At 40.2% G+C, this 106,968-nt stretch overlaps 2 protein-coding genes across 3 annotated transcripts; one reads left to right on the top strand and one right to left on the bottom strand.

Annotated features, from left to right (window-relative positions):
* Positions 1-16,645: 16,645 nt before the first annotated feature.
* APLF (aprataxin and PNKP like factor) lies at positions 16,646-86,240 on the bottom strand. Of its 2 annotated transcripts, XM_055329203.1 has the most exons (11): positions 86,001-86,240; positions 70,369-70,440; positions 61,843-62,015; positions 54,945-55,092; positions 54,499-54,631; positions 48,152-48,330; positions 42,609-42,961; positions 42,080-42,205; positions 32,258-32,309; positions 27,127-27,173; positions 17,880-18,015 (listed from the first exon to the last, which is right to left on the bottom strand). In XM_055329203.1, exons 1-10 carry the CDS (start codon positions 86,094-86,096, stop codon positions 27,138-27,140), a joined length of 1,368 nt encoding a protein of 455 aa, XP_055185178.1. In that variant the 5' UTR covers positions 86,097-86,240; the 3' UTR covers positions 17,880-18,015; positions 27,127-27,137. The 2 variants fall into 2 exon arrangements, with proteins under 2 accessions (XP_055185177.1, XP_055185178.1); XM_055329202.1 differs by lacking the exon at positions 32,258-32,309 and having other exon boundaries at positions 16,646-18,015.
* Positions 86,241-86,404: 164 nt separating this feature from the next.
* On the top strand, positions 86,405-91,394 carry FBXO48 (F-box protein 48). The gene is made up of 4 exons (XM_055327768.1): positions 86,405-86,567; positions 87,358-87,471; positions 88,695-89,113; positions 89,482-91,394. The coding sequence occupies exons 3-4, from the start codon at positions 88,726-88,728 to the stop codon at positions 89,640-89,642; spliced, it is 549 nt and encodes a 182-aa protein (XP_055183743.1). The 5' UTR covers positions 86,405-86,567; positions 87,358-87,471; positions 88,695-88,725; the 3' UTR covers positions 89,643-91,394.
* The last annotated feature ends 15,574 nt before the right edge of the window (positions 91,395-106,968 follow it).

Raw genomic sequence — 106,968 nt, 5'->3', positions numbered from 1 at the left:
GACAAAAAATCTGACAAAAAATCTCTCTGATTTCAGAGTAGCGAAGGTTTTACAAAGAAAAAAAAAGGCAATCGACAATATCCCAAAGGAAAAAACCTTTATTTATTTATTTCTACCTTGAAACTCAAAACATTTCAAAGACAGAAAAACCATAAACAGAACTAAAAGATAAATGTCAAACCAGAGGAAAATATTTATGACAGATGTTGCAAAGAAAAGGTCACAAGTCTGAATATATGAAGTACTATTACATTGTAATAGGAAAGAAACCAGGACTTCGGAGGAATAATGAGCAGAACACACAAATAGGCAATTCACAAAACAAATAACTAGAAACAATGAGACACCATTTTGCCTATTAACTAAGCCAATGTCACAAACCAAAAGTTAAAATTAGATCAGGAGCTTACTTTAAGAATTCAAGTCCGTTGTCTAACTTCGGAAGAATCTTGAGCTTTCCGTGTTGTGTCTAGAGTCGCTTTGTAGTAAATACGGTTGATTCCGTTGATGACACGCGACCATTTTCTCCCCTTCCGTTGTTCATTCCGCCTGGCATTGACTTGAGCTGCGGCCAGGAGAACAGACCTGGGCACGGCGCCAAGAGGATGACGTCATTGCAAGTCAAGTCAAGTGTCACAGGACTCCGGTCCCTGTACTTACAGAGAAACCCGCCGGAGAAGATCGAACTCGAATTACACCTTAAAATGTGTGCTGCATCTTTTGCATGGTTTATTGACTAAGTTTACAATATTGTTTTATATTCAGACCATTTTCAAGAGGGGTGTGTGTGGGGGTGGGGGTGAGGGTGGGGAGTGGGAGCCAAGGGCTATCCATGGCAAAGCCCCAGAAGCACATTCTCACCAGCCAAGAGCCAGAAGGTGGTGACACAGCCTACCCACTGAACACGTGTCCAGTGCTGACTAACCTAAAGGGCATGTGGGGAGGGGACAATGACAGGAGGGCAAGCACTAGGGGACCAGGACTTTCTGGAGAGTCAGTGAAAAAAAATGGAAGCCACTGCTCAGTAAGCAGGGTCTGCGAAGAGTTGAAGGTGCTCAGACACAATGGCGGATGGGGTCACGCCACCTTGGATGGCAGCAACTCCTCTTGGACGCCCCGGCCTCCCCCTCAGCCCTGCCCCAGTGACGACACCGCCTCACCCTTGCTCCGGCCTGTGTCTAGACCTGGGGCTCCCCTGCACCTGCTGTCTGCTTCGATCCCTCCCCGCTCCCCCACCAAATCAAACACTATTCTCAAGAACAAGGGGATGCACATACATACGGGTACACTCTCTCTGAATATAACATATGTCATGTCTAATGAGGGACAGGACGTGAAGTGTGTATGTTCAGTGTCTTTAAGTTTTGTCTCATCACAAAAGTAACGTGTGTTGTCATTTAAAAAATTCTCAAGCACACCGAATACAGAAAGCCAAACTTGTCACATTTACCTGTATCCCTGATCCCATTATTAGTGGTTGACATTTTCCGAAATAGAGAGTATTTCAAAATAACCTTACACAGAATTCGTCCACGAGGTAGCAGCATATGTTAACGGGGATTTTAACAAGTGGGATGGACTACGAAGACACAAGTCTTTCCAAATACCCACTTCCATGCCAGAGCATTAGACCTTCCAAGGTGCCCATGGTCTGGTAGCATGCTCTCTGCGGACACGTACTGAAGAGACCAGGTGGGAGGCTGAACAATCTGTGCTTCCATAGAATTCCAAGCTCAGCTTCTTTTCCCCTGGGCAGTTTGTCTCTTGGAACCCAAGAGGACAGGACAATAATTAGCGTGCATCTCGGTCATACCCAGGCAGGAAATGGTTGGGCCTTAGGGTCAGGGGCAGGGAGGCACAGAGGCCCAACCGGAAGATCCAGTAGTGGAGTGAACGGCCCTCAGGGAGGCAGATGGTTGTGTGGCCACATGCACAACCATGACAAAAGCCTCGGCAGTGCATTGGAGCCCCCTTCAGTCTTGGTCCCAAAATGAGATGAGAGAGCCCACCTGGACCTTCCTCAACGTGCTGGAGCCAAGTCCGACAGAGCCCAGCAGCATTCGCAGAGCCACAGCCACAGCTCCCGCGAGGGAAACGTAAATGTGTGTGGTTTAAGCTGCTGCCTTTCAGAGCTATGGCTCCATTATTTCAGCAAAGGCTGGTTCTTAGGCCTGTAGTAATTTCCAAAGACGGGAATCACGGAGTGCTGGGGGTAACCAGAGATAATCCTAGGGACACCGTCTAGCTCGGTGCCTGTCCCAGTTTGCTAGGGCTTCCACAGCAAAGTAACACAAACTGAGGACTTAAAAAAAACCCAGAAAGTTATTGTCCTGCAGTCTTGGAGTCTAGACATCCAAGATCGAGGTGGAGTTAGAGTCGGTTCCTGCTGAGAGCCACGAGGGAGCCCCGGTTCCATGTATCTCCCCACTTGTGGTGGTTTGCTGGAGGTCCTTGACATTCTTTGGCTTGTAGAAGCATCACCCCAAACTCTGCCTTCATCTTCAGCTGGTGGTCGCCTTGTACGCATGTCTGTGCTCAAATGTTTTAATAAGCATGACATCTTTTAATAAGGATCCCAGTCTTGGGCTGGGGATAGGGACCCACTGTACTCCAGCATGATGTCCTTAACTAATGATATTTGCAGTGGCCCTATATCCAAACAAAGGCACATTCTGAGGGACTAGGATTTGGGCTTCCAACATATGAATCTGGGGGGACACAGCTCAATCCTTGACAGTGTCTTTTATACTTGTGTTTCTTGAATCAGGGAAAGAAAAGAGCCTGAGCGTCAGGATGGCTTACCTTCCCCACCGTGTGCCACTGGCCCCTATCGTAACGATTCTCATTTTGAGAGGAATTGAGGTATTGAGGTGTCCGCGGCACGGTATGTGTTGGAGGCTTCTAAGTTCTGGAACCAGGATGAGAATCTTGGTATCTTGATATTAGACCATCCCCCCCCCCCATCCCATTCTGCCATTTTAGTGGTCGGTGATTCAGGGAGGTAACCAAAAGCAAACAGAATAAAGTAAGTAGTGGTAGGGAAACAGAAGAACAATCATAGCATTCAAATCATCATCAACCTCATCCACTGTTACTAAGGCAAAGTTCCTTCCTCCTCTGAAGGAAGTCAACAGGTCGGCGGTAGAGGTTAGTGGTAGCAACCGAGAAAGGGATGTCAGTATGGTTGGATAGCAGAGTTTTATAATGTCAAAGTAAAATCTTATAAATTGGAAATGTCTCATTTTACAGGAATTACAAAAACTGACCCAAGAAGAAGTATGAATCACAGTAATTACAGATAGACGAGAAAGTAGTTAAAGGTCTCTTTCTTTTTTTTTTAATTTTTTTTTATTTATTTATGATAGTCACAGAGAGAGAGAGAGAGAGGCAGAGACACAGGCAGAGGGAGAAGCAGGCTCCATGCACCGGGAGCCCGACGTGGGATTCGATCCCGGGTCTCCAGGATCGCGCCCTGGGCCAAAGGCAGGCGCCAAACAGCTGCGCCACCCAGGGATCCCTAAAGGTCTCTTTCTTTAAAGGTACCAAACCCAGATTTATGCAAAAAGTCTACTGAATTGTTGAGGAACAGATGATGGACAGCCATCTCCCCAGATATTTGCCCATCACCCTTATGAACGAAGATAAAAAACATATAATAAATATTAGCAAGACTGGATACAGCAGGAGAATCACGAGCAGGATGTGCTCCAGGAATACAAGCGTAGTCCAATATTAGAACTATATTATGTAGTTCATCACATTCTTAGGTGAATGGCAAAGAAATAAACTCAGTAGCTAAAAATCACGATAAACTCAAAACCATTCTTTTTACAATTCTTTATAAGCTATGAATAAGAGCAAACATATTTAACCAGGAACCTATTCACAAAGAAAACAGACCCAGTGATCTATAAAATACCATGTCTCGTATACTAAATGTTAACATCGCAAAGAGTTACTTAATATTTCACTCCTCTGGACCAACTCTGGGGTCTCTTTATAGGCTCTCGGTGTTTGACCCCCTCGGAAAAGATGCCGTGTTGCCTTCGCAACTACTTTCCTGGGTAACTATCATGTGTGTTATCAATGACCTTTCTAAATTAGGACCCAAGTGCCACTCTCATCTTCCTTTGTGAGCGTCATGGATCTTACTCTTCCTACTTTATGTCATGAGACCTTTCTCCTCCTTGCTTACTCTAAGGCAATTCTTGAATAGTTCTTAGATTATGCTTACATTATATATATATATAAAAAAAAGACTCCGTGATTTTAATGCATAAAGGACCAGGCTGTTTTTGTTTCCTTCATTTCTTCCTCTATACGATTCTTCAGCTAAGAGACAAAAGTTTCATTTCTAAAACGAGTGAGGGAGAGAGAGCCCGAGTGTGCATGTGCAAGCCTTGGGGGGGGGGGGTGTTAGAAAGAAAGAGAGAGAGGAAGAAAGAGAGAGAGAATCTCACGCAGGCTCCAGGCTCAGAGCAGACCCAATACGGGGCTCCATCTCACGACCGTGCAATCAGGACCTGAGCTGAAACCAAGAGTCGGATGCTTAACTGACTGAGCCCCCCAGGTGCCCCTCGTGTATTAATTCTGATGCTGTGATTTTTATTTTTCTATAATGGCAGCAGGTCCCACCCCTCATGGTGAGACATTAGCAGCACTCCCATTAAAATCAGGAACAAGGTAAGCTTTCTGGCTGTCACTCCACTACCAACACTGTCCTGGAAGTTCCAGCTAATTTAATGGAATAAGAAAAACTAATGAAGTACAAATACTGGAAAAGAATAGAGGTGCCCGGGTGGCTCGGTTGGTTAAGTGTCTGTGCTTGGCTCAGGTCGTGATCCTGGGGTCTTGGGATTGAGCCCCACATTAGGCCCCCAGCTCAGCGGGGAGTCCACTTCTCCCTCTGCCCCTCCCCTCACTCGTTCTCTCTCTGTCTTTCTCTCTCTCTCTGTGTCAAATAAATAATAAAATAAGAGCTTAAAAATTTTTTTTACAGAATAAACAAAGCTACCATTGTTTGTAGATGATGACATCATTGTTTGACTAGGACATCTCTAGAAAATATGAAAGAAATGTTAAAACTAATAAGACGGTCCATTAAATTGGGCTGATAAAAGGTCAGCATAGGAAACTGTGCAATAGCAATAACCAATTAGAAAAAGCAAAAAAGGGAAGCCCGGGTGGCTCAGAGGTTTAGCACCTGCCTTCGACCCTGGCCTGATCCTGGAGACCCTGGATCGAGTCCCACGTTGGGCTCCCTGCATGGAGCCTGCTTCTCCCTCTGCCTGTGTCTCTGCCTCTCTCTCTCCCTCTGTATCTCTCATGAATAAATAATAAAATCTTAAAAAAAAGAAACATTTTATACGAACATTTTATATTGGTGTCTTCAAATGATGCTAACTGAAAGTCAGTTGAGCGGATTCCAGTAACGGTTTGATCAGGTTTTTTGCATTCTTACTCAGAGCAAAACTTTAGGAAGTTCATTCTGGCAAAGGCAGACATTTGATATTAAAAGTCAATGTTATTATAAATTCAAGTAATAAGTTCGACACTGATGACAAAATTATATGGTGCGTGTGTGTGTATTTGTGTGTATACTTAGGATTTCAATGCAGCATAGTATTGTGGTAAAAACTATGTTCTTACTGAATAAAGAAACTTATGGAGCGGAATTCTACCGCCAGGATTGGTTTTGTTGCATGTGTGATTGATTCATAATGACACTCAACCTTCAATATTTCACAAAACCACATAGAAGCTACAGTTGTTGACATTCACAAATATCATAAATATACATAGAATGACAAAATTTTTAAAATTAAGTTACTGCTAAATTAAGAAAAATGCCTCTAGTTTGGCAGACTGTTCGCGCTTTACTTTCGGTTATCAATCAGATTTTAGAAATGTCCGTGCCTTCGAAGAACAACTTGCATGCCAACATAGAGCAATAAAAAAATATATACAAAAATAAATAATAAAGTTGCATGCCATTGTATGAAACCTTTTTAATAGGCCCTCTAACCTTTGGCTGCCTTTGAGCAGAAACTATTTCAGATCTCCAGCTAAAGTATTCTGTGACTGTAACACCAAACAGCTTAAATTTTAAAGCTTTTAGAAAATCACGATTACTGAAAACAAAGCTTGTAAGTAGAAATGTGGACATGTATCCCTATAAAAGCAAGAGGACCTAAAAAGTTTAAATAAGAGTTTTAACTGATATTCTCCAACTGTGTTCTGGAATGTCTCTACCCGTAAGAAGAATCTCTCTCTTTTTTTTTCATGGTGATAAAATACATGTAATATTTACCACCTTAACCAGTTTTAAGTGTACATTTCAGTAACATCAGGTACCTTCACTCTGCTTTACAATCTTCAGAAATTTTTCATCTTGCACGACTGCGACTCTGTATGTGTAAAACAGCAGTTGCTCACTTTCCGCCTCTTCTCAGCTCCTGGCAGCCGCCGTTCTGCTTCCCATCCCTCTGATTTGACTGCTCTGCTACCTCATCGAAGTGGGGTCAGAGCGGTTGTCTTTCTGCGTCTGGCTTATTTCACTCAGGGTAACGTCTTCAAGGTTCATCCGCGCTGTTGCAGAGGCCAGAATTTCCTACTGCTTTATTTTTATTATTATTTTTTTAAGATTTTATTTATTTATTCATGAAAGACACACACACAGAGAGGCAGAGACACAGGCAGAGGGAGAAGCAGGCTCCATGCAGGAAGCCCGACGTGGGACTCGACCCCGGGACTCCGGGATCACGCTCTGGGCTGAAGGCAGATGCTCAACCACTGAGCCACCCAGGCGTCCCTCCTACTGCTTTAAAGTTGAATAATAGTCCATTAAAAGTATATACAAGGTTTGTGGATCCATCTACCTGTCAGCGGCCCTTCGGGTTGCCCCCACCACGTGGCCCTGGTGCAGGATGCCGGCCTGCAAAGGTCTCGGAGACCCTGCTTTCAACCCTTCGGGTGAATCCCCAGAAGTGAGATTGCTGGTTCATCTGGCAATCCTATTTTTAATTGTTTGAGAAACTTCCCTAGTGTTTTCAACGGCAGCCGAGATGTTTTATATCCGTACCCAAGACTGCACAAGAGGTGATGTTTTTCTGTGGTTTTGATCTGCATTTAGCTAATGGCCACTGACGTGGAGCATCTTGTCCTGTGCTTGCGGGCCACCTGTGAATCTTCTTTGGGGAAATGTCTATTCAAGTCCTTTGCACGTGCTTTAATCATGTTATTTGTTTTTTGTTTTGTTGTAAGAGCATAGAGGTTCTTGGTATATCCTGGGTATTCACTCCTTATTCGGTACATGATTAACAGATATTTTCTTCCATCTTATAGGATGCCTTTTCACTCCTTTGGTTATGCTCTTTGAGGCACAGAAACTTTATAAACATCACCTCTCACCCATTAGAACGGCTACTTTCAAAAGACAAACAACAACAAAACCCAGAAAATAAGTGCCGGTGAGGACGTGGAGAATTTGGAACCCTTGTGCGGTCTTGGGTGGGGATATAAAACAGTACGGCTGCCGTTGAAAACATTATGGAAGTTTCTCCAACAATTAAAAATAGGATTGCCAGATGAATCAGCAATTTATATATAAACTTTGTATATATATATATTTTTTTTTCTTTACATTTTCACACAGGCCAGTTCATCCACTCGTAAAGTTTTGTTTCCTGGGCAGCTCCCCAGCTGCTTGCTTGGGCCCCCTCCCCGGTTTCTCCAGCAGCCCCTGCAGGGGACCAGGCTGCTGCACCCCCCGATGGAGAGCAGTGAAGAAACAAAGAAGAAACAGCAGGTGGAGAAAGACAAGAATCAAGGCTACGACCTGTCCGATGAGCCAGTGTAAACAAACACTTTGGGCGAAGATGAAAAATCTAAGGGGCTCAACAGAAATCGGTTCTGGAGGAATCCTGCCCTGGAGAGCGGGGCCAGCTAGGGCCTCAGCATCTCAGCAGAAGCAACCCCGCCCTCCCCGGGGCGACTACCAGCCTCCCCGGGTCCAGCGTGAAGCGGGATGTAGAGATCTCACGGGTAACCAGGTCCGCAGAGGGCGGGGATGATGCAAACGCATTATTCTCTACAAATTAAAGCACTTTATTCGCGTCCAGAGCTTGAGAACGCGTTTCTCGGTAAAGGTCAAGGAGAAGCACACACTGCTTGATTTAATTAGTAAGCCAGCTGCCAGTCCCTGGCAGTGACAGAGGCACCAGGACCTGGTGGGGCAGGAAATGAGCGGACACCAGCACGACGCGGTCCTTGCGTCTGTAATCTTGAACTCCTGTTTCAGAAACACTTGATTTATCAGTGAAAGAACGACACCAAGCTGGCCTAAATTTTGTTTCCCGATGTATTTCCTGAATTCTCCCTCTTTATTTATTTATTTATTTATTTTTAATTCTCTCTCTTTAAATAGGAAATCTAGCAAACAAGGATTTAGTTTACGGAAAGGAGGGTTGATCGTCCCTTCTCAAGCAGTGCCTGAAGCCAAGATTGAAGAGCGAGATAAAAATCAGACCTATGGGCATTTTGTTTCCCTTACAAGTTAGGTATGAGAGTCAGGTGAGCCTGTTCTATCTTGGACCCCACGGCGACTAACTGGGGGACTCAGTGGGTTGCAGGGACTTCTTGAACGACTGACCTAGAATGAATGAGGAGAAGGCCTCGGTCACCTGCCATCCCACTTAGGACCACCTGCTCCTACTACTGTTTACTCTCTAACTTCTCTAGAACTCACTTAGACTCTCTAATCTTTATCACTTGCAAAACAGGAGTAGGAAGCTCCAAAAGGGAATTACTAATGATGGTCTGAAGGTGGAAGCGGCCATGGCTCACTTTTATGTTGTCTTTCCGCTTGTCTGTTTTCTCTGATTTTTTTTTAAAGATTTTATTTATTCATAAGAGACAGAGACAGAGACAGAGAGAGGCAGAAGCAGGTTCCTCACAGAGGAGGGAGCCTGGCCCAGAACTCAGCCCCAGGACCCTGGGAATCACAACCTGAGCCAAAGGCAGATGCTCAACCACTCAGGCGCCTTCTCTGATTTTTTTAAAGAAAAAAAAAAAGGACTTTAATTCATCATAAAACATTGAATAAATACAAATCTCTGAGTACCTATAGATACCACTGCTGCTACTACTAAATAAATATGTTTTAAAAATCAAAGGAAAGAAATAAAAAGCTCATGTTCACTAACTTTGTCTTCTGGAAATTTATTTATTTATTTATTTATTTACTTATTTATTTATTTATTTTATTCATGCGAGACACACAGAGAGAAGCAGGCTCCCTGCAGGGAGCCCCATGTGGGACTCATCCCAGGACCCCAGGATCACAGCCTGAGCCAAAGGCTCCACCGCTGAGCCCCCCAGGCATCCCTCTTCCTCTGGAAATTTAAAGAAACATTTACTCTACCTTTGAAGACGAACTATATTTCATTTCCATTAGATGTGAAACATCTCTTCTCTATAGTAGTATACCAGCTAATAAATGGGAAAGGAATGAGAGAATGAGGAAATCACTATTTTCTAATCCCCCAGTATAAAAATTGACTCAGGTAAGGATCATCAACAGGTCCCGAAAAGCATCATCCCACAGATAGCTTGCAGGCGAGAAAACACTGCTTTACAAGGGAGAGGTTAGGAGGCACCCACCAGCAGAGGGATGACCTAACGTGCCTCCTGAAGCAATGTTCTTGCCAAAAATGTTTTACTGAATCTAATCAAGCTTTTGAATCTAATTCCCAGGGCACAATACAGTAGATAGAGGAAATCTAATTCCCAGGGAAATACAGTGGATAGAGGAACACGGTGAGTGACACCATAGTAATCAGGCAAATGCAAAATGTGGGATAATTCTATCTTGTCTCTTCAAAAAAGACTGTTCTAAAAAGCTAGGAGGGGACTGCTCTTAACTACCACATGCAATGCATGAATCTTGATTTGATCTTGTTTTTATGTATTTAAGACTACTGGAGAAATTTGGATATGAACTAAACTTGAGTATTAGATGATATTAGGAAACTTGTTAATTTCTTCAGCTGTGATAACAGTATTTTGATTCTGAGTCAGAACAATGTTTTGATTCAATTCTCAATTGTAGAAGATGCACAGCGAAGTATTTATAGCGGAAGTGGCAAAATAAGGTTAGCTTATTTTCTAATGGTTTTGTTCATACACGCATACACCTACAGGTAATGCGTAGACGGTAAATTAATTCACGTTTAATATACACGGTGAGTATCCGAATAGTCATTGTACTTGATTTCAACTTTCCTGCATGTTTGAGGTTTCTCTTTAAAAATCTTAGGCCAATTTAAAGGAAAGAAAACATAGGGATGATTTCTTAAATGACAAAACAAAGTGATGAATAGCTCTATCTAGTTAATCTGAAAACAAAAGTATGCTATGTTAGAAAATATTGATTATTTCAAGTTGACCTCATCCTTTTAAATTTTTAATTTTGTTTGTGTTTTATAGTGCATATATTAATACAGTGATGCACATAAATACTTTATATCAAGAATTTACATAAATACTTGATATGAAGAAGTATGCATACTCAAAAGTTCCTGCCATGCCCTGTGTGCATCACTAATATTTGGAGACTATGCCCAGGACTACAGTTTCTCATGTTTCTAGGTCAACTTTTAAATTGCTACCGGGGAGGGGCACCGGGGGGGGGGGGCTCAGCAGTTGAGTGTCTGCCTTGGGCTCAGGGCGTGACCCTGGGGTCCCGGGATGGAGTCCTGCATCGGGCTCCCTGCATGGAGCCTGCTTCTCCCTCTGCCTGGGTCTCACCTCTCTCTCTCTGAGTCTCTCATGAATAAATAAATAATCTTTTAAAAAACCCTGCTATCAAGGCAGGTAAAACAATCCAGCTGTAGGTTTACAGAGTGGGGAGGATGTAAGCAGGGTGAGCCATTAGGATTTGTTAGGGATCGAGTGGTTCTTGGGGGTTCCCACGTAAGCTTCAGAAGTTGGAACTGTAGCTGCGCCAAGATTAAGTAACGTGGGAGAGAGCCCTGCAGCCTGCATTTTTCTGTCTTCAAAGACTTTCATGTAGTCTAGGGGAACTTTAGAGTCTGTGAAATGTAGTTGAGGTATCTGCCCCAGCAGGGCCGCCCCGGGCTCTGACTCCGGCTGCAGTGCTCCCTGGAGCCGCGACAGCACAAGGATCTGCTGGGGGGAGAGTAACAGATCGCAGAGTCCAGGCAGGGACGTTCTCACTCCCGACGGTGTCCTCCAGCCCACACATCCTACAACGAGGAGGACAGTTTGGTGCTGGGAGGAGCCTGGAGCTGGGGCAAGATTGGATAGTGCTCTGCTAGAGCTTTCTGGGATCTACGTGAGACAGGTTTGGGTATCACACTGCTGGTTACCATGTGGCTCTTTGGGTAAAAAATAAAGTCTCCCGAGGGGCCACCAGCACACAGCCTTCTTTTCTTTCATGTGAGTCCCAGATCGCAGGTGCTCAGGCTGCCGAGGGTGGGGCTCTGTTCCTGGCCTAGGAAAGAAAATAGGAAACTGGAGGTGGAGGAGGAAGAAAGGGAGCGGGGGACTGGCTAGAGGTCGGAAGATGTCATTCCCCCCAAAAAAAAATCCTCAACAGATTTCCCTAGCCAACAGCAGCCTTTCCCAAAGGGCGTTCTGATTTTATCAGCTGTTTGTTAGGTGAGGCTCAAAAATGGTGCATAGCGGTGATACAAGTTTGCAAAATGCTGGATTAAGTGGGCTTCTCACTCGGGGACACAGCACAGCCTTGCATAAGGAAATCTATACGGTGAATATTCAAAATTGGGGTTTTTTTTTTTTTCTTGGAGCATTCCAGAAATTCTAGAATATTCATTCACTCTTTCACTCCACAAATCCGTGTCGAGTAGCCATAAGAAAGGAAGACATCGCTCTGGGCACTGAAGATGCAGAGGTAAACAAGACAATGTTCTTTCCCGAACGGAGTTGATATCCAAGTGGGATGACAGCAAGGAAACGAGGCCGGGACTATGAAGCAGTATGATAACTGCTCTGAACATAAAGTAGGGAAAAGAGGCCGAGGCCGGTGGGGTGAGGGCTCGAGGTGGTGGCTCGAGGTGATGGTGGGGTGAGTGCTCGAGGTGGTGGCTCGAGGTGGACGGTGGGGCGAGGGCTCGAGGTGGTGGCTGTTTCAGGCCAGTAGTCAGAGTGAGATTTGAGTAGATACCAGGAGTCAATGGCAGGGCCCATGTGCAGACCAAGGGGAAGGGCATTCTCAACACAGGAAACAAGTACAAAGGTCACAGGGCAGGAGGGAGCTTGGGGAGTTCCAGAAACATCAAGAAAACCAGAGCATTTAAGGAAGAATAAGCAAGATGAGGAGGAAGGGCTGAAGGCCAGGAGGGGTAAGAGACCCCTTTCCCTCGAGTAGAGGCAGGCGGGAGCCCATCGTGAAGGGCCAGGTCATGGGAACGCTCAGGGAAGAGGGGAGCAGATGACCGACTGTGAGTCAGAGGGCAAGTTCCTGACATGCCTCTTCTCCAACTCCTTCAATGAGTCTTCTCTTTCCACCCCTTAGATTCTTGTCCCCAGCTCTTTTCCCTAACATCACTCACTCCTTTAGTGATGGTGGTGACATGACTGGTGTTCACTCCAGCAGGTTCTCATCTTCTCTGGCCTCCCCTTCCAGTGTGGCTTCTAGCCAACACCAGTGGGGAGTCCACCTGCAGCCTGCAGCTCTGGATCTGCAGGGCCTCTGTCGCCCCCCAACCTCCTCCTGGTTAAGAAGGTCCCAGGTTCCAGATGGTGCAACCGTGAGACCACGGAGCCTCTGAAAGCCTGGGATGCCGTTACATGGAAGACAGTGCCCCGAGAGTCACCCAACACAGGAAATCTCGTCATAAGGCAACTTCCCTCTTATCAAATCACAGATTTTAGGGTTGTGCTACCACAGCTGACCTAACTGAATGTACACCGATAGAACTGAGGGTTCTCAAAATTCTGAGCCTTAGGACTCCTTTTACTCATAAGGATCACTAAAGATCCCAAAGAGCTTCTGTTTATGAAGGTCATGGCTATAGTTACACGCCATTTTGGAAATTGTAGTTGAGAAATGCAAAATATTTGTTTACTAATTCATTGAAAAATAATAAATGGGGGCGTTGGGGAGGCACAGCTGGTTTAGCGTCCAACTCTCAGTTTCGGATCAGGTCATGATCTCTGGGTGGGGAGACTGAGCCCCGTGTCGGGCTCCCAGCTAAACGGGGAGTCTGCTTGAGATTCTCTGTCCCGCTCCCTTTGTTCTCTCTCTTTCAAATAAATTACACATATTTTAAAAAGATGAATAAAATAAAAGTAACAAGCCGGTTACACATTAACACAAGAGTATTTTATGAAAGACAATTTTTTTTTTTTTTAATGTAGTGAGACGAGCGGCCTTGGGTCACATTTTGGTAAATCTCTCTAACGCCCACATAATAGCAGGTCGCCGGATTCACAGGTCTACTCTCACATGCTGTTTTGCTTAAAGCATATGGGGTTACGCACTCGGGAAAGGAATGAGTATTTTAACGAGCTTTTCAGATAATTATGGGTATTATTTTTGACATGGCACCAGAAGTAGAAAAATGTAAGTAGCTTCTGAAAGGCTGGTCGCGATCCGTAGTCTGCACCTAAATTAACGAACTGCGCCGACAGACTCTGGTACGTTAAACTCCACTGGTCTATCTCGTGCTTTGAGTGGCTTCTACCCACCCTGATTTTGTAACATGCGCTAGTCATTTGGAAACCATTGGCTCGTTCACTTCTGCAGCTCTTCCAAACGGCGACACACTTCATTATATTTTATTACCCTGGTGACGGTTTGTAAAGCTTTCGGAAGCAATCAGGCTCACAGTGACACACGCAGGCTTTCCAGAATCCTAATTTTTGCTGGCGAGCTCAAGTTTTACAATGACAACGAATAGTGCCGGTTGTTTTCCTTGAAAAATGGGCTCACTTAGTACATTTTGGAGGAAATGTCTGCCAAATACTCAACTTTGAATAACCATAAGCTTATCTGCTATGCTAACCGTCAAGTAAAAATTGCGTCCTGTGGAAAAAAAATCTCCTTCGGCTTCCAACTGCATCATACAAAGGCGTTTCCTCAAGATCAAGGCTGTATTTCAATCTAGCAAGACGGGATGTTTGGATTATAACCCAGCACTCCCTTCTCTGACGAGTGTCGCTCCACCCATTGCTCTTGGGCCAACAGCCTCATTGCCTTCGCAGCCCCTGTGACTGCAGACAACCGTGTCCTCTCTCCCTGGCCACCCCCATGGGATCCACTAGTCATGAATAAATATCCAACTTCCCAAATACTTTGTAAGCACAGTGAGACGGACTCTGTGCTCTTCTATGCTAGGCAGGGTCTCGGGCAGAACAGAGCACAACCGTGGTGGCTTAGGGCGACCATAAGATTTATTATGTGCATTGTACTAGGACAGCCCGTCATAACGTCAGCAGTCACTTGTCTTCACCCCTTTTCTTCAATATTTATTGTAGAGGAGCTCTGTAAGTCTGGTTTGCCAATGGGCGGGAGGAAAATATGTGCATGGGCACGGACACACAGCCCTGATCACCGATTCCTGCTCAAGAACGGGAACAAGGAAGCGGGTGGTGTCACAGAGCAGGGCTGGATGCAGCACGTGCGTGCGGTGGTGACACCGAACTCTGCACACGTGAACTGGAAGAAAGTCACTGTCCATTTATTCTCAGCTTCACGTCACCATCCTGGAAAATTATGATCACAATCTCTCTGCTTTCATTACATGAATGTTTACGTCCACTAGGATCTTCCAGTTCTAGAAACCAAGAGCGCCCGGGTGGCTCAGTTGGTTGAGTGTCAGCCTTCAGCTCAGCCCATGATCTTGGGGTCCTGGGATTGAGACCCGCATCGGGGTTCCTGCTCGGTGGGGAGTCTGCTTCTCCCTCTACCCCTCCCTACTGCTCATGCTATGCTCTCTCTCTGAAATAAACAAAATCTTAAAAAGAAAGAAAGAGAAACAAAGAAAGAAACCGACCAAGAGTACTGACAAGGCCATCCTCAACCTGGGGCAAAAACAGAATTCAGTGTCTGGGCGTCACTGAAAGATCTTCCTGTCTCGACTTCCCAAGGTCCCAGAAACCACCCCTGCTACCTGCAAGAAGTCAGAAAAAAAAAAAAATTTCTTTCAGAATGAAGCACATTGGTGAGAAATGTACATGTGATAAAACGTGGCACGATGGAGAAAGCTGAGATAGAGATTCAGTGAGCCCCACGGGAGCGAGCGTTGGCTCCTACACACTGCCCAGGACAGCAAGGACTTAATCAAGTTTCTGTTAACATTGCTCTTGCACCCATTGACGGCCTGATATTGTCAGTTTTCCCTCCACTTTGTAAGTCACAGATTTGAATACAGTCCACTTACGAGGGGCAAAGTCTGGCCAATTTCGCTACCCGGTCACGCATCGTACTCAGGTGTCTGGGATGATCATCCACATCAAGTCCTCCTTGAAACGCAGCTACCACGAGGGCTGCTGGGTCAGTTGAGCATCCGGCTCTTGATTTCTGCTCAGGTCATGATGTCAGGGTTGTGACCCTGGGCCCCGCGCTGGCTGTGGAGCCTGCTTCGGATTCTTCCTCTCCCTCCGCCCCTAGCCACGCACCCCCCGCCCCACCAAAAGCTATCACATTACGCCAAGAAGAACGTACTCTGATTAAATGCTTTTTTCTTTCTGAAAGCCCAGGGTCCGCTTTTGCATTCTCTCTTTATAGCAGCCTACCCCGGATCATAGAACCCGTCCTTTGACAGTGTACAGTCCAGTGGGTTTCCGTTTACAGAGCCGTACAAGCATCACCACTAACTCCAGATCACAGAGACACCCTACACCGATTAGCAGTCACCCCCTGTGCCCACCTCCTCCAGGCACTCCCCTGCACCCGGCACTGGGAACCACTAATCTACTCTCTATGGGATTTGCCTATTTTGGATATTTCATACAAATTAATTCATATAATACGTGGCCTTTTGTGGCTGGCTCCTCTCATGTAGCACAGTCCTTTCAGGGTTTATCCGTGTTACAGCATGTATCAATCCTTCAGCTCTTTCTCTCAGCCAAAAATTTTTCCATTGTAGAGACACGATGTGTAGAGCCACATTTTGTTTATCTGTTCATCAACTGATGGGCATTTAGGTGTTTCCACTTTTTGACTATTATACCAATTTTATTTATATTTATTTTTTTCAGTAGTCTCCGTGCCCAGCGTGGAACCCAACACAGAGCTCGAACTCACCACCCTGAGACCAAGGCCTGAGCCGGGATTAAGAGTCAGACGCTTAACCGACTGGGCCACCCTGGCGCCCCCACTTTTTGACTATCATAAATAATGCCTCTGTGGACATTGTAAACATGTTTTTGTGTGGACATGTTTTCAATTCTTTCAGGATATATCTATGAGCAGATTAAAAAACACTCGAAGGATTAAGTCGGTGCAGGGATGAAAATAAGTTCAGAGGTCTGTCGAGCCCCCAAGACTAAAGGGACATTGGAAGGGACACGAGTTCCCAAATAACAGAGGTAAAGTCAGAATAATAGGTCTAAAGAAATATTTATCTTGTCTTGGGCAGCTTAAGCTAATTTTAATATTACACAACTAACTTTGAAAGACATTCAGAAACACTGAGAAAACCATTATAAATCTGTCTTGCCCTTTTAAGATATAAATTTCTAGATTGTCTTAGAAAATATTAGTGTTTAGCAAGGACACTTAGCATAGCAATTTATGACGTCAATACTATGCCTACCGCGGCGCTCACATACCCAACTACTATGAAAGATTCTAAACTGGATTTCAAAGATTCTAAGTCACCTAAAATGAAGAGTATTACGGGGCCTAAAGTAGTTTGAGAACAGAGATATATACTTCATAAAATTGGAGAATAAGGGGTTTCTTCTTGAAATAAAAGCCCAGAATCTTGAACACTAGCAGACAGCTTGCTGCCTTTATCTGAGGACAAAAGAACCAACGTCATCTGAGAATTATGGTTAAAAATAATTTTTGTATCTTTTAATGTAGAGACAGAACACAGGGAGTTAAAATAACCACGCAGGACTTTAGTTTTGAAAAAATAAAGTGTCAAATCCTTTGGACTTTCCTACTTTTAAATTCAGACACAGAGTAAATTACCGACGTGAGGCACAAGGCAACATTCCCGGCATATGGTGACAGTTCCACGGTCCAGGTGAATACATTCTCAGCAGCCATTTGATAATGATTTCCCCAAGTTTCAAAGAACAAAAGTAGTGAATGAGGTCATAAAGCTCATATCCAGGGCACTAGAAAAATAACAGGCTGTCATTTTCCAAAGCCTGGTTCTGCCTGAAGAATTGCTTCGATAGCAAGGAAGGAGGCAAGTTCCGCTGCCCGCGCCGTGGTTGGCCGGCTTCCGCTTGCCTCGCGGTACTCAAACTGAGGGTCTTTGGAAAAAAGGAACAGGGCCAAAGCTTTGTGCGACTTATGGCTTTCTGTTTATTCCCAACACAAAAATATATGAAAAATATCACTTATTTCTCTTTAACTCTCTGCCTCCTCTTTCCAGATGCTTTAAACAGGACAGAAAAAGCAAGGCAACAAAAACAAACTCCATCCGCTACACTGAGGGCCGACGTATCAGCGTTTCCTTCACGAAGAGTCCATAGCAAAGTCACGACCATAAAAAGAAGGAAAACAATGGTCACTTAAGTGCTTCCTTAGTTCCTGAATTTTTTCCGTAAAGACTAAATGTGAGCCATATATCATCGCTGAAAAAAGTTACTTTTTCCTTTTCATGAACTTTTTTGCTTCCTTTAAAAGCTCCTCTACATCTTCCTGCTCCTGGTCTTCTTGTTCTGGTTCCCAGTCAGAATCTTCATCTGTGGGTTCATAGTCCTCTTCCTCATCACCAACAAAGCTGTCGTTGAGGCCGCACTCACTGGGCTGCCCACCGTTATCTCCGTCTTCATCTGACATGCTTCTCACTGGGAGAAAAAAAAGAAACAAACCCATTCGGTACACAACGTATCAATCGCCACTCAAACCCGGGCGTAGGGACATGGAATTGCACGATGTCTTTCTCTGACAAGGACTGATTTTACTTAAGACAACACTAAGCACCACAAATTTCTAGAAAGGCAGATAAAAGTACTCTGTTAGAATTCTGTTTTTTTTTTTTTAACATTTATTTGATTCTAACTTTTCCTACCATGAGACTCCTAAAATTAAAATGTCCTGTAAGTAAAATAAATAAATAAATAAATAAATAAATAAATAAATAAATAAAATGTCCTGTGAGATTCCTAATAACAGTTCCTTAACAACATCACAATCAAGGGTCACCTGGGGCCTCAACGGTTGAGCCTCTGCCTTCGGCTCAGGGCGTGACCCCGGGGTCGGTTCAGGACCGAGTCCAGCATCGGGCTCCCCACAGGGAGCCTGCTTCTCCCTCTGCCTGTGTCTCCGCCCCTCTCTCTGGGTCTCTCATGAATAAATAAGTAAAATCATAAAAAAGAAAGAAAAGAAAAAGAAAGAAAGAAATAAAGAAAGAAAGAAAGAAAAGAAAGAAAGAAAGAAAAAAAAGAAAGAAAAGAAAGAAAGAAAGAAGAAAAGAAAGAAAGAAAGAAAGAAAGAAAGAAAGAAAGAAAGAAAAACAGGAAGATTCTGCCTGTGTCTCCGCCCCTCTCTCTGGGTCTCTCATGAATAAATAAGTAAAATCATAAAAAAGAAAGAAAAGAAAAAGAAAGAAAGAAATAAAGAAAGAAAGAAAGAAAAGAAAGAAAGAAAGAAAGAAAAGAAAGAAAAGAAAGAAAGAAAGAAGAAAAGAAAGAAAGAAAGAAAGAAAGAAAGAAAGAAAGAAAGAAAGAAAGAAAAACAGGAAGACCCTCTCTCTGGGTCTCTCATGAATAAATAAGTAAAATCATAAAAAAGAAAGAAAAGAAAAAGAAAGAAAGAAATAAAGAAAGAAAGAAAGAAAAGAAAGAAAGAAAGAAAGAAAAAAAAGAAAGAAAAGAAAGAAAGAAAGAAGAAAAGAAAGAAAGAAAGAAAGAAAGAAAGAAAGAAAGAAAGAAAGAAAGAAAGAAAGAAAGAAAGAAAGAAAGAAAGAAAGAAAGAAAAACAGGAAGATTCTATCTGGAAATCTCTGAATAGCAGGAGACAATTCCTATGATCAACATATGGGTCTAAAAATCACCACTTGTACTTCTGTGTATGCTTTACTTGACTTCCTCCTAAAATGTTCACAATAGATAGATGTGACTTAAATGAAATTCAAGAAATTTGAGAAGGAAAAAACGTCGGATGACAAAAAAATAATTTATCTGTCCTCTTAACTCCCACAGGCCAGACATTTACATCTTTCTTAGTATCGCCATTCATTTGCAGAGAGGACTTGAGACAGCTTATAATAATGTGGTCATAAAAAACAAAACAAAACAAAACAAACAAATAAAAGTAGGAACTAAGATAACATAAAAACCAGAACGTAAACATGTCAGCCTTCGGTTTTACCATGATTATTAGAAACGGAGCCTCAGGTTTCCCCCTGGGTTCCTCGGTGGCCCAGGCCAGGAAGGCTACATAAGGATGTGCACGGTTCTCATTGGCGTGAGCAGCACGTCAGTGCCTCGGGGGAAATTAGCATTGTATTTACTTGTAGACATTTCTCATCTCCTGTAAGCATCCTAAGGGCATGTGTTATGTCTAGCTAATCTCAATTTCCCATAAAACTTTCAGGATGGGGAACATTTAAAAGAACATTTCGAGGGTAGTTTGCAGATGGCAAAGGAGGGAGGAGGAAAGCCCATCACCATCTCTGCTCCTGGGCATTCTGCTCTGGACGGACCTCCTATACGTACCTAGTGATGTCACAGTGAAGTGTGTCCTTTCAGATTCAGAAATTACTCTAGCAGATTTATAAGAGCAACATCCATAAAGCTGAATGAAGAAACTTCAGGTTCTCCTCCTGCTTTATCTGGCTCTTCCTTCTCAGGGTCCTTTGCTGGCTCCTCCTCATCTGCCCAACCTCTAGGTTCTGGAGTGTTCAAGTTTCTGGCTGGGACCTCTTCTCTAACACAGTCCAGTCTTATATCCTGAATTCCCAAACGTATAACCTCGGCCCTGACCACCACCCGAATTCCAGACTCCTCTATCTCACGGCCTACTCAGTGCACGATGCACAGGCATCTGAAACGTAATATTTCCAGAACACAATTCTTGAGGTGCTTCACCAAATCTGGTCATTCTCTTATCACTCTTGAGCATATGATTTCTCCAACCTTCCAAGAATCTTGGAGCCGTCCTTGAATAGCCTCCCCCTGAACACTCCATATCCAGTATGTCCAGAGATCCTATTGGCTCTGCCATCAAAATCTATCTGCCACTTCTCACTAGATCTACTCCATTCTCTGGTCCCCATGCCATCATCTTCTTTCTTCAGTCAATTCCAATGTTTACTAACTAGTTTCTGGCTTCCACTCTTGTCTGCTCTCCACAGAGAAGCCGAACCTTCCAATAGCTTTCTACCTCAGTCTGAATTAAATCTCAAGGTCTTACTTGTAGGTCGTGGCCTCTTAGACCCTATACCACTGGCCCACCACCAGCTTTTCTGATCTCATCTGCTACTCCTTGCTTATTCTCTTGTAATTCTACTCTTTTTCTACTGCTCCTTGAATAGTATAAGCAGCCTTGGATCATCTCGAGGGCTTCTGGAGTCACCGTTCCCCCTGCCTGGCACAGTCGTCCCTCAGATAATCACCTGTCTTGCTGTCCCCTTCAAGCCTCAGCCCTTGTGTCAAATTATCGAGTCCTTTCACGATCCTATCTGAAATGGCACCTGTCCCTCACCACACACACCCCTGCCATCTGTCCTCTTACACAACTTTTTCTTCTTAGCAGTTATCAAACACGACATCACACAGCTGTTTACATGCGCCCTGCCCACCTTTGTGAAATTCTACAAGAGTGAGGTGTTGCCTCTATTGTCTCCTCAGCTCCTACAATGCCTAACACATAGAAGACACTTAAGATATATATTTGTTAGGGATCCCTGGGTGGCGCAGCGGTTTGGCGCCTGCCTTTGACCCAGGGCGCGATCCTGGAGACCCGGGATCGAATCCCACATCGGGCTCCCGGGGCATGGAGCCTGCTTCTCCCTCTGCCTGTGTCTCTGCCTCTCTCTCTCTCTGTGACTATCATAAATAAATAAAAATTTAAAAAAAAGATATATATTTGTTAAATATATGAACAGTTGAACAAATCAACAAATTGCAAATCAACTGAATACCTTTAGTTTTACAGAAACCCTTATTCTAACCTACATTTTAAAAAGACTTTTCATGTATTCATTAGAGAGAGAGCACGCGAGCGTGCACAGGCAAGGGGAGTGGGAGAGGAAGAACCAGGCTCCCCCTTCAGCAGGGAGTGTGACATGGGGCTCCACCCCAGGACCCTGGGATAATGACCTGAGCTGAAGGCAGATGCTTAACCACACCCCGGCTTTTAATCACTTAGCTTGACTGTCAATATAATGAATTATATTAAAGACATTTATCTAAAACCTAACTGAAGGGGCTAAGCCTCAATGAACCCTGGAAGTCTTTAGCAACTTACTGGGCAGGCTCATTTCTTTTCTTTTAAGATTTTATTTATTTATTCATTAGAGATGCAGAGAGAGAGAGAGAGAGAGAGAGAGAGAGGCAGAGACACAGGCAGAGGGAGAAGCAGGCTCCATGCGGGGAGCCCGACGTGGGACTCCATCCCGGGTCTCCAGGATCACGCCCTGGGCTGAAGGCAGCGCTAAACTGTTGAGCCACCCCGGCCGCCCCAGGCTCATTTCTTGAGCAATAAGGTCATGTTATTTGTTCCCTCAAAAAATCATTTATATCTATCAAATCCCCATTTATATAAACATCACATTCATATTCCTTTTTTTTTCTTTTTTTCTTTTATTTAAAATTTTTTATGATAGGCACACAGTGAGAGAGAGAGGCAGAGACACAGGCAGAGGGGGAAGCAGGCTCCATGCACCGGGAGCCCGACGTGGGATTCAATCCCAGGTCTCCAGGATCGCGCCCTGGGCCAAAGGCAGGCGCTAAACCGCTGCGCCACCCAGGGCTCCCTCATATTCCTTTAAATAGGAGGTTCGGAATCTACAAAAAGCGGAATCCATAACAGAACTCCATGTAGCTGGTGGCCAAATTTCATCCATCTCACTTCACATGAACAGGTATTTTGTGCTTTAAGTAGAAGCACCCGAAGAGCCAACCCATGACAAAGGCAAAGTCAGCCCTTTGTCCTTTGTTAGCAGCATTGCTCCCACACTTAACAGGGTATTAGATATGGACCTGTGACCATCCCTCTGGAATCCATTACAATGGATCCTGTTTAGCAAATTCAATTAGTAACTTCAAATATTCCACAATGTAAATGCCAGGGAGAAGGAAGTTTAGGCTTATGTTTTGTTTTGTTTTTTAATTGCTGAAGGTGCTTTTAGCAAAATAATAGTTTCTGCCTTTCAGTGTAATCCGGGCATGCAGTTAGTGAAACTTTACTTATTTGGAAAGTGCTTTGAATGAGTACACTTGTCGATCTGAATTATTACATGATTTCCTGAATCATGGGAATAAACTCAGGAAGTAAGGTTCTGAACTAAATATGACTAGCACTTAACTTAGGAATAAAATGCCTGTCTTTGCCACAAAATAAGTTTTTATGCAAAAGGGAACTAAAGAACACTGAAAGCTTTCTTCAAAAAAAACAAAACAAAACAAAAAAGCCCCACACATGTAGTCTCTAACTGGGCAAGCTGAAACATACAGTATAAATATCTGGATTAAAAGTGACGAAAGTAGTAAAGTTCACATAAACCTTCCTAAAAACTGTTTGCTTTATAAAATTCTCAAAGAAAGCTTCTCATGCAAGGAAGCTGGCTGGTTGGAGAACCAGGCAACACTCATGAGGCGTCGCATCGCAGACTATCCCAAGCCAAGGCTCCAGTATCATACAGAGAATGTCATGGTTGGTGAAAAGCTTATTAAAGGGCAAAAATAATAACAGGGGACATAGCAGGAGCTGTTTAATATTTCTACTCAATAACAAAACATAATTTTTATGTTTTTTTTTGTAGTTATGATGTCCAATAGATTTCCACAGAATTAAAGAGCATAATGCATTTTTGAAAAAAACAAGTGCTTACGTATAACATTCACTTATATAATGACTAGCTGATTTGAAATATAATTTTTTGGCAGGGGGAGTAATTTTTTGGTGGGAGAGTACCCAAGGTGGAGTGGGGCAGAGGGAGAGGGAGAAATCTTAAGTAGGCTCCATGCCCAGCACAGAGTTGATGAGGAGCCTGCTGTGGAGCTGGATCTCATGAGCCCGAAATCATGACCTGTGCAGAAATCAAGGGTCTGTTGCTTACCCAACTGAACCACCCAGGCGCCCCTGAAATACAAGTCTTAAGTGTGTCTGAGAAAATCAGAAGTGAGCTTCTTTCTTCCAAATCCAGGTGAGCTCACATGAAATTAATTTTTTTTCTCTATCTTCACTCGGGAGTTTCTCGCTGCTAGTTATTGCTGTTCTTATGTGGTTGCCCATTCCCCTCATCCAACAAAAAGTCTCTTTAAAAAGCAGCTGTGGTTTAAGAGAAAGAAGACAGACGGACTGGGGAGTAGAAGCCCAAAGATCTGGGTCATAAACAAGCCCATAAACAATGAACAAGTCACTTAACTTAATGGCTTAATGGAATTTATGTTTTTATCTATGAGTCAAAGGATGTTGATTAAATTACTTCAAAAATCCTTTCTGACTCCGAAGTTCTAATTTTAAGGCCAAAGTAAGAATCTTCATTTTCTCTACAAGTCAGTGAAATCATATGAAATGTAGGGAATGTACTGACAGCTTGACTGCATGCAGCAGCACAGGAGAAATAGGCTGTCACTTGTTTTTAAAAACTGATGGATTAACACTGGACTTTCATGATGGAAAATAATCACGCTTACAAAAGTAACAAACTCTTGAAACATGTTTAAAACAATATGAGATTAATTATTTGATGTTAGGTGGTGATTTCTTACTTTTCATGTAGAGGAATGTGCAATATCAGAATAATTCCTAAATTTGTATCTAAACTTTCCTTCACAGTTTAAAATTTCACTGTCAATTCTTACCCCAAGAACATAAGTCTGAAGAGCTAGTGAAGAGTACAAAATGTCAAATGTACGTTGGAAGACATGCTGGTTTTAGCAGAGAGAAAAGATCACTCCAAATTGCTGATTTTTCAAAATAGGTTTCTGGTGTCAGGATCTAAGCCTGTCACCTCAGATGACATCTAAGAGATGCCTCATAGCAGATTTACAGCTTAACATCAATAACTCTTCAGATTTTATTTTCCTTTCTTTTCCAGTAAATCTGAGGACTAATTAGGATAGTAATTCTCATTAAGTAAAAAAACTTTTGGCCCAATATTCTAAAGATGAAAATGTACTCCACACCATAAGAATAAACACTTTTTTAAATACTTCATTTTACTACTAAATACTCATCTTTCTCATGCACCAAGCCATGAGTTGGGTATTCATAATTTAGCCTTGGAAAAGCAGCTTGTCTATTCTGATCGACTCTATTTACATGAAGTTTATTTCTCTTTTTAGATCCCATTGCACTTGCCTTTTTCGTATCCCCAAATCTCTCCACTTTCCCCACACTAAGCAGCAGTTTGTAGAATCTTTTTTTTTAAATTTTTTTTAATTTTTATTTATTTATGATAGAGAGAGAGAGAGAGAGAGAGAGAGAGAGAGAGAGAGAGGCAGAGACACAGGCAGAGGGAGAAGCAGGCTCCATGCACCGGGAGCCCGATGTGGGATTCGATCCCGGGTCTCCAGGATCACGCCCTGGGCCAAAGGCAGGCGCCAAACTGCTGCGCCACCCAGGGATCCCAGTTTGTAGAATCTTATTTAAGTTCCATTAATTTCTATAATAGCTTTCTAGAACTATGGGTTCTACTGCTGGAAGAAAAGTATATATAAGCAAATGTGTGCAAATAATTGCAGAACTAGAGGAATATTAAAATAGCTATTGTAGGGATCCCTGGGTGGCACAGCGGTTTGGCGCCTGCCTTTGACCCAGGGCACGATCCTGGAGACCCGGGATCGAATCCCACATTGGGCTCCCGGTGCATGGAGCCTGCTTCCCGGTGCATGGAGCCTGCTTCTCCCTCTCCCTCTGCCTATGTCTCTGCCTCTCTCTCTCTCTGTGACTATCATAAATAAATAAAATTTTTAAAAAAACATTTAAAAAAAATAAAATAGCTATTGTAGATAGCTAAATTTTCAGCCATGGATGGTATCGATACCCTAGAATAATACATATCACATAATAATAAAAGCCAGAACGACTCTGATAATCAGATAATAAAATGCTGATGATAATTTCTTTAAATGCTGTTAACAGGTAAGGTAGCTAAGAAAGCATAAAAGTTTCCTGGCATTGGTTACTCTTGCATTCAACAGCTTATGCCAAAAGCACAGCACTCTTTAAAAAAAGTGTGGAAAGTTAGTGAAATTTTAAATCAATCAGATATACAAGAAGCGTAATAGAGGACAGTAGTCAAATCTACAAAAAACAAAATACACTCTATAAATTGCTGCATGTGTGGAAGAATTCTGGAGAAGGAAATGTTTTAGGAGGGTTACAAATCAGAAGCTAAATAGTAAGCGTTTCATGCGGTTTTTGTAACATTGGCACTATATTAAATTGTATTGTCTTACTGTGTAGCCATGGAACCCCACCTCACACTCAACATTTACACTGGAAAACAAAAACATGAACTCCCCACGCGGTTCTTCTTGATCTCCACGGTATGTAAATATCATCCCCAGCCTCCTGATAAATTGTATTATAATTCTGAGTGATCACTGTTTCCTTTCCTTTTATGTCATCCCAGCTCCCAAACCAATTAGTTGGCGAATCTGATTTTTCCTTCAAAATCCCACTGTATCTAATCCTATCCTTCCATTCTCGTGGTGACCACCCTTGCTCTGGCCCTTTATTCAACTATTAGCTCAGATAAAATGAGTTGTGTCTGAAATACTAAAGCTTCAAAGTGTGTTTCAATGAGAATCTTCGAGTGGAATTCTCTTCCTGGTTGTTGCCTGTTGGTTCCGCGGGGGCTGTTTATGCGCAGACAAGGGGCCCTGCAGGATTCGCACTTTAGTCTCTCATTCTGTGAGCAGAAATACTGTGTACCAAATTGGCCTCTGCATTATATAGATGATATGAAGGAGCCAGCATTTGTTAAAGGTAGAAAGTATTCGAGTTCGGAAGCAGGGGGAAGAGGAGGGTGATCGAGGTGGCTGTGCCTTGGGCTCAAGGACATTTGATGGTCGATTCTCTGCCCTCTGTCCTCCCTCCTTCCCTTTCCCTGTGGTTCTGAAGGTGAACCTACCCTAGATCCAGAGGTGGAGTAAACTAATCAGTGGTCTTAGTGATTCATCCAAGAGTAAGAATGTGATCTAAACTAATAAAAAAAATTTTTTTTCATCTATTTTTCCTAGGAATAATGAGAGCTAAAGTTATTCATCCCCTCTCTCTCCTTAGATGCAAACACGGGTACTGAATAAGGATGCGTATAGTCCCTTCCTGGGTAGAGGAGCCAGTCTTAGGGTGGTAATGACCCCTCTAAAGACAGAATGATGGAAGAAAATTGGGTCCTTGGTGACATTACTGACATTACTAATGAGCCAAAGCAGTAAATCTTGTCTAAATCCATCCCTACTTCTGGATTTTTCACTTAAATAGGTCAATAAGTTCTCATTATCACTTAGGTTGAGATTTTTTTTTTTTTTTCAGGAACTGGCCAGTGAAAGAATTCTAAAGGATACAAGGATAAATATATATGGTTGTGCAATGATTACAGAAAACATTTGGCATTTAAAAAAAATTACCACTTTGTTCTAATCTAAGAAAAATCATTAAAATCAGCAAATTCATAGAAGCAGGGATTAAAACAATTCACATAACTGGAAATTGTATCTAGGTTGAACAAGAGAATCATTTGAAGGTTTCATTTTGTTTCCTGAAGTAGAATTGCTTACCTGGAAGTGTACTATGTCTGTATTCTATCTTGTGCTGGGGATTCTTCCTAAAAAAAAAAAAAAGGGAGAGACAAAGCAAAAATAAGATCTAGTTTTCTAATCACTAAAAATTAGTAAAACTATTTAAACTAGAACAATAGCAAAGATTAAACTAAACACTCACTTACCTACAAATAAAATTAAGGTCCCAATAAGCCTCTTACTGAAAAGCACTTGCTTTTGTTGTTGTTGCTAACTATAGTCATGCTGTATAAAAGCATTAGCTTTTTAATTACATTTATTAAGTGCCTATTACATGCCAGGCATATTTCTAGATGCAGAGATATACTGGTGAACCAAACAAAAGTTTTTTCCTCCTGACTTACTAGAGAAAAACAGCCTGAGACAAAGTACAATGTATCATATCCCCAAAATATAACATACTGTGTTTCTCAACTGTCAATGCCACAAACCACCTCTATAAAAATACAATATATCATATATGAAATATAGAACACAAAATATCAAATGTGTGTGCCTGCATGTGTTTGTAATGTCTAAAAAGATTTTTAAGGTTCTTCTTAAATCCAAGATAAATGCATTTAAGTCATGTCTCCGAAGATCCCAAACTGTTAAGAGAAAACAGCAAAGTCAATTTGCAGGGAGAAATTTACACGAAATATTCCAAAGTAACAAAAACCCAACAAACTATTGTTTGGGTATCTATTTTTGAGTATATGTACTTAAGATCTCTTTTATTATTTTATTAGTTAATGCTGGGGTACACGCTACACATACAAGACATTCTCCAGATAATCCAGACCTGCCCGGGCAGCAAAAATCCAAAGCAGTTACTGGTCGATCATGACCCACGTGATGGGCCCCTCTCTCTCGAGGGACTAACACGGGAAAGCGGGGCGCACACCAACAATAGGTATGTGCTGAGGTGCGCGGCTCATAGGAAGCTATTGTGAGGATTCATGAAGAATACAGAGCACGTCCTTAACCGACAGGCGTGCTAAGTTGTAAGTAATTAATGCTGGCCATTGACACATCCATCATTGGTTCAAAAAATAGCCAGGGGCACTAATTACATGTCAGGTTGTGTAATCAGGTGTGACATTTCTCATTGCTAATATCTCTTCTTTTGGGGGGATCACTCTTCCTATACTGTCAGCATGAAACACCGTACAAGGCTTCAACCACATAGTTAATTAAGGGTCATAACTCATCAGTTTTGAAAAATGGAAAAAGGATTCTAAAGAAGATTGTGTATTTGGGATCATTAACCCAAATCTGACCTTTTATGGGAAGAGAAACTTCCAAGTTGGGAAAAATAAACTGGACAACTTAAATGTGGCAAAGGGAGGTGCAAATGAACAGAGCTGCAGTGATGATTTGTGGGAAGACGGAACACGCAGGCACAGCTCACGGACCTGTTTAATTCAGTCTTCATTAAAATGCAATTAATGTTGGACATGTCAGGGAGGAGGAATGCAAACACGAGGGACATTAATACCAAAGTTCATCTTCACCAATAACCTAGAAGACAGCTGTTGGTCATTTGAGATTGTTTTTGGTAGCCTTTCAAAAATCTTTTTTTGTATTGAGTATGAAAACTAAATACACTGGTACCTTTTTGTTTTGGAAAAAGAAAAAAACCAAAAACCAAACCTACTAAATATTAGCAGGATTAGAACACTGAAATTCCATGTAATTTTGCTGAGATTCTACAAGTGTTAGCAATTCTATACAGATGTCCCATTGTTGTTATTATTATTACTATTTACAGTCTTTTTAAGATTTAAAATCTTTTTCTCCTTCACTACATATATACATATTTTTTCAGGTTCCAAGCAGTCTTAACTTTCTCCACTTTGCCTTTAATAATTAAGAAAAAATTTATTGAAAAGCTCTTCCTACCATATTCTAAGTTCAAATCATACCTCCTTCAGGAAGGTAATTCTGATCATCGCTGGCACACAGGTCTAGGATATCTTGTCTGTATCTATCATTTGGTACTCACTACGTAATTTCTTATATTGTCATCTAAATTTTCAACAGAAGTGTGTGTGTGTGTGTGTGTGTGTGTGTGTGTGTGTGTGTGCGCCCACACGCATGCACGTGTATTATCTCCATGGAGTTTTCTTGTACCTTTTAATATCTTTTATAGCACCTTTCACAAGGAAGCATTCATCTGTAGTTTTAACAAATTTACTAAAATGTAGATTTTTTTCAAGGAAAAAATTTAATTAGGTTTTTGAGTTTAGAAAATGATGGAATATTTTGTATTTTCCTACTTAATAAGAAAAAAAGAAACTTGTCTTTGCTGACTTTACTATTATTTCTTAAAATAACTATTGAAAACAATTTGAAAGAATTATTTGCAATACAAACTCAAGTTTAAAATTCTCATTGGTCAGAGTATAAAAAAGCAGCTTCTAGTAATTTCTAGACTGATAATAAGTGCTTTTGAGTTCACATTAACACTTAATATTTTTATGGTAATCCTATTCCATGGATCCTGATGTTTTCAGAAGCCTAGCCTCTGAAAGGCAGTTTTTCTACCGGGAATATGCCAGAGAATGCCTATTCTCATTAGGTTGAAAAGAATGTCAATGGGCTGAAATCACTTTGCCTTCACACTTACAAAGTTAATAATCAAAGTACTAACCGAATCTTTTTATACAAACCCAAGACTAAAACATGTATTTCCTGCCACTGATAATTCCTATGACTTCCCCAGGAAACCATGAAAATATAACAATCATATTAAGCAGACTCCACTGCAATCAGGTTCCTGAGATCTTGACTGGTCAACATCATCAAACACTTAGCTCTACTCAGTCAATCATGCAAGGAACACAGGAACATGGAGTCCTTCACAAATGCTTAAGACAGATAGATGCCACTGTGTTTTGGACCTGTTCTCGTCTGGCTGGGTGAACTCAGAATCACTGGCATTGCCATGGAAGGGTGGTTTCAGGATCAGAAGAGCTGATTATGAATTCAAACTTTTGCTGGTCGTGTGATTCTCAGAAAGTCCTATAAACCAAGTTGCCATACTGCTTGGCTCACACAGGGTTGTTCCAAGGGTTAAATCAAGTAGTATGTATAAACACTTGTAGGCTATTAAGTATATTCCACGTGTCAGCTATTTTTATAGAAACAGAAATTAATTTTACTTTAAGATAGACAATGTTTGGAAACTCGGTGTGCCAGTGAAAGTAACTGCCAATTAATACTAAAGAGCTGAATTTTGTTTTCAATGATACATATTATTATGATTGAATATTTTCCCCCTCCTACTTCACATATTTATGGAATATTTTCTAACATTCACCTATGCGTATCTCATCTTCAAAAATCAGTCATTTCATAACAAGGCACAATGTCTTTTTCATATAACCCTGGGTTAAGGCTAAATGGTAATTTTGTGCAGCCCTTGGGGGGCATATGAGCATTTGAAATAACTTTCAAAGATAATGTGAAATTCTGCTCAGGACTTTTTCCTAATAATGAATGGAAATACTCAGGCTTCATTCATAAAAGATTTACACCCATCTTTTTCACAAATGGCATTTTCTGTAACTTAGCAGGCCTCAAAATCCTTTCTGAATTGTTGTCCGTTTTTTTCTTTTGCATTACTATTAATTATTAATGGTAATCTTTGGTTTCTTTTTTTTTAATCTTTGGTTTCTAAACATAAAATTATACAGCCATAACCACACCAGCATTGCAGAAGCTGTTATATATTAAAATATACATTTTCTAAAAAAAAAAAATTCTGATCTTAATGATAATGGCACTTGAATAAATATTTATCTGAAGGAAGAACACTCCAGGAAGAGGAAATAGAAATGTCTATAAATTTGCTAAGGCTCTATGGGAAACAAGCTAAGGTATTTGGAAAAACATTCAAATGCAGATTTGAATAGCTCAGAGAGAATGAATGAGAAAACAGTAGGAAATGAGGTCAGAAAAGGCCTTGTAAACTATAGTCAAGAGTTTTGTAGGAAAGTATTGGGAGATTTTGAGTAAGAAAACATGATACGACTTACTTTTAGAGAATTACTCCAGTTGCTTATGGAAAACTGGAGGGCAAGAGGTCTCCGTTAAGAAGCTATTGCAGTACTTTAGAGTTAGAGGTAAGGGGTAGTGGTTAGGACTAAAATGGCAGAGGGAGGGGAAGGGAGAAGTGGTCAGGATCCTAATTATTTTCAAGGTTGAAATGGCAAGAACCGCTGATGGGACTGAGTGATGTGAAGAAAAGGGAAGAAATCAAGGCTGCTTGTAGGTTTGGAGCATAAACACTGTGTGAATGGTAAAGTCATTTGGACAGGTGGAGAAACCTTGGGGAAGAATCGTTTTAATGATAAAAATCCAGAGTTCTGTTTCAGATGTAATAAGTTTGAACTACCTATTTTATAACCAAGCATATGCGTCTGGAGTCATTAAATTCAATCAGGTGCCCTCAGGAGTAAGAACAGAATACAGAAATGCCTCACTCAGGGAACTGAACCCTGTGGCTCTGTGATAATCACAGGTAGGGAAAAAGAAGAGGAGGCAGCAAAGAAGACTAAGGAAGAGCAGGCCAGGAACCTCACCGGTCTGGCTCTGTGGACATGAATAAATCACTCTGTACTCCTGATATCCCCACTACTGAGTGCAGGACCCTGGAACACTCAGCTGTTGGATTTTGGGAGAACATGGGGACTCAAGTGTGGCTATGTGGAGTGGAGTGAATGTGGCAGGTATTTCTCTTCAGGAAATGAATCCAGAAATAGGAATAGACGATGACAGTGAAAATTGGAAGGATGTGCATAAGACGGTGGTTGAAAGTACCTGTGAAGTCATCAAGCTATAAGGATATACCAACGGGGCTATTAGATTAAGTGTGGCTGATCTCACTGAATCCATGTTGAAACATCCATCCAGGATTCATTCAGTGTCAACGATGGTGAAGGGGATGTGTGGCACTGAGAACAAAGTCTTCCTGAGCCTCCCGTGTATCCTGAATGCTCAGGGCTTAACCAGTGTGATCAACCAGAAGCTGAAGGATGATGAGGTTGCTCAGCTCAAGAAAAGTACAGATAAAAAAACAAAACAAAACAAAACAATCAAAACAAAACAAAACAAAAAGTACAGATACCTTGTGGGACATCCAGAAAGACCTAAAAGATCTGTGACTTCCAGCTTCTAGGCTGTAGAAATTTAAAATTATAATGTGATTAACTGTGAGCCTTCAGTTTTTCATTCATATACATGGATCATAGTTTGCTTTTATCTTCCTAAATATGGGAATCTGGGCTCACAAAATCAAAGCCCATGCTTGGTTTAATGGTTGCAATATGAGCCCTTGAACAAATAAAATTAACTATTGTAGTGTGCTTCTAAAAAATAAATAAAAAATGAAACCTATTTATTTTGCCTTAAATAAAATAATATGTATTTATGTTAAACATACATTCCTAATTTTTATGAAGCAGCTCCAAAAAAATCAGTATCTTTTGGTTTGAAGCATACACCTGTACATATAATCAATTAAGACAATATTGCAATAATTTGGAACATTTTTCAAAAATAAAAGAGGAGAGGTGCCTGGGTGGCTTAGTCGATTGAGTGACCAACTCAGCCTTGGCTCAGTTTATCATCTCAGGGTGCTGAGACTGAGCCCCACATCAGGCTCTGAGCTGGGCGTGGAGTCTGTTGGGATTTTCTGTCCCTCTCCCTCTGCCCCTCTGTCCCTGCTCGTGTGCAAGTGTACGTGCTCTCTCTCTCTAAATAAAAAATATAAATTAAAAAAAGAGGAAATAGCAAAAAATTTCAGATCATAGATATAAATTTGGATCAGTAAATAACAAAAGATAATGAATTTACTTACTATCAAATAGACTTTTTTTAAAATGAATTATGCTTGTTGCAAAACACTGTGTTCTTTCAACTATACAGATCATGTTGCAAATTCATTACAGTGAGAGCACTTATAATTGATAATATACTTCCTTACGTCATCCCTCTTAGAAAGTATTATAATTTAAAAATATAAAGTAGGTCATTGGCTTCCAAAAAACACCAAGGTACCAATACTTTCATTTGCATAATTCATATCTGCCTTAAAATTTTAAGTCTGAGGCAAGGTATGTGAGTTAACTTTATATTTTCACACTAAACTGGTTGATGATGGATTCTATTCATTTCAGTGTACATATATTCCAAGGTTAGTGCCCAATTTAACAAACAAGAACAGGAGTAATGCACTGCATAAAATCCAATTACACACCAGAGGAAGTGAATGAGTCAGAGGCAGGCGCGGCAATCACTGGTTATATTAGACATTAAGTATCTAATGTTCTAATTCACACAAGTACCTTAAGCTAATCAAACACATTAAACTGACAAAGTCTTCTGACAGACTATGGCGTAAGGCACAAAAGGAATAAATCAGATTTATTAAATGGGCAACACACTTAAAATGACAACATTAATTCTTTCATATTACCATTTTTCCGGGTTGACTTAATTTTGTGAGGCTTAAAAAAGTATAATGTCAGAGGAAATTTTAGTAATGCCTGTTGTCTAGATAAGAATACAATTTAGTGATTAAGTATCTTTTTTAAACATCAATCTCTTATATGGGCCTGAGAATCTTTATTTTTACTATAGTACACATTTTTAATATATGATTCATATTGTTTGTCTTACTCATGGGATGGGATGGCTAAAAATGAACTATATCCATATATGTATACTTTGGTGTTTTCATATTTGCTTTATTGTTATAAGAACTTCGACCACAGATGGCAATACTTGGAAATAAAATACAGTATCATGTAAGTTCAGGTGGTTAACACAGTACCAGATTATTTAGTGTACTGTACAGGGTTGAGATCACCTATATATTTCAAAAAGAGAAACTAAATTGCACATTCAAGGGATTAGAAGGTAAAACTGGAAAGCAAAAAAACCAAAAAACAAGCAAAAAAACAACTTAGTATTTCACTTGAGAGACCGTTTTTACTTGAGAATTTGTCTTGTGAAGGCAAATCTTCAAATATAAAAAGCAAACAAAAATGTTTCAATCATAAACTTCATCTCCCTTCCAAATGTTGTCAACCATCATGGAAAACAGGCTTATCATTGCTCTACTTTTGGAATATATGTATTTACTTTTGTAAATATAATCATTTCTGGCTGATTTTTGTGGGTTATTTTATGATCTGTGAGACACCAATATTTTTCTTCTGTGGCTATAGGAAAAATCTAGCATGCATTTACAGAAAATTTTGCTTTTAAGCAAGCCAAATTAGAACATTTTATCATTCTGATACAGTATGCTTATATTCTAGCACTGCGGAAATAAAAACCTGGCCCCATGATAGTCATTCCTGCCTGGGGTGCCATGTAAGCAAACCAACACTTCGATGACTTTGATGTCCCTATAAATGTTCCACTTGACCAGAAACATAATATATCCAGTCTGCCAGTCCCCAAATGCCATACCAGTTCTGGGCTCTATAATTCTTCCTCTTTCTTCTCACCTCAAATAAGGCTGACTATGTGGCCCCGGCTAATCAGATATTTTCTGTTTTTCTCTTCCTTGCTCTTGATTCATTATCCTTAGTTTCCCACCTTCCAACCCATTCTGCAGTTCTCTGAACAGAGACCATTTACTTCGTGAAGTGTTAAATAAAGTTTCTTTGTATTACTTGCCTTCTTTAATAATATTTAACAGCACTAAACAGTACGTGGCTTAAAAATGATATATATTTTTGGGTGCCTAGGTGGATCAGTCAGTTAAGTGTCTGCCATCAGCTCAGGTCATGATCCTGGAGTCCTGGGCTGGGGCCTGGCATCAGCTCCCTGCTCAGTGGGGAGCCTGCTTCTCTCTCTCTGCCTCCTGCTTCCCCCCACTTGTGCTCATCCCTCTCTCACTTGTTCTCTCTCAAAAAAAAAAATAAATAAAATCTCCTTTAAAAATGATATATTCTTGCAAATCAAGATTATTAGAGAGTAAACTGCTAAAACTAAAGTGATGTTATAATCAATGACATACCTACTAGATCATGTTTTTTGCCTAAATAGTAATAAGAATGTGACAAAAAAGGATATATAAAAACATGTATCATGCTTCCACAACCAGGGTTTATTATTTTGATGATCTGAAAAATTCACAGTTTCTTCAATCACAGTACCTTATCTGGAGATCTTTTTTTTCCTAACTCCAAAATATTACTTTGTCACATTTGAATAAAAAACAAATACTGTTAATACTTTAGAAAGCCATGATAGGAGTGCCTGGGTGGTTCAGTTGATTAAGCATCTGCTTTTGGCTCAGGTCATGATCTCAAGGTCCTGGGGTGGAGCCCTGCATTGGGCTTTCCTGCTCAGCAATGAGTCTGCTTCTCTTTCTACCTCTGCCCCTCTTCCCTGCTTGTGTACTCTCTCTCTCTCTCTCTCTAATATATAAATAAATAATAAAATCTTAAAAAAAATAATAATAATGGTGGAGTCGGGTCTGCCACAGAGAAATGCTGGAATGGAGGAGGGAAGAGACTTAGTTTTGATTTCACTGGCTTTGGAGTCTTAGGCAGCTCACTTAACCTTTATTTGTAAAATAGTAGTCAGAGTAAGTGATCATATCTAATGTTCTCCCAGAATCTGTCTGAACTGTAATTAAAACTAACAAGGTAAAAAAATCTTCAGATTTTATTTCCAATTTGAACCAAGACACCAAGTAGCTCAGCAATGAAAAAAATACACTCTATGTATATATAAACGTATTTAGATACAGATCTGAAAGTTTCTATTAGCATATGTGGGTCACTGGTATTGGAATAATTTCTCTTGCCTACTGCTGCTCTGACGTCTCTTAGAGAGACTGATGACATTGAGGCAGTGATTTTTGATGTTATTTTTGACAGTATTTGACATTTGATTATTCTTAGGAAGGTTTTGTATTTTACGTTTATTCTTCTCAAGAATAGGCACATTTGGATTTTGCTTCTGAGAAGGTCATAAGGCATCATGGCGGGACAATATTCTTAACAACTAGGAAAAAAAGCCTGATAAACTGTAAAAATTGTTTTTATGACAGAACTGTGAGAGCAATGAGAATTTTGGAATATCTAAAATTCCACAGAGAAAAAGCCCTTCCTAGGTTAGCTGACAATCACTGGCTCTTTTCTTCTCTGGTTGTCTTTGTCAATTGGTGGGGGCTGAAGAATAAGATTTGAGTCATCTAGAGGAACTCTAGTTGAGGAAAAGAGAAACCCCATGGTCTCATGGGGTTGTCATGACAATCTGAAAACTAAAAGAACCCCAAACACCAGGCTGATTTTTTTCTAAGAAATATTTGCTGAATTCCAGGGAAGTATGAGAGGTTTAAGGACTGCATCTGAAACTCAAAATGGTAGAATGAAATCTCTAATTCATGTCATGTTTCAGAGATGAAGTCCCACTAGGGAGAAAGGATCTACAACAAACATAATTAGTCTCCCCTCAAGAAATGTGCCAGATTTTAGGCTGCACAGGTGATAGCCTACTTGGCTAAACTCAGAATCTCTAAGGGAAGTTTCAGAGCTGAGAGAACAGAGACCTGCTTTTCTGTCAACAATCTAGACATGTCATGCCCAATGAGCATGGATAAACCAAAGACAGACCGAGTTTTCTTAAGATATCAACCTAGGTATTACTTATCCAAATCTCTGACTGGACAGAGATGACTAGCTCCTATCTGCCAAATAGGGAAGTAGGGGGTGAGGTAGGCCGACTGATGGAAGAGAACATGTATAAAATACAGCATCCGAAATTATAAAGTCTTTGGGTAGGTTCATTAGTGGTCTAGACACATGAGAAGAGAGAATTACTAAACTCTAAGATAAGCAACAACAAATATCCAATCTGAAGCACAGAGGCAAAAAAAAAAAATGGAAAGAATAAAACAATGTGTAAGAGACATATGGGATGGACTCAAAAGACTCGATATGGTTAATTGGAGTGGAGAAATGAGGGAAGACACAGAGTGGGGCAGAACAATATCCAAGGGATGAGGTAACAGCTAAGCAATTTCCTCAAACTAACAAAGACAGCAACCTGCAAAAAAGCTCAGTGAACCCCAAACAACATGAATGTCAAAAAAAAAATCATACCTAAACACATGAAAGTAAAAGCAACAAGGGGAGCCCAGCTGGCTTGGTGGGTAGAACATGAGACTCTTAATGTTGGGGTCATGAGTTTGAGCTCCATGTTGAGGGTTGATTAAAAAAAAAAAAAAAAAAGCAATGATAAAAATCTTTAAAATGACCAAAGGAAAAGCATGTTCATTTCAAAGCAACAATAAGACAAACAAGTAACTTTCAACAGAAACTATGGATGAAGGAGTTGATGGAACACCCTCAAGTTGATGGAAAAAAAGCAAAGGTGCCAGGCTAGAATTCTATACCCAGTGAAAAGAGCCATCAATCGATCCACCAATCAGAACATACTCAGACACACAAAATTTGAAAGAATTCTTTCCCATAAGATTTTCACTAAAGAAATGCTAAAAGAAGTTCCTAAGACTAAGGAAATGATCCCAGATTAAAGGATAAAGCTTCAGAAAGCCATTCAAAATGATAAATATGTCAGTAAATATAAAAAATGTTGATGCTTAAAATTTAAGAAAATAATAGCAATGCCTTTACAACTTAACATGTGTAGAGGTAAAAATAAATGATGCAATATTTTTTGAAAAGAGCGGACACAAAGTAAATGGACTTAAACCAACAAAGCATTACTGTTCTATTTCAGAAGTGGTAAAAGAACCAATTGCATGGTAGACTGTGTAATGGTAGACTGCATAATAAGTCACTGATGCCTATTAAAATCAAATATAACTACTGGGGAAAAAAGAATATATAATTAAACAGTTAATGGAAGAGAAAAAATGGAATGAAACACCCTTGGTCAATCCAAAAGAATGGGATCCCTGGGTGGCTCAGCAGTTTAGCACCTGCCTTTGGCCCAGGGTGTGATCTTGGAGTCCTGGGATCGAGTCCCCCATCGGGCTTCCTGCATGAAGCCTGCTTCTCCCTCTGCCTGTGTCTCTGCCTCTCTCTCTCTGTGTCTCTCATGAATGAATAAAGAAAAAAAAAATCTTAAAAAAAAAAGAGGTCAGAAAAAGAATAAAGGAACATGAATATAGGGGGCAAATAGAAAACGCATAGCAAAATGGCAAAATTAAACTTAAAAAGATCAGCAAATATGCTAAATATATTGGACTACACAATGTACCAGAAAAGCAGACTATCCAGCTGGGTTAAAAATGAAAACAGTGAACCAATTATATGCCATTTGTAAGAGACATAGTTTAAACATAAGGACAGGGGATCTCTGGGTGGCTCAGCGGTTTAGTGCCTGCCTTCGGCCGAGGGCGTGATCCTGGAGTCCTGGGATCGAGTCCCACGTTGGGCTCCCTGCATGGAGCCTGCATGTCCCTCTGCCTGTGTCTCTGCCTCTCTCTCTCTCTCTCTCTCTCTCTCTCTCTGTGTGTGTGTGTGTGTCTCATGAATGAATAAACAAAATCTTAAAAAAATAAAATAAAATAAAAAAATAAACATAAGGACAGAGGTTGAAAAAAGAAGGATGAAAAATATTATCACACAATACTAACCAATGAAGGCTGGGGAAGCTGTACTACATCACACAAAATAGTTCTTTTCCTGGTAATCACAGAGGATATCATCAGACCAAACCTCCTACAGTTAACAATTACACTCTGTTAAAACAATAATCTTAAGGAAAGGGATAGTTACCAAAAGCAGGCAGAAGCCAGAAGGGAGTCAATGTAGGGAAAAAAGGGAGCAGCTTTGAGTGAGTTTCCCATCTTTATGGCTTTTCCACTGACAACAGACCGCAGTTGGTGCATTAAGAAAAACTGACAATTAAGATAAGAAATAAACAAACCTGCGATTACAGTGGAGATTTTCACATCCTTTTCTCAGTAATAGAATTACATAAAAAATCAGCAAAGACAATGAATACATGAACAACACTAACCATTTGCCCAAACTGACAGTTACAAAACCCTATTCCCCCAAATCACAGATATTTCTGTGCACATAGTACGTTCAACAAACATAGACCATCTAGCTGGACCAAAATCAAATCTCAATAAGTTTTAAATTCTAAAAAATGTTTTATGACCACAATGAAACTAAATTATAAATCTATAATAATAGTATGCCTAGAGTAATCCCAAAACATGTAAATATTAGACTAAGTAGACTTTACAACAAGAAGCATTTTAGAGACTAAAAGGGACATGATGGACCAGATAACTTTAAAAATTTTTAGAACTGATATCTGATCAGGTCACTAGATCTAACTACCAATTATTAGGAGATACAGGGGAACATAATGAATGACAATTCGGTAATGCAGTCAGCAAAATCCAGACAGTCAGACACTCCTCAGAACAAATCGTCAGCTTTCTTCAACAAATATATTGCAAGGGAAAAAAAATGAAGAGGAACCTATTGATTAAATAACTTAAGAAACATGGCCACCTTTTGCCCATACATGGACCTTAACTGGATCCTAATTCAAAGAAAAGATATGTGAAAAAAAAGAAAAAAAACAGGAGAAAAGAATAAGAAAATGAGACTATAAGTAAATTGGGATACCTGACAGGATCCAAATTATATATTTTTTAATAATGGTTGTAGTATATTTTTAGAAAGCCTTTATCTTTTAGTGATATACCCTAAAATACCTATGAATAAAATGGGATGAGAAGTTATACTACCAAGGGTTTACTTCCAAATAATCTAGGAGCAGAGGTAGCAGGTGGAAGAGAGGGAAGTATAGAGAAAACAGCCAAGACTTGAAAATGAGTTATGGCTTCACTTGATCTGCATTTCCCCCACTTGAGGATAATGTATAAAATTCTGTATTATAAAAGTTCCCTGAAATGTTCCCTAAAAGTTCCCTAAAGATGAAAAGGCATATGGCCATTGTGCCATGAGCTATGAAAGGCTATTTTATTTAAAAAAAAATAGAGACAGAGGGACGCCTGGGCGGCTCAGTGGTTCAGCACCTGCCTTTGGTCCAGGGTGTGATCCTGGAGTCCCGGGATTGAGACCCACATCGGGCTCCTTGTGTGGAGCCTGCTTCTCTCTCTGCCTGTGTCTCTGCCTCTGTGTGTGTGTCTCTCATAAATAAATAAATAAATAAATAAATAAATAAATAAATAAATAAATAAATAAATAAATAAAATCTTTAAAAAAAAGTTTCTGGGACACCTGGGTGGCTCAGCAGTTGAGCTTCTGCCTTTGGCTCGGGGCGTGATCCTGGAGTCCTGGGATCAAATCCCACACTAGGCTTCTGGCATGGAGCCTGCTTCTCCCTCTGCCTGTGTCTCTGCCCCTCTCTCTGTGTCTCTTATGAATAAATAAATAAAATCTTTTAAAAAAAAGAGACAGAGATACACATTTGTTCTACAAGTAATCTCACTCAACATTGTTTCATCAGTACTTGGCATTTGATGATTCTTTGGAGAATATTTGTTGAATAAATAAATGGGAGCAAGGAATTAGTTACTTCAAGACTGTGTGTGTGAGAGAGAGAGACAGAAATTTCCCTAATTAATAATGATACTGCATATTTTTTCATGATTTTATTCACGATTTATATTTCCTTTTGGACAAAAAGCTGGTACATGTCACTAGGAAAAAACAGCAATTCGTAAGTCCTCTTCCTGTATTTTGTTATGTGGTTGCAATTTTTTTCTCTCTCTGTAGCTTATCTTCACTCTCTTAATAGTGTCTAATGATGTGTAAAAAAAAAATCTTAATTTTAATGTAGTCAAATAATTAAAAGTTTTCCATATTAGTTCTTGCTTTTTATATCTTGTTCTAGAAAATCATTCCTAGTCTGCGATCAGGAAATAATGTTTTTATACACATCTCTAAAGCTTTATTGTTTTGTTTTTTTTTTTTTCCTTTCACATTTAGTTCTAGGATTCATCTAGAATCCAGTTTTTGACTATGGTGTGAAATAGAGTTCCAATTTTATTTCTCCAGATAGATACTCTTATCTCAACAAAATTAATTTTAAAACTTCATACTTTTATCAATGCCTGCAATGCCCCTTTTTCATGAATATGTCACCTGTATATGCAAAGGTCTACAAGAAGTTCTGCTGGAATGAAACACTGTAATTTTCAAATGATAAGGCACAAGGTTTTCAATTTTTCTTCCCTGCCTCAGAAGATTATCCTGCCTTCTTATTGAAAACTACAATCATAGAAATAACAACAACTTCAAATAGACCAGTAGGTTCAGTAACTGTTTCAAATTTATCTAAGAAACATGGCTGTCTGGAATTAAAGCTGAGGTTAGAATCACTACTTTTTCCTTTGGTAGTCGGATTTATTTCAAGTTCATTCAGTCCTTAAACAAAGTTGCAGATACAAGGATAAAGCAGTCCCTATTGTCAAGAGACAAATGCAATCTCATAAGATAAATTCTACTATGCATGATACACACAGGCAAAAGATGCTACGAAAGGAAAGAGGAGAAGGTGCTCTTCTTTTAAGCATCGAGTTGCATGTGCTGGCAAGAATGGTGGAGTAGTAGGACTTGAGGAAGGCAGAGATAACATCCCAAATTGCTTTATGTCACACCAAGGAGTCTTGGTACGATGGATATAATGTACAGTGGGGTAGCATCGACACCTTTTCAATTATCTGATTTACATTTTAGAAAGTCAGGAATAAATGAGGAACAATTTCAGGCATTTACAAGGCCAATAACTTCAACAATTTATAATTATCTAAAAGAAACATAATCCTATTGGCAAAATGAAAAGCTACTATCTGTGGAAGTGTAAAGACTGAAAGGCTTGAAGTGAGAAGTTGCCTGCAATTTCTGCTGAATATACAACAGAGATTAAGGAGAAAAGGAGTACAACCTAACATTCCAGGTGTATGTACCTGTAACAAGATGCTCCATAGGGACATTCCGGCCGGTCGTCAGCCTCCTCTTGACACATGACTTGTACACCTCCATAATCACCATCACCAGGGTGACTGAAGTGTTGAAAGTGGACAGGATTCTTCCTATGAGGATGGAAAACACACTGTCAGAAAAAATACAATTCTCTTGACAGTTATACTACATACTGCTATTTATGAAGCCATCTTTCTAATATCTAAATAAGACATTAAACAAGCAGGCATTTAGGTCTGGGTGATTCAGTTCTCAAGTCTGCATTCCCTAGTTCATGTCCTTGCATCAATCAGCATGTCTACATATGAAGCATTTAATCCCCGCGGTTCTATCTTGAAAGCCTCTAGTGAGATTTACAGGATCGAATACTGAGAAAATGTAAACCAGCAGAAACATGATAAATCTCCTAACCTTTAGGCCAATGTGTTTTCTGAGGCCTTTAATATACATATACCACACAGCTACCTGCTATGGAAATAAGGGAATCACGTGCTACCTGTAATTTTATTTTACCTGTAGCACTTTGCCCCATACATGCAGGATGTCCTCTTGATCTTGTTTTCTTCAGAACCTTGTGCAGCTGAATCAGTTGTCTTTGCACTCAACGTTTCAGGATTGGAGGGGTCAGAGCTGGACTCAGGAGATGCTGGAGACTCCTCCTGGGAGGACTTGCCCTGGGCACTCAAGGGACTCTCAGAACAGCTCATCACCTCGCCTTCTTTACTTCGCCTTCCTTTCACAATACTTCTACGTTCAGGAACCCTACCAAGCTCCTCTACTGGGATTTCATTTCTCTGTGTACTAGCCCTCATATCATTCACTTCTGCATTACGTGACGTGATCACAGAACATGATCGCAGCATTTCCTACAAAGGCAAATCAGAAAAAAAGATATTAGAAATAGATGAAACATGTTTTAAAAGAAATACGTAAACATAAGCAAAAAGGCATGAAACCAAGATTCATTCAATATGTGCACTTTTATTTTTTAATTTTTTAAAAAGATTTTATTTATTTATTTGAGAGAGTAAGAAAGATGGCGAGAAAGAGAGAGCACGAGTGGGGGATGAGGGAGAAGCTGAGCAGGGAGACTGACTGACATGGGGCTCGATCCCAGAGAACCCTGGGATCATGACCTGAGCTGAAGGCAGACGCTTACCTGACTGAGCCACCCCGGCACCCAATATGCATTATTTTTTGAACTTTAAGATTCAATTTTAAAATTATTAAAAATGCCATTTTCCCTGTTGGCAATCTGATAGCCTTAAAACAATCTATAGTTATTAGAAAGGGAATATACAGGGGCACCTGGCTGGCTCAGTCAGAAGAGCACCTGACTCGATCGCAGGGTTGTGAGTTCAAGCCCCATGTCGGGTGTAGAGATTACTTTTAAAAAAACACAGAGGGCAGCCCCGGTGGCGCAGCGGTTTAGCGCCGCCTTCGGCCTGGGGTGTGATCCTGGGGACCTGGGATAGAGTCCTGCATCGGGCTCCTGGCGTGGAGCCTGCTTCTCCCTCTGCCTGTGTCTCTGCCTCTTTCTCTCTGTGTCTATGAATAAATAAATAAAATCTTAAAAAAAAAATCTTTAAAAAAAAAAAGGATATACAGCTGTATCAAACCTTTTTCACCTCAAACATTCAGTGAAAAATAACCAGAAAAATACAAATGCAACCTAGGAAAATACAACTTTGCTTCCATTTGAATATAATCTTTCCCCAAAAAACTACTAGTCTTTTAAACTTTCCGTTCTGGGGTGCCTGGATGGTTCAGTGGTTGAGCGTCTGCCTTTGGTTCAGGCCATGACCCTGGGGTCCTCTCAGGGAGCCTGTTTCTCCCTCTGCCTGTCTCTCATGAATAAATAAAATCTTAAAAACAAAACAAAAAAACCTTCCCATTCAATAATGTGTGATGCTTTTAACTTGCTCTGTCTTTATAATTTGTCTGCAATACTTTTATTTCTACCCTCTAAATATAATCATGACATTTTCCCTTTAGCTGAATGAGAACATTGCTCTTCTTTCACACAGAAAAACTTGCATGAAGCTGTGTCATGACAAACTCAGAAAATACATAGGATTCCTCTGAAGTGGTCCGAATAAAAGTTTCAGTTTAACCAAAAAGTTTGAACCAAGTAAATGTTCTCATTAGCACTGAGGAACCTTTTTAATCTGTACTTACCACTGGGACAAACAGTAAGCTTAGTTGTATCCTATTAAAAATAACTTCTTAATTACTTAACTTCCTGTGGAGTGGAAACACAGCTCAGATAAGCCTCGGTCCTCCTGGTAACCACTACTAGGATGTGACACCATAACAGGTATGCATGAAGGTTGCCATGTTTCTGGTGTAACAGTAAACGGCCTATGGGAGAAGCAGTTGTTCAGCTACCTCTTGGAGCTAACCCTCAGCTGGTAGCATCCATTGCCACACCTCTCTTTTCTCCCAAGCTGCTCAGTTACAGCCCAATCTCATCTCCCTCCACTACAGGACCAACTGACAGATGCCAGGGACTGGACTCTGAGGTGGGGATGGGGCAATCCTGACCCACCTCCCGCTTTGGCAGTCCCTTAAGGGGTCAACTCACACAAAAATGTTCTTTTTCCCTGTCGGGTAGAAATAGGACAAATTAGCAATCCCTTAGCTACGCAGATGTCCAGTAAAATGCCAGTCCCTGGTTCCTGTTGGCACCTCTAAACTCCACAATAAATGGTCTCAGAGTGAGAACATAATGTCTCCCTACAAACACAGCATTCCCCCAAGCCTCAACATCTTCTGGCCTCTCAGCTCTCTTTGTCTAAAGCCTGGGGGTGGGATGGTGAACACTTCTCATACCTTTCAATAAGCCTCACAGGGAGAGGCTTGGCTCTCACTGCTGGGGGCTTCTTTTAATCATGAGATACTTATACTTAGTAATTTTGTCCTCATCTTCGGGCCTCAGAAGCAGTTTTGGGATGATGGGGTAAAAATAATCCCACTCAACATCCTGCCAGTTACTTAGGGAGATAAGGAACACAACTAGGGAAGGAGTTAAATAAATTGGAATTCATTCTTACCATGAAACACTATGCAAAGGTTGAAAATGAACAGATCTCTCTCTCTCTCTCTCTCTCTCTCTCTCTATCTATATATATATATACACACACAAGGATTTTTAAAAAGAGAATTACACACACAATGATTCCCTTTAGCTTTAAAAAACAAAAAAAAACCCTGTCTCCCTATGTGTGTATTTACTTGTATAAATTCAAATTAAAAGGTTTAGAAGGATACAAACCAAAATATTAGTAAGACCAATGGGATTGAAGGACAAGGCAAATCAAAATTTTCACTTAATACTCCACACGCTCTGCCATTCTATTTTTTTTGATAACAGCATGTATTTTTCTTGCCATTTAAAGAAACAGAAAACCCAAAGAAAATAAAATATAAGATATGAAAATGTTTAACATGATTTCAACTCCCTCTGTTTTTTTTTTCTTAATCTTCACAAAGAATATGTTCGACATGCTAATTTATTCTAAAAGAGAAAGGAATGATAAAGTCACAGATATCAAGACTATGGATCAGGAGTTCTCAAATATATTTTAAGAGGCACAAAAGCTGGAATTCATAATGTTCTTTATGGAACTTCATGAAATATTGATACTCAGTAAACCCTTGGCATTCAAGAATTTAACATTCAGGGTCTCAATTATTTATAAATGATCCCAAAAATCCATTACATGGAGTAATTTGTAAGTTTGCTGAAACATAAATTTACTCTGTGCCAATTACAAAGCTCATGAGCCAGAGTAAGTCACTGAACTGCCAAGTGATGGAACAGAAAAGATGGAATGTGCTCTGCACGTGAAAGAAGCAGCAAAAAGGCAGAGAGGTCCATATTTTATGCACCTACCTTGCTTATATCTTAGAGTAGATGAAAATGTTAAGAATGAAATGCGGGAGGCTGAAGATTCATGATAGAGAAGCTGAGTTCCCTACACTAGAAAAATATATGCTAGAGCCCTCAGTGTTCAAGGAGCATGGAGCTGGTGTGAGGTGACCTTGATGCTTGGCGATGGTTGGAAGGTACTCATATGGTTATTAAATTGTCTGTTAACTTGCCCAGCAAGCCCTCCCTTGCCCTTCAACCATATGAGGTTTTAATGTCCACAAGGGACAGGATAAAGAACTTCTGCCCAATAAAGGCACTGAGGTAATCTACTCCTGGAAAGAATGTCTGTACTAAGACATTGCCTTGAAAGTCCTGCATTAGTCTCATTAGCAACCTCATACTAAGGATTTAAAAATCCCAACCTCCAGCCCCAACTTCACTCCTGAGCTTCAAACTTATATTCAACCTCTAGCTGGACATTTCTTCCTCAATATCCTACTCACCTCAAACTCAGTTGAAACTGAAATCCTCCCCCAGTATCCTGTACCAAAGTTTTTCATTCTGGTCAGAAGCTTGGAAGTCTATCTTTCACTCCTTTTTTTCCCCTCACCTCTCAGATCCAAGCAACAAGCCCTGCAGTTTTGCTTCTTAAATATTTCTCTGATCCAATGCCTTTGTGCCATCCTTAATGCCACCAGTCGGTCAGATTCTTTTTTCTTGACTGAGGTCCTCATTTCCTCTCTCCTCTCCCTGTCTTTTATTTTGTTCCCTTTCAATGTCTCCTCTAAAGAGCTGCCAGGGTTCTCTCTGTGGCCAAAATCCTTTGAAAGTCCTCCCTCTACAACTGGTCCCCACTGCCAGCTCCATCCTCATCTCACATCCTCATCTGGCTTTACACCAAGAATTCTAAGAACAATAGTTCCCAGCATGCTATCCGTACACCCTCTGCTCCTGTACCTGCTGCCCACCTACCCGGATGGGTTCCTACTTCTACTTCTTCTGTACCTGGTTCACGCCTACGCTTGTTAAGATTCAGCTCAGATCGCTTCTTCCCAAGGAATTGGTGTAGGCGGTCCTCAGAGCCCCCAGAAAAATCAATGTGGTGTCAACATTATTTCATGATTTCAAATCATGTCCACCACAGGACTATGAGCTCCTAGTCAGGTATGTCTTATTCACATTTTTATCCCAGATTCAAGCACACTGCCTTGCATATAACAGAATGACTGTTTAATGTAATGATTATTAAGACGGTCTTTGAAGTAAAAAATCGTATCTTGAATATTAGTCTAACCATTTCCTAACTTTTGACTGAGCTACCCAGGTGCCCCCCAGTGTGTGCTATTCTAAAGCCAATCCTACACCTTTGGCTTCTAGTGAAAGCTCCCAAAAATATGGCGACCCAGGGAGCTCAGCCATAAGTCTACAAGGATCATGAAAACTATTACCTAAAGCCACCCCTCTCTGAAGAGGAAATATATCTGACCTTTTTGGCCTTGGGCTTGCTCACTCATTCGTGCGTGCTCTCTAATTCTTTCTCTTTTTTAAATGGATCCAATAATAGGCCCCATTTTCATCAAATACCCAGTGTTAAAGAATGCTTAAGTCAGCCAAACCATTCTAGTGAGTTAGCAAAAACTCAGAGGAAAGAGTAGTTTTCTAAATACTATAAATTAGCCCAGAAGTAATCCTGCAATAGGCTATTAAGAACTAGCCTATCAGTTGTTCTTCATAGGCCCAAGAAAAAGGTGGATACATGTAGTGTGAGAATGACCAATGAAATAAAAGAAACCAGGTTTTCAGAAAGGAGGTACCAATTACTAACAGTCAAGTGGTCTCCACTGCTTTCCATTTTGGACATTTCTAAATTAAATAGATTTGTTTTCTACAAAGCAAGTACTGTATCAGTTTTAGTAAGGAAAAAAATCTATCTTCAAATTTTATCTTCGTAAACTCCATAATAAAGAACAGTTTTGGTTTTTCCTTGCTTTATATGACATATAATTAATTCTTATCTAGAACACTTGATGAAGGAAACAAATGAAAAAATAATAAATTTTTTGATTTTATTTTTAAGTAATCTTTACATCCAATGTGGGGCTTAAACCCACAACCTCCAGATCAAGAGTCACACACTCTACCAACTGAGCTAGCCTGCCACCCCCAAATAATAAAAAATCACCTTGGATGAAATGATAGACTCTTCTTGATCAGCATTTTTGTACTTTTTCCCCATGTCTTGCTCTGCTGATGTACTTTCTGATGAAATGAATCGCTTTCTTCCTCCTTGCTGTGTTATGTTTACTTGAGTTTTATCTTTGCAGATTCCTTCTTTTCTACTTCCCTGGATTACAGTATTATCTTAAACACACAAAGAAAAACAAGAAAAAAAATTATGTCTTGTATCTTCAAATGTCAATAATCCATTAAAAGAAAGAAAGAAGGAAAAAGATAAAAGGGCAATTAAAAGTAAAGTTCCATTTATATTCATGCCAACTTGAAAACACTTATTTGCAAATCCCAAAAAAGTATTAAGCAGCACTTTGGCCAGGAGCTCCAGCCCTGGAGAAAGCCCAGCCAAAATTTAACATATAGCTATCCAATGAAGCTGACATCTAATTATTGGGCCCCTAACATCCACATGAGGAATTCAACTTCATAACAGATTAAGAACCCAAAATAACCCAAAAGCGAGACAAACTTCACCAATTTAGAAAATAAGTCACGATAACAATAATGGACATTGTTCCCCATAAAATATTTACCTGAGTTCACTATATTTGGCAAACCTCAGTCAACATAATTTTTGGTTAATAAATCCATGATCCTTCTAATCAGAAAAAAACATCTACTCTTTAAGGGGATAATATCTGTGTTTAATTATCTGCCTCCCTTACACTCAAATGACAACTTAACATGGGCAGAAACTTTATGCGCCTTGTTCATTGTTCCCCTCTGGTATCTCTAGCACATAGAAATGTGCTCGCATAAAACTGGTGTTCAGTAAATGTCGACTAAATGAATTGTGAACATAAACAGAATTGGTCCAAAGATTCCCTCAAGAGCCTGAATATAGGTCTGAATATTCCTATAGTCACTAATGTTCTGAAGCCAGGTTTATCAAATTTTTCTACAAAGAGCCAGAGTATAAATATTTTAAGTTCTGTTGGCCATACAGTGTCTGTCACAACTACCGAACTCTGCCTTCATGGTGCAAAAGCCGCCACAGGCAAGACATACATGGATGAGCACAGCCGTGTTCCAGTAAAACTTTACTGACAAAAACAGGCAGCATGCTGGATTTGGCTCATGGGCTGTAGTTTGCTCAGATCTGTACTAAAGGATATCAAGAGGCCTGAAATAACATTCCTTCATTAAAGTCAAGAAAGAAAACACTGTCCGTATTATTTAACAGGAAAATCAATTGAATCAATATAAACATAATATATTTAACGTAAGAAATTTATGAATAACCTGTTCAATAACTAAACTTTACCTAAATTCCTTAAATATTTGCTTTGAATCTAAATTCAGAGATTTCATATCATTTTAGAAACTGTCAGGAATAAGACTAAATAGGACGATACAGCTTCATGCAGCAAATGTCCAAATGCTACAACAGATATGGATTAATCAAATCAAGAAAAATAATCAACTGTGGTACTGCTTCCTATGCTAACTACAAATGTAAATTAAGACACAGCATTTGCCCAAATGGCAGTTTACCATATTCCAAGTGTCACACATGTACATAAAATCATAAAATTAGGGGTACCTGGGTAGCTCAGTCAGTTGAGCTTCAGTCTCTTGAGTTTTGGCTCAGGCCATGCTTGGGGGTCATGAGATCACAGGCACTGAGTAGTATGGTATGTGCTTTAAAGTCTCTCCTTCTGACCCTCCACTCACCCCACCCACACCCCCTGCTCAAGTATATATACACTCTCTCTCTTTAATAATAGTAAAATCTTTTTAAAAAAATCATAAAATTAAAAATGTATACTTAAAAAACTCTTTAAGATTCCAAATTCTCTACTTACAAATATCTTTTCACATAGGAAGAAGCCACTCTGATATTGTTGCAAAAATGCTCTTTACAAAGAGTCAATAAAATAAATAGCTTAATTAGCTTGTAACAATCTTCAAATCTAGCATATCAAATATTTTTTAATCTAGAATAGGTACAGTTAAATGACTACAATATAAAAGAAAATTTGTTAAAACAAATCACTTTATTTTTAGTATCACTAGTTGCATTTACTTATACTTACATGAGCGATTGCACTAACAGTATATGAATGCTAGCCCAACTATATGCACATGTCATTACAACTACATCCAACCAACTTTAAGAACCCTAACAGTTATATTAACAATGTGAAGTGTACCCTTCCTAACTTGCTAAGGTTAACCCAATATACCTACAAATACATATATGTAAACACACACAGGACTAAAACTATAAATGCTATTATTGTTGTGGGATAAACATGCAGAATAAGAATTTTTTTTAAGAACAAGAATTTATAAATCAAGGAGTATTCTATACTTAAATATGTAAGAGATACTGGCAAAGTAGTCATATGTTTATTGCCTATTTGTATTTATTCTTCTGTAGTATGTCATATACCATGCCCCAAACTTCTGAGTTTTACCTTTTTTTGTTACTAAGTAAACAATTACTAACCTTCTATCTTTTCTCAGTGTGACAGGTAACATCTCCCGGTAGGTTTGCCAGTCTGACTTTGTTTATAGTCTCTTCTGCCACAATTTTTTTTTTTTCATTTTTAACCTAAATGCTCCTGTCAATTCTTCCCTGATGTCCCAAGCTCCCTATCATCTTCAGAAAGCCTCCCAGAAGTAATAAAAATATTGTTTCCATTTTTTCTTCATATGCCTTAGTTTTAAATTTTACATTAGGACTATTAATTCAATAAAAATTTAAGAATATAGTATGAGGTAGTGCTCTAATACTGTTTTCTTCCAAATGGAAAGCTAATTTTGTCAACATCCTTTATAGTAATGATGCATCCTTTCCCTACCAATTTGAGCTGATAATTTTTAATATATGAACTATATGTTAATTTGATCTGTTTCTGGGGGTTTCATTCATTTTCTACTGGTCTAACTTACCTATTCCTGGGCTAGGACAACTGTTAAAAGTAGGAACCAGGCCCAGATTGTGATATAAAAAGATTCAATAAAGAAACAGGTATTTCTGTTATTCAAACTGTCCTTTGGAAAAATCTCCTAATTCATTGTATACAATCGATGCACAGCTCAACACTAACATCTGACATAGATGGCACATATGGAGGAAAATACTAATCACACTTTTGAAATACAAACACAAATGTTCTAAGCTAAATATCAGCAACTCTGATCTAACAGAGCTTAAAAATAATAAGCCATCATGACAAATAAAACATATTCCAGGAACCCAAGCATGGTACATTAGGAAATCTACCAACATCACTAATTACACTGACACAAGAAAATGCAGAACTATTTCTTTTTTTTTTTCTTTTTCAGCCCCACGCCCATCCCACCGCTCGTCTATGCCCTCCCTGCCTCCACCCCCTCCACCCCTTTGCAGGACTATTTCTATACCAAAAAACTTGTTAAAGAATTCAGTAGTTGTTTCTGAAGGGAAAATAAGAAAAAGAAAAAACATCCTAACCATGATAAGAGTATCAGAATTGAATACCAATCACTTTAGTACTGAAATACTAATAGAATTTCTATTAAAATCGGGAACAAGATAAAGATGCCAATTTTATTCATTTTTTAAAATATTTCATTTATTGATAAGTAAATTATTTACAATAAATAAATAATTTTATTTATCTGCAAAAACAAATAGAGAGGGAGCACAAGCAGGGGGAGCGGCAGGCAGAGGGAGAGGGAGAAGCAGGCTCCCCACGGAGCAGGGAGCCTGAGTGGGACTCGATCCCAGTACTTGAGCCAAAGGCAGATGCTTAACTGACTGAGTCACCCAGCCACCCCAATTTCATCCACTCTTATTTAAAATGTATAGGGTCTGGTTCATGAAACAAAAATTTGTTTAAAGGCGGTAGGTAGAGCAGAAGAGGAAGAATTATCATAATTTTGTAGACATGGCTGTAGAGCTAGATAATCTGAAAGACTTAAAAACTATTAGAATTAGATAATTTAGGGCTGCTGGAAATAAAGTAAACACAGAATAACTAGCACTTAGAGTAAATTTTAAACTATAGTTAAATTAATAGAATGTCAGTTCAACATTTACAGTCTGAGTTGAGTGGCCATGTGGAAAATACTCAGAGTTTAAAATTAAATGCAAACCAAGTGATCTGGGGATGACTTCAATCTTTTTCAGCATATGCCACTTTCCATGACTTCGTGTTGGAGGGTTAGAAGATGGGAGAAGAAGATGGGAGAGTAGTACGATACCTGTTACAAAAGTAAAAGCTCCTTTTGCAATCCAGCAGGAGTGTCATAGCCCTGGAATCATGACTTGTCCCAGAGCCTAGAAGGCTAAGGGAGCAGAGATGACTGGAAGCCAAAAGAAGAGAAGCTCTGAAAGCTCACCCAAGTGAATGTATATTCACTTGCCAATCACTAAGGGACATGGAGAAAAGTTTACCTCAAGCCTAAGAAACTCATGATAACATCTGAGGGCTAGTACCTGGGGACCCAGAAAAATAAACTAGAACTATATTGGCTGAAAAAACGAAAAGGACAGCCTGATCACAGCAAATATTCAGGTACAGTTTAGGATTAAACCAAGAGTTACACAGAGAAAAGACCTAGGAGAGAATGCAAGGGCATGATATTAAAACAGAAAAGAATAAAAACACCACAACATAGAAGGGGTAAATTTAGGTGGCTGTATAGCACCATAGCTCAGAAGATGGGCTTTAAAGTCAGACCGAGCTAGGTCTGTTACAGCTCTGGCCTTTATTACGTGATCCTGGAGCAGCCATTTAACGTCAGTTCATGTTATCTGTCCTGTACCTAATGATACAAAAGTTTCCAAAATATCAAGTTAATCAGATAATCTAAATAGCTATCAATGAACAAAGCATAGCACTAAAGCTATAAAACACCTAAGAAAGTAACCTACTTCTAAATGAGTTCAAAATGCACTCTAAAAATTGATTTTTAAAAATCTCTAGCATTGATCTATTGACCCGGATGACTTATTACTCAAACAAACAAAACAACAATAATAAAAAACTACTCGGCAGAAAAAAGTCAAATTATTTCAATTTTTAATTAGCTGGATTCAGGTACTAAACTGTCTTACGTGTACTTCTAAATCTTTCTGTCTCTAAAGGAATCAAGTAACCTACATTTGCTTTTACAAGTACCCCTCAAAGTCTGCTTATGAGAAAAGAAGACATGCGAGAATCCAAAGACTTTTCTATCTTATTTTGAAGCTTTGGCATTTTATGTATATTGTGTATTATATAACATTCTTGTCCAAATTAATGTCAAATTGCTAAGTCCTTGGCTGGCTGCTGAGCCACATGTGCTTGGGAGGAAAAGCAGCAGCTGGAAGCCACTAGGGCTATGCAGAGGCTGTGGCTGCTGACCACAACAGGGGAGACAGACGTTAGGGCCCAAATCAATCGCCTATTAGAAGAAAGTTGCCTATTATGCCAAATTAATTGTCTATTAAAACAAAAATATTCAGAGGAACATAAAATCAAAAATCTCTACAATGTATCATTCCTAACATCCACTATCCCCTAGAAAGTTACTAAACTTGAGAATGAACAGAAAATGTGACCAGTATGAAAGAAAACAAGCAGTCAATAGAAACTAAACCTGAGATGGCTACAAAGTTGCAAAAAAGACCAACAGAGACAACACATCAAACATTTTCATGATCCTGAATCAATGGGATGCCCAGCTGGTGACATAAATCACTGTGGCATCTGCCATGACAGTGAGCTGTGCCAGGACAGAGGTCCTCTCCTTTGCATCCTCCAGCGCATAATATTGTGTGCCCAGCGGTTTTTACTCAACCAATTTAGAAAGCTCTTACTGTGCTAGCCTTTTATCGTTGACGAGACACCAACACGTGTTTGAAAATCTAAATTAATATATGTCCAGCACATAAGATGAACCGCACTTATTAAATGAAAAGGTAGGGATCCCTGGGTGGCACAGCGGTTTGGCGCCTGCCTTTGGCCCAGGGCGGGATCCTGGAGACCTGGGATCGAATCCCACGTCGGGCTCCCGGTGCATGGAGCCTGCTTCTCCCTCTGCCTGTGTCTCTGCCTCTCTCTCTCTCTCTCTCTCTCTCTCTCTGTGTGACTATCATAAATAAAAAAATTAAAAAATAAATAAATAAATCAAAAGGTAATTAGGACAATGCTGTATGATAAAGGACATAAAATAATAACTTACGTTTTAAGTTAGATTTCACGTACATGTCTAAAAAAATGTTAGGCTAAGTGATCACTGACACACAACCACTAGTCTAACTCCATTTGTTCAGAAAAACTTCCAAATTCTGCTTAATGTTTTCTAAACAAAACCTACCCTCGCTGCTGACTGGCGCTGAAAGGTTCTGATCACTTGGATCTTCCGTTAACATCCATGCTGGAAGGATTCTTCTCCTCTCGGCAGGGTTTGACTGTTGCTTACTGAGCTCTCTATGCTCACCTAGGAAACACTAAAAAGGCATGTATGTATTAATTACTAAAAATAATCATGCAACCTTTAATGAAATTGTAAAATTATTTGCTTGGCAGAAGACTACCTTTTTAAAAAAATTCTATCTGCAACCCTGGACTGAATTAGTCAAATTCCTCAAAGAAAAAAATTCATTATCTCTATTAGTTGACATGGGGACTAGTACATTCTGTTCAGCTTAACCTAAAAACAGCAGTGCCAGTACTACGGTCATGATAGGCCTAATTTCAGTTGTCTTTTCTCTCCTTGAATAAGGAGTATATTACAAATGGATGAGATCTTAAATTTCTCACCTCACTATTTGCAGTAGTAGTTTGGGTCTCAGCTACTTCTGTGCTTCTTTCCAGCTGTGGGGCACCCGTTGTCTCATCAGGTGAGTGAGCCGAGAAAGATTCTGATGTACCACTCAGTATATTATCTTCATCAAGCATCTGACTATTCCTATAAAATAAAATTAAAAATCACTGAAAACACTTCAATTGTATCACGTCATCATAAATGTGATTCCCCCAAGGACATCTAACCAATCAATTGTAATCCTTTCCTTGGCCTTTGCAAGACAAAAAAAGATTGTAACATACTAGAATGAAATATATGACTAAAATATGTTCTTCATCTGCTCACTATATCAGCATAAAATACATTTATCTTTCTAAATCATCGGCCTAGAAATCACTAGCTATTTATAGATGGGTAGCAGCCATCTCTCTTAAGGCTTAAGAGCTATGTACTTAGTACTTCTCCGGATAGCTCATACACAAGTTAACATCGCTACCCAGCATCCAAAGAGAAAAAGCAAACCGCAAGAATATCAGATAAGCTAATTTGGCTTTTGAAGAAAAAAAATAAAATCCTGATGTCATGTTCACACGTGGCTGCCACTGGAGTTCTAGCCAGGATAGCCATTTGTGAAATCTCCCCAAACCTGTAGTCCAACTGGAAGCTAAATGTTCTGATATTTAGGAGCATCCACGGTCACGTGTGGAACATACTAGCAGAACCAACTACCTCCCACTTGCTGCAAAGTGCAATAAGATCATCCAAAGCTGACGGGTCATTATTCATTATACAGACATACAATCCAACAAATGTACTTTTTTGAAAATCTGAAAATATAGATGGAAATATTATCCAGAAATAGTAACGAATAAACTACTGATACACAACAGGGATGAATCTCCAAGGCATTTTGTTAAGTCAAAGAAGTCGACACCAAAAGGCTACATATCATATAATTCCATTCCTACCACATTCTGAAGACATAAAGTTACAGGGACAGAAATCAGATCAGTGGTTGCCCCGGCCTGGGGGTGGAGCATGAGGGTGCTTCCTAGGGAAATGGAAATGTTCTCTAGCTCACTGTGGTGGAAATTGCACTACTACATACATTTGCCAAAGGACATTGAACTGCACATTTAAAAGGGGTGAATTTCACTGTGTGTAAAAATGGAAGACAGAGATTTTAGAAATGTGTCCAGCTGAGAAGACACTACTTGATGGCTTGTTTTATTGCTTATATAGGAATCATCTCCAAAGGCCGACTGCATTTCAATGGCAGAAATCAGCCAAAGACAACTACATTACTATGCAATGGGGCAGTTTTTCTCATTCAATAAATACCTGTTTTTATTTGAGCATTGTGGACTCACAGTGTTACCTTAGTTTCAGGTGTACGACACAGCGACTCAGCTTCTCTACAGGTTGTGCTGTGCTCAGGCATCTGTTACAACACCATTACAATATCACTGCCTGTATTCCCTACACTGCGCCTTTCCATTCCGTAAGTATTTGTATAACCCCTCGGTGTGTCAGGTACTGTGCCTGGAGATAGACTGAAAACGTATGATTCTCCCAACTATCATACCTCACTCCCCTTCCAATATTCAGATCCATTTTACTCAGAAGATACAGGTGTGCTTCCAAGTTACGATGTTTCCTTAAATTCTCTTAATATTTAATTTGAAAAAATATTAAGAAAAATTCAATTGCGCAATGGCTTTCCACAATTTATGATATTAGAAACTAAGCAACATTGTCCATTCTATTTCTAGTTTATCTTCTCTTGTGGCAGAAATTCAAGATGAATACACACTTTGTGTCCCATAGAGAACTTTTTTAAATATTTGCCAAGAATAAATGTGACAACAAAAGATAATCTAATCCACGAACAAAATTCTAATTGTTATTTAGTTCCAAATAGGTCAAAGTACACATTATTTTATTATACTTTTATTTAAATGTCAAATATTGTCACTCTGATACAGCTGTGTTTTTATTTTATCTCCAATCCTTCTATGAGCAATCAACCATCACGGGATTTATAATGTAATGCTACCAGAATTTGCTAAATAAAAAAACTAAAAATTGGAAACTTGCCTAAATACAGGATAATAAAGCTAATTGAGTTACTTTTTTAAAATAATAGCTTTATTGAGATTTGATTCATTTAAACAAAAATTCATGCTAAGTAGAACTTAGCAGTTTTTAGGACATTCACAAAATTAATCTATAATGCACCCATCATCAGCATCTAATTTTAGATCCTATGCATCACCTCAAAGAGAAATCCTGTATGAATTAGTAGTCCCCTTGCATTCCCTTTTTCTCCAGCCCTTGGTAACTGCTAATCTACCTCTGCCTCTATGGATTCACATTTTCTACACATTTCACAGAAATGGAACCATACAAGTTTTTGTGTAGGCACATGTTTTCAAATCTTTGGGGTACATACCTGGGAGTAGATTACATACCACATGTAATTCCTTGTTTAAAATTTTGAGTAACCATCAGAATACATTCCAGACACTATATCATTTTACAACCCCACCAGCAATGCATAAGCATTTTAATTTCTACACATCCTCAACTACACTTGTTATTATATGTCTTTTTGAGTACACCCTTTTTAGAAGATGTGCGGTCTTATCCCATTGTGGTTTTGATTTGCATTTTCCTAATGACTAATCATGTGATCTTTTCATGTGCGTGGATAATCGCCATTTGAATATCTTCTTTGGGGAAATGTCTACTCAAATCCTTCATGCATTTTTAATTAGTCTTGCCTTTTTATTGTTGGATTGTAAGACTTCTTTATATATTCTGGATGTAAGTTCCTCATCAGATATATGATCTACAAATATTTCCTCTCATTCTGTGAACTGTCTTTCCACAATCTTATGGTGTCTTAGAAGCAAGGAAGCTTTTAATCATGATGAAGTCCAATTTATCCACTCTTTCTTTGCTTGTGCTTTCGGTGTTATATCTAAGAAACCACTGCCTAATCCAAAGTCACAAAGATTTATGTCTGTATTTCTTCCTAATTTCATAGTTTTAGCTCTAATATTTAGGTCTCTGATCCATTTTTATATGGTGTGACATAGGAGTCCAACTTCATTCCTTTGCATGTGGCTATCCACTTGTCCCAACACCATTTGTTGAAAAGACTATTGTTTTTCCCATTTAATTGTCTTGGCACTCTTGCCAAAAATCAGTTGGCCATAATGCAGGGGCTTATTTCTGGACCCTCAGTACTATTTCACTGATCTATATGTCTTTCTTTATGCTAGTACCATACTGTCTTCATTACTATAGCTTTGTAGTAGGTTTTGAAATTGGGAAGTATGAATCCACCAATTCTTTTTTTTTTCAACTTTTAGAAACCATTTATTTTCCATCAACTTTATTTCCATTTTGTCTGCCTTTGTGGAAGAGCACTTTAAGACCACTCGGTGGGTCTTTCTACCTATTCAATAATGGCCTGAGAAGTGGAGGCTGCAGACCAGTCTTCAGGGGCAGGCTGAGTGTGCCAGTCTTCAGCAGGGAACTGCTGAAGAGACACAGAGGCCACGTGCACACCTTCAGACCAGCCTGCAACTTCAGGTTGGGTAGTGGTGAAGTCAGGAGCTGGAGCAGAGCATTCACCCTGAACCTCCTTGTTGGTCACAGCCTTTTCGGCAACAGGCATCTCTTCCTTTTCAAGCTCTTGAGGATCTCTGTGCAAGCAGAGATCAGGCCTGACTTGCCAAGGGTGTTCACAGGGAACGCCATGCACACACAGTACTTCCCACACGAGCGTCCACCACATCAGACTCACTACTGGCCTCCCTTGGTGCAAGAAATGGCAATGTCCATGAGTGCAGAGGAGAGTCTGTCTTACACGGAGCGATGGTAGGCAGGTTAACATGAGACGCCTCCGTGAGAGGATCAGCCCTTGATTCAGTAATTACCAGAAGCTGCCTAGATCTGGTTAGTGAAGGTTTCAGGAGTGAGGCAGCCAGCAGCAGGAGCGGCTCTGGCGCAGCAGCAAACTTCAACACAGCTCGCTGGCAGTATTCCCAGATGATGTGACACTGACATCAACAGGGTCTTCAACAGCAAGAGTGGCACGAGCTGCCAGCAGAAGTTTCTCCCAGTTTCTCTTCAATTTATGATGTAGATGCACTGTTTTCCTCTGGTAGACACACTGTTCCATTTGGAAGTCAAGGTTGGTGCCAACAAAGTGGGCTCCTGCTGCAAGGAATTTGAGGACATCCTCCTCCTTCATTTCTGGGACATCAAAGGCTCCAGACTCTATGAAAGTTTTCCTTTAAGTTTTGACAGGAATCCCTGACTCCGACAGGAAGCTTGTTCTGGTGGCTTTGGGGGGTGCTAGGTACCCCACAGGGCATTCATGAAGAATAACGCTGTAAAGACTCCTCCTTGGGTAATGCGGAAAACTGCTTTCTTCTTTTTAAAGTCTGTTTTAGCAATTAAGTTATCCTTAAATCTTAAAAATATACTCCAAATTAAATTTAAATATAAATTATACATTTTTTATCTTTAATATAAAATATGCTAACATAAATGAATTGGATCTAGAAATAAATTTTTAAAATCATAAATGAATTGTAGACATGTATATTATCATACTATAGTGGTATTTTCATTTTACTGTTTTGTTGAAATTAAAGTGAATAAAATTAGCTTTTTATATGAAACCTAAAAATTAAGAGCTTAAACAATTTGAAAAAAAATAACTTTGCATGACATGAGGTTTACTGTACTTTTCTTAACAGTGTCTTATGGAAAATAATCTCCCTAGAGAGACAATGTTGTACTTCATCAGTGAAATTCAGATACAAAATTCAGAAACAAAAACAAAACGCTATACAATATCTCATTCATATATTTAAGAACCCAATCTTTGCTGAGCACTTGCTACTAGAGAGGCAGAAAGAATGAAAAATTAATGTTGGTGCTTCTGAATGAAATATGCCATAATGTAATTTAAAAAAACATAAAACTAAGTTGTTGTTTTTTTTTTTAATTTGGCTTTCTCTGACTTCTCAAAAAAGTATGGGTTTTGGTATTTCTAGCAGAATAATTTCACAGAAATATATACAGAAAAGAGTGAGAAATGAACAAACTGATGAGAACTGATGTGAACAGACCCTTATACTCTCCAGGAGTTTGTTATAAATAGGATTTCTTATACAGAATCTGACTACTACATGGAAAACAGTATGAGTAAAATGAAAAGTGAAAGAAATGGCAAGCTTTGTTTTCTCAGGTTTTTATGCTGTTCTTTTGTTGTTCAAATCTTTTTTATATTCACAACTGGCTGGAAGAAAAACTTCATAATGGCATCAGGGACCCAACCACTGCCACAAAGCACATGGGTTTTTAAAATATAAAATAACACAATTAATTTGGTTGCTCTAATCCAGGCACACAATGACCAAATCATGCGCAAAATATTACCTCTTTCAAAACACAGCTTCACAGCAACAATATACCAAATGATATTACTCATAATAAATAACCTAAAAAAGTACAGTGCTGCTGGATTGTATTCTTACTTTTGTCAATACTAAAAATATTCAGAATTTAGTCAGCCCACAATCTCATTTATTTAAGGTACAGCACTAGTCTTTCAAGTTAAGGGGACAAGCTTGTTTGAATGGATATAAATAAAATTAAAATTGACATATAATACTTTAAGCATAAGGCAATGATTGTGTTCTGTTTATAGAGATGTGCAATATTTTCCTGATTTTTTTAAAAATGATTTAATTCCACTGTGGAAATTTACTGTAATAAAAAAAAATTAAATCTTTATATTTCTCATTTCAATAGCTGGTTAAAAATAGCATTGTTTCTACCTGTGTAATAAGAGAAAAAAGAAGAGGAAGACAGGTAAAGTTGCAAGCAACAGTGACTGAATTTCATTTAACTGAAATCAAAAACCAAACCATTTCCTCACATAATTTTTCATTTCCTAGTTTGAAAAACTGTAGATGTAATTTGTATTTACTGCAATATACAGATCTGAAGCACATGATTTGGTCAGTTTTAACAGATGCATACACCCATTTAACCCACAACTGGCTGATTTTTAATACTACTGTAATTACAGAACACATTCTGTGTACTTTTGTCTACCTACTTCTATAAATCTAGTTTATGTAGAGTATAATTTAACAGCTGAAATAGAGGCAAATAATATCTGCTAATGACTGCCTCAACAAAACTAGTGCATTAATTTTAACTTTACATCAGATGTTTATTGTAATATCTCACATCCTCAGTTTCCCAATTCTATATTTTCCGTTATTTTCATAAGAAAGAGGAGTTATATGCATGTAGTCTAAGCCAGAGGGATTAATAACTTAATAAAACTACAAAAGCTAAAAGGAAAGGTTAAGAAAATATAGTTGGTTTCAAATTAACTATCTTGGGTACTATTAGATGGAAAATACATTCTGAACACATTGGCAAAAGAAACCACATATGCAGGCAATCACTATTGAGGTGTAGGTTTCCAATGTCAAATGTTTTCTAGAGAAATACAAACACATAACCACATGCATCCCATGTAACTCCTATACTGCCAACATAGTTTAATCCTAGAAAAGTTTCTACTGGAGCATTTGTGGATGGCTGAGGAATTAGGTTACAATTACCAATTAAGTAACCTAATTATCATTAGGTTACAATTACCATTTTAAAGATTTTGTTTATTTATTTGAAACAGAGAGCCAGCATGAGCAGGGAGAGTAGCAGAGGGAGCGGGAGGGACAGGGGGCTTGATCCAAGGAAACCTGGGATCCTGACCTGAGCCGAAGGCCAATGGATGCTTAACCCACTGACCCACCCAGGCGCCCTCAGGTTATAATTACCATTACTTAATCTCATTTCATCAGGCAATCTTACCTTAAAGTACATTCCATTTCTGTTTCAGAGTGTGTAGAGAAAACACAGAAAATGTACTTGTCGATTAGCAAAGAAAAACTGTCTCCAGGACTCAACCAGCGCCATAGATTTTTCTTCAATGGTAAGAGCTGGCTCTTCTCGGAAGACTGATAAAAACATGGATTTGTGTGTATCTAACAAATAAAAAAAGAATACAGTGATATAATTCTAAATTATGAGAAGAACACAACTAAACACAAACTGATTCAAAATTTCAGTATCAATACAATTTCATTACAAACTTAGACTTTAAAGTCTAATAAATCTGGCACTTATATAAGTACCATAATATTATCTAAACCTAAAAAAAGGAAAAAGAGCTAAAATATTCTTCTCACTTCTCAAGGAATCAAAGAAAAAAAGCAAAGTTATCAATTAACTAATTAAAAGACATTTGCTTAAGAGTGACAATCAAACATTAGAAAAAGAAATATGAAAAATAATTCTCAGTATGGAAACTGAGTCCCCCAACTTTCATATCCATAATTCACTAATCCCTTGAAATGGCTAGCTTATTTTTTACTTATTTTATACTTCTTTTCCCCAATAACTTCTTTCTTTGTAGGATTAAAAAATATTATAGGAAGAGAGATTTTGATCAAATCTCTCAAGCAAACATAGCTTGTTTCAATTGTTTTTGGTCCTCACAGGAGTTTTCTAATATACACTAATATAGAAAAGGGAGCATTACAAGAAAAGCTGCCAATAAAAAATAAGCATTGTTGTCTACATACCCAAATTAAAAAAAAAAAAAGACAATGTTGAAAGCTATAATGAATATGATCTATCTGGTACTGGCAATTTAATTTCATGAGGATCTGGCCATAAGTCCTATGTGTATCTGCAATTAAAAACATTTCTATTTCCTTTAAGTTTGTTAAAAGAAAGGAGTGAAATAAAATTTGGAGATAAAGAGTAGAAATAGAAGCTGAAAACAGAGATTATACAAATTTGGTAGGGGATTATTTTATAGGCCAGAGTTATTTTACAAACTATATACAAGACTTCATAAGAATGGACTTGCAGTGGAACACCGTATTTATGTAACACCACATTGCTAAAAAGAATTGTGAATGTCTGATTTTTAAAAATCAAGTTATAGTTTCACGTTTAGAAACCTTTCATTACGGTATCAACCACCCCTAATTTATCTCTCAGATGACCCTGGCTCATGGCTAGAGTTTTGAAGCCAAGACAAACCACCAGATTCTGAGCTTGCGCACATTGCTGCGCTTGGAAATTGTTCCCTGTTATTCCTCGGACTTTAAAGGAAGCCTTCCCTTCCCTGAGAACACCACAATCATCAGAGTCAGGAATGCTGGGTAGCAAGAGGGACAAGAGTCAGGACAGAAATATTCATAGCTTCTGCCTGAACCTCGAATATTCTATAAATGAGGTTTGCTTCTAATAGGCTAAGATACAACCATGCTCTTATTCATAAGTATTTTAAAGATTCAGATGAATCTCTAAGCAACATTAAATTACAACAGTCCTAAATTCTCACAGGCCAAGATGTTAAATACAAAGGCATAATATTCTAAGAATAGAAAAGGTAAAATACTTTTTAAAAAAGGAAACTAATTACATTCTTTTAATAAGGCATCACAAACCCGAAGTGAAAGAAATGGTCATTTTCGGTATTTTTTACTCAGTTGGATATACTTAGCATTTAAATTTTAAGTGGTAAATATTAGGTATTTAGTAAATATCTAAAGAGAAAGAGGACCAATGTATGTCATCCATGATCAACTGTTTCTTCTAAAATTGTTCATACAGGGGATTCCAGCACCAAGATCAAAAATGACATTCCTATAAACTAATGTAATATTTGATCCTATAATTTAAACCTAGAGAAATATTACTCATTGAATAAGTTTTTAAAATCTATACCAAACTATACATACTTCTGGGCACCGAGGTGGCTCAACAGGTTAAGCATCTAACTCTTGATTTCAGCTCAGGTCATGACCTCAGGGTCATGAGATCAAGTCCCGTGTTGGGCTCCATGCTGGGCCTAGAGCCTGCTTAAGATTCTCTGTTCCTCTTCCTCTGCTCCCCTCCCTCCATAAAGAAACAAACAAACAAAAAACCCAACTATATACACTTCAACTAAAAAGCCACACAGACATGAAGTCTAAAACAAAGGGTAGTTTTTAGAAAGTTATAAAGTAGACAAAAATCTAGCAATATTGATAGACAAAAAGGGAGAAGATACACGCAAATTTTGAAATGAAAACAATGACATAGGCACACATAAAACTTGGTGGTATACTGCAAGTGCTTTGTGCCGATGTATTTGTAAATACAGCCAAGATGGACAATGATCTTAGAGATTATATACCAAACTGACTTAGAAAAAAAGGTATGTATGTGTGTGTGTGTCTTTTGGAATTAGACTGATAATATTTTAAAAATACAATCAGTAATTAAAAATCTTTCTAATCTCTCTCCAAACCAGACCTCAATGGATTTAAAATTTTTCTGAATATTCAAAGTCTTCCTGAGACCAGAAAAAGATGGAAAGCTCTCTAATTCCTTCAATAAGGCTCAGTTAACTCTGATTCTAAAAGCAGATAAGGGCAGGCAAAATATTGGCAAACCCAGAGTCACAGTGAGAACAAGATATGAGCCACTTATTATGAGAAGCATATTTTTGGGAAGTGCCTTTTAACATATTCATGGGATTATAAGTGCAAACTTAAATAATATTATGTTCTAATTTTAGAAGTGGTGCAAAGGATGCATTAATCCTGAAGAAATGGAACTAAAATACAAATCAGTTTTCCATAGTTTCTCTTGTAATTATCATAACCATTAAGAAGGACTGATGTGTGCAACCTGAATTCCTCTTATTTTCAATGTTTTCTCTTTTTAATTTGGAAAGCATTCGTTTTTCTTTTCTTTTTTTCTTTCTTCTTCCTCTTTTTTTTTTCTTTTACAAAATGAGCTGTGGAAAAGCTATTGTATATTTTATAGCTGTTTTCCAAGTACGCTCATAGGAAGAAAAACAATCACAACTTAGGAATTTTAATGCACCAAAGAAAAAGAGCAGTCACCCAAGGATGCATATTTTGAAGATTAACACCAAGTGGCAAAAAACATATCTAATCTTTTGCAATTTATATGTAGTTATAGAACCACTCTCTCAATCGTCCAAGAACCAAAAAGAGTAAGATTTTATTAAAATGAAATAAAAGCACTGACAGCTATGAATTCACCCGGAGGACATAACTAACCACTGGGGATGTGGTCATTTACAGACAACACTGTCATTTTGCCTTTATAATACATTTTCTTCCTGCTGATACCAGACAGTAGATTAAATTTAAATGACACACAAAAAAGCTAACATCATCTCCTCATGAGCTAACGTTATCTCCTACATACACTATTTCCAAGAACTGCTGAGAGCTAGAGCCTTTTTTAAAAGGAAATACTAGAGGAAAAAAAAGACCAATTCATCCAATTTAAAAGTACAAATTAGTAAATGCCCTAATTGCACTCATCTATTATTGTCAAAGTTACATTTCTATTTGATTGGATTTCTAATTTGAAGGAAAGCAGAAAAATATTTAATCACTTAAACATAATTTGGAGTACACAAGCCTACAGAAAGGATCATAACAAAACATTTACTATAATACATTTAAATAATGTTACAAAAAAATTTTAAGCTAAAACTTCTCTCAAAATTTTATCACAGTTGTATATGTAACCTTTACCGGATTAATTTATTCGTGATTGACTAGAGAACAGAGAGTAAATGATATTTAGCACACATTAAGGTAATACAAATGAATTAGAAGTCACTCTTCTATCTCATTATTTTCAAGACCTTAACATTTCTATTCACAATTATGGTCAGTTTAGAATTTTTCTAAATTTCTCTAAATTGCATCTTGCAGGTACAGCTACAATAAGTAGCTGAATAAATAAATATATCTACTTCAAGGAGAGAGGCGTTTTGTTCAAACTACATTAACATTAACAAGAAATCAAGCATTGCATAAAGCAAAATACCAATACACACATCACCAAGTCCAAGAAGCAGTATTCCTTCAAGTGGTATGGTATAAATAATTCATGGAATAAAATTCAGAACCCAATGAAATATTGTTCTAAAAGAGCAATCAAATTCTAGTACTAGAGTTGAAGATTTCCTTAAAATACACATTTTCATGTTTTCCAATGTTTGGAAGTTTGGCATTACAGAAGGAACTGCACTACACTGTACTCTTCTCTAACCTTTTTCATGTAGTAAGTACTCCATAGTAAGTTTTTAAAAATATAATACATGTTATTAGATATTATGTGTAGACCCACCACACAGTTTCAGAAAAAGTGTATTAACTTTTGATGTCCCTTTTAGTTTTGCCCATCCCATTCTCCTCTCAGTTCCTTCAGAGCTAAGTATTATACCGATTGTAGTGTTTGTCAATTCCTTAATTTTATGGTTTTATCACCTAAGCTTATAGCTGTGAATATACTGTTATTTTGTAGAACTTTTCATCTTATATAAATGAAGCTATATTGCATATATTCTTCCAAGGTTGCTTTTATCATTATCAGGTTCCTGGCTCTATCCCATTAGTTTTTCATGCTTTCACTATAATTTATCTTCACTGTTGTAGGACATTTCACCAAATGAATATATTATAATGTATTTATCAATTCCACCGTTGATGGAAATTATGTTGTGTCTAGTTTTTCGCTATGATATGAACAATTTTGCTCTTCAGGTGCTTGTAGACATCTATTGGCACACACATGTGTGTGAGGTCTAGCTTGTTGGGAATGAATGCCTTCATCTTCAGGAAATAATGAAGCTATTTTCCAAAGCTATTTTCCAAAGTGGCTGCAACATTTAAGCTCCCACCCAAACTTTTTAACTATTCTACTTGTTCTATATCCTCGTCAACACTTGAAATTGTTTGACTTTCCATTTTTGCAATCTGTCAGGTGTTAGTATCTCACTGCAGTTCCACTTACATTTCTCCACTTAACAAGAAGGCTGAGCACCTTACTCCTGTTTACTACATCAGATTTCCAATTCTGCAATGTGCCACTCAAGTCTTCAGCACATTTTCTCATTGGATTTTTATCTTTCTCATTGATTGAAGACATTTGCTATATATTTTGGATATTATTCCTTTGTCAATTACACGTGTTTTAAATAATGTCTCCCTGTTACATTTTTCATTTTCATTATAGTCTTTGCTAAGTAAAGGTTCTTAATTTCAATGTTATTGCATTTTTTTCAGTCTTTCTTTCTTATAGCTTATTTTAAAATCTTTCCCTACTCTGAGGTCACAAAGGTTTTTTTCATCTATAATCTAATAGTTTTATAGTTTTGACTTTCATCTTTAAACCAACCAAAACTGATGTGTATATGGTTTGAGGTACGGATCTATTTTTTTTCCCCTCAAACAAATAACAAACTGTCCCAGTATCATTTATGGATGAAAAGTCCTCTTGTCCACTGGTAAGTAATGCCAGCGCTGGCTCAAATAAAATTCCTATATACATAAGACCGAATCTAAGGTTCCTTTCAGTTGTAAATTCTATTGAACTGAAGGCACCAAAACTTCTTATGAAGAAAAATCAAGTTACTTTTAACTTCAAGGAATTTTTTTAAAGAAGAAAATACCAAATGGCAAAAGAATACTGACTTGGGAAATATGATGAAAAAAAAAAATACTGCATAGATTTCAAAGAACCTGAGTTCTAATTCCCATTTACAACTTGCTGACTATGTAAAATGAGGCATTCTCCAGAAGGCCTCAATGTTCTACGCTGTCAAAAACAATACTACCAAGAAAGTGTAAAAAATGTTTATCTTCCTCCCATGTATATAAGGTTACATTTACTAGAAAGTTCATAAATCATACTAAATAATATTTAAAAGATAAGTGTAAACAAAGGTATAACTTAAGTAAACAACATTATGTAAAATTTTTAGTTTTATATCTATGACCTCATGAGAAATTTTTGCTTCACCTTCTAATTTTATACCTACCACAGTTTGGTACGCAAAAGACACTTGTTGACTTCATGTAGTTATTTTACATGAGTACAATCTAATTAAAGAGCAAGGAAAAGTGAAGGATGTTTTCTACAAAATATCTTTTTTTAATTAAAAAATTGCTAAACTCTCATGTAGAAATCTGACCCACCTCACAAAAAATACAGTTTAACTCAAAGAGAGAATTTTCCATTAATAAAATCACTATTAACTTAAGTATACTTATATTATTACTTTTTTGAATAGTCACACAAGTTCAAAATATACCTGAATACTTTTCATCCAAGTATAGACACAACTCCAGTTAAGTATCTTGATTAAGCCACTTCGGAAAACATTCTAGTCTTCAAAACTAAAATATCCTTAATTAACACTGAGAAAAAATATAAGTAAGTTTTTCAATATTCATGCCTTAGTCAAAATGATGGTTTCCCAAATGGCCTACTTTTGATACATAAAAAATTTAATGCCATGTAAATTTTGTTGTAAGAAGGGTTTCTTCTTAGCACTGAGTAAATAAGAATATAAAAAGAAAATCTAATATTTATCAACTGTTCACAATTCAGTCGATTAATTTGCTTACAAATAAAAGTGCTGAGTTCTTAAAATGGATCATGTCATTGTCTACAACTCTTTTGCTACTATAAATTTTTCAGATGCTATTTGAAACAAAAGCAAGCTTCAAAGACATCAGAAATTATAGGTATTAACCAAGGATCTGTTTTTTTAAGTTGTGTAAAGGGTACTCTTGGTTTATTGATTTATTTTGTGATGTATGTATACATAGTAGGATTTGAATACTAATAATACAAATCTAGAAATATCTATAAACCTAGCAGGAGCTGATATTCTCTGCTTTGGTATCAAAAATAACTGGAAATCATTCACTGAGGACTATTTAGATGTTATACTTTTCCAAAAAGTTAATACTCACTATAAAGTTCTCCATTTCATTAACACGAATGATAGAGCAGTAAATCTAAATAAAGTAGTATTAAGTTGTAGGTATTCCACTTGAGGAGCCATGTGCATCATTTGCCATAATTACTTTTTTGATAAAAGTAAATATAAAGTAATGATATGCTCTATCAGAAATGATATGCTCAAAAAAAAAAAAAGAAATGATATGCTCTATCAGGATGGGAATTTAGAGATTCATATATTCTCTACCTTAACGTGCTTCAGTAACAATTAAAAAAAACTTGTTTATTTCAGGCCATAGTTGTTCATTGAAATGGCATTAGAAATTAGGTGCTGGGAATAACATAATTTTGTAAAAATTCATGCTATCTCCACTTTTAGAAGTGCCACATATAGTTCTCACTGCAGCATTTATTCATGCATTCACAAATATGAATTAAGTACCTACTCTACTATATGTTTGGCGTTATGCTATTTACTAAAGATACAAGGATTAGTCAGCGTTCCTATACTCAACAAGCTTATGATCTGGTAAGTCTCGTCTAAGAAGAGAAGAGTTGGAGGGGATTCAGAGGTGAACCACTGATAGTAAATAAAGGGGCTCTCACAAGAGAGCTGACTACAGACATCAGCACTTTTCAGGAAGGTAATGCAGAACAATATACAAACCTTTTTAAAAATATTTATTCAATGGTGAGATGGGGTAAATTCAATTTTATTCAAAACTCTTCCAATATTAGAATTAAAAGGATAATTCTCAAATTTGGAAACAGCTCAACATAGAATAATAAAGGTACTTTATGTGGAAAGGAAAGAACTAATGATATCAAAGGCAGTTTTACACAGAAGATAAAAACACCTATAAGTTTAAGAATGTTACAAATTAATTAATTTCATTCCATAATAATTCTACCACCACAGCATCTAGTCCAAAACAGACGAACCTCTACACATATTTTATTCTCCTGGAGCACATTGTGCAAATGGAAAGGTATAATACATCCTCAGAAACTGATATCCCTGCAATACAGCAGTGCTTAAACTCTAAAGCAAGCAATTAAAATTTTAGCTCTCAACAGGAACTTTCAAATTAAAATTATTTATACAACTCTAAAGTTGAACAAGGTTTAAATTTTAGAACTATTCAATTCTACACATAGAGAAATCTGTTAAAATACAATTCTGTAGCATTTAAGTGACTGTGGTCACTACCTCATCCCCCCAAAACAAACCATTACATAGTTATAAGCTTTCTTATAGGATCTTATTTGCAATACCCAGTTATGAGCAAAATCATAACATATTCATGAACTGATACTCATCTTTCACTAAAATTCTGTGTAAACGTAGCACTGCCTTATGGGAAAATAAATACTTTAAATAGTTTATATCATTATCTCCCAATTAGCCTCTGGAAATAAGAAGGATATATTCTAACATTCATTTTCTATTTTCATAATCTTAGGAAATAAGTCACTTTAATCAGGAGCTAGAAAAAGGTGAGTGGCAAAAAAGTTAAAACAAGTCTTGAATAACATACATACCGGTTTGATTCGAAGCTGACCACCGACCACCTCAAGAATGGCATGTCTTCTGGACACTCTCTTGTCTGTTATCTACAGGGGGAAAAAATTAACATTTCAAACAGAGCTACCGCCATTAAAAACAAGAGCAACAACAACAAAACTCATAGCAATGTTTCTGAAATAAGTAGGTTAGATATGACATATTCACTCATCAATTGTGGTATTACCACGATGGTCCTCATTGAACAGATAATGAAACAAACTCAAGAGATTAAGGAACATGCCCAAGGTCATAAGAATAAATGGCAGAGCAGGGACTCAAACTTGGAATCTAACACATCCCCAACCTTTCATGATAGTTTCCATTCAAGATAGACATTTTGGGAGCACCTGGGTGGCTCAGTGGTTGAGCATCTGCCTTTGGCTCAGGGCATGATCCCAGGATCGGGGATCGAGTCCCACGTCGGGCTCCCCGCAGGGAGCCTGCTTCTCCCTCTGCCTGTGTCTCTGCCCCTCTCTGTGTCTCTCATGAATAAATAGTCTTCTTAGAAAATCTATATATTATGTACTTATTAGGAAACCTTTCAAATACAAGAAATATATAGTAGGTTATGATGACAAAAGATTTTAAAGACAGCAGTCTGGTAAATATAAAGGTGTGACTACAAGTTTTAGGGCTGGGCAGACTTGTGCTGGAGCTCTAGGGCCCTCAGAAGTAAGTTAACAGAATAGGAAGGTATATGGGGGAGAGGTGAAAACCAAATATTTACAGTGAAAAAGAGATTACCATTTATATATGTATGTGTATATACACCTATGACATATATACATATACCTTAGTATCAGATAATAATGTATAATGAAAATATTTGCTTTCTGTCTTGAGCCAATAATGCTCTACTTATGCTCACAAGCACTTCTGCATACCAAAGTTCAAAAATCGCTTGCACTTTAAATCCTGAAAATTGCCAACTGAGCCTTCCCTGCAAGGTTATAAACACAATAGTTAAGATTGGCTTTGTTGCTTGGGGCTGATACATAATGAAAACATTTTAAGCACACACTTTACTGAACACCATAACTATCTGGCCCATTTCTTGATCACGTTGGTATCTATCACTTCAACACTGGCATTATCCACCTCAGGACTGAAATTATCAGTAAAAACAGACTACAGCAATGCCTAATTCAATTAAACCCACTAGTTCTGCAAAACCTTACAAAAAATGTGAAAGTGCCAGGAATCAGTACTCTTTTTTTTTTTTTTTAAACCAGAGAGCAGTTCCACATGTGAGACTAGGACTATATAAAATAGGCACATCAAGCCTCCCAGGTGAATGAATTCCACATACATATATTTGTGACAGCTACAGTTAATCTTTAGAACATTTCCTAAAATAAAGTATCTTAAAAGTAGCGCGTTTAAAATACATACACTATTGGCCACAATGGCTAGTTTAGAAAAGTAAGTATAAACTAATAAGCTGTTCTATCAAAAAGGAGAGAAGAAATTTGGAGGTTCCTATATTCTTTCCCATCATGTGCCCTGTGGGCGAAAAACACCAGTTTTTCCAACGTGCACAGATTTTACCATTTGCATAGAGCTTTCACTTAAATGTTGAGATTCACCATAATACTGTCATAGCTATTATTCACATTTTACGAATTTGTAAATTCAAAGTCTAGAGAAATGAAGTAATTTGCATAGGCCACTCCTCAAGTAGGTAGCACTCCAAATCCATATTCATTAATAAATAAATATGTGGAAATAGTCATATATGATACTATATCTGCAAATAATCATTCAGAAATAGTTTGTGTCAGAGAGAAGGAAGCTTCCAACTTGGGTAGAAAGATCTCACTGCTAACTTCAATAATACAAATCAATTTTCTAACCAACGGAGTAGCAGACTGTCAAATATAAAACCATGGCATGCAATAGTGGCTCCTCTAATAGTTCAGCTTGGGTTTCTTTCTTTTTTAAATACCATTTTTGGAGAAAGCAATAATGGACTTTTCCCATCTTAGTCTTTCTTTGAAGTGGGTTTTCCTGACACTAGCATGAAAAATATATTATAAAATCAAAACATGACCTCTAGTGGACATATCATTCCACAACAATGTAATTCATGGCAAGCTGTGCATTTCTACAGTATATCAAAAAAAGTATTGGGGATCCCTGGGTGGCGCAGTGGTTTAGCGCCGGTCTTTGGCCCAGGGCGCGATCCTGGAGACCCGGGATCGAATCCCACGTCAGGCTCCCGGTGCATGGAGCCTGCTTCTCCCTCTGCCTGTGTCTCTGCCTCTCTCTCTCTCTGTGACTGTCATAAATAAAAAAAAAAAAAAAAAAAGTATTTTGGGTTTTTTTTTTAAGATTTTATTTATTTATTCATGAGAGACCCAGAAAGAGAGGCAGAGACATAGGCAGAGGGAGAGGCAGGCTCCCCGTGGGGTGCCTGACATAGGACTCATCCCAGGACCCTGGGGTCATGCCCTGACCTGAAGGCAAATGCTCAACCACTGAGCCACCCAGGTGCCCAAAAGTTTTGTGTTTTTTTTTTAAGATTTTTATGTATTTATTCATGAGAGACAGAGAGAGAGAGAGGCAGAGACGCAGGCAGAGGGAGAAGCAGGCTCCACGCAGGGAGCCTGACGTGGGACTCAATCCTGGGTCTCCAGGATAATGAACTGGGCTGAAGGCGGCGCTAAATCGCTGAGCCACTGGGGCTGCTCCTAAAAAAGTGTTTTTTAAAGAGTCCTTAAAATTAATATCATCTGGGCATTTAGCTATAATTGTTCCTTTTAAACTATACGTCTAGGGACCCCGGTGGCTCAGCGGTTAAGCATCTGCCTTTGGCTCAGGGTATAATCCCAGGGTCCTGGGATCGAGTCCCACAGCAGGTTCCCAACAGGGAGCCTGCTTCTCCTCCCTCTGCTATGTCTCCGCTTCTGTCTCTGTGTTTCTCATGAATAAAGCCTTCTTAAAAAGTAAATAAAATAAACTATACCTCTAAATAATGAGTAGGGGCAGCCCAGGTGGCTCAGCGGTTTAGCGCCACCTTCAGCCCCCAGGGCCTGATCCTGGAGACCCAGGATCGAGTCCCACATCAGGCTCCCTCCATGGAGCCTGCTTCTCCTCTACCGTCCTGTCTCTGTCTCTCTCTCTCTCTCTCTCTCTCTCTCATGAATAAATAAATAAATGAAATCTTAAAAAATAAAATTAAATAAATAAATAGTAAATTACAAAATAACTTATGTTCTCTCTACAGGAAGCTTAAAGTTTTAACAAATTATCATTAGAACTTATTCTAATTTCAGGATGGGTGTGGGGAGGGTAGAATGCATATGGTCTGTGGAGGCCAGGTCATAAATAAATTACCCTAAAGATCTGATAACCTGCTTTATTAAAGAGAGATCACTATTCCTTGTGTACTTGTGCAGAGTAAATATCCATATATTCTTACTACTATATTAGCTGTAATAGCAACCAATTATCAAGTCTAAGGCACTCTTCTGTACTTACTACATATTATCTTTTTTGCTTTTTTTTTTTTATTATTATCTTTTTTGTCAGCAGGGAGGCTGACACAGGAGGTGTGTGGGGGGGGGGCACATGGTTGATCCCAGTACCTTGGGATCATGACCTAGGCCAAAGGCAGACACCTAACCGACTGAGCCACTCAGATACACGTATCATGTATTATCTTTTTAAATCTTCACCAAACCTTTGGAGAAGGCATTATTATCTTTATTTTATAAGAGAAATGACAAGTACAGAGAGGTTAAGCAACTACTTAAAGTTACACGTCAATAAGCAGGGAGACCAGGACTTGAACCCAAGGAATCTGATTCTGGTGACACTCGTCCTTTTAACACTGTATTGCCTCCCTCATTATCATTACATAAAATATAATTTTTTAGATTATTTACCATCAGTTTAACTATCTAAACTAGAATATACTACAGACCTAGAAATAAGGCAGGATGACTATTTAATAAGCAGGTAGACATTCTGGGAAAATCAAGCCCTAAATAAAGCTCCAGAAGGTCTTCAGGTTTTCATTGGCCCTATCTATTCTAATGTCATACCCAAGTCTAACAACATTGTTATCTGAATTCCCATTTCTCTATACACAGTAGACAAAAAAAAAGTGGGTGGGGTTTAGTAGGCAGTGGATTGACAAGGAGGGGGAATGACTGATGTTGGTCCACAAGTAAAAAGACAAAGGCTATAGAAAAGCAAAGAAACTCAAAGACTCACAAAGGGTCTTTTGACTCTTTTTTGAGAGTAGGAACAAATGGCATAACACACTTCAAAAGGTACTAAATACTTACCTGATTTTGCTTACTGATTACCCAGACTTCATTTGAAAGATATTTCACATCTCCAAAAAAATAGTTAAAATAGGGGAATTCCAATTTTCTGTCAAATAAGTGTAGCCACCTTAACACTCATCACACCATAAAAATCAACATTTAGAACAAATAAAACCACCTATATTCACATCTAAAGCCCATCTAAGAGACAGAGATTACCACAAACTTTACATGTAAAAGGGGAAAGAAACACCAAATGCAGATCAAGCTTTAGGGCTTTTGCTGGAACAGAAAGTCAAGGGACAAATGGGAAGAAAGACAGTGAGAGCCAGGGGTGGTGGGGTACAGATAATATCACTCCCCCAAACAGTCACACTGTGAGTGGGAAATAACGAAAACATATCTCATATCCAGCAGTTCAGTGGTCCAAGCAAAACTGGAAACAATTTGGGAATCAATATGAATAATGATAATAAGGAATACAACACACTGAATACAAAATAATCCATGAGTTCATACTGAACTCAAGACAAGGGCTGGGGCTAGGGCTGGGAGGAAAAGCTCTTCTTCATAAAAGAATGCCAACTAATGAGGAAGAAATGATCAAACCAGAAAATCACTATTTTGTAACTACCAATATAATAATTGACTCAGGAAAGGATCAACAGATGTTAACTTTCAGGTAAGTGCTTCATGGAAAAAGAATATTCCTGAAGTCTCAATGCATCATTGCACAAATTGCTCACAAAGGGAACTCTGTCTTTACTGGAGAAGCCTGACAGACACCACTTTCCCAAAGTGACCACACAATATCATCAACAATTTTGGGGCACCTGGGTGGCTCAGTCGGTTAGGCCTCTGATTCTTGATTTCAGCTCAGGTCATGATCTGTTGTGAGACTCAGCTCCACATAGGGCTCAACATCTGGCTCCTCGCTGAGTGTGGAGCCTGCTTAAGATTCTCTCTTTCCCTCTCCCTTTGCCCCTATTCCCTGCTCGTGAATGTGCATTCTCTCACTCTCTAAAAATAAATGAAACAAATTACCTAGAAAATGTAGTATATGATTGCTAAGTAACATAAATGAGATATAATTCTATTTATAGTCATTTCAGTAAAATTAATAAGCCTCTTTCTATTTAGTTGTAATTTTTTTCACCTATTTTAGCCTGGGCACCACATACTCATAGCCAATAGGTCACAAATCATTTAGGTTTTTATTTTTATTTTTTATTTTTTTTTATTTTTATTTTTTTTTATTTTTTATTTTATTATTATTATTATTTTTTTTAAGTTTTGCTTGGAAAAGTATATGTACCTTCCATCTCACCACAGTCCCCTGCACTCCCTATAATCTTCCACTGAGCACACTTCACTCTTTATTGCAGAGCTGGCCTCTGCAGGCATTTGAATTTGCAACTTAGGATTTAAACTACACCTGTGCTTTTAGATGCCAGTTCTTCACATGTGACGTTGTGTACCAGATGCTACTTAGTTGCTTAATCAATAAGTATTCGTTTCTTCTTCCATACTATTATTTACTCATTTTGTTTAGGATTAACAATGCACCCATTTAACAATATCCAAATGCCCAGAATTCCTTGTAGCTAAGGATGGCCAAATGACAAGTTCTAGCAAAGGAAAGAAAAGGGAGTATATATTAACCACATTTTCTAGTTCCTGCATCTAATGTTTTGATATTTGGTACTTTGGACTAAGGAAGGACTACCCCTCCCAGGGTTATTGGATTCTTAAAGACAGTAAATGACTCACCTGCAAGTACACCTTTCATATGCAAACTAACCAATCCCAAGCCTGTACTCCCAATTCTGGGTTTACCTGGCTCTTATGCTGCCCCAATCACCCAGGGCTAGGCATCAGACAACTAAGGGCAGCCCCCTACAGCTCAGGGCCACATGAAATTATTCCGATTAGATCATCCTACACCTGCTTACCTTGTCTTGCCCATTCATTGCTGAGAAAACCGTTAAGAAAGGCTTTCCTGCAGTTCCCCTAGCTCTCTCTGCCTTCTGCCTTCAACCAACCTCATGTGGCCCCGCATGGCACCGTGTGCCCTTCTTTCTCTTGGGAACTCTGAGTGATAATCATCTTCTGATCTGTTGGCCTCATCATTCCTGAACAAAACAACGAAACCTACATTTTAAAACAGTGGAGCTTCTGGAGATTACTGCCTTCACGGTAAGAACAGGCGCAACTGGCATGGACTTTTTTCTGCCCTGTGCCTTTCTCTTTTCTTAGTGTTTCAGTGGGATACTTTCATGACTGCAGGCATGAAAGCCACCTGCAAAGGATGAAAAAGGAGGAACACAGAAGAGCCCATTCCTTGAGCATCCGTGCCGGCCCTGGACTGACTGCCCCTGAGATGGTCTTACAAAAGAAAAATCACTGTGATTAAACCGCTGTTTGTCGCATTTCTGTTACCTGCAGCCAAAAGTAATGATAATGAATATCCTTTACTGTAACAACCGTTGTATTGATACTGAACATCTAATAACAAATTCCTTTATGTTCAGCCAGTCAGAGAAGGAATATTAGAAAACAGAAAAGCTAACCAAATTGAACAAACCCAAGAATTGTTTTTTAACATTACAAAAACTGCACAGGCATGTCGCAGGAGCTGAAGAATACACAGGCTAATGGGTGATGCTGAAATCACTCCTATCCTTTGTTAACAAGAGCAAAAATGGTAACAATTCTTCAGAGATACTACAGAACAAACCTCTTTTACTTGAATTCTTCATATTGTTTTTTGAATGGGGACCGGACTGTTTCTATATCACTTTCGTATTGATACAATGTGGATCCCTTATCTTTGATTTTCTGATTCTAAATTGAATGTTTCACATATTATGATAAGAACAAAGTCCTTTCTCCTTATCTTCATGTCTCGTTTTTAAGACATGGAGTTTGTGCTCGAATAAAAGGCAAAGACATGAAAACATAAAAGAACTGTGATTTGTTTGCCAAATATTTATTTTTGATATTTACTCTAGTCAAACAAAATGAAGATTTTCTTATGCTACTAGCAAAAATGCTTGGATGTTTTGAATCAAGGTCTCTGACCTATTTATTATTTCCAAAATTCTAAAAATAAAAAATAAACCTGAATAAAGTGAAAGCAGAAAAACTACTGGATCCTGAAACAGAATAAAAGGGTATCTTTCCTTTCATTTTTGCCTATTTATATACATTCACTGAAAAACCAACAGCAGTTAATTTTTCTTAGAATGTTTTCCTAGAGAAATTTCTGAGTATCACAAATAAATAAATACAATGCCCCCTGTAGCCTAGCTCCTATAAACATAAAAGAACAGCAAAGAGGCAAGATTTGTTTTTTCCAGCATAAATTACATAACACACCGAAGGCTAGGATAGTCAACAAATTTTTCGTAAAATATTTTATAACTTGGGATCCCTGGGTGGCGCAGCAGTTTGGCGCCTGCCTTTGGCCCAGGGCGCGATCCTGGAGACCCGGGATCGAATCCCACGTCAGGCTCCCGGTGCATGGAGCCTGCTTCTCCCTCTGCCTATGTCTCTGCCTCTCTCTCTCTCTCGTCTGTGACTATCATAAATAAATAAAAATTTAAAAAAATATATTTTATAACTTACAATGCATTCACACAAGATTATCTGGCTTGCTCTATCAACAGACAAATAGAAAAAGAGACAAATTCAAACCTTCATGGTAGAGAAAAATAAAAAGCCACCTGGCATGGGACTTAAGCCTGTATTATGAAAAATGCATAAAACTAAAGAAGCACAGAATTCATTTCAGATATAATTTGCATAAAATATTTTCCTCAAACTTGTGTATGAGGCAAGTAAATAAAATCTAAAATTAAGACTTGAATTAAAGTAGAGAAAGAAAGAAGGGCACACGGTGCCATGCAGGGCCACATATGGCTACTGTGGTCTATAGCCATACCACCCTGAACACACCCGATGACTATCTGATCTCAGAAACAAAGCAGGATCAGGCCTGGTTGGTACTTGGATGGGAGACTAGTTAGGTAAACCAGCTGACAAACCATAAAATTTTCTTATCAGAGTGCTTCCCAGTTATCAGATCCAGGATGCACTCCAGAGCTCCACCAACACTGAGACTCTGTCATAACATTAGATAAGTCCTTCTTATTCCTCAAGAGGGCAAAAGTTACTTGATATAGTGTTTATTATACTTGGAATGTACCAAAGTTCATTTTCTGATATTAACAAAGGGCAAGTTTGAGAAGACAAAGTTAATTTTTGCCAGAGGCTCTCTAGACAGATTAAACTCTCTTTAAAAGGTCATTAATAATAATAAAAAGAAAAAGAAAATAAATAAAAGATTATTAGGATACTGGATGTGAAATGGTCTTTGAAACGTGTGAAGTACTGTCTCTTAAAACTAATGGTATCATAGTAGTTATCAGGCTACCTCACAAACATCTATTTAATCCACAATATTGGTGAAATATAGATCGTTTAGATTTCAAAAAGTAAAATCCAACACCTTCTGAGCTCCTAAGTCAAGGATGCTGAATTGTTAGATGTTAGTATGATGGAACTGTGCTGACTTGATGCCACTGAAATCCCAACTCCCCCAACCTGTTAGGCTTGCAATGCTACTGGTGAAGTGAAAGCTGTGCATATGTGAGAACATCATCCCTCTCATTATTATGACAAGGCAACATAATAAACGCATAAGCAGATCTTAGGGAAACAAAACTGGATTTAAATCTCCACTTGGGACTTTGGTAAATTAAAGTTTCTGAATAGTTATTTAATTCAGTTCAGCAGACATTTCTTAAAGAATTATCCTCTGCCAAGCATTCTCAGTGTGTCTAGAAAAGGTTTCCAACTCTCATTGCACAACAGAATCATCCTCAGAGTTTTTAAAAATACAGATATTCAAATGCTACCTACAGAATCAAATTACCAGAGGAAGGAACTCAAACAGAGGTATGGAGGCATGTGAGAAGACGGCATACTCAGGCTGAGTAGTACGCGGGAGACGGTTTGGAGAGACTGATTTAGAAATAAATATATATGAATATATATACATATGAAAAGTAATCGACTACCTACCTACCAGAATGGCCAAAACTCAAATCGCTGGCAACAGGAAACCCTGGTGAGGTTGTGAACAACAGGAAATCATTCACTGCTGATGGGGATGCAAACGGTATAGCCACACTGAAGGACGATGGCAGCTTCTTACAAAACCAGACACCGTATGTATGATCCAGCAGGCGAGCCCCTTGGTATTTACCCAAATGAACTGAAAACTCATGTCCACACAAAAACTTGCATTGGATGTTTGTAACAGTCACTGATAATTGCCAGAACTTGAAAGCAACCATGATGTCCTTCAGCAGGTAAACGCTTAAACTGCGGAACATCCAGACAATGGAGTATTACTCATCACTAAAAAAGACACGGAGGAAGCGTAAACCCACATTACTAACTGAGAGAAACCAATCCAGAAAAGTCTCCGTATACATACTGTACAATTCCCAACTATATGATATTCTGGGAAAGGTAAAGCTACGGAGACAGTAAAATGTTCAGTAGTTGCCAGGGGTTGGGAGAGGAAGAAAGAAAAACAGAACATGGAGGATCTTTAGGGCAGTGAAACTATTCTGCGCGGTACCACAATAGCTGATGTGCGTCATTATGCACATCAACATTTTTTTCTTAAGATTTTATTTAGTTATTCATGAGAGACAGAGAGAGAGGCCGAGACACAGGCAGAGGGAGAAGCAGGCTCCCTGCAGGGAGCCCAATGCAGGACTCGATCCCAGGACCCCGGGGTTATGGCCTGAGCTGAAGGCAGATGCTCAACCGCTGAGCCACCGAGGCGCCCACATCATTCCTCTTTCATTACAACCCATAGAATGTGCATAGTGAACCATAAACTATGGACTTTGGATTATAAGGACAATACAGGGTCATCAAACAGCGCTGTGGTGCAGGTGCTAAGAGTGAGGGAGGTGGGGGACGGGGAGGGAGAGGTATACTAGGCATCCCCTGTACTTTGTACTCAATTCTGCCAAGAACCTACAACTGCTCAGTAAAATGAAGCCTATTTCAAAAAAGGAAGCTACATACCATATAAAGACGACATCTGTAACAGTTAAAGGGGATCAGAGATGCAATGTGAGGATCCCACAAGCCCGGTCAGCACTTATCTAGTCATCCAATGCCATAGGCTTCCCATCAGAGCCAGGAAACCATGTACCATCCCCCCACCAAGCCGGAAGGGCCTTTCCCTCTCTATCACCCACTCCCTACCTACCAAACTTCTCACTGTTCTGACACTTCCAAGTCAGCTCAGTGTCACTGAGTTCATGAAACCTTCCCTGACCCCTTATCTTAATTATGGGTTCCTTCCTTTCTATGCCTCTTTGTATCATGGAACATCCTTTTCTGTGTGGCTTGTGGTACCAAAACAAAACTTTTAATTAAATGTGACCTTTCAAAAGTCAGAGGTTATATCTAAAAATCCAGATTTCGGGGATCCCTGGGTGGCTCAGCAGTTTAGCGCCTGCCTTTGGCCCAGGGCGCGATCCTGGAGTCCCGGGATCGAGTCCCACATCAGGCTCCCTGCAGGGAGCCTGCTTCTCCCTCTGCCTGTGTCTCTGCCCCTCTGTCTCTGTGTCTCTCATGGATGAATAAATAAAATCTTAAATAAATAAATAAATAAATAAACAAACAAACAAATATCCAGATCTCTGACTACTCCTGAAAATAACAACAGGACACTGTTACCAGGTGGGCATGGGGGTGAGCAGTAGGCACCGCATTACGGACCCCTTCCCAGTCCCCATTTGAGGCGGCGACTACTGGTTAGTTTCCCGTTTCTCTGTCTCTCACACCTAGGAAACTCCAAGTTTCTTGAGAGTAATGACTTGCGTCTCTTCATCCCTCCATTCTGACTGGTATATATTCAACTATTTTCTGAATTTACTCAATTAATAGTCAACAAAAGAGGAAAAATGCTAACGACGATCCATCATGAACGCTGCTCTGTAAGCTTTAGCGGCTGGTAGCACTGCTTCTTTACTATGCTTAAATTCACTTCCAAGTTCTACATCCTTCTCACACCTCAGTTACAAGTAGGCTGTTTTTGACAGTTGGAAAAATGAAAAGCGGAGACGTGGAAAAGGAAGACGTCATGTGCTTTGAGGGCCCTCCCCTGTGCCAGGCACTGTACTAGGCTTGGTAATTAAGGGGGGGGGGGAGAGGGATACCCAGTAGCTAGAGGCACTGGGCACATCCCAATGGACAGGTAGGACTAGCATTCTAGAACAGCCAGGGAGCTTCTGCAACAAGCAGAAACCATACAGAGCTGCCCGGCCAGAGTAGTTACCGGCTACTTTGTGTAGACTTTGTAGGACACTTAACAGCATTCTTGCAAGGGGTGAACTGATGCCAGGAATGAGTCTGTACTAGAGTCCTTGACCATCCCCATCCACAACCGAGGGCCTCTTCTCTTTTAAATAAATTCCATTACACCTGCTGTTGGGAAGACTGACTAGATAGCTATGTTGTCCTATTTCTTTGGAGGAAAAAGATAAGAAATGTGTCATATAATCTCATCAAAACAGAAAAAGGAAAATGTGAAATCAAAAACAGTTTTCATTTAAGAGTATAAGCAGCTTTTTAAAAAGAGTATAATCAGCTTTAATTAAAAAAAAATAAATAAACCAAATAATTTCGCCTAAAGGTACTCTGTTGCTTGAGACGCTGTACTGAAAAACCTTTTTTAAAATTAAATTTTTTATTTAAGATAATTGTAGGTTCACATATAATTGGAAGATACAATACAGAAAAATCTCTTGTGCCATATCCCCAGTTTTCCTCGGTGGTAACGTCCTGCAACACCAGAAGACAGTATCACAATCAGATATTGAAACAGTCAAGATAGAAAACATTTCCATCACCACAAAAATCCCTCATGCTGCTGTATCCTAACCGTATCAATTCCCTCCTGTTCCCTTCCCTTCCTCCCTCCCTTCTTTAAACTCCTGGCAACCACTAATCTGTTCTCCATGTTTTGTCTTTTTTAATCATTTCAATAACATCATGTAAATAAATTTATCCAATATGTAACCTTTGGGATTGGCTGTCTGCACCCCAGATAATTCCATAGGGATTCATTCTGCTACAAAACCTTTAATTAGTGTAGATCATAAAATAGAATTACAACCGAGTAAAGTAAACCAAGACCCTGGGTCCACTGAAGCAAATGGCTCAAGGAAATTAAATTTCACTGTGCTCTGTTATCTCTAAGTATTTTCCTGGCACAGTAAAGACATAAAGACATGCTTACCAAATTGTTTCACCACCAAGTCCATTTTACACACAGGAATTATAAACCTTTATGCTTATATGCCCATGAAGGCTTGTGAAGCTGGTCTCCAAAAAAACATGACTCATTAAATGAGACCAAAAATCATCATTACTAATCACGTATTAATAACTAATAATCACATCATGCATAATTTTCAATGCACTTGCTGTGTTTCCCTACCTAAACTAAATCTTTGCTCATACCACAAAAAAAAAGCCTCCTTGGAATTGCTGCTATTTGAAACTGCACACCCATGGTGAGTTGTTTTCTCTTTTTTTTTTTAAGATTGTATTTATTTATTTGAGAGAGGGAGAGAAGAGCATGAGCGAGCGTGCATGATGAGATCAGGAAGAGCGGGGAGGAGAGGGAGCCGGAGAAGCAGATGCTGCGCAGGGAGCCTGGCAGAGATCACGGGACCCTGAGATCATGACTAAGCCACCCGGGCACCCCCTCATGTAGGGTTTTAACCACTGCAAAGAAAGAAACATGTCTTAAAAACCACAAATTGATTTGTTTGTTCTTCACATTTTTCCTTCAACACATTGAGGACACTGTTCATAACTCGCTTCTACTATCTGCCAAACTTGGCAAGAAAAAAAAAATCTCATCACTGAATGATTATTTGAAAAAGAGAAGCAAAATTCTGACCCAACAGGCTAACTTTCTTTTACTCTTTACCATTTTAAGACAGAAACCAAGGAGGCTCATCTCACATTAGCAAGCCTGTAACACGGAGACCAAGCCACAAACCATGAAAGGATCTGCAACCTGTTGCCATGTTTATAAAACACAGGCCTACAATTCATAGATCTTTTAACCAGATCCACAGCACCCTGTCCTGGTGACACAATTAGTTAAGTAAATCAAAGTAAATCAAAACTCAATTGTCACTAGACAAAAGCTCTCTGGATGAAGCACAGACTCTGTAAAATTTCATATATATACAAACATATGTATGTGTATGTATATATATATGGAGAAAGGGAGAAGGAGGGAGGGAGGAAAAAAAAAAAACCAAACCGCTCAGGCAGTTCTCTCCAATGTTTGCATAAGTTAACAAACTGGAAAAAAGTAACAGAATGTCATCCAAACATTTAAGTAATTGCTTGTACAGTAAAATAAATAAATAAATAAATAAATAAGCAGCATGTGAGCTTCAACTTTCTCAGGGACCTCAGCTCACATGCATACACACACCCACACACACACTGATCCAGGACTCACTTCCACATCACCACCCCCAACCACCACTCCTTTCCTGCAGGTTGTTAAGGCCAATACCCATGTCTTGGTTCAGACACTGAAGGTTAGCGGGGGACCATGGTGCACTCTCATGGCTGCGTGCTATTAATTCACGGACACAGGTGTGTGTCCATGGCCCAAAAGAACACTCCTGGAGGGCGGGGACCACATCTCAGTCATCTTTGAGGACCCCACTGGGCCACCACGTGCAAATGGGACCTGCGTCTCAGTCGTCTTTGAGGACCCCACTGGGCCACCACGTGCACATGGGGCCCGCGTCTCAGTCATCTTTGAGGACCCCACTGGGCCACCACGTGCACATGGGGACCGTGTCTCAGTCCTCTTTGAGGACCCCACTGGGCCACCACGTGCACATGGGACCCGTGTCTCAGTCGTCTCTGAGGACCCCACATGCACATGGGACCCACGTCCCAGTCGTCTTTGAGGACCCCACTGGGCCACCACGTGCACATGGGACCCACGTCTCAGTCGTCTTTGAGGACCCCACTGGGCCACCACGTGCACATGGGACCCGTGTCTCAGTCGTCTTTGAGGACCCCACTGGGCCACCACGTGCACATGGGACCCGCGTCTCAGTCGTCTTTGAGGACCCCACTGGGCCACCACGTGCACATGGGACCCGCGTCTCAGTCGTCTTTGAGGACCCCACTGGGCCACCACGTGCACATGGGACCCGCGTCTCAGTCGTCTTTGAGGACCCCACTGGGCCACCACGTGCACATGGGACCCGCGTCTCAGTCGTCTTTGAGGACCCCACTGGGCCACCACGTGCACATGGGACCCGCGTCTCAGTCGTCTTTGAGGACCCCACTGGGCCACCACGTGCACATGGGACCCGCGTCTCAGTCGTCTTTGAGGACCCCACTGGGCCACCACGTGCACATGGGACCCGCGTCTCAGTCGTCTTTGAGGACCCCACTGGGCCACCACGTGCAAATCGGCTGTACCAAATAGACGCTAAAGAAAATACCCTGAAATGTCAAAAAAATAAAATAAAATTAAACCAAAATAAAATAAAAACAGACATACACGTTTTACGTAGAGGCCTACGATCCCGATCGCCACAGGAGGGTTTTCTAGCCCCTAAACATGCAGGGGGCAGGGAATACCGACAGCTCGGCGGCACCTGGCACCCGGCCCCCGGGGCCCACCTCCCACGCGACCCTGCAGACCTTAGGGCCCCTGAGCAACAGGGTCCTGGGCGCCGGAGCGGGCGGGCCAGGCCCCAGGTCGCGGGATCCCCTGCGGGTGCTACCGGGAAAGACCATCCTCGCCCAGAGCGAGGCTCCCGCGGTGCGGCCAGGGAACCACCTGCGGGCGGGAGCAGCGCCGAGGTCGGGGTCGAGGTCAGGGTCAATGTCGGCGTCGGGGTCAAAATCGGGGTCGAGGTCAGGGTTGGGGTCGAGGTCGGGGTCAGGGTCAAAATCGGGGTTGAGGCCGGGGTCGAGTCAGGGTCAAGGTCGGGGTCGAAGGTCGGGGTCCGGGTCAGCAACCTCTGCCCAGGGTCGGGCTGCACGGTCGGTCGGTCGGTCGGTCGGTCCCGGAGCACACGGGGCACACGCTCAGCCCTGGGCCCCATGAGCGCCCCCCAGCGGCCGGCGGGCGCGCGCCTGCCTCGCACTGGACACGTTTTAAGGCCTCCTCGTACGTGGGCCCGTGCAAAAAAACAAAAAACAAAAAATGAGAACTAAGGAAGCCAGGCCGGCCCCGCACTTACTCGCAGCAGCGGCCCGCGGCCGATCACCGTCTCGCCGGGCGCCAGGGCCACCCGGGGGCCGCCGTCGCGCGGCCGCAGCTCGAAGCCCCCGGACATGGCGCCGGCGACCGCCCCCCTGCGCGACCTCACGCGCCCCGCCGCCGTTTCCGCCTTCCATGGACACGCGCGGGCCTCGGCGGGACGCGGGGGGCGGGGGGGGCTCCGCTCGGCCTCGCCCCGCTTCGCCCCTCCCGCCGCCACTTCCGCCTCCAAACTATTTTTTAAAAGCCCGGGTTAACCACCGCCCCCCCCGCCACGCCTCCGCCCCCCGCAGCGCTCTCTCCCCGCCCACCCGCCGCGGAGGATGCCGGGCCTTGTAGTCCGCGCTGTCCTCTGGTGCTGAGCGGGGGCGCCCGGGTTTAAAAAGAAAACTACCACTCCCAAGAGGCAGCGCGCGCTCCTCTCTACGCCTGCGCGGAATTCGAGGCAGCGAGGCGGGGCCGCAGGGGGCGGGGCCGGGGAGGCGATGGCGAAGGATTCGAATTCCGGAGGCTGTAATTCGCCGGAGGAGCCTCGGCGGCCCTGGAGGTAGGAGGGTCTTCCCTTACGGCGGACGCCTGGGTGGCGCGGCGCCCCGCTCAGCCGCCTGGAGCTGCGGGGACAGTCGGTGCCGGCGCTCGCTGTCGTCGCCCCGTGCTCGTCGGAGGCGGGCAGCTGCGGACGGCGGAGACCCTCGGGGGGCGGCTACTGGGGCTGCGGGGTCTTTCCTTCCGACCTGCACGGTGGGGCCGCGCGGAGTGCGGACCCCTCCCCGGCTGCGCCGTCGGCAGGTGGCGGGGGGGCGGGGCGAGGGAAGGGGGCGGGGCGAGTGGTGGGCGTGGTTGGTGGTGCGTGGGCGGGGCTACGAAATGGGCGGGGCGTGGGCGGGGCGAGGGATGGGCGGGGCGAGCTCCTGACCTGCAGAGAGACCTCAGCAAGGTGTGGTTCTTACACCAGAAGGGGGGAAGAGGGATAGGTTCCCAGGCATCCAGGAAAACTGCTCTTGGAAGGAGATGCCCGGCGGGGGTTTAGGAGCCTCCCCGAGGCGTCCACCCCCCCCCCCAAGCTGTTAACTCCAAAGACATTCGTTTGCCTCCTGGAGAAGAACTGTAAGGAGAGGACGCATGTTTATCCCCCCCCCCTCCTTGATTTTCTGGGAGAAGTGACAGGTGTTTAAATGCACGGCCGGGGAGATGTAGACTCTTATTTCTCCACCAAAAGTGTACTTTGGCTTGGTTTGTATTGATGGTTAAGAGAGGTGAGTGAACTGGCAAAAAACTTGCTCTCGACTCATGAATTTGTTTGTCGCTTTGCTTCCTGACTTCCCCAAAACTTCGAGAGGGAGTCCTCTGCTGAACAGAGACAGTAAAATTCTAACCACGGTGGCTAACTCGGATCACAAACAGCCGAATGAATGGGAGCAACTGTGGCCTTGGCAAGTCCGGGAACATAGGTGAGTGGCATGTCTAGAAGGGGGGGTTGTCATTAGCGGAGTTAAATAAAGAAGCATTTAGGGGCACCTGGGTGGCTCCAGGTCATGATCCTGGGGTCCTGGGGTCAAGCCCCTCATTGTGCTCCGCAGGGACTCTCCCCCTCCCTTTGCCACTCCCCCTACTTGTGCGCACTCTCTCTCTCTCTTAAATAAATAAAATCTTTTTTTAAAAAAAAAGTATTTAACAAACCCCTCCTCCTGCACTGCCACATGCCCCCCCATCATAAAAGGAACTGCAATATGGAATAAACTGATTTTAAGTAATATGAGCTGTCTTTATAGGCGAAAATAGCTCCGTGCTTTCAACTGATTTTAGAAGCCTACACCATGCACCTTAGGTAGATTAGCAGAAACTGGACTTTCCATCTTTAATTATATGCTGCACCTAGCTGAATTATAAACATTGTTTATGGTTGCTAGTTACTGTTGCTTCATGGCCTCAAGAACTACTGATCTTATTCATAATTATGCCTGTAGAATAGGCCATTTCCGAAACATTAATCTTATAACTGGATTGAATATTTGAGACTCTGTCATTATAACCTGGACTTCAACCTCTAGTCCATTTCAGATAGTAGTTGTGTCAGCTGTGAACACACCTACCCATTAGATACAAGTAGCTAAATGATGATCGTATAAGCTATAAAAGTCCTCCCGGTTTATGATTAAGTCACAAACTGTAAATGAAGGACTTAATGACAAGGCATCAGTTCCCACAGACGAGTATTTAGAAGTTGAAGATCATTGAATCGTACACGCTTTCCAAGGTATTTTCAGCAAATGCTTGGAATCAAATATATTCCCACAATAATCATTTCTACTACTACAATTTTGGTCTGTGAAGAATCACTTCTCTTTTTTTAGATAATGCTCTTTGGAAGCAGAAAAACAAATGTTAAGAAACAAACCCATTTACTAAAAAACGTTTAAAAAGAAAAAGGGACGTAACAAGTGTTGAGTACCTCCCACGTGCAATTCAGATTGTGAAGCTTGATGCTTTACACATAATCCCTGTTAATCCTTGGAAGGACACCCAAGAGAGGAGCATCCTTGGCCCCATTTTATAGATAGAAAAACTCAAAAAAGTTAAGGTTCTTTAAATCATACCCAGGCAGTATCCGGCTCAGGGTACATTCTGTAGTCTGATCCGAAGAGACTGAACATATTTAAACTTTGCCTTTTAGGTTACATATGAGGATAATTTGCTAAAACATTATGCAGAAAAACTCCAAGAGGAACAATAATTCAAGAGTTTCTGGCCTAGAATTGAATGCTGCGGATGCGGAGAAGGAAAAAAAAGAGGGTCAAAATAACTTTGTTGAACTGCTGCCTCCAGAAGTTACTTTCAAAATTTTCAGTCAGCTGGACATTCGGAGTTTGTGCAGGGCTTCGATAACGTGCAGGAGCTGGAATAACACAGTAAGAGACAGTGACTCCTTATGGAAACCTCATTGCTTGACTCTAAGAGCTGTGTGCCAAAGAGAGATAGACGATGATGTAGAAAGTGGATATTCCTGGAGAGTAAGTGTGGTCTCTGTAGTCTGCAGTGTTCTTGACAATGTGGTGGCAGGTGTGAGCCCACTCTACCTTCTGCACGGAGGAGGTAGGATTTCATATCAGAGTGTTGGCTTTTGGAGTTGACGTTGAATGATTGTTCTTTTCCTACAAGCCACACCATCCCATCCATCCTTTTACATGTTTTGCATTCTAAATTCAGGCATATTCCTCTGTTCACTACTTTAGTCCACCTTATCCAAAACTCACGGCAAACGGGGTGGCTCACTCTGCATATGCACACGTGTACCCACCCACCCACCTACATGCACACACCACAGATTTATTAGTTTGTGTTTATCAGTGTAAATGCTTAATCCTCTTTTCAGCCCTCTCAGTCAGCTTCTCCCATTTTAAACAAACTCACTGACCAGCCCCCTACTACATCCTTTAACGATGATGATTTACCCCTTCTAGGTAATACTGCTGAGGAATACCAGAAGAGTAAAGTGAAACACGAATGGCTAAGTGGCAGATACAGCAACATATGTTCTCCTCTTAGTTTACCAGAAAAAATCATGTACCCAATGGATGCAGATACATGGGGGGAGATTCTAGAAGCAGAACTGGAACGATAAGCCGAAAAATCACAAACAGATCCCGTAACTTTGAGACTTTGAAATTAAAATGACTCTTAGGTTCTTTTTTTTTTTTTTTTTTGGTTTACCTTTTTTATGTTCAACATTTAAAAGAAAACCAAGGAGAAAACTTTTTAAAAGTCAAACTTTGTTTTTATTCTGCACTTTCATAAAAACATTTTTCTGGTTTTATTGTAAGGTGGAAAGATCATGAAATGTTGTGTAAGAAGTACCATACCGATAGAGTGTTTTTAAATGTATTTGTATCAGTACGTTGCAGTAATTAATCACAAGAGGGTTTGATGGGCACTTTCTACTGAATCACAATTCAGGAATTCTGGAAACCGGTTGAAGAAACTGATTAGAGAGATTCATTCAGTAGTAGGTGTAACTGGGCTCAGAATTAGAGATAGATAGCACCAGGAAGACTACCTAAATGAGATTATTCACAGTGTGTTTCAATATACAGGGTATAATACATTTATATTTCAATAACTTTAAAATGTCCATTTCAGTGGAATCAGATTGAATTGTCAAAGGCTGAGCCCTTTTAAAATGTGTTTTAAAAACACTTAAGAAGTGTTTAAAAAAGAAAGCATTTTAAAAAGTATTATACTTGTGGTTTAGTTTAAAATTAACCTGACCAGAAGGCTAAACCTTGTGAGATTAAGATCCTCATTACTTGCCTGCAGACCTGGAACTTTTCTCAGGGACCGAATATTTGTAACTGCCAGTTTTTCTTGCTACAGCTTTCTTTCTAACAGCCTTATAGCACCATCTAGTGTCTTACTCCTAGATAACCAAGGCAAAGGACTTCCGGGTCACATTTAAAAGAAAAATATATATATTTTAGAGAACCCTGTATATCTGATTTGTTTAAGTTTATAGCTCTCCAGGAACCTTCGATTTAACTTTTGTTCTCTCTTTTTTTTTTTTTTAAGTAGATGGTATAGTACTCACTATACCGGATTGTTCATGCTGAATCTGTAGTCAGTACCATAGTGAAAAGTTTCCACAAAACATTTTAGTATGACCTTTTCTTCTTAAATTGTGACCTATGGCACAAAAAATAAGAATCTGGGAGTTAGCAGATGGACACAGTATCGGAAAGATACGTCACCCTCTGCATATTCCCTGTGTTGGATCAAGCAGGGAGGATCTGCTGGAAAGGGCCTCGAAGACCAGGCAGTGAGGTCTCTGGGCCTAGTTGACCGTCCCTTCTAGAGGAATTCCTCGCACCCGCTGTCAATTGTCTTTGTGGCAAACTCTTCCGTAAAACTTATCCTCTGGACCCAGACCCCGTCCCTAGGTTGTACCACTCTGGATTATGTGACCCTCGTTAGGGTTCCCATCATCCTCCGTCCATACCACTCCCAAAGCCATCTACTATATTAAGTTGTCTGTTTGTCTGTATCCCCCGTTAGACTGTGAGCTTCATGAAGGCAGGGACCATTTATTTATTATTTTTTATGTTCCACAAACCTGGAATATAGTAGGTATTCCACGAAGAGTTGTTAAATTATTTCTATATTATTTATTTTAATCCTACCCAGAATGTATAATAAAAATAATTTGCTGTATCATTAGTGAACAAGACTGTCCACAGCCCAAAAGATAGATGGGATGCTTACTCTCAGTGCAAATATGTGAATAATTGTTTTAGTCTCCTCAAAAGCTGTAAGAGAGAAACAGGAAAATAGAAATGTTTTATTTTTTGAATAAACATTTGCAAATAAACATAACCCAAAAGTATCACTTATTTTTAATTGTTGGGTCACCCCAATGAGTTTTAAGTATTACTTTACCAGTTATATGAATGGTCTTTAGTTTGTTTTTTTTTAGTACTGTAGCATTAAAATAATTTTTATATAATAAGTTATAAGCTATGAGCACAGTCTACACAGAAAGGAAAGTTTGGGAACTTAATGATAAATTTTATGGTACGTGCTTAGAGGGAACTGTACCTTTATCAGACCAAGCCATTAGCCTCTGAGAACGTGAGTGGGTGGAGCAGAATGCGGGGAAGGAGTGCTTTTACTCAGATAAAATAACATGTTACATAGACACAGTTTGTTAAAGAGGCAAGATTATTGGCATAGAATATGAAGGAGTTCCCAGGGTTGATATTTAATCAGTTCAAGATCTAGTATTTTTTTTAAATTTAGAAACCGTTATTTTATTTGTTTTAAGATTTTATTTATTTATTCATGAGAGACACAGAGAGAGAGGCAGAGACACAGGCAGAGGGAGAAGCAGGCTCCATGCAGGGAGCCTAAGTGGGACTCGATCCTGGGACCCCAGGGTCACGGCCTGGGCCAAAGGCAGAGGCTCAACCACTGAGCCACCCGGGCGTCCCTAGAAATCTTTAGTTGCCTCTAGTCTATAACCCCATCTTAGACCAGGATATAATCATCAATAAAATCTGTTGAATATAAACTTTAGATCTTAGAATCTCAAGTAAATAAAAGCCTGACTTGAAAAATATACCCCTAACCACTGTAATTGGATCTTTGCTTTGACTTCATATAATATCTTCTCTCCAAAACTTCAAATATCCTAATAATATTAACAAAAATAAGATGAGTAGTAAAATCATGGGAAGATTAATACACAGGATACACACACATTTTCATTTTAAGTAGAATTGAAAGACCAAAATCATCAAATAGATGAAATGAGGCCAATGATGGACAAAGTTGATTAATTAATAGCCAACATTTATTGAGTGCCTACTCTGAACCAAGCATAATGCTTATGCGAGGGACACCGTTGCTCTGCATCTTTTCTATGCATGAGGAGATGGAAAATAAAAGAATGATCTATCTGGTTCATCACCACACCCCAGCATCCATAAGCACGTAACGTAGTAAGTGCTCGATAAATTTTTTATTGAATAAATTAAAAGCTTACCTGAGATTGAGTAACTTGAATGAAAAGCCACGAATGTTCCTCCAACTTTTTATTTTGAAAAAATTCAAACACACAGAGAGGTAAAAACATATGACAAAAAAACCCTTACGTATATCCTCACCAGATACACCAGTTGTTAAGATTTCCACATTTGTTTTATTTAGTATTTATTTTTACTGAAACATTGGAAACTAAGTTGTAGCTACGGTGATACTTTACCCCTAAATATTCAACATGGGTCTCCTAAGAATAAGTCCGTTATCCTATATGCAATATCATCACATCTAAAATTTTTATTTGATTAAATAATATTTACAATCCCTATTTAAATTTTTTTAGTGGCCTCAAAAATATATAGATTTTTTTTTTCAATTCAGGATCCAAACAAGTTTACAAGTGCATGTCATTTTTTATGTCCTCTTAATCTCTTTTAGCCAGAACCATTCCTCCGCCTTTGGTTTTGTTTTTCAGAATATTGGCTTGTTGGGTTTTTTTAAGGATTCAGGATGGTTTTCCCATAGAATGTTCTATAAATGTTCCCATAGAATGTCTATAAATGACATAGAATGTCTCATCATCTCTTCATGATTTGATTCAGTTAAAAATATTTAGCAATTAGACTACATAGGTAGTATAGTATAATATGCTTCTTCATATGAGGTTAGTGTTAACATTAAAAGGTACATAATGTCTGGTTGTTCTACTGTGTGACAGGGTTAGTCTGATTTTTTGGTTGAGGTGGTAATCATCAAATCTCTCCATCCTAAGGATATTTTCCCATAGAGTCACAATTTCTTTTTTTCAAGAAACTGTTTCTAGAGTATTCCCCTTTGACTAACCCTATGCTAAATGCTTTATAGCATCTTCTTGTTTCATCCTAGTAATTAGACTTTCAAAGAACACAGGAAATCAAGTTATTTTCCAGGTAATCTGGATATCAAGATGTAAAGCCACTATTTAAACCCAAATCTCCTTGACGTTAGAGACCAAGATTTTAATGACAGGAGTATAATGTCTTTTAGAATTTTGACACTTAGACCTTACATTGAAGCAACATGAAGGACTAAGGAACACCTCCCATACAGATATTTAGAAAATCAGAGGAAATCAGTATTAGGCATATACATGGATTTTCGGACTCACTAAAGAGAAGGGGAATGAGGAAGCCCTCTCCTTAGTAATTCCCCTTTTGTACTTCAGGACCCAGAAGGACTGCACCCTAGGAATGGCACTGACCTGGAAGTACATCAAATCCTCACATCAGGGCGCCTGGGTGGCTCAGTGGTTGAGCCTCTGCCTTCGACCCAGGGTGTGACCCTGGGGTCCTGGGATCGAGTCCCGCATCAGGCTCCCCGCATGGAACCTGCTTCTCCCTCTGCCTGTGTCTCTGACTCTCTCTGTGTTTCTCATGAATCAATCAATCAATCAATCCTCACAAGAAAATCATGTGCTTTCAAAACATCTCAGTCTCTGAAACTTAGCTAATAGGTAGCTACCAAGGTAAAATGGAATAGTTTTTTTTTTAAATCAATGAACACAAGAAAAGACAGTAACATAACAAGTAAATAGTAAGATGGGAAATTTCACCCCAAATATATCTTTAATTATAGTTAATATAAGTAAGTACACTAAATGCTCTAATGAAAAGATAAAGAGGCCAGATTGCATTTTTTTTCAAAAAAAACTATATGCATTTTACAAGAAAGACATCAAAGCATAAGGATACATAAAAGTTTAAAGTAAAACAATGGAAAATCATATACTGTGCAAACAGCAACAAGAGGAAAACTGATACACCCAATACCAGACAAATTAAACTTCAAGGGAAAATGCATTACTGGAGATTTTTTACAAAACTACACGAGGATAAAAAATAATTTGTCATGAAGATTAATTTTTTTCTATCATATGAATTTAATAACACAGGGTACCTGCGTGGTTCTGATGATGAATTTAATAATACGGCATAAATATGTGGTAATAAAAATTGATTTAACTACAAGAAGAAAGGGCCCCCGGGGGGGGCTCCATCGGTTAAGTGTCAGCCTTCGGCTCAGGTCATGGTCCTGGGGTCCTGGGATCGAGCCCAACGTCGGGCCTCCCACTCGGTGGGGAACCTGCTTCTCCCTCTGCCTCTGCCCCTCACCCCTGCTTGTGCTCATTCTCTCTCTGTCAAATAAATAAGTAAATAATCTTAAATATATATGTATATATAAGAAGTTGGCGCATCCATAATTATAGTGGGAGATTTTATCACACTCTATCAGCGACTGATAGAAAAACAAATAAACAAAAAAAGTAACGATATGCAAGAGCAATGCTACTGCCTCAAATAAGTAGAAAAACCATAATAAAACAGAAAACATCTCCTTAAAGGCATTGGAGAGTGGCCTCAGTGGCCGGGCCAGAGACCAAGGTCGGGGGGCAGGAGGGACCTGTAAGCGAAGCTGATACTCCGCAGTGTTCTTTCCCATGGAAGCACTGGGCCATTTCAGACGAGATGCACAAAAATAAATAAATAAGCCTGAACATCTGGACTTTGTCAAGACCGAGCCTTGGAGGGGGAGCAGGGAACCCCCAGGGGACTCGGGGCCCGGGTGCACTAGAGACACAAAGCGAGGCGTGAGGCTCCCCGAGGGCCGGGAGCTCGCCGTCTGCCCCGGCCGCTCTCCTCCCAGCTCTGCCCGGGTCTGAGGCTCTGCTGACCACGGCAGAGAGAGCTCGGGGGGGCCCAGGGCACTTTCCCCAGGCTCACTCTGTGAGGGGACAGTGGCCCGAGCTGAGGACCCCCCAGAGGCAGCGGCCCAGGGGAGCAGGCCAGGTGCTCAACCTGCAGGCCGGAGGTCGCGGACTAAGGGCCCAGGCCTCAATCCCACCACGGCCCCAGGCGGCCTCCCACGCACAGCGGCCACCCGGCCGGGGACAGGCCTGCATCGTCTGCCTGCAGCAAAGGGGGGTTGGCAGGATCCTGAACGACGGGGCTAAGCGACAACGTCGGAGAAAGACCCGGGCCCCAAGGGCTGGAGCGTGAGGTTAGGACCGCCCAGCAGCCCAGCTGATGTGGCCCCACAGATGCAGGCCAAGGACGCAAATAGGTACCACTGGGGAGTTTTACCAGAAAATGAGAGAATTTAAAAAAAGAGAAAGACTAAATGGAGAATCTAGAACCGAAACATTCAATAGCAGAAGTGGAAACTCAGCTCATGGGCGTAATTTCAGCCCGGAGCGCCGCATGGCTTGCGAACCAGGGAACGCAGCAGTAGAGAAACGTGTGAGCTAAAGCGCAGGGAGAGAAAAGGATGTAAAAGGAAAGAAGGAGTTAGCAACTCTGGGTCGGAACGCAGAGGTTTACTAGGACCGCAAGGGGGGATCCCGAAGGGGTGGGGGCCGAGGGGAGCCCTCAGGTCCCTTCAGCTCGGCGGGGCCCCGGAGAGGTCTGAAGACGTTGTCACACCCCGAGATGGGGATGAGGCGAGGGGACCCCCAAGACCCCGCGGGACAGACGGCGACACCAGGAGCAAACCGAGTCGCAGGGTCCCCACGGCCACGGCCCTTTGTCCAGCGTGGTGAGGTCTGCAGTGGCCCAGGGCCCCCATCCCCGAGCCCTGATCGTTCCAGGAGGTCAGACTGGGGCGACCACAGGGACAAGGGATGCCGGGGGAGAGGCCGTGGGTGTGGGAGTGGGAGGCAGGGTGCAGGCCGCAGCCTCTGCCCCGACGCGGTTACTCAAGCTTCCCGCTCCTCCTGATGCCAGCAGCAGAGGGAGAGGAGCTGCAAACAGAGTGGCCCGAAGTAGCGAATAAAAACGCACGACGCTCCGCTAGATTTCAAGTGCAGAAAAACAACAGATCAGTTTTAGTATCAGTATATCCCACATATTGCATGGGACATACTTATACTAATTTTTTTTTTTTATCATTTTGAAAAGCTGAAATTCAAATGTAGCCGGGCGTCTGTATTTTCCCTGGCAGCCCTGACCCCACAAGACCGACGAACGTGTTGGGACTGAGTGAACGTGGATGTGACCGGAGGACACTTCACAGGCAAGACGAAGGCCTACCCCCGGGTGTCCCGGCCGCCCTCCCGACCCCGCGCCGCACAACGAACACCAGATGCTTTCTCAGCGGGGACCGTGAGGCGACTCACCTCCCCCGGGCCCATCGTGCCCAGACGCCCCACAGCTCACCCTTGTGCTCCCCTGCCCCTGCTCATGGGGACACTGGGACATTCTGCTCTGACATCCTCGGCTGGGGAGGGGGTGAGGGGGGCCGAGGAGAGGTGCGGTTCCACGCGGACGAGGGGAGGCCCGGAGCCCTGGGCCACACGCTCCGGTCTTCTCCGTCCTGGCAGGCGTCCCCAGCTCCTCTGGGAGCCAACGCTCTACTTCCACCCTACCTTGCTTTGCACCTTTTCTATTTTCCGGTCGTCCAGGTGACCAACACTGTTCTACGGTATTTAAAGTGAGTCTTTTGAAACCCAGAAGACCCTTCCTTCCTCAAGTGCCTGGATCTTGGCATTCCTCAACGCCAGACTCTGAAAATGTTTGTTTCTTCTATGCCTTTTTTTTTTTTTAAGTCTTTTAAAATTCAAAGCTGGGCCTTGACTCCTTTATTCTTAGCAGGTGCATCGTCCCCACAAAGGCTTTACCTGGGGGGCAGCGAGGCTGTAGAAAAACAAGAATTCCTGGGGCTGGAACGTCCAGTAGGAAATGTCACAAAAGTACCAAGCCATCCGACGCGTCTGCACAACGGGACAAGGAGGGAGACGGAGAGGCCTGTGAGGGGGGCAGAGAGTGGAGGAGGGCAGAGGGCACCAGTGCCAAGCGAGGGGCACAAGTCATATATAAGGCCACATAAGGCCTCAGAAAAGCCTTATATTCAGCCCTGACATATGGGAAATCCGCTTTTTCAGTAAATCTGTTTTGCATTTGCCAACACCTCCCAGCCCCTGCCCAGGGAGGGCAGGATGGGCCATCAAGTCGGATGAAACGGGAGCTTCGCCCACCACACCAATTATACCGTGCTGCCGTAAGCATTACGTCGTCAGGGAGACTTTTTATTTTTTAGTGATTATCTTTTTTTTTTTTTTTTTTTTTTAGTTATGATAGTCATACAGAGAGAGAGAGAGAGGGGCAGAGACATAGGCAGAGGGAGAAGCAGGCTCCATGCACCAGGAGCCCGATGTGGGATTCGATCCCGGGTCTCCAGGATCGTGCCCTGGGCCAAAGGCAGGCGACAAACCGCTGCGCCACCCAGGGATCCCTAGTAATTATCTTTTGAGGCCTGTTTTTCAGCTGCGGGTCTCCCGAGCCCTGTGGGGAACACAGTTTGCTCGTTTCCAACTAGTTTTAATACGACAAGGTTATGTCTCTGATCATCCCATAGTGAGAGCCCAGTAAACGAAACAAAACCAAAATACAAGGGCACCTACCTGTCTGGCTCAGAGAGCACGCGTCTCGATCTGTAGGTCATGAGTTTGAGCCCCACGTCGGGTGGGGAGGCTGCTTTAAAAAATATATGCGGCTTATTGTTTCATCAGTGCGGCTTTCTTTTCCTTTCCTAGACTCTTTTGATGATATATTTTTATAATTTACGTTTTCAGATGCCTGGGTGGCTCAGGGCGTGACCCCGGGGTCCTGAGATCGAGTCCCACGTCGGGCTCCCGGTGCATGGAGCCTGCTTCTCCCTCTGCCTGTGTCTCTGCCTCTCTCTCTGCATCTCTCATGAACAAATCAATAAAACCCTTAAAAATAAATAAAATAAAATTTACTTTTTCTCTAAATGCTTTGTCTTGAAAAATTTCACACTTCCAGAGAAGTTGAAGGAGCAGCCCAACGGTACCACCACCCAGATTAACCCAACCAGAGCCGCATTTGCTTCATCGCTGTCTACCCCAGGTTCCTAAACCTTGGCACTCTTGATGTTTGGCGAGAGGGCCGTGCTGCGCTTTGCTGGAGGTTTCGCAGTATCCCTGACCTCCACTCGTGGAGGTGCCAGTAGCCTCCTTCCCAAGACGTCACAACGACAAAGGTCTCCAACATCATCAAATGTCCCCAATTAAAAGGACTGGTTGGTAATAAAAGCACAACCACTTTTGTTGAGCTGATGTATTTGACGGTAGGCTCCGAGGTCTCCGGGGATTTCATCCATAAACACGGTAGCACGGATTTCCCGAGCACAAGCACGCACCCCTCCGTAACCACAACACGATGATCACACCCAGGAAATACAACCTTCATGCAATAGCATCTAATCCTCGGCTCAGGCCCAAATTTCAGTCAGTGGATTGCAGAAAAGTGTGTTTTCAAGCCTGTGAACACCTGCCAATCTAGCAGTGAGAAATGATACCCCAGGGTATCATTTTCTACTCCTTTATTATGACCTTTTTCACACAAAAAGCTGGAAGAACTTTTTCTCCTATAGATTTTAAGATATTATTTATTTATTTATTCATGAGAGACACAGAGAGAGAGAGGCAGAGACACAGCAGAGGGAGAAGCAGGCTCCGTGCAGGGGGCCCAACACGGGACTCGATCCCGGGACTCCAGGATCACACCCTGGGCCGAAGGCGGCGCTAAACCACTGGGCCACCCCGGCTGCCCCCTCCTATAGATTTAATTTGCTTCTCTCTGGTCATAAATGAAGTTCATAAGTTTAAAGGCACTTATATCTTTTATATGTGTGAATTTTTGCTTTTCTGAATTTTTGAAGGCTTTATAAATAGAGAAAGCTGGAGCTTTAGCTATACGTTGCAACTGTATTTTTCCCAGCTTGTCATTTGTCTTTTGGTTTTTGCTTGTAGAGTTTTTTTTCCTCAAAACTTATTCTTATCAATGTAGTAAAATTTCTTGATCTTTTCTGCTATTGCTTCTGGATGATAAGCATATTTTAAAAGGTTTTCTGACAGCAGAATAACTTTTGGCTTTTAATAAATAATAAAAATAATTAAATAAACTAAGGTTTTCTTCTCGTACTTGTAAGGCTTATTTTTCCCATTTGGAGTTTTTCCAGAAGCAGAATATGTGTTACGGATCCAAAATTATTTTTTTCACATGGGTGTCTACTTGTCCCAACACCATTCGTTAATGAGTCGGTCTTTTCCCCAGCGATTTGAGATGCCATTTTATTCATGTCATAAACTTTCCTGTGACTTGGTTCTATTTCTGAATTTTCTGTTATGTTCCAGACCTGTCCATTTATTCATGCCGTGCTGTTTTAATCATGGAGATTTATAGTGTATTTTATTTATTAGAATTACTTCTCCATCATTGATCCTACTCCCCCCACCCCCAGGTTTTCCTGTATATATGCATGTATGTTCGGGGGTGTTTTTGTTTTTGTTTTGCCATTTGAATGTGAGAATCAATTTTCCAGGGGACACCTGGATGGCTCAGTGGTTGAGTGTCTGCTTTCGGTCCGGGGTCCTGGGATCAAGTCCTGCATCGTGCTCCCCGCAGGGAACCTGCTTCTCCCTCTGCCTGGGTCTCTGCCTCTCTCTGTGTCTCTTGTGAATAAATAAATAAAATATTTTGAAAATAAATAAATAAAGGTGCAAACCTTGACCTTCATGGAAGCAAAGTAACTTGAGTAAGGTCAAGCAGCTTGTCCCTGGAGCAAAGGACCCTGACCCCAGGACTGGCCCAGAAGCGGTTTCTGAGACACCGTCCTGGAGACCCAGTAAATGCTAATCAGCTGCCAGCAGAGGGAGCAATATTTCTGTTGAAACCGTGACAAAGAAGAGCCAGGGCGTCAGAGGGCACACACAGTCCGTCATCTAGGCCATGTTAGCTGATTGGAAAAACCTCAGAAGTCAGAATTTGTACAAAACTTTTCGTTGCAAATGATAGAACTGAAACTAGTCCTGCCCATCCCCTGGGCCTTTCCCAGAAGAGAACATTGGGGGATAACAGCAACAACAAAAAATGACCAACAGCTTTTCTAGCTAGAAATTGAAGATGTCAGGGAAGAGACCACTCCAACGAAAAGCGTTCTCGTGCCACTCGGCCCGTCGTTCCTGTCCTGACCACCCAATAGGTTTCTATCTTGATTTCCAAAAGCACATAAAGAACATGTCAATTTAGTTGTGCAGGGTTTTTTTCCCCCCCAAAGAACTACATCCACGTCATTATTCTGCGCAGAATTTTTTACATAGGGGTATTTTTTTCATTTTTCATAGGTTTGTTCTCCAAATTTTCAGCCCACTGTCTTTGGATACTGCAGTTCTGTGGTCGGACTGTTAGTGTGAGTATATTCTACTGAAATAACATGTGAGCTCTGAGGTTGCTGCATCAAAGACTTAGGCATTTATGGTTTGACAGTCTTTAGGTGTCAAGAAATTTCTCACCCTTTTGCCAACATTGTCGATCAGTTCTACTCTCTTAATGAAGACACTAAAAAAGAAGTTCATCCAGAGGTGAAGACTCTTCTGGAATCAGGTTTTTAGTTTCCCTTCGAAATTCATTTGGGCAGAAAGAGTGAGCCAGGGGCCTTACGTAGTTGAGCAAGGTAATCAAACTACATGTGCAAGATTCCATTTCATTTACAAATAAACCTGTCACTTGTAAATTTTGAAATCCGTTTCTTGGATTGCACATTTTATTATGTATATAATGTCCCCATCTCAAAAGGGAAAGTAAACTGTGCTCAAGTGTGGCATATAGTTTTATCTCATGTCACTTCTTTTTTTATTCTATTTTAATGACCCTGCCTAAAGTACAGTATGTGTGTGAAATAAAAGCCACCACTCAAAATTAATGCCCGTAGATAATAATTGGTATCCTAAGGGGAGTGCTCACCATGTATAAGATATCTTCCCAATAACCACTGGAGATAGTCCATTCCTGCCTCTTCCACTTATTAACTGTGTGCACAAGTTATCTATGCCTTAGATTTTCATCTATAATATGATGACAAAAGGATTAATCTCCTGGAACGATTATGAAAATCAGCAGTCACATCCCATCTCCCCATATCCCCCAGCTACTACTTAGCTATATTCTGTTTCCATAGATTTGCCTATTCTTTTCACGTGAGTGGAATTTTATAAGTGGTGTGAGGTAGGGCTTCATTCTTTTGCATGCAGCTCTCTGCTTGTCCTAACATTATTTGTTGAAAAACTGTTCTTAAAAAATAAAATAAATAATTATTCTTTCCTCATTGAATGATTTTGTCACCTTTGTTGTTGTTTTAAAAATATATATTTTTTATTTATTTATCCATAAGAGACTCAGAAAGAGAGGCAGAGACACAGACTGAAAGGAGAGGCAGGCTCCTCGCAAGGAGCCCAATGCAGGACTCGATCCAGGGAACCTGGAATCAGGCCCTGAGCCAAAGTCAGACACTCAACCACTGAGCCACCCAGGCATCCCTGGCACCTTTGTTGAAAATCACTTGACCATAGATACATGGGTCCATTCTGGAATCTCAATTCTGTTCCATTGAGCTCTCTATTCTCACTCAAATACCCCTTTGTCTTGATCACTATAGCTTTGCATTAAGCGCTATCAAAAAGTGTTAAGTCATCTAACTGTGTTCCTTTTTAAGATTGTTTTTGACTATGCTGAGTCTCAGAAGGATAGTTTTTTGACCTTACCTTACCTGGGGGAGTTTTCCATAAGGAGAAGAGAGAAAACGGTCTCAGGTGGGAAAAAAAAAAAGGACTTCTGAGTGATTGGACTGTTTTCTGTAATCTCAGCATGGAGTATATCTCTTTCATAGCTAGAGTGGCAAAAAGGCATTTAATAATACATTAACATTCAAGATATAGGATCCTTCTGGTATTTTCCATATTACACGCTTTTGTGCAGCAGCAAATAGGAAGCAAATAAGGTAATAGAATTATTAACACTAGTTAGCAGCAGTACTCCAGGCTGATTCCTTCTGTAGACAAACAGGCCTGCCGTTGGCATGACAGAGGCCCTTGACAGACTGCGGGTCCTGGCAGTTGGGGCCATCTCTGCCTTCAGGAACGTGTGCTGGAGACCCCAACCCCTGGGAGTTACTTAAGCCCAGAGGTCACTCTGAGTAACTCCTGTGACTTGTCAGCTTTGTTTCTTTTTAAGTAATGGGAGCTTATTTTTCTTGACCTTCATTCCACAAATACTTGGGGATTTGGAGTTAAATTTAGTAAGGTTTAACATTTTGATTTTATGCACTTCCCCCTGAAGTCTTTTGTCACCTCTCTATTTTTATTCTCTGTATTTATCATTCAGCTTATTTTAGCTTTGTTTTTACTTTTCACACTATCTATTCTTGACTTGACGGTGTATATTTTATCCTTATATCTTTTTTTTTATTTAGCTCTAATAGTTATCCTTAATCCTTGTTTCTTTAATTTTTTAGTTGTATCTCTTTTAGTTTCTTTTTTATTTTTATTTTTTAGACAGAAAGCAAGCAGGGGGAGGGGTAGAAGGAGAGAGAGCATCTTCAGCAGACTCCACACCCAGCCTGGAGCCCAACACAGGGCTCCATCTCATGACCTGGGATCATGACCTGAGCCAAAATCAAAAGGTGGATGTTTAACCAATTGAGCCACACAGGGGTCCCTTTTTAAACCAAATTTAGATTTTAACTAAAACTATTACTTTACTTTTCGAATTATCTCAGTCCACTTTTAAAAAAAAAAAAATAAGGCTTACTTTTGTAAGGAACCATATGATGTTTAACCTTCCTCTAAATCCCTATGGAATAAGGCAAATCCATTCTTGACAAACCTGTGTATGTGTATTTTTAATTGGATTTGTGTTCATTTTTCATGGGATTACTAAAAGATCCTTTCAATGTTTCAATGTGTGAGTTTAGTATGTGAGTATTTTTTTCTGCTCCTGTCTTTGTGTTCCTTTCAGAGTCAAGAAGTTCCTAAAGAGTCATTTGATTTCTTTATAGAAATGCATAAACCTCAAAAGCCTTCAGAGTCCACGCTGGCAATAAACAGGAACGGAGCAAGCTGAATATAAGAAAAGTCAGCCAAGGAGGGGCGCCTGAGTGGCTCAGTAGGTTAAACACCTGCCTTCAGCTTAGGTCATGATCCCAGGGTCCTGGGATCGAGCCCTGGGCATGGGGCCCTTTCTCTCTGCCCCTCCCCATGCTTTCACTCTCTCTTTCTCTCAAATAAATAAATAAAATCTTTTAAAAAGTCAGCTGAAGAAAGATAATCAAATTTGCCTTGTTTTTATAGATTTATGGCTTATGTACGTAATCTCATATACATTTATATAATACTGGAAGTTTTATTTTGAAAACGAAATGGAATACAAATTGAAAAATATAAATATCAAATTATCCTGAATATTCTCATGGGTTTTCTTATACAACATACACACATATAAAAGTGTTTTTCCTTTTTTTAGCTGATATAGCTGATCATCTGTTCCTGGTAAGCCTCCAACATCTGAGTTTCCGCAGAGGACAAAAAAAAAAAAAAAAAAAAAAAAAAAAGCTTACTATTCAATCCATTTCAAACCTTAGACCAACCCAGTGACATAAAGTATCATTAAACATCAAACTTTTGAGAGAAATGCTCACTGCCTTGTAATTCCATTGTTCTCTATCCTGTTGTTGTTTAAAATTGGTGAAGAGCACTGGGGGCAGAGGGATTCATGTCATTTTCACCCAAAGAGGTCATATGACATTTATTCTCCTGTCATCAGCTGGTCTTATGGCCTGGACTTCCCCTAGCCTCTACTGCTGCCCTACAAGGCTGCACACGTGGGCCTCTCTCCGCTGTCCCATGCTGACCAGGCCTGCCTGCAGCTATTGCTTCGTGTATGGTCTCATAGCCAGTAGCTCCCCCTTCAACTCTGCTGTGAGGCCCACTGCTCCTGCCACAGCAGCGTGAGGACAAGCACCCTGGCTCTCGGTATAGAGCCAACCGAGGCTTCGTGTCTAAACGAGAGCAGCTCTCTTCTTGGCCATGCTCACCAGCTCTCTTGGCTATGCCGGTTCACCCGTATTGGCCTGGAGCCTCCACACAAAAGTCCCCTTTGGAATCTCGAACTGTGAGCAGGGAAAGTCACTCTCCTTCCATTTATCTGAATCTTCCCATGCTCTGCACCAAGGCCTAAGTTGGAAAATCCCCCAACACATGTCTATTCCTCCTGCTTCTTTCTCTCTGCCTTTTCCCATAACCCCAGAACGGGAAGGGCAGGTTCTGACCACCACCCCCCTTTCTGTGCTCTAGCCTCCCCAGCTGGCCATCCCAGCAGAAGTCTCTTCTTTACATTAACTCTATGATCTCAGCTTGCAAGACTTAGAAAAATGTAAGCCCTTTTTCTCTCCCATTAACTAGATTTTAAGAATGTTGTCTCACACGTGGATGGAACTGGAGGGTATGATGCTGAGTGAAATAAGTCAATCGGAGGACAAACATTATATGGTCTCATTCATTTGGGGAATATAAAAAAGTAGTGAAAGGGAATAAAGGGGAAAGGAGGGAAAATGAGTGGGAAATATCAGAAAGGGAGACAGAACATGAGAGACTCCTAACTCTGGGAAACGAACTAGGGGTGGTGGAAGGGGAGGTGGGCGGGGGGTGGGGGTGACTGGTGACGGGCACCAAGGGGGGCACTTGATGGGATGAGCACTGGGTGTTATGCTATATGTTGGTGAATTGAACCCCAATAAAAAAAAAAGAATGTCTCACTTTGAATCTCAAAGAACATCCAAAAAGGAGCATTACCTTATTCTCGCTCTCCCATTGCTTCTGTAACAGATCTAGCTCTCCTCCAAGTCTAACCAGGAAAATGGTCATACACTTGGGAAGGCACAGTTATACTCCCCTTTAAATATCACCACTGTTAAATTGCATTTTCCGTTTTTAATTGGTTAGTTCTTCAATTTGGAACTAAAATGTCATGCATTTTCTTCCTCACTAAGCTGTCACTGTCAGGTTTGTATTTTTTGATATAGTTTGCAATGCAGAATTTAGTCTCAAATCATTTAGGTAAGAGAGATTATTTTTATTCATGGTGAAATCAGCCAATCACAACTACAGATACTTCCAAATATGGACACAAGCTTTGCACCATGGTTTTTATGGCTAGCCATTCTCAAGATTTTTGTAAAATTCTGCTCCTCTGAAATCACTTCATTTCGTTGTTTTTTTTTAATGCTCTTGTTTAACTGCATTTAGTAACTTTCCTTTTTATCTATTTTCCACACTATCAATACTCAGTTAGATGGTAAAAAGGATAATCTCAGCTCTTTTCCATTAAGTCGAGGTCAGAGAACTTTTTCAAATTTAGTTCTTAGTGTCACAATTTTACTTTGTACCATGATTTCTATTTCCGGAAACTGACTTCAGTGCAGCAAAGTGGGTCACATTATTTTCCACCAGTTGAATTTCCTCGACACAATTTACTAAGAATGAGTAGGATACATGTGACATGTTTCTGTACCCATCTATGAACGCCCATGCAAGATTATACTCAGTACGATGAGTCGAAATACTAAGCAGATGACCAAGTCTTTGATCTGATCTTCCTGGTTATCTGAGGATCTGAGGCAGGGTTTTTTTGTTTTTTTGTTTTTTTTTTAATGGCATAAAACAATTTGATTATTTCGTTTTGTTTTCACAGATCAAGAAATCTCTTCAATATTTTGCAGAACTAAGTCACTCAATTGCTGCTACCACACTATGCGGCCAATTTATTAAGCAGAGCATAGAACTGTCTGGATGACAATGGGGCCATATTTCGTTCCCAGGAGTACCTCCATAGTGGTTTTTTTTTTCCATAGTGTTTTCCATATTTTATTTTAAGGACAGAGTATTCTCGATGAACTCTAATGAACATCTGTATGTATTATATCCTTGCAAAGTATTTTGTCTTGGAATTAAGTTTGGTAATAAGTTAGGCATTAAACCAACCATCACAGGAACATAATCATTGTGGTCAGCTTGATCATAATCATTTTCATCAGTTTATATTAAAAAGTTCAAGGGACACCCAGGCGGCTCAATGGTTGAGCATCTGCCTTGGGCTCAGGGCACGACCCCAGGGTCCCGGGATCAAGTCCCGCATCGGGCTCCCCGCATGGAGCCTGCTTCTCCCTCAGCCTGTGTCTCTGCCTCTCTCTCCGTGCCTCTCATGGATAAATACACGAAATCTTTAAAAAGAAAAGTGAAAGACTTTTTACGGCATAGGATTAACTAGATGAAGATGTGACCCAAGGACTTAGCCCTGAGATATTCCATCATTCAGAGGTGGAAAAGAGCCAGTAACTGATTAGTGAGGGGAAAACTAAGGATTAAAGTGAAATGCTGTGAGGAAGTTGGAAGGATCCATGATGTCAGGTGCCACTGACAGGTCAAATAATAGGATGATTGTGACCTCTGGTTCGAACGATGTGGAGGTCATCTAAGTGTCCAATAGACTGACAGATCCAATTTATCTCATTGGAGAGACTGTTGCTCAGGAATT

Source organism: Nyctereutes procyonoides, unplaced genomic scaffold (assembly GCF_905146905.1).
Source record: "Nyctereutes procyonoides isolate TBG_1078 unplaced genomic scaffold, NYPRO_anot_genome, whole genome shotgun sequence".
NCBI lineage: Eukaryota > Metazoa > Chordata > Mammalia > Carnivora > Canidae > Nyctereutes > Nyctereutes procyonoides.
Note: the sequence above shows the minus strand (reverse complement) of the source record. Positions and strands in the feature narration are given on the sequence as shown.

Coding starts and splice junctions, on each gene's coding strand:
- FBXO48 (XM_055327768.1), top strand. CDS start 88,726: ATGCAGAAAAACTCCAAGAGGAACAATAATTCAAGAGTTTCTGGCCTA. Junction 89,114..89,481: donor CTACCTTCTGCACGGAGGAG/GTAGGATTTCAT, acceptor TACCCCTTCTAG/GTAATACTGCTGAGGAATAC.
- APLF (XM_055329202.1), bottom strand. CDS start 86,096: ATGTCCGGGGGCTTCGAGCTGCGGCCGCGCGACGGCGGCCCCCGGGTG. Junction 62,016..70,368: donor GTCAGCTTCGAATCAAACCG/GTATGTATGTTA, acceptor TTTATTTGTTAG/ATACACACAAATCCATGTTT. Junction 42,206..42,608: donor TATGGGGCAAAGTGCTACAG/GTAAAATAAAAT, acceptor CCATCCTCATAG/GAAGAATCCTGTCCACTTTC.